Source organism: Oncorhynchus mykiss, chromosome 6 (genome assembly GCF_013265735.2).
Source record: "Oncorhynchus mykiss isolate Arlee chromosome 6, USDA_OmykA_1.1, whole genome shotgun sequence".
NCBI classification, from domain to species: domain Eukaryota; kingdom Metazoa; phylum Chordata; class Actinopteri; order Salmoniformes; family Salmonidae; genus Oncorhynchus; species Oncorhynchus mykiss.
In genome coordinates this window covers 49,820,860-49,941,620 of record NC_048570.1, presented here as the reverse complement: position 1 = coordinate 49,941,620, position 120,761 = coordinate 49,820,860, and the positions used below count along the sequence as shown (strand labels likewise).

Here is a 120,761-nt window from a genome sequence, read left to right as displayed (position 1 = left end):
TATATATACAGTGAGTGCAAATTAGGTCAAATAAGGGAGTTAAGGCAATAAATAGGCCATGGTGGCGAAGTAATTACAATATGGCAATTAAACACTGGAATGGTAGACGTGCAAAAAGATGGATGTGCAAGTAGAGATACTGTGGTGCAAAAGGAGCTAAATAAATACAGTATGGGGATGAGGTAGATAGATGGGCTGTATACAGATGGGCTATGAACAGGTGCAGTGATCTGTGAGCTGCTCTGACAGCTGGTTCTTAAAGCTAGTGAGGGAGATGGGAATCTCCAGCTTCAGTGATTTTTGCAGTTCGTTCCAGTCAGTGGCAACAGAGAACTGGAAGGAAAGTCGACCAAAGGGGGAATTGGCTTTGGGGGTGACCAGTGAGATATACAAGCTGGAGCGCGTGCTACGAGTGGGTGCTGCTATGGTGATCAGCTAGCTGAGATAGGGCGGGGCTTTACCTAGCAGAGACTTGTAGATAACCTGTAGCCAGTGGGTTTGGCGCCGAGTATGAAGCGAGGGCCAGCCGACAATAGCGTATAGGTCGCAGTGGTGAGTAGTGTATGGGGCTTTGGTGGCAAAACGGATGGCACTGTGATAGACTACAGTTTGCTGAGTAGAGTGTTGGAGGCTATTTTATAGATGACATCGCCGAAGTCAAGGATCAGTAGGATGGTCAGTTTTACGAGGGTATGTTTGGCAGCATGAGTGAAGGAAGCTTTGTTGCGAAATAGGAAGCCGAGTAGTGATGCTGGATGGGCGGGCAGGTGATGTATACAGAGAAGTGAGTCGGCCCGAGAATTGAACCCTGTGGCACCCCCATAGAGACTGCCAGAGGTCTGGACAACAGGCCCTCCGATTTGACACACTGAGCTCTATCAGAGAAGTAGTTGGTGAACCAGGCGAGGCAATCATTTGAGAAACCAAGGCTTTTGAGTCTGCCAATAAGAATGTGGTGATTGACAGATTCGAAAGCCTTGACCAGGTTGATGAATACAGCTGCACAGTAATGTCTCTTATCGATGGCGGTTATGTTATCGTTAAGGACCTTGAGCGTGGCTGAGGTGCACCCATGACCAGCTCGGAAACCAGATTGCATAGCGGAGAAGGTAGGGTGGGATTCAAAATGGTCAGTAATCTGTTTGTTAACTTGGCTTTCGAAGACCTTACAGATGCAGGGTAGGATAGATATAGGTCTGTAGCAGTTTGGGACTAGAGTGTCTCCCCCTTTGAAGAGGGGGATGACCGCGGCAGCTTTCCAATCTTTGGGAATCTCAGAAAGAGAGGTTGAACAGGCTAGTAATAGGGGATGCAACAATTTCGGCAGATCATTTTTAGAAAGAGAAGGTCCAGATCGTCTAGCCCGGCTGATTTGTAGGGGTCCAGATTTTGCAGCTCTTTCAGAACATCAGCTATCTGGATATGGGTGAAGGAGAACTGGTGGGGGCTTGGGCGGGTTGCTGTGGAGGGTGCCGGGCAGTTGACCGGGTTAGGGGTAGCCAGGTGGAAAGCATGGCCAGCCGTAGAGAAATGCTTATTGAAATTCTCAATTATAGTGGATTTGTCGGTTGTAACAGTGTTTCCTAGCCTCAGAGCAGTGGGTAGCTGGGAGGAGGTGCTCTTATTCTCCATAGACTTTACAGTGTCCCAGAACTTTTTTGAGTTTGTACTGCAGGATGCAAATTTCTGTTTAAAAAAGCTAGCCTTAGCTTTCCTAACTGCCTGAGTAAATTGGTTCCAAACTTCCCTGAAAAGTTGCATATCACGGGGGCTATTCGATGCTAATGCAGAACGCCACAGGATGTTTTTGTGCTGGTCAAGGGCAGACAGGTCTGGAGTGAACCAAGGGCTATATCTATTCCTGGTTCTAAATTTTTTGAATGAGGCATGCCTATTTAAGATGGTGAGAAAGGCACTTTTAAAGAATAACCAGGCATCCTCTGTCGGGATGAGGTCAATGTCATTCCAGGATACCCCGGCCAGGACGATTAGAAAGGCCTGCTCGCAGAAGTGTTTTTATCCTATTTAGCTAGCTTGCTGTTGCTAGCTAATTTGTCCTGGGATATAAACATTGAGTTGTTATTTTACCTGAAATGGACAAGGTCCTCTACTCCGACAATTAATCCACACATAAAACGGTCAACCGAATCGTTTCTAGCCATTTCTCCTCCTTCCAGGCTTTTTCATCTTTGAACTTACATGGTGATTGGCATCTACACTTTCATAATATTACCACAACTGGCAAAACAGTTCCACAGTTCCAGGAGATGGCACGTGGGTACCTGCTTCTATAAACCAATGAGGAGATGGGAGAGGCAGGACTTGCAGCACATCTTGTCAGAAATAGAAAGGAGTTCTATTTTAGCCCTTGGCAACGCAGACGCTCGTTGGCGTGAGCAGTGTGGGTGCAATAATTGAATAACATGGAATTCTACATTTATTTTGCAACGCTCACATCGTGTCAGGTCTGGTCAGTATGTAACGTTCCCTCTAAATTGCTCGAGTCCCTGGCTGCACACTTCCTCAGCACTCAGTTCGCCCCATTTGTTTGCTCTATACAAATCGTTTTTTTATGTGATCGAATCAACATTATATAATCCTTTTCAACAAAGAAAACTTTACAAGATTGAGTCTGATTTTGTAGTAGGCAGATCCAGAGCGCAACTGAGTAGAATCATGTTACCGGGTAGCCCACAAGCGGTCTTTCAGTCACCTGCTAGTGAATGCGTTTTTCAGATCAGTTCAGAGCCACTGGGTGTGCACATTTGTAGATATTCTTTGCTCGTTAATGAGTTATTAGCCCAGTTAGATAAGTATAAGTCGGTTGCCAGTTGAACGGTGTTTCCTCTGACACATTGGTGCGGCTGGCTTCCGGGTTAAGTTGGCGGGTGTTAAGGAGCGCGGTGAGGCGGGTCATGTTTCGGAGGACAGGACTCCATCTTTGCCTCTCATGAGACCGTTGGAGTTGCAGCAATGAGAACAAGAGGGAGAAAAGGGAGGTAAAATACAAAGTCAAAAAGCTTATGTCTTAATTTAATTAATTTAAGGGCAGTGTTGTGTTTTGAGACAGGCTTGAGAATGCAAATAAGCCAATAGGCAGAGGGGTAGCCTACATTGTCTAATTCTCTGTATGGTAATAATAATACATTTTATTTTGTAAAGTGGTTTCTTGCATCATACAACACAATGTAATTTACAGTCACCTATTTGGCCCATGGTGTTACAGACCAAGTAAAACCATCATTAACATTAAGCCCTTCATGATGTACATAAAATGTTTAAAAGTCTCATGCAACGTTGGCCTGCATTGAAAACCATATATAGGCTACTGTAGGCTATCGTATAAATCAATCAGTGTTCACTGTGAACACACGCCTGTCACGACTTCCGCCGAAGTTGGCTCCCCTGCCTGTTCGGGCGGTGCTCGGCGGTCGACGTCACCGGCCTACTAGCCGCCACTGATCCCTTTTTAATTTTCTGTTTGTTTGGTCTTATTAGTTGCACCTGTGTCTTTTGTGTTTGCTTGATGGGCTTCCTTATTTATAGCTAGGCTACCCGGCCTTGTTTTGTGCAGGATTACTCTTATGTTACGTGTGTATGATTTTTCTCTGTGCCTGGGTCCAACTTCGTTCTAGCACTAATGTCACAACGAAGGAGTTTAATATAACTGCTTAACTATTTATCTGTACATGGAATTATATTTATTTATTTTTTTACTCATTTTTTTCCTAATCTTTACAGGAAAATGCCACAGGCACTATCTGATGTGTGGAGACATTTCACTGCAGCTAATGTAGAAGGAAAAGCTGTGTACATTTGCAAATACTGTGCCAAATCATTTGTGAAGAATTCAACAAAGATGAAGAATGCAAAAAAGATGCAGAATCATCTGGCCAAGTGCATAAAGTTCCCTCAGCGCTCACAACAAGCAACTTCTATTTTAGGTGAAAATGACAAATCCGACACCTTATCGATAGCAACAGCTCATGGTCCTCCTGGAATCAGAAGTTTTTTGACTCAGTGGAGGAACAAAATCCGAGAAATGCTGATGAATGTCTTGCTCAAGCTGTGTATGCAACTGGTTCACCTCTGATGCTCACAAGCAATGTGTATTGGAAGAGATTTCTGAATGTTCTTCGCCCAGCATACACCCCTCCAACCAGACATGCTTTATCTACTAATTTGCTGGATGCAGAGTTCAACAGAGTTCAATTGAAGGTCTAGCAAATCATAGAGAAAGCAGACTGTATTGCAATCATCTCTGATGGGTGGTCGAATGTTCGTGGGCAAGGAATAATCAACTACATCATCTCCACCCCTCAACCAGTATTCTACAAGCACACAGACACTAGGGACAACAGAAACACCAGTCTCTACATTGCAGATGAGCTGAAGGCAGTCATCAATGACCTTGGACCACAGAAGGTATTTGCACTGGTAACAGACAATGCTGCGAACATCAAGGCTGCTTGGTCTAAAGTGGAGGAGTCCTACCTCACATCACACCCATTGACTGTGCTGCTCATGCATTGAATCTGCTCCTCAAGGACTTCATGGCACTGAAAACAATAGTTAAACTCTACAAGAGATCCAAGGAAATGGTTAGGTATGTGAATGGTCATCAAGTTATAGCAGCAATCTACCTCACCAAGCAAAGTGAGAAGAATAAGGGCACCGCATTGAAGCTGCCCAGCAACACCCTCAGCAACACCCACAGTCTCCTGGTGGGGAAGGATCTTGGCAGTCTGGCAAAGCACACTTCCAAGTAGGGATGCACGATATATCGGTGGACATACCGGAATCGGCTGACATTAGCTAAAAATGCCAACGTCAGTATCGGCCCGATGTCTAGTTTAATGACGAAGTTAAAAACCACTGTCAAAGCTACCGTGCATACCTATATAACGTACAGTTGAAGTCGGAAGTTTACATACACCTTAGCCAAATAGATTTAAACTCAGTTTTTCACAATTCCTGACATGTACCTTTTAAAAATTCAGTGTCTTAGGTCAGTTAGGATCACCACTTTATTTTAAGAATGTGAAATGTCAGAATAATAATAGAGTGATTTCTTCACTTTCATCACATTCCCTGTGGGTCAGAAGTTTACATACACTCAATTAGTATTTGGTAGCATTGCCTTTAAATTGCTTAACTTGGGTCAAATGTTTCGGGTAGCCTTCCACACGCTTCCCACAATAAGTTGGGTGAATTTTGGCCCATTCCTCCTGACAGAGCTGGCGTAACAGAGTCAGGTTTGTAGGCCTCCTTGCTCGCACACGCTTTTTCAGTTCTGCCCACATTTTCTATAGGATTGAGGTCAGGGCTTTGTGATGGTCACTCCAATACCTTGCCTTTGTTGTCCTTAAGCCATTTTGCCATTTTGTCATTGTCCATTTGGAAGACCCAGTTGCGACCAAGCTTTAACTTCCTGACTGATGTCTTGAGATGTTGCTTCAATATATCCACATCATTTTCATACCTCATGATGCCATCTATTTTGTGAAGTGCACCAGTACCTCCTGCAGCAAAGCACCCCCACAACATGATGCTGCCACCCCCGTGCGTCACGGTTGGGCTGGTGTTCTTCGGCTTGCAAGCCTCCCCCTTTTTCCTCCAAACATAAACCTGGTCATTATGGCCAAACAGTTCTATTTTTGTTTCATCAGACCAGAGGACATTTCTTCAAAAAGTACAATCTTTGTCCCCATGTGCAGTTGCAAACCATTGTTTGGCTTTTTCATGACGGTTTTGGAGCAGTGGCTTCTTCCTTGCTGAGCGGTCTCTCAAGTTATGTTGATATTGGACTCGTTTTACTGTGGATATAGATACTTGTGTACCTGTTTCCTCCAGCATCTTCACAATGTCCTTTGCTGTTGTTCTGAGATTGATTTGCACTTTTCGAACCAAAGTACATTCATCTCTAGGAGACAGAATGCGTCTCCTTCCTGAGCGGTATGACGGCTGCGTGGTCCCATGGAGTTTATATTTGCATGCAGTTATTTGTACAGATGAACTTGATACCTTCAGGCGTTTGGAAATTGCTCCCAAGGTTGAACCAGACTTGTGGAGGTCTCCAATTTTTTTCTGAGGTCTTGGCTGATTTCTTTTGATTTTCTCATGATGTCAAGCAAAAGAGACACTGAGTTTGAAGGTAGGCGTTGAAATACTTCCACAGGTACATCTCCAATTGACTCAAATTATGTCAATTAGCCTATCAGAAGTTTCTAAAGCCATGACAATTTTCTGGAATTGTCCAAGCTGTTTAAGGCACAGTCAACTTAGTGTATGTAAACTTCTGACCCACTGGAATTGTGATACAGTGAACTAAGTGGAATAATGTAAACAATTGTAGGAAAAATTGTGTCATGCACAAAGTAGATGTCCTAACCGACTTGCCAAAACCATAGTTTTCAAATGTGTGGAGTGGTTGAAAACGAGGTTTAATGTCTCCTACCCAAGTGTATGTACAGTGCCTTGCGAAAGTATTCGGCCCCCTTGAACTTTGCGACCTTTTGCCACATTTCAGGCTTCAAACATAAAGATATAAAACTGTATTTTTTTGTGGAGAATCAACAACAAGTGGGACACAATCATGAAGTGGAACAACATTTATTGGATATTTCAAACTTTTTTAACAAATCAAAAACTGAAAAATTGGGCGTGCAAAATTATTCAGCCCCCTTAAGTTAATACTTTGTAGCGCCACCTTTTGCTGCGATTACAGCTGTAAGTCGCTTGGGGTATGTCTCTATCAGTTTTGCACATCGAGAGACTGACATTTTTTCCCATTCCTCCTTGCAAAACAGCTCGAGCTCAGTGTGGTTGGATGGAGAGCATTTGTGAACAGCAGTTTTCAGTTCTTTCCACAGATTCTCGATTGGATTCAGGTCTGGACTTTGACTTGGCCATTCTAAACACCTGGATATGTTTATTTTTGAACCATTCCATTGTAGATTTTGCTTTATGTTTTGGATCATTGTCTTGTTGGAAGACAAATATCCGTCCCAGTCTCAGGTCTTTTGCAGACTCCATCAGGTTTTCTTCCAGAATGGTCCTGTATTTGGCTCCATCCATCTTCCCATCAATTTTAACCATCTTCCCTGTCCCTGCTGAAGAAAAGCAGGCCCAAACCATGATGCTGCCACCACCATGTTTGACAGTGGGGATGGTGTGTTCAGCTGTGTTGCTTTTACACCAAGTTGAATTTTGGTTTCATCTGACCAGAGCACCTTCTTCCACATGTTTGGTGTGTCTCCCAGGTGGCTTGTGGCAAACTTTAAACAACACTTTTTATGGATATCTTTAAGAAATGGCTTTCTTCTTGCCACTCTTCCATAAAGGCCAGATTTGTGCAATATACGACTGATTGTTGTCCTATGGACAGAGTCTCCCACCTCAGCTGTAGATCTCTGCAGTTCATCCAGAGTGATCATGGGCCTCTTGGCTGCATCTCTGATCAGTCTTCTCCTTGTATGAGCTGAAAGTTTAGAGGGACGGCCAGGTCTTGGTAGATTTGCAGTGGTCTGATACTCCTTCCATTTCATTATTATCGCTTGCACAGTGCTCCTTGGGATGTTTAAAGCTTGGGAAATCTTTTTGTATCCAAATCCGGCTTTAAACTTCTTCACAACAGTATCTCGGACCCGACTGGTGTGTTCCTTGTTCTTCATGATGCTCTCTGCGCTTTTAACAGACCTCTGAGACTATCACAGTGCAGGTGCATTTAAACGGAGACCTGATTACACACAGGTGGATTGTATTTCTCATCACTAGTCATTTAGGTCAACATTGGATCATTCAGAGATCCTCACTGAACTTCTGGAGAGAGTTTGCTGCACTGAAAGTAAAGGGGCTGAATAATTTTGCACGCCCAATTTTTCAGTTTTTGATTTGTTAAAAAAGTTTGAAATATCCAATAAATGTTGTTCCACTTCATGATTGTGTCCCACTTGTTGTTGATTCTTCACAAAAAAATACAGTTTTATATCTTTATGTTTGAAGCCTGAAATGTGGCAAAAGGTCGCAAAGTTCAAGGGGGCCGAATACTTTCGCAAGGCACTGTAAACTTCCAACTTCAATTGTGTATTATATATATACATCCACACACATATTTTGGGGAGAAATTGATTCACCGGTCTACAAAACGTGGGCAGGTTGCCCATCTCTGCTCTAAGAGCTCTATTTTTGGCAGTTGGTACGGAGGCGCAAGTGTCAAACGTACTTTAGTTTAGCACTTTCCACTCCTTACGCCAGGTTCGGCAATTTACCTGTCTATCAGTTTGCTTGTGTTGAGGTAGTAGGGGTGGAAATATGAGTTGTGTCCTTAAACACGTGTGCCAATATGCCAATTTCAGTCAGCGCAACTAGGGATATCTAAGACCGACCAAAAGCTGGTCTTAGTGGTAACGCAATTGGTTATGGCCTTATGTATTTTATTTTATTAGGATCTCCATTAGCCGATGATAATGGCAAAATCTAGTCTTACTGGGGTCCGACATAACGAAAAATACACTAGACTTTACAATTTACATACATTTAAAAGCATTAACATGTAGTGTGCATGTGTGTGTGTGCGCACAGTTACACATACATGTCAGTACATGCACACAAGTAGGACACATGGGCAAGAGGCGTTTTTCCGTGAGGTGTTGCTTCATTCGTTTAAAAAACAACAACAGGTGCATCCCTGATGTTTCAACAACTTGATTGGAGTCCACCTGGTGTAAATTCAATTGATTGGACATGATTTGGAACGGCACACACCTGTCTATATAAGGTCCCATAGTTGACAGTGCATGTCAAAGCAAAAACAAGCCATGAGGTCGAAGGAATTGTCTGTAGAGCTCCGAGACAGGATTGTGTCAAGGCACCGATCTGGGGAAGAGTACCAAAAACATTCTGCAGCATTGAAGGTCTCCAAGAACAGTGGCCTCCATCATTCATATATGGAAGAAGTTTGGAAACACCAAGACTTTTCCAAGAGCTGGCTGCCCGGCCTAACTGAGCAATAGGGGGAGAAGGGCATTGGTCAGGGAGGCAACCAAGAACCCGAGCTCTAGAGTTTCTCTGTGGAGATGGGAGAACCTTCCAGAAGGACAACCATCTCTGCAGCACTACACCAATCAGGCCTTTATGGTAGAGTGGCCGAGCAGAAGCCACTCCTCAGTAAAAGGCACATGACCGCCCACTTGGTGTTTGCCAAAAGACACCATCTCAACGGTGAAGCATGGTGGTGGCAGCATCATGCTATGGGGATGTTATTCAGCGGCAGGGACTGGGAGACTAGTCAGGATCGAAGGAAAGATGAACAGAACAAAGTACAGAATCCTTGAAGAAAACCTGCTCCAGAGTGCTCAGGATCTCAGACTGGGGCTGAAGATTTACCTTCCAACAGGACAACGAGCCTAAGCACACAGCCAAGACAATACAGGAGTGGCTTTGGGACAATTTAATCAGTTTTAGAATAACAAAATGTGGAAAAAGTCAAAGGGTCTGAATAGTTTCCGAATGCACTGTATATATTAACCTCTCCCATAGGCACTCCTGTGTCTTCAGCTACTGCTATGTCAAAGGAATGATCTAAGTGAGTCTCAAAATTGTCTAATATATGAATGTTATGTTAGAAATAAAGTTCATGAAATCAATAACTTGCTAAGGCTACATTATCAGAGATAGACAATATGGAAAATAACAAACAAATCAAGAGAATAAAAATAAAAACATTATTCAGAAGTCCATCAATCAGTTGGTGTGTGTTGCAGGGCTGACGCTATGAACTCACAGGCTTGGCTCGGTCATCCCTTTCAGGCTTTTGGGAGGGAGGGTGGACAGACAATGAGGCTGTCATAGTGGATGCAAGATATGTCCCAACGCGCTCTGACAGCTTTCATGGCTGGGATAAGTTCTTTCCTCTTCTGGCGCACAGCTTCAGGATAGTCCTAGACATTCCGCTCAAGTTCTTGGCTATTTCAAGAACAGCTACCTTGTCCTTGATCCTCAGGAACTTGACCACGATCGGCCTGGGCCGGTGTTGGGTTTCCAGTCCTGTCGGCGGACTCCACCTCACACTTCTTGTGGTCCATATTCTGTTTTTAAATGATAATTTCCCTCACTTTGTCCTCAGATTCCATCCAGGTCTGGAGGAGATTCTGCAATTCCATCCACAACAATGTTGTTTCAGGAGAATCTGAGTTCTCTGTCATTGTTATTATGCATTCACATACAGAACTGATGTCCTCACTCAATGACTTACAGATTGCTGTTTAAACTCATCGAGCTAACCCTGGGAAAACTGCTAACTGTTCATCAGGTCCTGGACCTCTCTGGTCAGACTGTCCATTCTTTTATTAGTTGATTCCACAAGTATTTGGACACAATACTTTAAGCTATTTTCTTATTATAACAACTGCTTGTAGAACTCATTTTGTTTGTTTAAAATATCCTTCACCTTTAATAGACACCCCCCAATGTCCTCAACGGTACTCCAACCGGCTTTTGTCTGTGTCATGGTAGCAACGTAGGCTACGCAGTTACTCCTCACAGTTCCAGAAAGGGCAGATGGAAACAGCAACAAACAGCAGGGATTCAAACAGTCACACTCCTGGGACAATTCATGGTTCTAGCCTTAAGGGCTGTGAGCTGTGTACAAGCTGCTAAGAAAAGCTAGCTTGATAGCTAGCTAACATTAGTTAGAAGCTAGGCTAGCGTCTGCGCCAACAAGGGAATGAGCTATTTCTCTTGAGCAAAATAGACCTATTGTTCACTGTAATACAGTGAACGTTCTACACTTTTGTGATGTTATATGTTAGCAATTATTTGAAAATAAGTCCATTAATTCATAGTTTTTGCAAAAGAAAGCCACGAGAAAGAAACACATTTCAATGCATGTACATCAATGTTTTATTAAAATATCACAAACAGCAAATGAGTGAACCCCTTTTTTAAATTCTCTGACAATTTGTGTCCTGCTGCTGTTAAGTTTGGACTGATTATGTGCGATGCCATTGCATGAAAGGTGTCAATGACTGTAGGAAGCCTGTTTAGGAAAATTAAGTTATTTAAAAAGACTGCTTATTGCTTTTTTTTTTTTTATTCTGGCAAAAAAAATATGCATCTTCCACTTTTCTCTGTTGGACCTAACTGTCAAATTGTTCTGAATCCGCTATATTAGCCTGTTGGTTTCCCTTTCACGTGACAAAAGTTACTACTTGCCATATCAACAGCAATGGTAGGCCTTCAAAGTATTCACACACCTTTTTCCACATTATGTTGTGTTACAGCCTGAATTTAAAATGGATTAAATTTCGATTTTTGTTATTTTGTCACTGGCAACTGAAATTGTTTCTCAAAATGTTTACTAATTAATAAAAAATGAAAAGCTGAAGTGTCTTGAGTCAATTAGTATTCAACCCCTTTGTTATGGCAAGTCTAAATAAGGTCAGGAGTAAAAAGGTGCATATCAAATCATATATGATGTTTAAGGGACTCACTCTGTCTGCAATAATAGTTTAACATGATTTTTGAATGACTACCTCATCTCTGTACCCCACACATACAATTATCTATAAGGTCCCTCAGTCACACAAAGAATTTCAAACACAGATTCAACCACAAAGGCCAGGTTTTCCAATGCCTCGCAAAGAAATGAAATCCAATCTCATTGGTCAGATACATGTGACCAATACACCCAGCCACTTAAAGAATACAAGCAGAAAGATTTAAAAATGTTTGTCTAACAATGATCAACAACCAACTTGACAAAGCTTGAAGATTTTTAAAAAGATGAATGTGCAAATATTGCAATGCTCTTAAGAGACTTACCCAGAAAGACTCAGAGCTGTAACTGATGCCAAAGGTGATTCTAATATGTATTGATTGACTCAGGGGCTTGAATACTTATCTAATCAAGAGTGTTTTATTTTACTTTTTACAAAGTATTTTGTATTGATCATTGACAAAAAAATAAATGAAATAAATTCCAATATATAACAAAATGTTGAAAAGGTAAAGGGGTGTGAACACTTTCTGAAGGCACTGTGTATGTGTGTGTATATATATATATATATATATATATATATATATGGAATTTATTTCATTTATTTTTGGTCAATGATCAAACAGGCTGAGATTACTACACACTACTAGGGAGAGAATAGGTTATTTAAAGCAAGTTGCTTTGTTTTATTCACTGCCGATTTGTCTTTAATTTAATCTTTCTTTTTGAAAACGTTTGGCATGTCCATGGCTCACACATAATACATTTTACAGTAGGCCTATATCATTGTGAATCATATGTTTAACAATATATTTACATAGTGAAGTCATGCTATTACATAGAACATTGTGGACTGCAAACATGTTAAACATTCTTAGCAAATATGGGATATGTCTGCATTTAGTTACTTAGTTTCTGTAGTCTAATTAACAAACTAAACTATAACTGACTAACATAATTGGAGTTGATGAAAATACAATACATAAAATACAATAAATACACAACTTGAAGCAACCACATATTTAGCCATGGAGCACGTTCTGATTGGCAAGTGAGGGATCACTCCTCCACACACCTACAATTGTTAATTCCTCAAAATCCAATTGTATTTGTCACATGCGCAGAATAAAACCGGTGCAGACCTTACTGTGAAATACTTACAAGCCCTTAATCAACAAAGCAGTTTAGAAAATATTTACTAAAAACTGAAGTATTTTTTTGTTGTTGTAAGAATTACACAAAATAATGAGGCTATATCCAGGGGGTCCCGGGGCAATGTGTGGGGGTACAGGTTAGTCGAGGTCATTTGTACATGTAGGTAGGGGTAAAGTGACTATGCATAGATAAACAGCGAGTAGCAGCAGTGTAAAAACAAAATGTCCTGGTGGCCATTTGATTAATTGAGGGGGAAGATTAAGGAGCCTTTTGGGACTAGTTGACGCTCCATTTACCGCAGCCTTTTTGCGCGCATAATTCTGGTTGTAAAAAAATCCGACACACCCCCAAACCTAAATCTTAGCCAGAGCTAAAATTTGACATTGCGTTCAGTTGGTTAAAATAGAGCCCTTAGGCTACTATTGAGAGTTTGAATCGTGGGCCTGGAATATACTATTCAAATACAAGGTGCAATTTTGAAATTTGGTAGTGCATCAGTAGTTTTCTTCATGTTATGCGGCTTGGTAGGAAGGATCGTGTTTCGGACGCATAGTTCTCAACCTTCGCCTCTCTCTAGTCCGGGGGAATAAAACTTTTTTTTAAATGAATTATGCTCTCTCAAGTCATAATTTATGTCCATATAAAAAAACAAGCGTTGTGAGCTCATCTGGTGCTTTGGTTCGATGGACTACACATTTGCTTGTTGAGTAACCTTGCCTGAGACCAGAATACTTGTCAGCTCCCCAAATATGCCAAGGCTTTACATCAGCAGGTTAAGTATGCAGGCCTAGGCAACTCCAATATTTCGTTTTTTACGTACCTCCACAAATTCACCATTGCAGGCAACACAATGTAAGTGCGACTTCTGAGCAATGCCAATTCAACAGTGATATACCGCAGCACCATTTACAGATACTGTTTGTCGAGGTACCGCATATGAATTGAAATCTGTTGATAGGCCTACGGTCTGGAATGGATAGGTCTACAGCACTTTGCCCTTGTGCGTAGGACGCTTGCGCAGACAGGCTTGCTATGTGAGTCACGAGAAGTCCGACTTGCCTCTCAACCAACAAGGCAGTCCCCAATGCAACAACGCCATAGTCAACGGAGCACAATTTATATTATATTAAAGTGTTATTGTTCCAATAAAAAAAGGAATGGTATGTATTATAACTTTCGTGCCAGATTTGAAGGTCAGAATTTAGTCGGACTCGGATTGTAGTTGACAGCTGTGGATAATTTTTCCTGAGTGCTGCGTAGATTTCAGGAGAGGGAGGGGCTTTTCGGTTGCTCAACATGGCTGCGCCCTGTGGAGAACAACAAGTGTAGAAGGTATTAAAATGTATTCCATGCATTTACTAAAGTGCTTACTTTCGCCGTGACAAATATTTTAGTCTAAAATTGGAACTTTGCTGGTACATATTTGAATTCAAAATAAATAAGTCCCCGCAAAATAGTTGATTAACTAATCGAGTTTGTCAGTACTGTACTAGCCAATGGTAACAGTTGACGTTAGCTAGCCAACTAGCTGGATGGCTAGCTAGCCTGGTTATAGATAGTTAACATTTTGGTGCAGCGTTCAATCAAGTTTGTGCATTAACGTCAGCTGTCTTCATTAGCAGCTACTTCTCGATTCATTGCAAGATGTCTTTAATATGTTGCAATGGTAATAACTTAGAAATATGTTGACACAAGTACTGTGCCGGCTACTCCTCTCTCCCAACTACTGTAACTAGCTAGCTAACTAGGATTCATAGATAACGAACTGTACACACGCGCTCAATTCCACCAGGCAGGCACCACTGATCATCCTTTATGTTGTAGTTGAACATTAAATAAAAAGTCAGCCTTGGCATAATAACACTTATTGATAGTAACTTGTAAATGGTCATATGATGTAAGTTCCTATTAATAGTATTGATGTGTAGCTAACTGCACAGCTGTATGAATTATTCAATTTTTTAGCTTGACCACATTTTCTTTTCTGTCCAAAGTGCCTGCAGTGGCCACCCCATTAAAACAGCACAGCAGGTTGCTGGCAGGCTTTACCTTGAGAGGGAGGACAGTTCCATAGGTATCCCAGCAGCACCATGGCAAAGGAGCAGTCGAATGTGAGCGACCTCCTCCCGCTCCTGGAGTCGTCCGATCTGCATGAACTGGATCAGATAAAAAGTGTCCTCAATGACCACCTCGGCACAGGTCAGTACTCAAAATTCAGCATTACCCCCCCCCCCCCCCCCCCTCTTCCTACTAGCCACTCAACCACAACAGGCTGAGATTGCTACACGCTACTAGGGAGAGAATAGGTCAGTGTTTGCATGGTTTTCTGTAGGTCTCAAACTCTAGGTGACATTCTGCCGCCTTTACCGCAGAGCAATTAAGTTTTGATTATTTAAAAAAAAAAAAATTACAACTTATTTGTATTTGTTCTGAATCCCTATTAGCTGCTGCCTACTCTTCTTGGGACCCAATTACATACAATACAATACACAACACATTATTGCACACTACTCTACCATAACAGCCGAGTGGTTAGAGTGTTGGACTAGTAACCGGAAGGTTGCAAGTTCAAACCCCCGAGCTGACAAGGTACAAATCTGTCGTTCTGCCCCTGAACAGGGCAGTTAACCCACTAGGCCGTCATTGAAAATAAGAATTTGTTCTTAACTGACTTGCCTAGTTAAATAAAGGTAAAAAATAATTCAAGTAATTGACTAACATTAGTTACATTTATTTGAATTCCATTTCATTCGTTTTTATGTGCCCACAATGCGCACGTTGCATAGTTTCTCTAGAGATAAATCAGATCAAGCCCAAACTGTGTGGTGTAATAGGGTGTTGTAGTTTCCAACAGGCCAATATTCTACATAGTTAAGCGCAGAAAAATGTGGTAATTAGCTACAATGACCATAATCCATTGTGAGCCTACTTGTCTGGTCTGTGTGTTTATTTTACGCATGCTACGAGAAGAGACAGAAGAATGCACAATGGAGGGAGGGACAGAGAGCAGTTGCTTCGCAAGGTATCGCTACCTAAAAAAAAAGCCCCCAGTTTGGGTATGCCTAAAATGACATATGTGCAAAGTGTGGTGGTTAATTCCTTTACTATCAAATGAGGAGAGTCATACTTCAACTAAATCTTTATTCACTTATTAATAAGGGAGCAGGTCAATACAACACACGGATAAAGTGAATCGATTAAGTGCTTTACGATAATGATGGCTGGTCAACAAATCACTCTTAGGTTATTAATTGAGAGCCCAGAGACAAAGGTACAAAGGTCTTTTATAGCCAAGATACACCCCCCTTCAGTCTACTTGACAAACAACAGATGTATGGAATGGGTCACAAGGTTAAGATTGGTATGAAATAGAGGTCGACCGATTATGATTTTTCAACACCGATATCGATTATTGGAGGACCAAAAAAGCCGATGCCGATTAATCGGCCGATTTCTTTTATTTATTTGTAATAATGACAATTACAACAAGGGGTCCTGTAGAGGTTTTAAAAAGCATATGGAAATTAAAATAATAATGAATGTCCATCTTGGGCTCATAAATTAGTTTATTATGAAGTTCGATACCCACTGAGTTATATTTATTTTTGCTTCAAATCCAGATAATTCATTAAATAGTGATCTATTATGGTTACATTTGACATCACACAGGACCATGTGCTGACACAGACCAATCACATGCCGGCAGGCTACGAGGTCACTTGCGCCCTCATGCCATCGACATTAAGATTGACTTGCTCAGGGAGGATGAAAATGACTACATCGACCATGATCCTTTGATAGTTACGGCCACTTTCACCATGATCCTTTGCGTTTTTTGGGGGATGGGAGAGGGGTGCCATTCAGCCCAGTTCAGCAATATGGTGCACAAATTCAGTCACTTCCGTTTTCATGTGCCATTGGGAGTTTTCCATAGGAATGCGTGGATGATGTCAGTGCTATCACTATCTACTGGTTTTGTCTAAAGAAAATACATTATTTTATTAATTGATAGTTGGTATTCAGCAGTCAAGTATGCCTTATTTACTTTGAATAACTACTAAAATAGTGATTTCTGTCAGACAGCATAGAGGTGTGTATCAATTTAACCTTATTTCTCACAGATATGAAAGATAAGGAGGTCATTATGCTTCCCAAACCGTGCAGCAAGCAATGCGTGTTAATATTCAGGCCGAGCATTGAGGCTCTTAACAAAGCTCCCCATACAGAAGCTGCCTTTTCCATTACATTATACTATACAAGAGTAATTAGACCCTGAGAGTCATGATCAAGGGCTGGGTTCTCTGTAGCTCAATTGGTACAGCATGGTGCTTGCATTGCCAGGATAGTGGGTTCGATTCCCGGGCCCACCCATACTTAAAAAGTATGCACGCATGATTGTCACTTTGGATAAAAGGGTCTGCTAAATGGCCTATATTATTAACAAATAAACTAACATCTAATGTATTGGCAGGGTCTCCTCCTCTCTATGTTCTTGACGTTGTCTCCAGAGCTATATATTGAGAGATATAATAGCCATGTATTTTATTTATCTATTAAAAAAATACATGGCTCATGTTGTCTCTAGTCATCAACATGTTACATACATTGATTAGTTGATTCTTCCCTTCTAAATAACAGAGCGAGGATCTGTGCTGCTCAATGGCCTTGTCGATTACTACCTTGAGACCAGCTCTCCACAGGCTATACTCATCCTCTGCTCTGTCAGGGAGCCTCATGACAAGGTGAGCACTGTAGGGTAAAGTTGCCCAGAGGCTCTGATCTTGGGTTAGTTTAGCATTTTCTCCGGGGAAGGTGATCCCTGATCTGTACTTAGGGGAATCTTCACCCGGACCACCAATTGAGTTGCTTAGTCCCAGATCGGTGTGCTGTCCTGCCAACTCCTATTATCATTGGCAGGATAGCACAAACAGAAATGCAACCAGTCTATCAATCTGGCCTCTGTGGATAAAGTGTGGTTTACCACAGGGATCTCAAAACATAACATTGTGCTCTGAACAATTGGATCATGGCTGTTTCACCACACACCTTAAACAGAATTATTTATTAATTGACAATATCGCACGGAAGCCATTGTTGACATGTTGAATTCCATGAGCAGCCATTGAGTGCTCACCGTAGCAAAACGTTTTCCAGCGGGAGAAATACTTTTAGGTTAGTCCCTCTGTTTCGTCCAGTTCATTGTGAATACACCTTTGCACTGGATATGTTAACTTGTCTGTGTTGTCCCACAGCACCTCCTGGACAAGCTGAACGAGTGCATGGCCAAGCCAGCCTGTCGGCTGCCCACCCTTACCCTCCTGGGGCACGTTATCCGCAAGCAACCCCCCTGGATGCACAAGATAACCCGCTTCCCTCTGCTCACCTCCTTACTCAAATGCCTTAAGGTACATCAGTCAGCGCCTTGGTCAAAAGTAGTGCACTTTATAGGGCACGGGAGGTTGGTGGCACCTTAATTGGGGAGGACGGGCTCGTGGTATTGGCTGGAGCGGAATGAGTGGAATGGTATTTAATACATCAAACACATGGTTTCCATGTGTTTGATACCATTCCATTCGCTCCGTTCCAGCCATTATTATGAGCCGGCCTCCACTGATATAGGGAATAGGATGCAATGTGGTACACAGCCATTGAGTTTGCACTTTTTTTTGCCAAATCTAGACGGACTCTGATGTGGTGGTGCTGATAACTGGAGTCCTAGTGTTGATCACACTGCTACCCGTGATACCCCAGGCAGGGAAGCAGCACATATACGACTTCTTTGACATCTTTGGCCGACTGGCGTCCTGGAGTCTGAAAAACCCAGGTGGTTTAACATTGATCAGTATTGCCCACATAGAAATACAATTACTAGAAAGGGCGTAGCCCATCAGACCACAGGAATTTGACACAGCAAATCACGCCTCTGGGACTACCAACCGTTTCATCTATTTGATCTATTCCATCACTAGATTCAGCTATTCATGGCTTTGATGATTATTTGACCAATTGAATCAGGTGTGTTAGTAATGGGATAGATGACATAAGCGAAATGAATGGAGGTTGTCGAGGAGAGGTTGGAGGAACACCCTAAGATCAAACCCATATCCTGCCCCATGGGAAGGAGGAACTGGGATGAGGGGACAGTAGCTCTCTGTGTACTATCTGATATTAGATTTTCCCATCATTAAATGTGTGGTGAATTGTAGTCACAGCCAAACTATTGAATAGTTAAACTACTAGAGCATCCATGCTCATCTAGCTACAGGACAGGATCTATTTCCTTGGGATCTCATTTGGTAATTTCCTTGGAATTGTGAAATGTTGCCTAACCCCTGTTCTCGCCCCACTCCCCACCCTGTGTGCCATAGGGCATGTGCACGGGGTGTATCTGATCCACCTCCATGCCAGTGTGTACTCCCTCTTCCACCGGCTCTATGGCATGTACCCCTGCAACTTTGTCTCCTACCTGCGCTCCCACTACAGTATGAAGGAGAACGTGGACACCTTTGAGGAAGTAGTGAAGGTTAGTACAACAGGACACGCCATACTCACCCCATCCTAGAATCTATGCACACTACATAAATGTATGTTGTGTGAAGAGATGTCTCGTTGTCATCCGTCTCACCAATTTGTTCGTTTCTTAGCCGATGTTGGGGCACGTGCGGATACATCCTGAATTGGTCACTGGAACCAACGACTATGAGCTGGATCCCTCCAGGTAAGCACTCAGAAAGTAAGATTCCCAAATGGCACCCTATTCCCTATATAATGCACTATTTTTGACCGGGGCCCTGGTCAAAAGTAGTGCACTATATAGGGTACCATTTGACGCAACCAAAGACTCTTTCGACTTGTAAGGTCTGACTCGACAACAGCCAAGTTTACGCTAATAATAAGGGGTCCTGTCAAACCCCTTGGCCAGGTGGAAGAGGTTTGAGATCCACGACATTGTGATTGAATGTGCAAAAGTCTCCCTGGACCCCAAGGAGGCGTCCTGCGAGGAGGGTTACTCCAGCATGCCAGACCGCGTCACCATCCACCATCACCCCCACCTGCGGTCCGGTCTTGACTACACTGCCAGTCCCTACACCGACTTCCTCAGCAGCTTCGGTCAGAGCTCTGACACATTCACTTTGATACAACTCAATCCTAATAAAATATGACCAGCTCTGTCCTTAGCCCTGTCCCAGGTCTGTTTGTGTCATCATGTCAACTTCTTGGCACTCATTGAGTTGACATGACGGCACAAACCTACCTGGGACCAGGCTACTCCGTCGTTTGTAATGACATAATGCAGTTACAGGCTAGAACAGCAGTTGGGCCAAATACCACTTGGTTACTTAGTTGTAAGCCACGCTTAAGCCACTGCTGTAATTCACAGGTAGAAAAACAATGGTTAAATATTTAATTTGCTTATAACCTGCCTTTTTATGTATTTTTCTACCACACAGTGTGTTACTTCAGGGGGTCGAAAGAGGTTTTGAGCTGTTCATCAGCGTGCCTGTATTTACAGGTTGTGTGTACATTAATGTTCCAGTTGCGTGTTTTTTTTTTCTCCTCCCCACACAGGTAGCTCTGCCTCTACCCCCCTATCGGTTGGCCGACCACCTCTCTCCCTGTCCTTACCCCAGCTACCAGGGACCCAGTCCTCCCTCTGCAGTCCCCACACCTCTTTCCATCAGGTAGGTTCACTGTTCTCCAAGCGAAAACACCCCATTAGTGAGATTACATTGAAATCTTTGTTTATATTTATACTTAACAAAAATATAAACGCAACATGCAACAATTTCAAAGATTTACAGTTCATATTAGGAAATCAGTCAATTAAAATACATTTATTAGGGCCTAATCTATGGATTTCACCTGACTGGGAATATGGATATGCATCTGTTGTTCACAGATACCGTAAAAAAAAAATGGGCCGATGAACGATGGTTCTCAGGATCTCGTCACGTTATTTTTGTGCATTTAAATTGCCATTGATAAAATGCAATTGTGTTTGTCGTCCGTAGCTTATGTCTGCCCATACCATAACTGCCACCATAGGGCACTCTGGGTCTGTGGTTGTGACGCCATTTTGAATGTACTGCCAAATTCTCTGAAATGACTTATGGTAGAGAAATTAACATTGAATTATCTGGTGACCGCTCTGGTGGACATACCTGCAGTCAGCATGCCAATTGCAAGTTCTCTCAACTTGAGACGTCTGTGCCGTTGTGTGACAAAATCTCACATTTTGGAGTGGCTTTTTATTGCCCCCAGCACAAGGTAAACCTGTTTAATGGTCATTCTGTTAATCAGCTTCTTGATATGCCACACCTGTCAGGTGGCTGGATTATCTTGACAAATGAGAAATGCTCACTAACAGAGATGGAAACAAATTTGTCCACAAAATTTAAGAGAAGTAAGCTTATGGAACAATTCTGGGATTTATTTTTCAGCTCATGAAACATGGGACCAAAACTTTACATGTTGTATTTATATATTTGTTCAGTGTATCAAGTATATAAAATAAAACACTGAAGCTCCCACTGAAAAATTAAGTTATTCTACACAGTTGTATTCTATTCTGTATTCCCATTGATTGTGATTCATGTAAATTCTCTTGAGACGCACATGGCCCTCTTGTCCCCTGTGCACATGTTTCCAGAACCAACACTGTGAAGTCGACCCAGCTGGGAATAAAGTGTCGATGTGGAGTCCGTGCTCGGATTGTGGAATGACCACACCTCCCACCTCCAGGGGTATCTCCCCTGCCAATGTTCCAGAGCTATCTCAAAGTGCCTCCCATGCCCCCAGCCAAACAGCCAGCACATCAGGTCATTTTTGTTCATTTTTTATTTTACCTTAGTTTTTGCTGGTCAAATACCGGCTGGGGAAAACATTTGAAGATCTAGTGAAAGTTAAGACGGGAGAACAAATAACAGTTATAGTTAGTATACTTTTTGTTTTGATGGACTGTCATAAGGACTTTTCACTCAGAATTGTGTGTTCTTGTTTCATCGCAGGTGGTAAATGTCTCAGTCCTGCCCCGACTCTCTCCAATGAGTTTGAGCATCTTTGTTCAACCCCCAACACAACCAACCAGGCATGTACTATAGCACACAATTCTTACTACCATAATCTTTGTACCAGAACCCCTAAGCACTACTCCTAGTAGTTAATTACAGAAGGTGTTCTTCAATTATTTAATTGGCTAGTACAGATCATAGCAACGAAAGGAAAGTATCTGCAGAGCCAGAGTGTACACTGAGCACAAGCAGAGCTGGAAATGCCATCTTCAGCAGGAGTGGTGAACTGAACTCCCTCTAAAAGTAATGCAAACAAAGCAATCACTCCACCCGCAGAGGAGTGCCCAGCCTAAGGGAGTTTGTTTGCTCCAGCCAGTGTTGACTGTATTTAGATTGTGGTTGTACCCAGTGCTGTTTGTGCGCTGGTTGTGTGTTTGAAGCCAATGGTCCACCCGTAAGACTTTTCATCAGCTGAATTTATATCTGTTCCGACAGCTGAAGCAGAAACCGAGTGGAGAGGAAGAGAGAGGCAACCCTGAGGTCATCAGTAAAGGTCAGCAGCTTTGCTCATCTCCGAAAGAGGAGCAGGTTTCGCTGTCACTATTCAGTGTTTTTTTATGGGGCTAATGTTAGCCTTTAACACTCATACCCGTATTCGGGTTGAAAATGGCAGGCTTGGACACTGATAAATGACCTTAATTGAAACGCAGTGACTGTACAGTAACATGCCATACATGATGTCAGAGCTTCAGTCGGATCACCGCTTCACAGCTCTTTATGGGTTTTGACTGACAGTCGTTCTGAACTTGAGCACCCCTCCTGCTAATTGGGCTACTTTTGTTCATTTTTTGTTGTCTGCGTGAGGTAAAGGCTGTAAATTACGTATTTTGAAAGATGAGACGCTGAGGATTACAATAAACACTGCTTTGATGTCATACAAAGAAGCCAAACACCTGTGAGTCCAAATGTGCACTTCACATTTTCATATCATAAAACTCATTGTAATGTGCAGTGTCAATGTTTGATCACTATGTTTGATGACAAAGTGTTATAACCTGCAATGTCCTGAACAGAAAGAGCCTATGTTGTATTGTGAAGAAAATTAGCAATTGACCACGCATCTGAATGCACTCATGACTCTATTCTATGCTCACCAAAATTAGGATCTGCTTCTCTGAATTGCCTTGTGGAAGCCTAACACTGTAAGATCGTATTTTATAATTTAGCTAGTTATGTTGGCAATTGATCCTGTTTTCAAATTATGCCCACCTGACCCAGGTTGCGATTTATTATGGACCGTTTTTGGATTGCGTAAACAACAGTTATTGTGTAAAGCTGGGGGATGCAGGGCTGTGTTCCAAACAAAAATACAAGTGTGCTTGCTCTAGTTCCTCAATGGCACAGCTAGGTTGAGCTCCAGAAAAACACCTTATAGTTAGACTTCTTTGAGTCATAAAAGTGCATTAAAATGACATAGGAACTGTGCACCCTTTAGAGAGGTATTTGGACACACCAGTTAGTCCTCTCACTCAAACCCTTGTCATTTCTTTGTCTAATGTTGAACCTATCCCACATTTTCCCGGAATAAGAATTTGTTCTTAATTGATTTGCCTAGTAAAATATATATATATATATTTTTTTTAACCAAATGTATCCAGAATATTTTCAGATTTCGTTATCAACAAATGCACAAATGCGTCAAAGTACAGAATGTAAAATGCACGTAAAATCAACAGTTTAATGTTTGGATTCAGTCTTTTAAAGTGAACTGTTGTCTTCACCTTTAGTCTAATAATTGTACCATAATCTCCAAACTGTTCCTTTTTTAATTGCTACACTTGTTATGCATATACTTTACATAGTTCTTCTGTAAGAAATATTTCAATGTAGCCCTGTCCATATAGGCCAATTCCCACAAGTGTAAGGAGTTAAGAACAATTGTCCTCTTCTTATGAGCGATCGTTCACTAGACCAGATTTCTATATTAAGTTGGAGTCTATTATCAATATAATATTGTCAAAAGATAATATTGTGATATGTAACTATAGATTCCCCCCATCACTACTATTTATTGCCTAAAATGACTCGTTAGTTCTGTTGACATCGCCAAAGTACCTTTCCTCCCCAATTTTTGGGGGCTTTACGTGACCTTTGCTGTAAATAAAGGCATCATCCGAGACCATTATAGAATAGAGGTGGCGTTGACGGGACCTGGGTTGAAATAGTATTGCTTGTCTTTGGAATACTTTTTGTTTGATTGAGCCTGTCTAGAGTACCCAGATGGGCGGGGTTTGCACTTTTGCTACTATTCCATTAGTTTCATTGAGGCAAGCTCAATCTAGCGCAGCGGAAATATTTGAAAGAAAACAAATACTATTTGAACCCAGGTCTGGAACTAAGCACACTCTATGCTCTTTGTCAGGTGCTGCTGGTGAGAGTGTGAAGACCATGTCATTGACCGAGTTGTCGGACTTCATCAAAGAGCAGGATTTGGACATTCAAAGGATGGAGAATGAACATGACGAGGGTGAATGGTTTTTCCCAATTCATTAAATGGTGTAGGGTGAAGTTGCCCCTATACCAGTGATCTTTGGTCAGTTTTTCCATTTTCCTCACTAGTGGTTAGGATTGCAGGAGGGGAAGCCAATCCTTGATCTGTACCAAAGAGAAACTTCACACCAGGGCTCATTAAATCCCCCCAAACCTACTACGGTATTCATATCTTCCCATGAAAATCACTTGTGTTCAGTCAGTGTGAAAAACATTGATTTGTTCCATACGCTCTTCTCCCTGGTCAGATGCCATCACAGAGGAGCTCCTGAAGTTGACTGAGCAGAAGCACAAAGCAGACCGCTCTTTCTACAGCACTACAGAGACACTGACTGGGCATCAGGAGAAGGAGATGCTCCTCACCACCTCCAACCAGAGCCTAAACAAGGAGGCCCGGCGCCTGGTCTCCACACCCGACAAGAGCGAGTGCTCGGCGGGGGGAGGAGATCAGCAGCTCCCCTGGTCCTTCCGGCCGTGCTTCACCCCCATCGACAACCTGCTGACCGGATTTAGCACCTCTCAGAGCCCCTACAGGGCTGAGGAGGAGGGGGGCTCCGGTCTGGCAAATTATGGCCTGTTCTCCTCCCCCAGTATCTTCAGGGACCCTGTTAACCCCGTCTACGAGCCTCTGTTTGAGCTGGCCCTGCCCAGGGCTGCCTCTCTGTTCGTGGGGAGGAAGACTTCGGTGGCACTGGCACAGAGGGCCGCTGGCGATGAGGGGGAGAGGAACGCAAGCAAGGGGGAGGAGGAAGGGGACGAGATGGCGGCATTGTCCCCGCTAGAGGTCCTGGATCGCCTCATTCAGCACGGCAACGAGGCCTATGAAAAAGTGCTCAAGAGGTGAGAGGTCATGGCTGGCTGAGTGTGTTTCGCTACTCTGTCCGTATGGACGATGACCCCGTTATGGAAGTCTGGGCGGGCAATCCAATTCCTTCCATAGACTAGTACTCCATCCATGTTATTGCTCTCTCATGTATTCACTGGTAGTCGGTCTATCTGTGCATTGTTATGAAGTGCTCATGACCTGGCTGTTTGGTGTGCCGTACTATGTCTGTCGGTGTCTGTTATTGACCCTTCATTGTGATATTTCCTCACACTCTTCTGTACTGTGTGTGTTCTTGTTATAGATTGCCCATGCCAAACAAGTCAGTAGACTGGACACACTTTGGAGGTAAACAACAGAGTATGAAAGCGAAAGGTATTGCCAAATGTATTGCCACTACGCTATGATGGGGGAGAGGATGAGACTATCCTTTTTTTCCTGTCTGCGCTCTCCTTCCTACCGCATCCATCAATCTATTTGTCGGTTTGTCTTTTTTTTCTAGCAGGTTCCTCCTACCTGTATCTTCGTTGAAAAGCTACATATCAGCTGTAAAATATGGAGTAGGGTGCAGTTGACCGAAAACCCTGATCTTGGGTCAATTTTGCTATTAACCCACTAAGGCTAGGATTGGGGGAGAGGGAGCTGATCATAGATCTGTACCTAGGTGAACTGCCATGAGTGTCTGTGGATCAACCTGTCCTTCTGTTTCTGTCCTCCAAACTCTCCAGGCTAATATTAATTAGATTGACCTATTCAATCCAATGGGATTTGGCTTACTATGTGATCAGAATCTGAGCGCCACTGCATCTCATTGTTTCTTGCCCTTTGCTATGGAGTCAAAAGTTCGTCTTTTGAGACAATCTATGCATGCAGTGCTTATGTTAATGCTTAAAATCTATGCAATATACAGATCTATACTGAACAAAAATATAAACACAACATTCAACAATTTTAACTATTTTACTGAGTTACCGTTCATATAAGGAAATCAGTCAATTTAAATAAATAAATTAGGATTTTACTGGGCAGGGGCACAGCCATGGGTGGGCCTGGGAGGTCTCCCACTTGGGAGCCAGAACCACCCACTGGGGAGCCAGGCCCAGCCAATCGGAATGTGTTTTTCCCCACAAAAAGGGCTTTATTACAGATAGAAATACTCCTCAGTTTCATCAGCAGTCCGGGTGGCTGGTCTCAGACGACCCCACAGGTGAAGAAGTCGGATGTGGAGTTCCTGATCTGGCGTGATTACACTTGGTCTGCAGTTGTGAGGCCTGTTGCACATACTGCCAAATTCTCAAAAATGACATTGGAAGCTGCTTATGGTAGAGAAATTAGCATTTAATTATCTGGCAACAGCTCTGGTGGACATTCCTGCAGTCAGCATGCCAATTGCACGCTCCCTCAACTTGAGACGTCTGTGGCATTGTGGTGTTTGACAAAATTGCACATTTTAAAGTTGCCTTTTATTGTCCCCAGCACAAGGTGCACCTGTGTAATGATCATGCTGATAAGCAGCTTCTTGGTATGCCGCACCTGTCAGGTGGATGGATTATCTTGTCAAAGGAGAAATGCTCACTAACTCGGATGTATTAAAAAAAAAATTAAAATAATTCTGCACAAAAGTTGAAAGAAATGTGTGTATGTGTGTATATGGAAAATCTGAGACTTTATTTAAGCTCGAAATAAGCTTGAAATGTTATATATTTATATTTACATTTATATTTTTGTTCAGTATAATTTGAATCGTTTTGGATACCACAGTACTAATATCTAGTTTTCTGTTGAGATGAATAACATGGCCTTGAAAAAATGAGTTTGAAAAGGTAATAAAATAAAAGTAATATTAAATAGTCAAACATTTTGCTCATGTGTCCTCTTGACAGGCACCACGCCGCTGGACGAGCTGCACACGCTGCGCAGTCAGGTGCTGCTGCTCCACAACCAGCTCCTGTACGAGCGCTACAAGAGAGAGCAGCACGCCATCCGCAACCGCCGTCTGCTCCGCCGCATCATCAACGCCACTGCCATGGAAGAGCAAAACAACTCAATGGTTAATTAAAAAACCTTGCGCTCCCTGCCCAGTCAGAAGCCATTGAATCCTGAATAGAACATAGCTTATTTTTGGAAATTAAAGCATGCATGTTGTTTACCAGGGTCGTATCCATTAGTGAACCCTGTAGCAAAATGTTTTGCAACGGAAAAAAGAAAACGAGCGGTTCATATTTGTGCCTACTGAACACGAGTATGAGGTTCTTTCGGTTGATGTGGGAGCGGTGGTTGACATATATTTATTTTAAAATAATGTATGGCCTGCTTGTTTTTGTATCTCTTGAATTTTTTTGTTTTACTGTAAGGTGTGTTGTGATTTTATTTGGTTGCAGAAGGCCCAGCTGAAGCTGCAGGACATAGAGATCCAGTCTCTGCAGGCCAGTCTGGTGGAGGAGCAGCAGCGCTACAGGCGCCTGAAGGAGGATGGAGACACTGAGACGGCTTGCCTCCACAGTCAATTCCAACAGCTACAGCAGGGCCATGACCTGTATCTATCCAAGGCTCAGAAGCTGCAGGTGAGCACACAGATGAATAACCACATATACTACACAGTACCACTTTGACACAGGAGTGAATGTAATTCATTTAACCTATCTTATTTTTATGAATCAACCGCCTTATAACCAGGACTTGCGTCTTTTCAGCAGGGGGTCTGTGTATTTATTTACTGATGTCCAGCAGCCTCATGTATAACCGACGCATACATTTGACACTAAATATCTACGTGCACCATTTCTGAAAAGTCTGCGCACGCACAAAAGTATTGAGATTTATTAACTTGGCGCATGCCATACATACGCATGCTTCCCGTTATAAATCAGACCTTTCGTAAAACTGGCAGCGTGAACACACATCATTCACCTAAATATAACTGCACTGCCTGCAAATTCTGAAACATTTTCTACTTGGAAAACAAACTACAGTAGACGGACTTACAGTGGGAGCCTACACACTTCAATGCAAAAGATCAACTGTCTGTTCACCTGTTAAATTTGTCTGTATGTAAAATCTCACTCTACATTCGGATGCATACAGCAACAACTAGAAATTATAATAGCCTTTCTAATAGGCTTAATTAAATGAGAGATGGGACGAATGGTAGCCTATCCTAACCTGTTGTAGGCGTATAGGCTATTTTGCGAGTAAGGAATTTATTCTGCAATGATCATGGAAATTAAATAAATAATAGGAAATAGCTGCTTATTTCTAATTATTTTAAAATGCAAAGAAACTAAATCGATCGTCTAACTAGTTGAATAAAGGTTAAATAAAAAAAAAAAATATTTTTTAACGTTGTATTAATGCCTACATTTTAATGGATTAAATTTGGGTTTTTTGGTCACTGGCCTACACACAATAGCCCATGATGTAAAAGTGGAATTATGTTTTTTAAATGTTCACTAATCAATTAAAAATGAAAGGCTGAAATGTCTTGAGTCAATAAGCCCTTTTTGTTATGGCAAGTTCATAATAACATTTCCTTAAGTCACAGAATAAGTTCCATGGACTCGCTGTGTGCAACTGTTTAACATGATTTTTGAATGACTTCCTCATCTCTGTACCCCACATATCCGTAAGGTCCCTCATTCGAGCAGGGAATTTAAAACACAAAGACCGGGGAGGTTTTCTAATGCCTCCTAAAGAAGGGAACCTATTTTCATGTCTTTATTTTTACCCATTTACCAGTCATTGAACATCCCTTTGAGCATTGTGAAGTTATTGATTACACTTTGGATGGTGTATCAATACACCCAGTCACTTCAAAGATGCAGTTAACCTAACATACACCAACCAAAAGCCATGGATTACAGGCAACATCTGCACTGAGCTAAAGGGTAGAGCTGCCGCTTTCAAGGAGCGGGACTCTAACCCGGAAGCTTGTAGGAAATCCCGCTATGCCCTCTGACAAACCATCAAACAGGCAAAGCGTCAATACAGAACTAAGATCGAATCGTACTACACAGGCTCTGACGCTCGTCGGATGTGGCAGGGCTTGTAAACTATTACTGACTACAAAGGGAAGCACATTCATGAGCTGCCCAGTGACACAAACCTACCAGACGAGCTAAATTACGCTGAAACATGCATTAGAGCACCAGCTGTTCTGGACGACTGTAATCACGCTCTCTGCAGCCGATGTGAGTTAGACCTTTAAACAAGTCAACTTTCACAAGATTACCAGGACGTGTACTCCGAGAATGTGCTGACCAACTGGCAAGTGTCCTCACTGACATTTTCAACCTCTCCCTGTCTGAGTCTGTAATACCAACATGTTTCAAGCAGACCTCCATAGCCCTTGTGCCCAAGAACACTAAGGTAACCTGCCTAAATTACTACCAACCCGTAGCACTCACATCTGTAGCCATGAAGAGCTTTGAAAGGCTGGTCATGGCTCACATCAACACCATTATCCCAGAAACCCTAGACCCACTCCAATTTGCATACCGCCCAAACATGGTGACTTTAAAACAATTAGAGTTTAATGGCTGTAATAGGAGAGAACTTATGATTGTTCAACAACATTGTAGTTACTCCACAATACTAACCTACTTGACAGTGAAAAGGAATCCTGGCTTCCCGAGTGGCGCAGTGGTGTAAGGCCATGCTTCGCAGTTGTGCGGCGTCACTACACCCTGGGGTGACCGGGAGTCCCATAGGGCGGCGCGCAATTGTCCCAGTGTCGTCCATGTTAGGGGAGGGTTTGGCCAGGGGGGCTTTACTTGGCTCACTGCGTTCTAGCGAATCCTTGTGGCGGGGCGGGCGCCAGTTGAACGGTGTTTCCTCCGACACATTGGTGCAACTGGCTTTTGGGTTAAGCAGTACGGCTTGGCGGGTCATGTTTTGGAGGACTCATGACTCGACCTTGACCTCTACCGAGCCCGTTAGGTAGTTGCAGCGATGAGACAAGATCGTAATCACGAAAAAGGGGGGGGGGGGGGGAAAAGGAAACCTGTACAAAAAAATATTCCAAAATATGCATCATGTTTGGAACAAGGCACTAAAGTAATACTACCAAAAATGTGTCAAAGAAAGGAACTTTTTCCCCTTAACACAAAGTGTTGTTTGGGGCTAATCCAATAACAACAAAATGTGGAACGAGTCAAGGGGTGTGAATTTTTTTCTGAAGGCACTGTATGCCTGTGATCAAATTCAGCACAGGGTAGGCATAACATTATTGCTTTCAAATATGTGTTCTTGGTACTGGAAGTCTATATTCGGGCATTGTATTCGCTCATTAGTAACAATGCTCTGCGTAGATGCGGTAAATAGACTTGCTTTCTAATTTCACGCTGTTGACGCTCTTTTCTGTCACTTTAGTGCATTCTATTTCCAGTGTGTTCACAGGCGTTTAAAAAAAAAAACGGCTTTTTGTTTGAATTGAGCTTGAGCGGCATCATGCAGTGCGTTTGGAAATTATTCAGACCCGTTACTCTACATTTTGTTACGTTACAGCCTTATTCTAAAATGTATTAAATTGTTTTCTGCATTCATCTACACACATTAACCCATAATTACAAAGGGAAAACAGGTTTTTAGAAATGTTTGCAAATTTATTAAAATAAAAAAAGATCTTGGAGTCCACCTGTGGTAAATTCAATTGATTGGACATGATTTGGAAAGGCACACACCTGTCTATATTATGTCCCACAGTTGACTGTGCATGTCAGAGCAAATCTGGGGAAGGGTACCAAAAAATGTAAGGTCCCCAAGAACACAGTGGCCTCCATCATTCTTAAAATGGATGAAGTTTGGAACCACCAAGACTCTTCCTAGAGCTGACCGCCCTGCCAAACTGGGCAATCGGGGGAGAAGGGCCTTGGTCATGAAGATGACCAAGAACCCGATGATCACTCTGACGGAGCTCCAGAGTTCCTCTGTAGAGATGCGAGCACCTTCCAGAAGGACAACCATCTCTGCAGCACTCCGCCAATCAAGGAAACCAAGATTGAACTCTTTGGCCTGAATGACAAGTGCCACGTCTGGAGGAAACCTGGCACCATACATACGGTGATGCATGGTGGTGGAGGTATCACGCTCTGGGGATGTATTTCAGCGGCAGGGACTGGGAGACTAGTCAGGATTTGAGGGGAAGATGAACAAAGCAAAGTACAGATTGATCCTTGATGAAAACCTGCTCCACAGTGCTCAGGACCTTAGACTGGGGCGACGGTTCACCTACCAACAGTGCAATGACTCTAAGCACACAGCCAAGACAACACAGGAGTAGCTTCGGGACATGTCTCTATATGTCCTTGAGTGGCCCAGCCAGAGCCTGGGCTTGAACCAGATCAAACATCTCTGGAGAGACCTGAGAGTAGCTGTGCAGCAACGCTCCCAATACAACCTGACTGAGCTTGAGAGGATCTGCGGAGAAGGGGAGAAACTCCCCAAATACAGGTATGCCAAGCTTGTAGCATCATACCCAAGAAGACGCAAGGCTGTAATCGCTGCCAAAGGTGCTTCAACAAAGTACTGAGTAAAGGGTCTGAATACTTATGTAAATGTGATATTTCATGATTTTTTTTAAAAATAAACATTTGCACATGTCTAAACCTGTTTTTGCTTTGCCATTATGGGGTATTCTATGTAGATTAATAAGGCTGTAACTTTGTTACGTTACAGCCTTATAATGTGGAAAAAGTCAAGGGGTCTGAATACTTTCCGAATGAACTGTATATTCCCCATTTGCACAAGGCTACTTTGGCCTTCTTGCAATGCAACACTTCAACTGTTTAGAAACTGAACTTTGTGTGACGATAATCACATTGTAATAATCACGTCAATTTCAGTTTTTATGAATGACTACTTCTGCGTGAACTGGCGCATGCTTGTTTTTGGGCATATTTTGTGTGTATGCAACATTTTATAAATGAGTCCCAGGTACTGACTTCTGATTTTGTCTACAGAGTGAGTTACAAGAATGCCAAAGCAACATGGGAGAGCTGGAGGCTGAGCTTCAGAAAGCCAATAATGAGGCATACAACACTGGACACCAGCTCACCCAACTGTCCCTCAAGGTGAGCTTGCTAGCACATAACTATTGCCATTATTAAGCATATTTAATTTCTCTATCTTATTCCTCAGAGAGAATAGCGTCTTAAAGCTAGAAGAAGGTAGTTATAGGCTTGTCGAGCAAAATAAAAAACATTGTTGGTCAGTGTATTTGAACAAACAAAACAAAAAAGTATTGTGCTCCCAATAAATCTTTGCTTCTCTCTTCCCCTGTTCAGCTCACCAACAGTGAGAACCTCCAGCAGCAGATGTACTTGTTGAACAAACAGCTGCTGTTACTGGGAGAGACCAACAAGCTGGCAATACAGGAGGTGCAACGCCTGGGACCGGAGAGCAGTAAGGTAGAGGCAGGATTACGCCCTCCCCCCCCTACCATATTCAATACCAAGTAAACCAGTCCACGGACAACCCAAAGCGTGATGTTTCCCAAAGGGGTGTTTGCCGTAGCACTAATATTCAACTCATCAAGCCTTTGATTAGTTGAATCAGGTCTGTTAATCTGAAACTATTGGATAAGGCATACTATGGTAGTATCCCACTTACCCTCTGAAAAGTGAGGTGGAATTATTTTTGCCATATTGCTTATGCCTACCCAAACGTTTAAGATCTACATAAATTGTTAACCTCTCTAGGGTATGTGGGACGCTATCGTCCCACCTGGCCAACATCCAGTGAGATTGCAGAGCGCCAAATTCAAATACAGAAATACTCATTATATAAATTCAGAAAACAAAACATATTTTACATAGGTTTAAAGATGAACTTCTTGTGAATCCATCCACGGTATCAGATTTAAAAATGCTTTACTATGCATCTATGCATTTCTAGACGATCTGGACATCCCATGTCTCAATTGAGATGAACAAACCAACATGAATGCCTCTAAGTGATGATGAAGCTACTCTGGTAATCCAGTCCATGCAGAGCGGTGAAGCCCCTGGGCCTGATGGCTTCCGTCTTGAATTTTATAAAGCGTTCTCCTCTAAATTATCCCCTATCCTCAGCTCATTGTACAATGAAATCCTTTCTAGTCAGAATCTTCCCCAGACACTTACCCAGGTGACTTATTTAGGTTTTGCTTAAAAAAGACAAGAATCCACTAGACTGTGGAATATACCGCCTTAAGCCTTTTGTGCTGCGATTTCTAAAATTCTCACTAAGGTCCTCTCGTGCCGTTTAGAGACAGTGATGCCTAATATAATTCACTTTGACCAAACCGGATTTATCTCAGAGAGGCAATCTTTCTATAATATGCGCCGGCTATTTAATCGTTATTCTTCCCACAAAACTCTACAGCCAAAGGTTGTCATTTCTCTTGATGCTGAAAAGGCTTTTGATCGGGTTGAGTGGGAATATCTATTTACAGTACTAGAGAGATTTGGGTTTGGCCTGTCATTCCTTTCCTGGATTATGATTTTGTACTCGTCCCCCAGTGGCTTCTGTTCGCACCAACAGTGTTACCTCCAGCTACTTCCCTCTCCACAGGGGGGCCAGGCAAGGTTGCTGTTTATCCCCTTTCCTATTTGATATGGCTAATGAGCCTCTTGCTGTCGCCCTGCGGCCGGAGGAGAGTATTAAGGGGCAACATAACTCACAAGGTGTCCTTATATGCAGGCGGTCTTCTTTTATACAGTGGCAAGAAAAAGTATGTGAACCCTTTGGAATTACCTGGATTTCTGCATAAATTGGTCATCAAATTTGATCTGATCTTCATCTAAGCCACAACAATAGCACGCTGTTTGTCTTTAACTTCATTGGGATAGGAGGCAGCATTTTCACTTTTGGATGAAAAGCGTGCCCAGAGTGAACTGCCTCCAACTCTGTCCCAGATGCTAATATATGCATAGTATTAGTAGTATTGGATAGAAAACACTCTGAAGTTTCTAAAGCTGTTTGAATGATGTCTGTGAGTATAACAGAACTCATATGGCAGGCAAAAACGTGAGAAAAAAATCCAACCAGGAAGTGGGAAATCTGAGGTTGGTCGTTTTTCAACTCAGCCCCTATTGAAGACACAGTGGGATATTGGTCATGTTGCACTTCCTAAGGCTTCCACTAGATGTCAACAGTCTTTAGAACGTTGTTTCAGGCTTCCACTGTGAAGGGGGGCTGAATGAGACAGAGGTCTGGCAGTGAGCCACGGGCTTGTGAGGCGAGGTCATGAGAGAGTTAGCTCGCTTTCCATTGCTTTTCTACAGACAAAGGAATTCTCCGGTTGGGACAATATTGAAGATTTATGATAAAAACATCCTAAAGATTGATTCTATACTTCGTTTGATATGTTTCTACGACCAGTAATATAACTTTTGGGAATTTTCATCCAACCTTTCTGCTGGACTTAAAAACCATTGCTGCACGTCTGAAGTTTGCAAAAGTGCACCTGGATGTTCCATAGCGCTACTGGCAAAATATTCTGTGGACAGATTAAACTACAGTTGAGTTGTTTGGAAGGAACACAACACTGTGTGGAGAAATAAAAGCACAGCACACCAACATCAAAACCTCATCCCAAATGTGAAGTATGGTGGAGAGAGCATCATGGTTTGGGGCTGCTTTGCTGCCTCAGGGCCTGGACAGCTTGCTATCATTGACGGAAAAACTAATTCACAAGTTTATCAAGACATTTTGCAGGAGAATGTTAGGCTACCTGTCTGCTGATTGAAGCTCAACAGAAGTTTGCTGACGCAACAGGACAACTCCCCAAAACAGAAGTTAATTAACAACAGAATGCCTTCAACAGAAGAAAATTCACCTTCTGGAGTGGCCCAGTCAGTCCTGACCTCAACCTGATTTGAGATGCTGTGGCAAGAGAGCAGTTCACACCAGACATCCCAAGAATATTGCTGAACTGAAACAGTTTTGTAAAGAGGAATGGTCCAAAATTCCTCGTGACTGTTGTGCAGGTCTGATCCACAACTACAGAAAACATTTGGTTGTTATTGCTGCCAAAGGAGGGTCAACCAGTTATTAAATCCAAGGGTTCACATACTTTTCCCACCCTGCACTGTGAATGTTTACACGGTGTGTTAAATAAATATATGAAAACATATAATTGTTTATTAGTTTAGGCAGACTGTGTGTTTGTCTATTGTTGTGATCTAGATGAAGATCAGATCAAATTTTATATTCACATACTTTTTCTTGCCACTGTATATCTCTAACCCTGTGGAGATGTACAGGTTTATACTACAAGGTTTTGGGACATTCTCTGGTTATAAGTTAAACATAACAAAAAGTGTGCTCCTCCCATTAATCAGTTAGCAGAAGGAATTGGGTATGCCAATTTCACATTTAAGTTGGAGCATCAGGCCTTTACTTATTTGGGGATAAAAGTCACACGCTCTGTTTAAAAAAACTTCAAAACACTCCTACAGCGCACTAAGCAGGATTTCATAAGGTGGTCGTCTCTTCCCATTTCATTAACAGGTCACATTAACTCTGGTAAGATGACTGTACTACCTAGGTTTTGTACTTATTCCAAATGATTCCCATTTTTCTGCCAAAGTTGATGTTCAAACATCTGGACAGCTACATTTCCAACTTCATTTGGAATAAGTCAAGGCCCCCAGGCCTTACCACTTTTTTTTTTTTTTTTACACTACTACTGGTCAGCAAATATCTAAATATGTTTATTGGGTTTCTACATTTGAAAACAATGTTGACCCAACTTGGGCCATCATGGAGTTAGTCAAGCCTTCCAACTTCTCTGGTCTCGCTCCTGTGCTCCCCAGTGCCCATGAACCTTGGCACCCATCTTTTGAACCCCATTGTTAAGAGCTCCCTTAAAATCTGGTCCCAATTCCTTCAGTCACTTTAGCCTTAAACAAGCAAGCGGCTTCTCTCCATGAACATCTAATCATCTCTTCCCAGTGTCACAGATTGACACGGCATTCCAGTTCTGGCATAGGAACGGTCTGGTATTTTTTTGTGTGTGACCTATTTGTTGATAAGTCTCATTTGATACTCTTGAGGGTTGACCACCCAATACCCACTTTTTTAGATGCCTGCCAACTCTCAGCTTTGCCAAAAAAAAAAAAAATCATTTTATTTCCATTCGGGCCAACTAAGTGTCCAGTTGAGAGGTGCTTAGAACTTAACCCTTATCTGAAAGGCATAATCTCCAGATGATACAACATAATACAGAACATTAATTCGCCTTCCTTTGCAAATACAAAATCTGCATGGGAGCAAGACCTAGGTGGCGAGCTACCTGGTGAAATGTGGCTACAAAGTATTGAGCGTATCCACACATCCTTTTACATAAGGCGTGAGCTTATTCATTTTAAGGGTTTGCACCGTCTCCATTACTCAAATGACAGATTGGCAAAAATATACCCAAATGTTGACCAAGTGTTTGAGATGCCACCAGAGTCCAGTGACTGTGGGACACATGTTTTGGTCATGCCTATCTTTGAGTGGCCTCTGCCTCAAAAATGTGGCCCCATTCTTACATATGTGTAATACAACTGTTAGCCCCAACCCATTCACTGTCATTTTTGGGGTACTTCCCCTAGACCAGAATGCTACCTTGCCGCCTTGTCCTCTCTCACTGGAAGTCTGCAAAGCCGCCCTCCTTTATGCAGTGGGTTAAGGAGGTGATGTCATCTCTGCCTCTGAAGGAGGTTAGGTACACTGTGCATGGGCCCGACAAAAGTTTGACTTAACCTGTTCCCCATTAATACAATACGTGGAGAGCTTGTCTTTTACTTAGTGTAACTTGCATAGTGGCCATTTGTGCTGATAATAATTTGTATTTAACTTTGTTTTCCCCATTTGGTTTTGTTTCTAATATTGTTTGTTTCTGTTTTTCTTATTTAACTTACTTTTATAGATGCCTTGGTGGGTGGGTGATTTGAAGGGTGGGAGTGGAGGGGATGAATGAAGGGTTGGTGTTGTACTGTTTTTGTTATCTGAAAATCTACTAATAGTTAAAATACAAATAAAATGTAAGTATGCAATCTGGTTTCAGAGTTGGTCATGGGTGCACCTCAGCCACGCTCAAGGTCCTAAACGATATCTTAACCGCCATCGATAAGAAACAATACTGTGCAGCCGTATTCATTGACCTGGCCAAGGCTTTCGACTCTGTCAATCACCACATCCTCTTCGGTAGACTCGACAGCCTTGGTTTCTCAAATGATTGCCTCGTCTGGTTCACCAACTACTTCTCTGATAGAGCTCAGTGTGTCAAATCGGAGGGTCTGTTGTCTGGGCCTCTGGCAGTCTCTATGGGGGTGCCACAGGGTTCAATTCTTGGACCGACTCTCTTCTCTGTATACATCAATGATGTCGCTCTTGCTGCTGGTGAGTCTCTGATCCACCTCTACGCAGACGACACCATTCTGTATACTTCTGGCCCTTCTTTGGACACTGTTAACAACCCTCCAGGCGAGCTTCAATGCCATACAACTCTCCTTCCGTGGCCTCCAATTGCTCTTAAATACAAGTAAAACTAAATGCATGCTCTTCAACCAATCGCTGCCTGCACCTGCCCGCCTGTCCAACATTACTACTCTGGACGGCTCTGACATAGAATATGTGGACAACTACAAATACCTAGGTGTCTGGTTAGACTCTAAACTCTCCTTCCAAACTCACATCAAACATCTTCAATCCAAAGTTAAATCTAGAATTGGCTTCCTATTTCGCAACAAAGCATCCTTCACTCATGCTGCCAAACATACCCTTGTAAAACTGACCATCCTACCGATCCTCGACTTCGGCGATGTCATTTACAAAATAGCCTCCAACACTACTGGATGCAGTCTATCACAGTGCCATCCGTTTTGTCACCAAAGCCCCATATACTACCCACCACTGCGACCTGTATGCTCTCGTTGGCTGGCCCTCGCTTCATACTCGTCGCCAAACCCACTGGCTCCAGGTCCTCTACAAGACCCTGCTAGTTAAAGTCCCCCCTTATCTCAGCTCGCTGGTAACCATAGCAACACTCACCTGTAGCACGCGCTCCAGCAGGTATATCTCTCTGGTCACCCCCAAAACCAATTCTTCCTTTGGCCGCCTCTCCTTCCAGTTCTCTGCTGCCAATGACTGGGACAAACTACCAAAATCTCTGAAACTGGAAACACTTATCTCCCTCACTAGCTTTAAGCACCAGCTGTCAGAGCAGCTCACAGATTACTGCACCTGTTCATAGCCCATCTATAATTTAGCCCAAACTGCTACCTCTTTCCCTACTGTATTTATTTATTTTGATCCTTTGCACCCCATTATTTCTATCTCTACTTTGCACATTCTTCCATTGCAAATCAACCATTCCAGTGTTTTACTTGCTATATTGTATGTACTTCGCCACCATGGCTTTTTTTTGCCTTTACCTCGCTTATCTCACCTCACTTGCTCACATTGTATATAGACTTATTTTTCTACTGTATTATTGACTGTATGTTTGTTTTACTCCATGTGTAACTGTTGTATGTGTCAAACTGCTTTGCTTTATCTTGACCAGGTCACAATTGTAAATGAGAACTTGTTCTCAACTTGCCTACCTGGTTAAATAAAGGTGAAAAAAAGAGACTCAGAGCTAGAAAATGGTATATCATACACTGCAGTTGAGCAGCAATGGGAAAGTAATTCTGCTTTGAAAGTTGATAAACCTGTAACCCCACTTTTGAGAAAATGGCCCTTAAATGTTTTGGAACAGCTACTGGAGCGCTCTTCTTTGTCTACACCCATTCAGCATCATTCACTGATCCGAGCGTTCGACCCTAACGTTGGCTAGCTTGCTAGCTACTTCCAGACACAAATGAGAGAACAGCTCACTCTGACCATTTTACTTGCCCTAGCAGAGAGGGTTAGGATGTTTTGATGTTATCCAGAGCGCTGGTGACTGCAACTGTGCTGCTGGCAACAATTTAATTACACTTTTTTGCCACCGTTTTCTGACACCGTCCATATTCAGCAGGTGTTGAGCATTCGTAAATTATTCTGAGCTCTGGCACACTCAGACGAGAGGGCTCTGATAGCTGGTAAATTCGCTCTAGATATCTACTCTGTGTATTGACAGTTGTTGTAATGACATCATGAACATTCTGTTGAAATGGTTACTTGCATTCTGGAGTCTCTTTTTGTTTAGACATGTAGCTAGCTAAACAATGAACCATAATCCCAACTCATAACGTTACTACCCTGCATGAATCGGCAGGTAGCTAAACAACCAGGTTCAATGTTAGCTAGCTAGCTAAAAGTACACTATAACTTGAAATGAAAACGACTTTCTGACAAAATTAGAAACGTGTAATATCTGAAAATGTAGCTAGCTAGATTATCTTGCCAGTATACACGTATGGACGCTTATTCCTCTGTAATCCAGAGACTGGTGTCAAACACCAGAATTTTCTTAGCTATCATACTCTAATTCCAAGATTTCAAAACTTGGTCCTCTAGAAATTGGAGAGCAACACTTATGTAGTTCTACTATGTGATATATATTTTTAAAAACACGTTAGAAAGGATTACCTACTCCTACTGACCAGCTCATGTGATAGACAAAAGCATGCTAAATGGCAGACCAATCCGAACTAATCTCTCGGCATGTCCAGCCCGCTCATTCTCACCAATCATGGAGAGCTTGAAGGTTGCGGTCTTTTTCCGTGGCTAAACCAACTGGGCTCGTAATTTAACAATTTGTATTCGTATTTACAGATGTCATACAAGTTTGTTATTAAGGCACATTAAAGTTCACATGTTCCAGAAGGCATTTCTGCCCAAAAAATGCATTTTGATAAAAAAAAAGTTTTCAAATGGCTCTTGTGTGAAGTAGTTTCCTGAAACTAGCCAAAAATGTGCACCCCTTTTGCATTCCCAGGACCAGGATAGAGCAGCACTGCCATAGACTAAAACATTTCCTGGTCCTATCTGCAGGGACTGCAGATGCTGCAGTCATCCATGGGCAAGGAGCAGGAGTGTCTGCGTCAGAGCATGCTGCAGCAGACCCAGGGGCTTGAGGCAGCCCAGCAGCGCATCGGAGACCTGGAGGCCCAGCTAGCCAAGAAGGAGCACCTCATTCTGGAGCAGAAGTTGTTCCTGGAGGAAGTCAAAGGCCAGACCAAGTAAGGGCCCAATTCCACTCTCCTTTTTTTTAGGCTATTGCGAGCTCTGATTCTCTTTATGTATTTTAGTATTTTTCAAAGCGATTGTATTTAAAATGGTGGACAGATTTGAAAGGGGAGAACTGGTGGGGAGGCTGGATTCAACTGACATCAGCTACGTACTTGGCTCCCAGTACCAAACTCAACTCTTATTATTCCACAATGGATGGACTGTATTGTGTACTTTCCCCCTGTGAACTTTTACATTTTAAAGGTGTGTCTGTCTATGTGTAACCCCAGGGGCCAGCTGCAGGCGTCGGAGAGCAGGTACCTGGCCATGCGACGGGTCACCCAGGTGCTGCAGACGGAGATGCTGCAGCTCTACAGCCAGCTGGACGCCGAAATGCTGACCACCAACCAGAGTCTCTCGGAGTCTGACACCATCGAGCCCTCCAGCGCTCCTCCTGGCACTTCCAGGTGAGACCCAGCACCTCCTTTGATCCCTTTCCCGCAGTGTGAGGGATTGTTCCAGCTCCCACAGAATGGATATAACAGCCAAGGGCCTTCAAAGTATAATTACGCAATATTGACAAAATGCTGCTGGTGTTTTTTTTTGTACAATGAATGTCTTCTCTCTGGGACAAAGTCAAATGATATAACTGTGCCAAATGCTACTAGCAGGAAATGGTCTTTTAGGTAGGCTATACCCAGTGCAGTGCAATTTGCATTCATTTGAGCCATCTCATCATCGCTACAGTCTAGAAATACAGTACTATTGAAACCAACTCAGTCAGGATTAGGGGTGTGAACGTTTTAAACTAAATTGGGATCCTCCCAAAATTGAAATCGCTGTGCAGCTGGCTTGCCTGCTTTTTCTCTTCGCTAATAATGCGAGTCTGTGTGTGTGTGTGTTCTGTCTTCGATCTGTTGCCTGCAGAATAACTTAGCCTATTTATTAATGTTTTACTGAAGTTGCGAGACATTGCAAGCCAAGAAATGCTAAATATACATTCCATTGTGACAGAACGCTTTTGATTGCCGATAGATAGGCCTAGTGCACGGTTCTGCCTGGTGGCCGACCTGCCTATACTGTGCCCATTCCCCATCTCTCCATCCCTCGTCCCTTTCCCCTTGCTATGAAAGATGCAAGTGTTTGTTCTCAGAAGTACGCCAACTAATCAGTCTCTTCCGTGCCAAAAACACTGAATCTTAGGAGTCGATTCCTAGCGGAAGATGTTTTCTTTTTACTAAATGTATTTTTTAGGAGAGCATGGCCTGCATCAGGCAGTTTTAAGATTGTGATGGATGTCAGTCCCCATTTCAGAAGCTGCATTCCTTTACCGACAAGTAAAATGCCCATTAAGTGGGGCTTCAAAACTTATCTCCAGATAAGGTTTTGTTTCTCCATTTAAAAAGCACCCTTGGACAAACAAACATGCTGCAAGCCGAGGTGCTTTCAAGGGTTACATGACTGCGGTAGATATAACTTCATTGCCTGGCCCTAGCGGTTATACATAAGTAACTGGGCCATAATTCTGCATTGTGAGTTGACGTCAAAATAATAATTTTGTTTTGACAGAAAACCGTAAATGGCCGTTTTAAACGTCAAGCAAAATGGTCAATTTGTCACAGGATAAGGGAGAGGTTAGCCTGTATATAAATTAAAAGTAGGTACTATGGACTAATCCCAGAGAGATTACAGCTCTTGAACAGAATGTTTTGTTTGATGGAGTGAAGCTGAAGACCAATGTAAAAAGATGAACAATAGTGTGTGTGTCTGTGTGTTTGCTAGGCCAAATGGCAGCAGTAGCAGAACTGTGCCAACTGCTCAGGGCAGCTCTGACCGACGCACCCAAGCGTGGCCGCCTGGCAACGGAGGCACTTTACCACCCGGGGGTGGAGCTCAGTCCACTACCTCGGTGACCCTCAACGGCAGTCTGAAACAGCCCCCTCTCCTGTCAGAGATGTCCCCTACCCACCTGGCCGCCTTTCCGCTTTCCCTATCCCCCGCTGGCACCCCCTTCACTGTGGGTACCTACCCCAGTGCCAAGAGCTTCCTGGGAATGCACGCCCGAGAGCTGTTCTGCAACAAAAGCGATAGCCAGTGTGACGGGGATGAGGACACCCAGCTCAGTAGTCTCTCTCACAGCCTGGTCGTCGGTGAGGAGAGCAGCGAGTCGACAGAGAACGTCCAGTCCAGCCCATTTCCTCCTCCCGCCACAGGCACCCCCCCCCATTCTCTTCCTGCTGCTGCTCCTCCATCACAGGGCTCTGCTCAGTCTGCTTTGGCCCAGGAGCCACCCCCGTCAGACAGCCAGCAGCTTAGGGCCCACCACGGGCAGGGGGCAAGGCCTAGGGCCAGTGCTGCCGCTGCCGCCCGCCAGAGGAGGAAGGACCTGCGGATCATGGACTACAATGAAACACAGCAGGAGCACATCTGACGACGACGAGAGAGGGGGGGGTGGGGCAACAGCTGCTGATGAGTTGCCACTGTAACAACAGATGTAAGAAATATCTCTAAATGCAGTGTTATTTTCGCTGTTTCCCCAGTGGATGGGCAAATACAGATTCATATAAAGCTATATTATATAAACAAGAAAAAAAATGTCCCTAAGCAAAGGACAATGAGCAAATTTGGCCTCATAATTAGCTTTTTAATGTATTCTGTCGAAGGGCCACTGCTATATGTATCCATTAGGGGGAGCAAGAGTGAACAAAAAGTATTCAACAGTGAATTTAACATGGATTCCTTATGGCAAGTCCTATCACACAGAATTGGTCTATTGGGTGTGTAAATCTATATATTGAGGCTACGTCGGTCTGTGTGATGTAAAACGAATAACAGCAACAGGAAAACGAGCAAGAATCTTTTGTTAGATGTTTTAATAAGCTATTTATTTATGGTTTTGGCACACCCCAATCTAGAATGGCCTGAACTTTCTGTAGGGTTCGGAGGGTCCTACTCACAAGTGCAATACTTTTCTCAAATGGATTCATCTTGTTTTTTTTGCTGCTTGGTCAAAGGCCTCACAGCCTCAGCTTTTCAGAACACTTTTTGGGTTGTTCCATCACATTTCCCTCCCCAAAACACTGAGTGCCTCTTGTTTTAACACATATAGCTCTACAAATAGGTACTAAAGTTATTGCAATAATTAGTTATAATTTATAACCAGCTAAAGAGAGCTTAGAGTATCAAGTAACAATTTTATTTTGTCTTGTTGATTGAATGGGCATGATCCCACCATACAATGAAGTTTTACAGCAATAACGCATCTTGCCTAGGTTTAAGCTAAATCTCTAGCTCAGGTCGTGTTCCTGCAGTAGTGGAGGAACGTGCAATAACACCCTAGACCAGAGTTTGTTAATTCTCATACATTCTCTTGAGTTAAATGTGCCACGTGGCATCCATCTTGCTTTTTGGGGGTTTATTGATCAAGTTGATGTGGATCACTGCATTATTTTTGTCTAGGCTAGAGGCCTGAGAGGACTGTTCTTTTGGATATTCAGTGCCTTGATGGCTGCACACAACTGCCAGAATTCCTGCAGTGGGACTCTGATGGCGCTCTTGATGTCTTTGCATTGAAGCTATGCCAGGTATATGTCCCTCTTCATAGAGGTCCTTCCTCACTCAATGCCTTTAAAGTGAATCAGGTCACAATGTAGTTCTTAACATGGACATATTGTGAGTTTCTGTTGCCATATAGTCAATTGTCATCTAAGGTGACAATCATTGTTCCATCCCCTACTCAGGATCAGGGCTTGCAAGCTAGTCAGTTAAGTCACATATCCATGGAAGTCAGTATTACCCATCTCCAGCTGTTATCCTCAAAGCATGGTCTCTGTCCAAGATCCTGGTGTCAATTCAAGTGTTCCTTTTTTCTCCCCATATCTTTTGTTGTCAAGCATGTAAATCAATGTTAAACACCATCGGCATGAGGAAACTATGGTACAGTGAATCTGACGGTATGTTAAGACAGTTCTGATTTACAAATGTTCTGAAAACAAAAAGGGGAAAAATGAACTGAATATAAATCAATACAAATATTTTGCATTGTCTCTTTTTTTTTTTAAAGTTTGCCGAGAGCACATACACATTGCTACATGGTAATTGAACAATATTTGGTTATGGACGCCGAGATAGTTATTTACCTTCTTATTCTACAGTGTCAGTGGGGTTTAGAAATGCCACTGCATTGTTTTGATGGAAATCACTTGTGTCTCAATGCAAATGGTGTTGAAGACTATTTGTCCAGTTTGTCTGTTGTATGAAACATTGTGTAATATGGTTGCCAAGTTCTGAGTAATAGTTGACCACAAGTCAAACCAAGAGAAACAAACTTTATTGCAATGCTGATTTATGTCAAATAGAGGAAAAGGCCTAATCCTGGTGGTGAGGCTTGGAGGTCTCCAGGCTGGCTTGATTGCATGCCACGCGCCTGTTCTCTTAGCTTGGGTCTTCTTAGTGTTATGAGCACAAGTAGCGTGCCCAGTCAGGCTGAAAGACACGTCTCCCACACCAGCCGTCCCACCTCGCTGTCCTGAGGACTCAAGCACATCCACATTAGGATCCCCAGCAGACGTGTTGTCCTGGCCGCAGTAGGTGTAGGAACTGACCATCCTTTGCAGTAGCTCCAGTGCTAGTAGGATAAGGCTTACCACACCACTGTAGTAGTTCCTGGCCTTGTCACAGCTCAGTCGATTCACTTTATCATGTGGGTAACTACAGACAAAGAAAGGACCTGGGTTAGAAAACAGGCAAAATAGTCCAACCTCACAACTCCAGTTTAAAATGCAACAGTTATTCTGCAACATTTACCATATCTATTGTCGAACTCGGTCCTTGATGTACATGGGCCTGCAGTTTGCTGATGTTGTAGCTGAGAAGCAACCTATGTGTCTAGGATGACACCTCCAGGGCTTTGGTTGTTGCCCTTCAGGAGCCTCAGAACAGTTCTCTACTCCTCCACAATTTTCAAGAAGAGGGTGAAAATGTGTAGATCTGTGGCATTAATACAATGGTGCTCCATGTACCCTTGAATGTGTGCAATAAGGGATGGGTATATTTTATTTAAAAAAAGGACCTGTGAGAAAAACTGAGATGGTCTCACCTGCATGACTGTTGCCACTGGTTCTGTCCTATCATGAGCATGCTTGTGTGACCTCTAGGGCTGCTATGAAAAGGACCTGCTGCAGTTTGAAGATGTTGTGAGTGTGTAATGGCCTTCAACCTCTCCCTTGCCAGTTGTGCACACTCGTCAACAGGAAAATGCCATTTGAGATGGATAAGTTTACAATATGGAGCTGCAGCCCAATACATATACTCTGCTGCTCTGGACAAAGTCTCTAGACAGACAGCCTTGTACCAATGTAAGTACTGGATTTTCGAGACAACTCTGGAAAGGTCATAATAAATACAATTTACCTGCGGGTCTATGTGCCGAGTCAGTCTAGCAGTATCAATATTTTTTAATTTGGATACAAAGTTACAAATAGCGCAGAATGTTGCTAAATGATAGACACGGATGTGTAGTACATGATTGACAACGAAGCACTGTGGTCTCAGAATGTTGTCTTGGGAAGTCGAACCAACAATCAACGAGCGTTCTGACGTTGCTGGGCAACATGACACCAATTACGTTTTCCTTAGCAACGTGTGAATGCGCTTTGGCAAGCGACTTGGATTCATGTTATAAGCGGGTAAGAAAATATTTTACAGTTTTCCCAAAGCCAGTTCCAAACTAAGCTATCTACTTAGCCACATTTCATTAGATATTGTACAATAATTGTACAGGTTAATGAGTTTTGTCGAAACGCCATATTTACTGAGTCAGAATTTGATAGTTAGCATTTTGGTTAGCAAAGAGCAAAAAACACGTAACGTTAGCTTGTTTACTTCGACTAGCTTGGTCAGTCAATCTCTCAGCCAGAGGGCCTAGAAGTAGGACCAACGGGGTCTCAGAGGGCTTTCAGGGGGTCCCTGAAAAAACAGCTAAATTAGCAACAAAACCAAATTATAGCGCTCACATTCAATGGAATAACTATTTGACATCCAGACATTAAAACATTTCATTGTGCAATTGCATGGCAAAGTTGTTTCGTATTCATTTTATGTTACTTGTTACACAATATCCCACCTTTTCCCCATCAAACAGACTGCAAATCACCTTATTGCAATGGATGAAACGGCAAAACCCCTAAGAATTCCACCTGAAATGGCTATTTATGCAGAGAAGCATGAAATATTTGATTTAGTCCAGGTAAACATATTTTCTATTTCATTTGACAATAACATTGCAAAAGTTCCCACTAGTTTTACCCACCACCTCACGAGTCTGGTCTCAGATCTGTTTGTGCTATCATGTCAACGCCCTGTCATGCCAAAACAGATCTGTAACCTGACAAGAGGGAGTACAGCTACAACCGGAAGTGACTCTTTGTAGCAGGTTAGGTGAGCATTTCAGCTAACCCTAACCTTTTCCTAACCTTAACCCTAGTCTCCTAACCTGCCACATTAATTATCCTAACCTGCTGTGTAAATTCTCCTAACCTGCTATGAAAAAGTAACTTCCGGTTGTAGCTGTACTCCCTCTAGTCAGATCCCAGGCTACCTCTGCTCTCCTTTTGCTTCTACTCCCTTCATCCTGACTGATCTGTCATCTTACTCTTTTTCATCAGAGCTGGTGATGAAGACTACTACTTTCATCCCTTGTTTACATTTTAAGAAAAATACAAATAAAACATGCTCTAATGGTAGAAAGTGATTTTTTTTTTTAGACATTGGTGACAAATCTTATGGTTGATAAGCCAGAGGATCCCATCCAGTATCTAATTGTTCTTCTCAAAAGGGGCAGTGTTCAGGGTAAGTGCTCTCTGGTCCACATACAGAAGGTATTTCATGATGGTAACAAATTCAGGTTGGACCCTACCCGTTTGGTTCGTAAACGATTTCCGTAATGAATACACCTGTGATGTGCATACAACTGATTTCATGTAGTGTTGTTATTCTACCACTAGGTGACACTATATGAGAAGTTTGAGCCACTAGCTGTGTTTACATTGGCAGCCCAATTCTGACATTTTTCCCAATAATTGGTCAATTGACCAATCACATCAGATCTTTTCACATCAGCTCTTTTTCAGAGCTGATCCAATTGTTCAAAATTCCAATTAATGGGGAAAAAAATATCAGAATTCGGATACCTGTGTAAACGCTGCCTATGAGGCGCCTGGCGTTCACATCCCACATGTCAATATCATGTATTTTCGTTGAATATTGTTTCCTGAAACTAAATTGTGGTCGTAATACATGTTTGTTTTATTTTTGCAGTACCCAGAGTGATGTTGTTAGGTCCACCTGCATCAGGGAAAAGAACTGTTGTGAGTAGATGTTTGTTCTCAAAACTGGATGGGATTGATTTGGTTGGGATAAAATCTTTTTTGGATTTGTAACATAAGACAGTAGCTGTGCTACTCCACACCTTGTTTTACACCGGAGGAAAGGGAAGCTCCAAAATGCTAAGCCATAAGGTTCCCAACACAGGCCCACCAAATGAATGACAGAAGTACACCAAAATACAAAAAAGCTTTTATTTGGAATGTAACACTAATGAACAATGGTAAACTGCTAATATTTGATCAGGGCTATCTTTTTACATGACAACTTTGTTTCAGTACTAAAAACGAAGAGCAAAGAACAGGCTGGCATTTCACTTCTAAAGAGAAGGATGACATGACAAAAAAAACATGAATACATTTGACCATTGACAAAATTCAAGCTTGCAAATGTTTTTTTTAAGAAAAATGAGAAAGTACAATTAGAAAATAAGTTCTTTACAGATATACGAGTCCCAAGATATCGCTTGTGATTTTAACACCTAGGGAAGGACAAATTAATAAAATAATTGTTCTTTACCCTTTATATATATATTAGTGCATTTGGTAAGTATTGAGACAGATCCCTTCCCTTTTTCCACATTGTGTTACATTACAGCCTTATTCTAAAATTGATTAAATTATTTTCCCCTTCAATCTACACACAATACCCAATTATGACAAAGCAAAAACAGGTTTTTATAAATGTTTGCAAATGTATTACAAATTTAAAAACAGATACCTTATTTGCATAAGTATTCAGACCCTTTGCTATGAGACTCAAAATTGAGCTCAGGTGCATCCTGTTTCCATTGATCATCATCCTTGAGATGTTTCTACAACTTCATTGGAGTCCACCTGTGGTAAATGCAATTGATTGGACATGATTTTGAAAGGCACACACCTGTCTATATAAGGTCCCACAGTTGACAGTGCATGCCAGAGCAAAAACCAAGCCATGAGGTCGAAATAGTTGTCCGTAGAGCTCAGAGAGCTCAGGCACAGACTTGGGGAAGGGTACCAAAACATTTCTGCAGCATTTAAGATCCCCAAGAACACAGTGACCTCCATCATTCTCAAATGGAAGAAGTTTGGAACCACCAAGACTCTTCCTAGAGATGGCTGCCCGGGCAAACTGAGCAATAGGGGGAGAAGGGCCTTAGTCAGGGAGGTGACCAAGAACCCGATGATCACTCTGACAGAGCTTCATAGTTTCTCTGTGGAGATCGGAGAACCTTCCAGAAGGACAACCATCTCTGCAGCACTCCACCAATCAGGCCTTTATGGTAGAGTGGCCAGAAGGAAGCCGACGCTTGAGAGGATCTGCAGAGAATAATGGGAGAAACTCCCCAAATACAGGTGTGCCAAGCTTGTAACAATCATACCCAAGAAGACTGTAATCGCTGTCAAAGGTGCTTCAACAAAGTACTGAGTAAAGGGTCTAAATTCTTATGTAAATGTCATATTTTGCGGTATTATTTAATGAAGCTGCCAGTTGAGGAATTGTGAGGTGTCTTTCTCAAACTAGACACTCCAATGTACTTGTCCTCTTGCTCAGTTGTGTACCTTGGCCTCCCACTCCTCTTTCTATTCTGGTTAGGGCCAGTTTGTGCTGTTCGGTGACGGGTGTAGTACACAGCATTGTACGAGATCTTCAGTTTCTTGGCAATTTCTCGCATGGAATAGCCTTCATTTCTCAGAACAAGAATAGACTGCCGAGTTTCAGAAGTAATTTTTTTTTCTGGCCATTTTGTGCCTGTAATCAAACCCACAAATGCTGATGCTCCAGATACTCAACTAGTCTAAAGAAGCCCAGTTTTATTGCTTCTTTAATCAGAACAACAGTTTTCAGCTGTGCTAACATAATTGCAAAAGGGTTTTCTAATGATCAATTAGCCTTTTAAAATTATTAACTTGGATTAGCTTAGACAATGTGCCATTGGAACACAGGAGTGATGGTTGCTGATAATGGGCCTCTGTACACCTAATGTAGATATTCCATAAAAAAATCTGCCATTTCCAGCTACAGTCATTTACAACATTAACAATGTCTACACTGTATTTCTGATCAATTTGATGTTATTTTAATGGACAAAAGATTAGCTTTTCTTTCAATAACAAGGACATTTCTAAGTGACCCCAAACTTTTGAATGTGGTTGTGTACGTCATACAGTTAACAAAATATCAACACATGCTCCACCATTTCCTCCACTAAACACTCATCACATAGACCTGTTTCATGTCTCCCTATCATCCACAACTTGGCATTCAAACCTGTGTGCCCAAACCGTAGTCTACTCCACACAACTTCGTGTCCTACATCCCATACTCACCACTTCTTCTTTTACTGATCGATGCATGCAATAAAATTGCCTCCCCTTACTACGAGTATCCCACTCCCTTTGCCAAAGATCGAGCCCTTTTGCCTGGATCAAGGACTTGACTTCCCTGTGGCCCAGTGTGACCTGAATATCTACCCCCTCTCTCCTCACAGCACTCTTAGCCACCACATCAGCCTTCTCATTACCCTCCACACCCACATGGGCAGGAACCCAACAAAAGCTTACCACCACTCCCATCCTCTCCAATCCCATTAACAGCACCATCATCTCCACAAACAAGTCTCCCCTCTCCAACCTGCCCGCCTTCACACTTTTCTTTTCTTTTTTTCTCATCTTTATTTAACCAGGTAGGCTAGTGGAGAACAAGTTCTCATTTCCAACTTCGTCCTGGCCAAGATAAAGCAAAGCAGTGCGACACAAACAACACAGAGTTACACATGGAATAAACAAGCGTACAGTCAATAACAATAGAAAAATATAATGTCTATATACAGTGTGTGCAAATGGCGTGAGGAGGTAAGGCAATAAATAGGCCATAGTAGCAAGTAATTGCAATTTAGCAGTAAAAATACTGGTGTGCAAAAGAGCAGAAAAGTAAATAAAAACAATATGGGGATGAGGTAGGTAGATTATTGGATGGGCTATTTACAGATGGGCTATGTACAGCTGCAGCGATCGGTTAGCTGCTCAGATAGCTGATGTTTAAAGTAAGTGAGGGACTGCAGCCCAATCAACACTGCAGCCCAATCAGAGCAGATCGCAGTGGTTTCACCTCCAACCATCTCAAACCTATAATCATGGCCATCAGCTCTGCCGCATACACTGACACATAATCAGTTAACCTCTTACATACTCAAACATTGAAATCTGGGATAAACACCCCAGCCCCCACCCCCCACCCTTCAATTTTCACCTAAAATGACACCCAAATCTAACTGCCTGTAGCTCAGGCCCTAAAGCAAGGATATGCATATTCTTGGTACCATTTGAAAGGAAACACTGAAGTTTGTGGAAATGTGAATTGAATGTAGGAGAATATAACGCAATAGATCTGGTAGAATAAAATGCAAAGAAAATAAACAACCGTTTTTTTTTCTACCACCATCTTTGAAATGCAACAGAATTGGTTGTATTTCTACTGTAAATTGGACTGTGCAGTTAAATTAACAAGAATTTAAGCTTTCAGACGATATAAGACACTTATATGTACCGACATTTGTTGTTTCTCTAAAATCTGTGATCGTGACTCAAGGCGCTGCATGATTTACAGCTGTCCCGTTGACGGGACGCCATACCCGAAGAGGTTTTAAACTCAGTCACCCTATCTATATCCTGACTGTATATTTGCATCCCTAACATCTTTAACCTTCCTCCAAGAAAACACCATAAATCAGGACTTGGCCATAGACATCCTAAACCCCCATCTTGCACACTCCCACAGCTTCTTGCATCTTCCTCATCACATATTTCACATTCGCACTTCTCTTCCATACAGCCCATCATCAGTATACAAGGCCATACCCACTCCCTATCCCACCTCCTTAAATATGTAATCTATCATCAGGGTGAACAACACCAGACTAACCATACTTTCCTGAGGAGTACCACTGTCCACTTTAAACCGGATTGATCATTCGGATCTCACCCTCACCCGTATGACTCGATTGAAAAGGAAGTCCATGATCCAGTTATACAGACCAATGCACTCAACTTGATCAACAACCCTTCCCTCCACATGGAATTGTAAGGTTTCTCAATGTCAGAATGCACAACACTCATCACCTATTTTATTGTCAGGGCCTTTGCTATCTCTGTACTAACTGTAACCAGGGCATCCATGGCAGACCTCCGTCTCCTGAACCCACTCTGTGCAATGCTCACAAATCCCCTAACTTCCAAGAAATATATCATCCTACTCACTATCATCTTTTCCATAAACTTACACACATTGGATGTCAGCTCGATAAGCCTTTAACTGCCCTCCCTAGTGGGATTTTTACCTGGTTTTACAAATGGCAACAGATTCCCTTCAACCTCTAGCAGCACCATAGTGCTTTCTACACCATCCTCCCTTTTCTTACTGTTCATTCGCCTCGTCTCAACCACTTTTCACCCCGATCACCTCCCTCTTAAACTCGTCTATTGACACCTCCATCAGTGCTCCCGCAATCACCCCTCTCACTTTCGCCTTTCTGCCAGCGATATGGCATTTCACCCTACCTCCATTTAGAGCCGCCATTTTCAATATCTTGTCCCTCTGAGTTATATTAACTGCAAATATCAATAATTTTCCTTTCCCTACACACCTAGCATCTTTTACATGTCCTATGTCTGATTTGATGGCTTTTGACAATGTAATCGGTTGTAACATTTTGATGGTTGGCTCAGAAAAGACAATCATTACTTTGTTCTTCTGTACCTCATCTCCTGCCTGTTTGCTCTTCTAAATTTCCCCCTTCTATTTATGTCCCCATCTGTGGTAAATCAACCTTCATCCCCTTTTCTGAACCTTTTCCTATTTTTCTCCCGTACAGTCGTGTAGGTAGACTCCTCACTAATACTACTGCCTTCATCCATCTCAGACTTACTCCCATCTGAGCTACTTGCCATGCCTACCTCCGTCTCAGTACAGCTGTGCAGCTTCACCAACAAACGCAACACTTTCGAAACCGAACGTTATGATCGAACACCCAAAAAAACAATGACAGCCTTCTTCTTCTATGGTATTATAGTGGTCCGCAAACATACATTATAGGTGCATGCCGCCACCTACTGTGTGGGGTGAAACCTGGGGAAATGTAACAACAACAAAAAATGTTGTTTCAGCTGTAAAGTCCTGGAGATCCAAAAACCTTTTTGCTGCATTCACAATTATGTAAAGTTTCTCCGATTTCTTGTTAGTTTGACCAGGCCCAGATCCAGGATGACATGCCTGAGGGAGCATTTAAATCCATGGGGGTAGTATTGCTTTAGAGCCCTAATAAAACAAGGTAGATTGGTCCTACTACTGTTCAAATATACAAAATGTGTCTGAAATCAACAACCATCGTTTTATAGAACACAAGAAAGATATGCGCCCACTACGACAAACTCAGCAAAAGAAAAAACTTATCTCACTGTCAACTGCGTTTATTTTCAGCAAGCTTAACATGTGTAAATATTTGTATGAACATAAAATTCAACAACTGAGACAAACTGAACATGTGACTAACAGAAATGGAATAATGTGTCCCTGAACAGGGGGGATGGGGGGTCAAAATCAAAATTAACAGTCAGTAATGCACCAGCTGCATTAAGTACTGCAGTGCATCTCCTCCTCATGGACTGCACCAGATTTGCCAGTTCTTGCTGTGAGATATTCCCCCACTCTTCCACTCAGGCACCTGCAAGTTCCTGTACATTTCTGGGGGGAATGGCCCTAGCCTTCACCCTCCGATCCAACAGGTCCCAGACGTGAGATCCAGGCTCTTCGCTGGCCATGGCAGAACACTGACATTCCTGTCTTGCAGGAAATCACACACAGAACCAGCAGTATGGCTGTTGGCATTGTCATGCTGGTGGGTCATTTCAGGATGAGCCTGCAGGAAGGGTACCACATGAGGGAGGAGGATGTCTTCCCTGTAACGCACAGCGTTGAGATTGCCTGCAATGACAATAAGCTCAGTCCGATAGTGCTGTGACACACCGCCCCAGACCATGACGGACCCTCCACCTCCAAATCGATCCCATTCCAGAGCACAGGCCTCGGTGTAACGCTCATTCCTTCAACAATACACGCGAATCCGACCTTCAACCCTGGTGAGACAAAACCGTCACTCGTCAGTGAAGTGCACTTTTTGCCAGTCCTGTCTGGTCTAGTGACGGTGGGTTTGTGCCCATAGGCGGCGTTGTTGCCGGTGATGTCTGGTGAGGACCTGCCTTAGAACAGGCCTACAAGCCCTCAGTCCAGCCTCTCTCAGCCTATTGCGGACAGTGTGAGCACTGATGGATGAATTGTGTGTTCCTGGTGTAACTCGGGCAGTTGTTGCCATCCTGTACCTGTCCCGCAGGTGTGATGTTCGGATGTACCGATCCTGTGCAGGTGTTACACGTGGTGTGCCACTGCGAGGACGATCAGCTGTCCGTCCTGTCTCCCTGTAGCGCTGTTTTAGGCGTCTCACAGTACGGACATTGCAATTTATTGCCCTGGCCGCATCTGCAGTCCTCATGCCTCATTGCAGCATGCCTAAGGCACGTTCACGCAGATGAGCAGGGACCCTGGGCATTTTTCTTTTGGTGTTTTTCAGAGTCAGTAGAAATGCCTCGTTTAGTGTCCTAAGTTTTCATAACTGTGACCTTAATTGCCTACCGTCTGTAAGCTGTTTGTGTCTAAACAACCGTTCCACAGGTGCATGTTCATTAATTGTTTATGGTTCATTGAACAAGCATGGGAAGCAGTGTTTAAACCCTTTACAATGAAGATCTGTGAAGTTATTTGGATTTTTACAAATTATCTTTGAAAGACACGGTCCTGAAAAAGGGACATTTCTTTTTTTGCTGAGTTTACATAGCTACTGTAGGCCTACACGTACTTTGCGCCTACCAACACGCACAGATCGGCTCCACAGAATGACCACCATGGCTAAAATATTATTGCATGCTTCATAGCTTAAAACTTCAATAATTAGAATTATAGGCTATATTGCTGTTAAATATGTGACACTACGCAATGAGCGCAACCAAGCCGCCACTTCTCCAGTTGCGCCATATTTTCTGTGTGGAAGAGTTTCACACACACACACACAACTTCGTGTGATGTATTGTTGTCTCTACCTTTTTATCATTTGTGCTGTTGTCTGTGCCTAACAATGTTTTCACCATGTTTGTGCTGCTGTCTTGTTGTGTTGCTACTGTTGTTGTCATGTGTTGCTGCCATGCTGTGTTGTCTTAGCTCTGTTTATGTAGTGTTGTGGTGTCTCTCTTGTCGTGATGTGTGTGTTGTCCTACATTTGTATTTTTAATCACAGCCCCCGTCCCCGCATTTGGCCTTCTGCCTCTTGGTAGGCTGTCATTGAAAATAAGAATTTGTTCTTAATTGACTTGCTTAGTTAAATAAAGGTTCAAATAAAAACATTTTAAAAGAAATAACAAATCAACGTTTATTTTATTAGGTGAACAATAGGTAGGTAAAGAAAGAAATAAGTAAAAAGACATGGTTAAAGTGACTATGCATATATGATGAACAGAGAGTAGCAGAAGCGTAAAAAAAGGGGGTGGTGGGTGGGACACAATGCAGATAGCCCGGTTAGCCAATGTGCGGGAGCACTGGTTGGTCGGCCCAATTGAGGTAGTATGTACATGAATGTATAGTTAAAGTGACTATGCATATATGATAAACAGAGAGTAGCAGCAGCGTAAAAAGAGGGGGTGGGGGGGCGGGGGCACACAATGCAAATTGTCCGGGTAGCCATTTGATTACCTGTTCAGGAGTCTTATGACTTGGGGGTAAAAACTGTTGAGAAGCCTTCTTATCCTAGACTTAGCACTCCGGTCTGTGGCTGGGGTCTTTGACAATTTTTTGGGCCTTCCTCTGACACCGCCTGGTGTAGAGGTCCTGGATGGCAGGCAGCTTAGCCTCAGTGATGTACTGGGCCGTACACACTACCCTCTGTATTGCCTTGCGGTCAGAGGCTGAGCAATTGCCGTACCAGGCGGTGATGCAACCACCGCCTGGTACGATGTTGCAGCTGTAGAACCTTTTGAGGATCTGAGGACCCATGCCAAATCTTTCTAGTTTCCTGGGGATATGCTTTGCCCTCTTCACGACTGTCTTGGTGTTATTGGACCATTCTAGTTTGTTGTTGATGTGGACACCTAGGAACTTGAAGCTCTCAACCTGCTCCACTAAAGCCCCGTCGATGAGCATGGGGGTGTGCTCAGTCCTCCTTTTCCTGTCGTCCACAATCATCTCCTTAGTCTTGGTTACGTTGAGGGATAGGTTGTTATTCTGGCACCACCCGGCCAGGTCTCTGACTTCCTCCCTATAGGCTGTCTCGTCGTTGTCGGTGATCAGGCCTACCACTGTTGTGTCGTCTGCAAACTTAATGATGGTGTTGGAGTCATTCCTGACCATGCAGTCGTGGGTGAACAGGGAGTACAGGAGGGGACTGAGCCCACACCCCCGGGGAGCTCCAGTGTTGAGGGCAGGGAGGAGGCGTTTTCATAGTATTTACATTACTTTTTCAGTAGCCTATCACACAACTAATGTGTAATGCAAATTAGTGATAACAGAATGAACGTTTGCCAACTTCTTTTAGTAGGCTACACGTGGTATTGGTCGTACTACTGCGACATACAAAATGTAAAAACATTTTGGCCTATCTGAAATGCAGCCATATACACAACAAATGTTGTTGAAGCATGCAATGTTTAAGAGAAGCCACTCAAAGACTGGTAGCCAAAGATCCATTAATTAAAACAGCACACACCATAACCATCGATTCAGGACCATGGACAGAAGGCTACCGCCAGTCAGCATGATGAAAGGACAATTTCAGCACCATCGGAGTGAACAGTCGGGACAACCGGAGCACTGTGCCAGGGCTCACCTCCGAGCACAACCAATAGGCTCTATGCATTATTCCGCCTCCAACGGTCTAATTTACTTCCGACCGGATTGATGACTTCCGGAGCGAGTTCTGCTATTTTTATCATTAGCTTACTAGCTATCGTTCGATGCATTTCTGACTGAAGTAGTTCGCAATGGCTACGTTTAAATTACAGCCCCGCGAAGGAGGTGCTAATGAACATTGTTCAGTGCCTCTGTGTTCAGTTTCTTCCAAATGTAATGGTATTGTGAGCTTCCATCGTTTCCCAGTCGATGTAGAGCTCAGAAAAAGGTGGTTAGTGGCAGTACATTGTGACAACTTTACTGTCACCAAACACACAAAGGTGTGTAGTACACATTTTGTCGAAAGTGACTGTTGAGGGAAAAATTGGTGTTGTTCCTACTGTCTTCGCGTGGAACTGGCAAATTCAAAAGAGACCTGGTGTTTGGGAAAGAAGACTGAAACCTCCTGCTCCGACTGAGGGGGGTGAAGAACAAGGTGCACTGCCTATGGACTGTGCCGTCTCTGATCCGGTCCAGAGCATGGGCCAAGCCAGTGTTAATGTACATGTGTTTATTTGCTAGCAGCAAAATAATAATTTTTTATCTACGTCATGTATCAATCATTTGTGAATTGAAGTGAATATCAGTTTGTGTGGAGCTTGTATTGGCTTTAATTAGGCAATGAGTAACAGGGGTGGGGGAAAGAAATCAAGTAAACACAGAACAGCCAGAATGCAAGATTGAATACAATGTTAGAGATGTGTAATTGATTCTTAACTGTTGAACATTTGCTGAAATACATTTTTTTTAAACAAATCTATTCTACTGTAGATTTCTTCACAAGAACATCAATACTTATTTTTCATAAAACCACTAAACTTGGCACCCATGCAGGGGATCCATTCAGGTGCGAGATAGACACTTCTGCAAGTAGTGGTAAAAATAAGTGGTCAACCTTCTCTCTTATAATTTTTGAAACCTGTAGATCTTTATATATCCTTTCAACTAGGATGTCCTGTGCACATATGACAGTCACACCAGCTACAACCTGTGAGAAGGACTTGACCTTGCACCTGCCAGTAGTAAGCATGAGATCTCTTCAACTTCTGCTCTCCATTCTGTGTCTTCAGGTAAGGGCAGTCAACATAACTTGGTACATTTGGGCACTTGACCTCTTAGAGTCCAAAGTGTGGTCTTACACTGGGATCAAATATGATTCCATCTGGAGAGGATCCTAACCACGGAGCATCTGGGTGCACAACGAAGCCACACGGAAAGAAGTTAACATTCTTCAGTGTGCAGTACTCCTGTACAGCCACTGGCTCCATGGCTAGCCCCCTCTTCATCTTCATGGTCTACATACCAGATCCCTTGAACATCCGCTCAGCTAGGTGGTCAGCTGAGGTCTCTCCCCGGACATGGCAAACCTCTCAAACGAGAGGATGTTATTCTCATTTTCCGGAGCTGACGCCATTCCGGGCTGCTGCTCTGCTCCCTTGTAGCAACCTCGACTTTGTCTGACAGCTCGTAGGTTGTCTCTAATACCTTGAGGTGGAACTGCTCCTGATGGCTATGGACGTAAGCACACTGGGAAGCCTGAAGCCTGTAGCCATCTAATGGAAGTATTGGTGGAGAAGGGGCATCGGCAATCTTCACAATTTCACGGGTCTTTGGCTGTGGAAGCTGATAGGACAGAACACTGCCGGCTTGCACTGGCCCAAAGGGGGACTCAACCAGGGGCACGTCAGCTGACATTTCCATTGTTGTCACAAGAGGGGCAGTAAGTGGAGAAAAGTTGGCATGCGTTTCTGAGACGCAGAGAAGGTCCATGTCAGGCATGTATCCATTGAGTGCTTTGTAGAGAGAACTTCTGCAAAACATTTTAAAACCTTAACATCAGGTTGGAGAGATTACTATGACTCATGTAACTTTTCCAGAAACGGCACAAGCCCAAAAGTTCAAATAAAATGAATTAAAATATACAGATTTATAGATGATATTTCCCCCCAGTCTTTGTCCCAAACATTTGTCATTACATCGTAAAGACGCCACTGTTTAGGCTTATCATCTGGATACAATCACAAGAAAATGTTTTCTAAAATGTTTCCATTCTAGGAACCTCCAACTTACCTTATTCCATCAGCACACGAGTTAGTAGATTTACGGAACTCTATCCCATCAACCGGACCTGGCTTCACACCCTAATTAAGGATTTACTGTTACATAGGCTGAATACTTTTCAGGTGCATTTTCTTATGGACATTGATAGACTCATAAGTGTTCTTGGCTTGTGCCAACACTGTTCTGTGGCTGTGCAGCTGTGAACTGGTGGTGCAGCAGGAATGTTTAGTTGAGAGTAGTGCGCTGTCTGGTAAAGGGCCACCAGATGATTGCACAGAGCACTTCCTGCAACACAGGAGCAGTGGCTTTGGACCACTATCACTGGTACGGAGTGCTTTAACACCATCTGTGAAGATAAGTGTGATGAAAGACTGAAGTGAGAAACAAGAATGATGCGGCCCATAAATAACAAACATAGTAGTGTCTAGTCTTAACTAGGGGCTAATTTAACTATACAGGAATACATTGGGTCTCAGTAGCACAATTACCAAACACTGCATCAACAGATCTTTACCAAATAACCTGGCAATTATAAATTGGGATTGGGACCCATCATTAATATCTATACTGATAAGATTAAACGTTGACACTGTCTCCAACACATTTTGACCATGATGACAGTGTCTCACAGGAGATGTTTAGCAAGGTCTCTAGTAGCTATCTATAACCTTTCCTTACTCTCATGCTGTGCAGCTTTTCACTCTTCCTTGTGGACCTGTGACAGGCAGCCCTCACGGTGATATCTCCTGTCAATGTTTCTTTGTTAGATACTGTGTAGAAGACATGAATAACAATTATTTTTAGCTAGCAAGCATAACTTAACCAAGCTAACGAAAATACACACATTCTCAGGTAGATTCTGTCAACGTTACATAATTTTACAAAGTAGCTAGCTAGCTAAAGTTAATAGTTAAATTATCTAGCTAATGATTGTAGCTAGCTAACGTAATATCTGTCATTGACTTGGTACTCACCTTCATAGTTGTCTATGTAGCTTCCTATATACACATCTCGAACCCCTTTTCATTCTTGCTAGCTGGAGTCTCGGAGGCTGATTTAACAATTTGATGTACATCATTAATATTAATTTGAGGCAAGTCCGGAAGACGCCTAGTAAAAAACTTCGACATAGTTTTAGTAACGTTATATCGTCGATAACAACTAGACTGACCGGAAATTGCCAAACCGATAGGAAGTGTGTTTAGAACGTTCGATCATTGAATGTGCATATTGGCTATTAGGCTACATTGGTCATTGTCCCTATACCCATCAAACAACGCCAAGCTGTATATCTATCAATAGCAATTAGACATGCAAAAGCAAGTAGCCTAATGACATTAAGAATCACAGATACAACTAAAATATCCATTGAAGTAAAAAGCAAAGGCCTAAACTATACATACATTACGTATCTTTTTTTGTCAAACAACTAGTAGGCTTACATGCGGAAAAACCAAGGAATAAATCATTCTTGCACGGCGGCCAGGGCTATAACCTGTTTGGGCGCATGAACCGCTAGCGCGACACATACAACAACATCCGGTGAAATTACAGAGCCCGAAATTCAAAATACAAAATTGTAATATTAAACATTCATGAAAATACAAGTGTCATACATCATTTAAAAGCTTAACTTCTTGTTAATCCAGCCGCGTTGTCTGATTTCAAAAAGGCATTACGGCGAAAGCATACCATGCGATTATCTGAGGTAAGACAGGGAATAGTATTTCAATAGGGAAGATAAATAACGAAGAGTGCGCACCTCATTCACACGCCAACAAGACTAATTTTCTCATGAGAGAGACCTTGGAAAAACTACAACTACTTGCTCATTTTTCAAAAAACAAGCTTGGAACCCTTTCTAAAGACTTGACATCTAGTGGAAGCCATGGGAACTGCAATCTGGGTCATATTTATTTGTATTTCCCATAGGCTAGCATTGAAATGGCCAGTGACCTCCAAAAAACACCTGCTATATCAGTTCTGTTATACTCACAGCAATTATTTTAAATGTTTTAGAAACTTCAGAGTGTTTTCTATGCTAGCAAGTATATGCATATCCTAGCCCTTCTGGGCCTGAATAACATGCAGTTCATTTTGGGCACGTCAGTCATCTGAAATTCCGAACAATAACCAGTATGCTAATGAAGATAAAGTTTGTAGCTTACCATTTAGCAACCTCATGAGAGGTTTCTGATTCCATTCTCCTTCCTGGCTAAATGTACTTGTCAGGTCCCTCTCAATTGCCAGCTGGACAATCTGAGCTTTTCATTGATGTAACATGCTCTCTGTTCAGAGTCTGTGTTCACTGAATATGTTACTCAAGGTGGAGAACACATTTTCACTTTGCTGTAGATGCTCCAAAAATGTTAATCATGTTTCATTGCCAACAGCACAGTCGGCATTCCTGACAAAGGCCCGCCATACCTTTGAAGAACACTGAGTGGGGTCCATTTGTTGTTGCTGGCTGTGGTTGCGATTTCACTTTGCAAGAATGTGCAAGCCACAATAAATTCAGGTTCAACTAGTTCAGTTTTGGTTAGATTCAACAGGTCATCAGGTGCTAGTGGCTGGGGTAATTGAGGTGCAGGTGCTTTTTGGGATGTTACTCTTGTAACATCTTGTTGTTCAACAGGTGGCGTGGGGGATGCGCCGCTACCAAAACGTAACTGTCTTCGAAGCTAGCTGTATAGAGCAGCACTATATTGCAGGATAATTCATATACCATTTGTTATGTTTATGGGGAAGCAAAACGGTGTGTGTGTGTGTGGGGGGGGGGGGGGGTGAAAAAAAGAACCACCTTCAGGATCCCTCAACTGATGAACAACACTTTCTGCAGGCTGCAGGGCAAGCATTACTATTTATTTCTCATTTTCTCACCCCCTTTGCTATGAAGCCCCTAAATAAGATCTGGTGCAACCTTCAGAAGTCACATAATTAGTTAGATTGCACACACGTGGACTTTATTTAAGGGGGGGGGGGGGGGGGTGAATAGTTATGCACGCTCAAGTTTTCTGGTTTTTTTGTGTTATTTCTTGTTTGTTTCACAATAAAAAATATTTTGCATCTTTAAAGTGGTAGGCATGTTGTGTGAATCAAATGATACAACCCCCCCCAAAAATCTATTTTAATTCCAGGTTGCAAGGCAACAAAATAGGAAAAATACCAAGGGGGTGAATACTTTCGCAAGACATTCTATGTACAGTATTCACCAAGGTTTACATATTTTCTTTTTGCACAGCAGATCATGCTGCACTTGCCTGGGTCAAAATCTGTGCTGTGATGTGCACACAAAAAAGACTGCATCTGTACCAGGTTTGGTTGTCCGGATATTTATGCTACTCAGTGTATCATACAGTAGCAGCGTGTATTCATAAAACCACCGAACCACACCTATTTGCACTGTTTTTCCTAGAGAGTAGCACAGCTATCTCAACAGGTGGTAAATTCAACATGGGTGGCAAAGTTATATAAATAGCCTCTATGAACTGATAGCCTATTTGTCCTTTCATTTTGAAGCCATTTCTTTTTGTCCCCACAGGCCAGGAAGCTGTGTGAACACACTCAAGTGATCCATATTACAGACAGCAACATTCTGAAGGAAGACACTGACCTAACAAAGAAGGCACTACAATACAAAGCCAAGCAACAGGTACAGTTCAGGTGATTTTATTGTGTCTGTGAAGAACTAGAGAGACACTGTATCCTTATTTCTGAATTATCATTCCTTTAAAAAAAAAAGTGGAATAGAAAATTATTAGATAGAAATAACACTGTCCCATGATCTTACTTCGTATGGAATATGGGATTGAAGTATGACAAGTATTTTTGATATCTTTCCTGTGCTTCTGAAGAGGTGAGAAAAAGAGTAGCTGGCAACATTGTTCGACTTACGTGGATGCAAATATCTCAGCACATTAGAAAATAAGTTAAGAGAACGAGGAGGAAGAATTCACAGGGCCTGCAAAAGTATGTCCTCGTGGTATGATTATTTTAATTATCCTTCCCCCTCCAGTCTTTCAAGGTCCTTCCCTTGGCAATGAACTTCCCCTTAAAAGGCCTATTTGGGTGATAATATTTAAAAGCCAGGGTGGAGAGAAAGATGAAAGGCAATAAGTGTCTCTGAATCAGGGCCCGTATTCATAAAGCACCTCAGGGTAGGATCTAGGATCAGACCATACTTGTCCATATTATACTATTCATTATGATCGAAGACGCTTAATACATACTCCATGTCTTTCGTAGAGGTAAAACTGTTTTTAATTGTTTTTATATATTTATTTACTAGAGTAGTACTGAAGTCATGATCTGCTAATGGAAGTGGGAGATGGTTGAAGACTTGTATCTATCGAGCAGGAGATTTCAAATATACTCTCCTCTTGAAGCTGTGCAAGCATTCTCACCATTTTGGCTGCTGGCGCTTCTCTCTCGGTGACACTTCAAAGAGTATGTGCAGACACTGCATGCTGTGTGGCAGAAACTAACTGACTTGAGGGCATTTTGGGAAAATGCTAGGTGAGGTGGTCCATGTTAATTTGTCTAAATTGTTAGTTTTGTCATATAATGGTCATATTTTGGCTTCACAATGGGAGCCCTGTGGGAAAAAAATGTGCTGGTGTGGGGGCCTTGAAGAAGAATAGTGGAGCGGTGTTATTCGAAGTGCCCAGGACAATTTCTGGTCACAGTCCGTCCCTGCCGTGTCTCATAGCACACCCTGCTAGCTCAGATCAGAGCCAATATTCACTCCCCACAAAGGCCCATTGGTGTTGCCACAGCACATCTAGCATAAGAGAAATCTGTCTAGAGGAAGACCAATCAGAGATACAGTAGTTGTTCCTGTGCCGTTTGCGATGTGTCCTGGATTCACTCTGAGGCAGAGGGCAACTTGGGTCCCTTTTGAAGTGAGTATTGGAATGACAATCAAGAGATTAAAAGGTTTTGTTGAATTTGTTTTTTTTAGGACATCCCAGGTGACCTTTGGATTAAGTTGATTCAGCAACGGCTGTCGAAAATAGACTGTGTCCGACGGGTAAGCGTGCACATACGCACGAAGGCATGCACCCACGCATGCATGTGCACACACACACACACACACACATTACATTTGTAGCTCTTTATTGAAAGGAAAGGTAGGCCATAGTTTGACATTGGAGATATGCATGTAACCGCCAAAACAATGGAAACACTTGAGTAAATAAGGGATACAAAGTATATTGAAAGCAGGCGTTTCCACACAGATGTGGTTCCTGAGTTAATTAAGCAATTAACATCCCATCATGCTCAGGGTCATGTATAAAAATGCCCTGTTGCCAATTTATTTTGGCTAACATGGCTAGAAGAAGAGATCTCATTGACTTTGAAATAGGGGTCTCAAAGGAGCATAGGGGTTTAAAGGGTGTGTGTGTCTCAGTCACCAGATCTCAACCCAGTTGAGCACTTATGGGAGATTCTGGAGCGGCGCGTGAGACCATGTTTTCCACCGCCTTCAACAAAACACCAAATTATTGAATTTCTTATGGAAGAATGATGTTGCATCCCTCCAATAGAGTTCCACATACTTGTAGAATTTATGCTACGGTGCATTGAAGCTGTACTGGCGGTTTGTGGTGGCCCAATGCCCTATTAAGACACTTCACATTGGGCACAAACGTCAGTTCAATGTCTAGTTTTGATTTACGTTTGGTTAAGTGGTCAACTAAAGTGAATTCAATGTGAAATCAACCCAGAAAATTCACATCATTGGATTTAGGTTAAAAGTCCAGGTGAAAAAAAATACGCAATGCCCTTACTTTGATGACTTTTTGCAAATCCAATTAGCTTTCCACATTGATTCAATGTCATCACATACTGCCGATTTTTGGGATTGAAATGACGTGAAAAAACTTTGATTCAACAAGTTTTTGGCCTGTTGGTTTATGTTTGTTTCCTTTATTTTGGTAGTTACATACATGAAGGGAACATTTTGACATTTGCCGTATGGTTGATGGGAAACTCCATATTGCAAATGTACGGTCCCATACTAGACGTCCACGAACGTTTGTAAAATTCCCGGACGGCAGCGGGCTGTGCATGGGGGCCAGATCTTCCGGGAAGTCATCGAACGAAGTCTCTCGGACATTCAGTTTCCGTTTTATAAAATGTTCAAATTTTGGTCATTTATCCGCTGTCCCGGTAAATCCCACCAGAGGGCGAATGGAATCATATTGCAAATGTACAAAACATCACCAATCACGACGTGGCCTTTTCTCTTAAACGGAAAATACTTCAAAGACGAAACTTGGTGAGCATAGGTTTGGCATAATGGGCAGTTGGCCCCGAACAAGATGGCGTCGAGGCTTCAACGCTTTTTGAGTTATGGCCGTTATTCTGGGATTAAAGGTCAAAAACTAAAATAGAGCGCTAATTTGACCGCTTCACGTCAAAGTACATGAACCTACGGTGTCAGGAAAAAAAGAACCAGTCATTTATCTATCATAATTTAAGAGAAATCGTACAATGTACAATTGGTGATGTTAAAAAAAGAGTTTTTTTCCCCCCCAAAAAGATACAGATCCAGTTGCAGCGTGTTCAGACAAACCTTTTTTAAGTGTGTTTCGGAACTCTGCGAGATTTCTGTGGTTTTCTGAAATAACACACACTCATTTAACCCTCTGTAAATAAGTCAGTTCTTAACATAAAGACTTAAAACTCAATATTCTATAAGAGCCTACCCCAAGGAGGATATGTGTTCACTTTCAGCTTCCTGTGTCAAGCGGAAGTACCTTAAAATGGTGTCATAGTGGCTGTTTTGAAGGGTTAAAAAGGTCAGATCTTTTCAAAACTTCATATGTGTGATTAGGCAACCCTCATGAACTGTAAATAAGTAATTTCTCCCAACAGATGTCAAAGAAAAGCTCTCTCTCTCACACACACACACACACACACACACACACACACACACACACAGCAAGGATGGAGTGACAAAGTGCGGTGCTTAAAGACACTCAATGGCATTACCATAATCTATAGGCTGTGCCAAGTTCAACGAGATGCTCTGCTTGACCGTAGCTCGCTCAGTCTGAGCGCAGCGACCGTGGAAGAAAAAAAAGAAGGCCCAAAATGAAGCCTGGCCCTAAATTTCATGTGCTTTTGTGGGAGAACCGTTAGGGTGAGAAGCACAATTCGACCTCAGGAACGTTCCTGAGGTCCTCCCGATCTGTGCAAGCCTAACCTTGACCGTGTGGCATTAACCCTTTACAGTGAAAACAGTTTTTTTTCATCTCACAGTTTACAATGACATCTCTCCCCATAGGAATACATAGGCTTCAGGTTGAATTTAGAGGAGAAGGCAATGTGGGTTATGAATGCCTTATGAACCTGTCTTCGATGACAATCCATCAGGCCACTATGAGGTCTACCTGTGTTGATTCTAAGCTTCCTGGAGCAACCGGAAGTGGTTCAATTCACCCAAAAGGTGTTTTGATGTACATAACCTGCAAATGTGAAAATGACTGCATTCAACCCTGTGTAGATCCGTCAATTCTTAACCTGTAGTGACACCCCATCCCGTGAACGGGCCCGTTGTCATCATCTGACACTAATTAGCATAACGCAACGGACATAAATCTTCCTAGAAAATATTCCTATTCATGAAAATCACAAGTGAAATATATTGGAACACAGCTTAGCCTTTTGTTAATCACCCTGTCGTCGCAGATTTTCAAAATATGTTTTACAGCCAACGCTAGACAAGCATTTGTGTAAGTTTGTCATAGCCTAGCATAGCATTATGCCTTGCTAGTAGCAGGCAACCTTGTCACGGAAATCAGAAAAGCAATCAAATTAAATAGTTTACCTTTGATGAACTTCGGATGTTTTCACTCACGAGACTCCCAGCTAGACAGCCAAAGTTCATTTTTTCCCAAAATATTAGTTTTGTAGGCGAAATAGCTCCGTTTGTTCTTCACGTTTGGCTGAGAAATTGCCCGGAAATTGCGGTCACCACAACGCTCCATAATGTCGACAGAAACATGGCAAACGTTGTTTAGAATCCATCCTCAAGGTGTTTTTGGTTACCTCTGTATTTTAGTATTTTGTATTTCGGAGCCACCATGTGACCACCCACGCAATGTGGCTGCCTACGGCTATTCTTCAACAGAAATGCGTAAAACTACGTCACAATGCTGTAGACACAATGTTGTAGACACCTTCGGGGAATACGTAGAAAGCGTAAGCTCGTTGATGGTACATTCACAGCTGAATAGGGAGTCATTGGAACGCAGCGCTTTCAAAACCTGGGGCACTTCCGGATTGGATTTTTCTCAGGCTTTCGCCTGCAACATCAGTTCTGTTATACTCACAGACAATATCTTTACAGTTTTGGAAACGTTAGAGTGTTTTCTATCCAAAGCTGTCAATTATATGCATATTCTAGCATCTTTACCTGACAAAATATCCCGTTTAAAACGGGAATGTTTTTTTTCCAAAAATGAAAATACTGCCCCCTAACACCAAGAGGTTAACGTAAGGACTTTAAACTCAGAATTCTGTAAGAGCATACCCCAATCAGGATATGTGTTTACTTATAGCTTCCTGTGCCAACCGGAAGTGCCTTAAATTGGGGTCATAGGAGCTGTTTCGAAGGGTTAATCTTTCAAAAACCTCATATGTGATTAGTCAACCTTTACATGAACTGTAAATCAGTCATTTATCCCATCAGATTTCCAAGAAAAACTCACACACACACACACACACACACACACACACACACACACACACACACACACAGCTAGGACAGAGTGACACAGTGTGGGGCTTCGAGACATACAGAGCCTGCAATAGTTACCTATTTCGAACTATCAGAGAACCGTTAGACCTAGAGCTCTGAAACTTTAGAAACCTGTTCTAGAGCTCAAGTCGATAGTGCACGGTGAGTTATGTGGCTCTAAAAGGTTCTCAGACCGAGAAACCGCCTCATACATTTGCAATAACTTCAATTCATTTTGACATCACAAAAATTACGACATTTAGAAATGTCCCAGAGTCACAAGACTAGGTGCATTGAAACCGCCTCGGCCCATAGAGATGGACCCTAACGTTTCTGTCCGATAGCTCATTCACGGACCCCGTAGGAATGCCTGGAAAATGTGGATTTTCAACACCAATTAAGGTCTCTACTCAGGCTCCAAATGACCTATCGAGCCGAAACTTGGCCTACATATAACGTCAGAACTGGACCGGCAGCTAGAACCTAACTATGTGTTTTATGTTTTTATTATGGTTTGAACAGAAGGCGCTGTGAATTTTGGGCCTGCTTTGAAATATGTGATAGTTGGCTTCTAAACAGGTTGGAAAAAGTGGGTGTGGTGTCAGTTTGTATCAGTTTGGTATCAGAATGATATCTAATTTACTGATGGACGGTGACTTGCTGGCTTACTTTTGTCCATTTGCAATATGTTTAAACAGTGAAGTACCATCACCTAAATGACATTCTGAAATCAACACCAACGAGCGATGAAGAGGTACCAGAATCACTGCCCGGCCATCCCGAGTTCATCGGGCCAGTCAATTTTGCATTTCTGCAGTATTTTTGAGCATGTCAAATTCGTGATGGTAAATGCCCATTGAAACATATTGCAAATGCACAGTACATTTGCAATATGATTCAACAGTGAAAAAACATCACCAAATGGGACATGATGAAATCAACACAAAGAGCGATGGAGAGGAACCACTATCACTGCCCGGCCATCCCGAGTCCATTTATTTGACGCGTTTGATCCAGAAAAAAAACTCAACGTCACTACAAAATATTTCAAAAGTTGCCTATAAACTTTGCCAAAATATTTCAAACTACTTTTGTAATACAACTTTAGGTATTTTAAACGTTAATAATCAATCAAATTGTAGACGGGGCAATCTATTTTCAATACAGGAAGAAAACAAACCATGCTCCGTCTTGCGCAACTCTCAATAGTGTAACGTTGTTCCTGGATGTGCTTCTTCTTCGTTGCACAAATGAATAACCTCAACCAAATTCCAAAGACTGGTGACATCCAGTGGAAGCGGTAGTAACTGAAGACAGGTTCCTAAGCAATATCCCTTGGCAATGACAAGTCAGGGAACAGTCAGATGCAAAAATAATAATAATTCTGAACAGTTAGTCCTCATGGTTTTGCCTACTACATAAGTTCTGTTATACTCACAGACATGATTCAAACAGTTTTAGAAACTTCAGAGTGTTTTCTATCCAAATCTATTAATAATATGCATATCTTCTGGGGATGAGTAGGAGGCAGTTGAATTTGGGCCTGCATTTCATCCAAAATTCAAAATGCTGCCCCCTATTCTAGAGAAGTTAAGGGGGTGATAAGTTTTTGCAAAAATCTTAAAATTTTTAAAATTTTACTCTTGGGTTTTGACTTGTTACATTTGCAATATGAAAAATTAGGGTGGAGCGCACGCGCCATCTATTGGATTTTTGCAGTGTTACACTTGGCATTTGCCATATGGCATTTGCAATCAGTTTTGAATGAAACATCGTCCAATTGAGTGGTATTGTACATTGTGTATATGTTTCGTACGGTGCCAATAACATCCCATTCATTTTTGTCAATTTCAGGGGGGTGTTCCCTTACATGTAGCTAGTCAACGAGACTGTGCAGTTCCAAAAAGACTTGTATGAGTTACCAGGCATGGGAAAAGATCACTAGAGCGATGCTGAGTTCTAATGTGAGATGTGTAGACTTCCATACCCCTCGTACTTCTCGGTCTGTCACTTTCAATTACAACAGTTAGACATGCCTATGGACTAGCTGCTTTGGGACTGTACCAACACACATACACACACACACACTTGGAAATAAACAGGATTTTAACAGATCAGCAAATGCTAATAGTAACAAATACCTGTATATTATATAGCCCTTCTCATTTGATGTGTTTACTTAATGATGTGAATTACACCAGTGTACAGCTCCATTCCCAGCGGATCGGCCCCTTCCTCCCAGGGGGATTTGGGCCTCTTGTGATAGAACATGATGACTCTTTGAGCAAAACCCTCATCACACACCTGTCACCCGCCTCCACCAGTCTGTGTTCTCCTCTCTAATGTGACATGGGTAACCCACAACATAGTCAGCCATACCCCCAAACCTAGGCCCTCTAATCCTGACACTGTCTCTATCACACAGTCAATAAGCTCACTATCAAACACACAGCAACCATTCTTGTGATGGGTATCTTATCTCTGAAGTGTCAGTTTTCCCTGTAGTGGTGTGGAAAAATATGGAAATAGAAAAAAACTGCTATTTTTTTCTTATAAACTTTGCTTAGGCTGAATACATTACTTTTTCGCTTGGCATCCTTTAACTTTCGCCTTTTAAGTGTTGTAGTTTGTGATTCATTTTTTCTTTTAATTTGGTAATGGCTGTTTATCCCTTTAGGCTAAATGTCTGATGGTGTTTATTCATTTGTTTAATTATTTTCCTGTACATCTCCATAAACGGCTGAGAATTCAGTCAGGAACCAGGGCTAGTTCTCTGTTGCCGGAAACAAAGCAGTACTGTTGCAGCTTTACCAGATCTGCATCGGATTGGAGTCTCTCTGTCACACAAAGGCACTCCTTCATCTCGTGCACAAAAATGGAGTAGCGACAGAATGATTGACACGTTGCATTACAACTGAAGTCAAGGCCTGTCTGCTTAATTGCAGCTCCACTCGTTATCGGCTGTTTTTCGTGTGCTCTCTCTCTGTGTTTTTTTCCCTCTCAAATTAAAGTGATTGTGGAACGTTAATCATACCTAATCTAGGTCGCTCGGGTTCAGTCTCTTTTTTACTCTTTGTTCTCGAGGCTGTTGTTTGTAAAACTTTAGACTTGTATTCTACAGGGAAATCATAGAAGGGAAAAGTGGATGGAAGCGTAATAATGAACGAAGTGGAAGTGGAATAACAACTGAATTAGTGCAGTACTCCTGCTGATTTAAAAGAGGTTGAACTCTGTGAAAAGAGGTACAAGCCACAATGATGTATCAAAGAGCTCCGTCACTCTAGACCTCTAGCACTGGTGTAATGCAGTTTCTCTGGAACCCCGCAAGTCTAAATTCGCCCGAAGCCTAACATTTCACAAAGCTATACACGGTTTAGCTACCAATTGATGTTTTAGAATATACAACGGTCCTGTAAAGACTAGATGAACCTGCATGACATGAGTCATCCTCATGCTCTCACCCAACTTGGATAAAAAGTTGTTAAAGCAGTCTATGAATGGCAAATAATACAGTCCATCCTAATTTTTTCTCCTTCCATTATGCATTGTACTATCGATAACTATATACCATATTTAGCTTCTATTTATAAACCTTTTATTAAAATTACTTTTTTGTATAGAAATGTTTTCACCATGTCCTGTAGGTCCAGGTTGCGGGCTCAACTTTATTTTTTTTATAGAGTATTGCCAACCCAGACAGTGCTTCCTGAGACATTGTGCATTATATGTCCATTGAGCTGCACACTATTTAAACTTAGTCTTGAATGGTGCATGCCAAGATGTACCAGAGATAAAGGACTATTGATACTGCAACTACACAACTCAAACGCCGGTTCGCCAGTATGAGCAAAATCGCAAACCGCTTTCTTTGTTCAAGCTCTCAAGAACTGTTGTTCACTAAAGATGGTAATCTGTTTGCATCTGCCAATTTATTGGCCGTCCAGTATCCAAATGATCTGTCCCCAGAACTTCCTATATAGTTAATCTCTTTCCGTAATGTGTTTGAGGCCGGCAGTTAAGGAGAATGATAGACTCAATGAAAGATGTTGCAGAATTGCTGTATTTGAAGCAACACTCCCTTCAGCCTAGTTTCCCTGATGATGCTGAATTAAATATCCCTGTAACTGACGCTTCTGCGGAGAGATTGTTTTCTAAACTTAAACTCATAAACTACCTAACTCCCTAAGAAGCATTAGGCTCTCGATCTGATATGTGCTTTTGAATAACTGAGTAAGCTCCAATCATTGCACTGACACTGTTGTAGCCTTGACCACGGTATTTGTTCATTGATCTCCCCTTTACTTTCAATCAGTTTCATTTGGGGTTTTTCAAGGCCTGGAGCACATTCCTGAAGCCCAAGAAACAAACACTGAGCTTCTTAGTACATAAAGAAATTAACATTTTTATATATTTAATAAAATCTTTTTTGAAGGGTTACTGTCAAAATTATTTATAGAAATAGACATCAATGACAGGCGCACGGACGCCACCTTGCTGGGGGGGGGGGGGGGGCTGGTATGGTACGTCAGTGACCTCTAGTATTATTTTTCACCTATAAATTGTGTGAAAGTTTGTTTATATATCTAAAAGGAATGGTAAATATTCAGCTTGGATTCTGTGAATCATGCCTGCATTAACATAAATCTGTTAAGTTCATTTTAAATTTAGATTTGTTAATTTGAAATCGTATAAAAATATATATTTAGATTGTGAAGTTTGCTAATGTGTTATTAACAAGCACCTTTTACAGATAAATACTAAGAATAAGCCTAATTTATTTGTCAATTTTCCAAAAAACGGTTTATACAGTATGTGCTAAACTTAAAAAATATTAACCCAAGATGGGACCTAGGCTATTATTTAAACACCCTAAAAACGGAATGTTCAACAAAACAAGCAAAGAGCAATCGGAGCACCGCTCTTGAAATCAAACTTTATTTGTATAGCACAGTTGGTACAATACAATGCAGTGCAAAGTGCTTGGAATTACCAGGAGTATAAAAGTCTGACCTGTTAAATGTGAATATCTTTACCCATGAGGTATCTCATAATTTATTAATCAATGCTTAACATATTTACATTTTTCGAGTATAGCAATAAAATATATTTGTCATTTAAAAGGCATTACCCTATTGTGCCACATAATGGTGAAAACAGTTAAGGATGACGCTGTCTCTGGAAGATTAGGATAAAGGCTGATTACAACAATGGTTGTTTGTAACAATGTTATAGATTTTTGTTTTGATAGTGTAGATTGAATTGCCCATTAATAAGTAAAGTTTTGATCCAATGTACTTAAAATGATCTATTTTAGTAAAATATAGTACAGTAATTATAACGTTTCCTCAACATTGAATGTTGGTTCATCAAATGTGGTGCGCTTTAGATATTTTCCATTGCCAAATAATCAAGATCCATTTTTAGATTGAGCTTTGATTTGGTGTAACATTGTAGGGTAATTACAGTAATAACCACACTGTAGTATCTAGTTTTGCACTAAGTACCTTTTAATTGGTGCCACATGGCTATCCTATAGTAGATAGATATACAAAGCCTCCAGTGCACAATGGAACTAGCATAGCTCCTAGTGGACATGTCCCGTGCAGGACAATGATTATCTGATTAGCAGCAGGGTGACTAATTGGCTGATTGTACTGTCAAAAGGACCTTGTTAGCGAGCCTTCGCGACAGGGCCATGGACTATTTTGTGCACTGTCTCTCTCCGGCTTGTCGAGCACTGCTCCCCTACACTCCCCCACATTGTCCCCCCCAGCCTGCTGTTGAGCGCCCTGTGACATCTGCTTCATGCGTGTCCATCCTGTGATACATCCCCCCCTCCCTTCTCCCCACTGCAGATGTTGTGGTCCTGGGGTTCTGTATGAACGCCGAGCCCTTTTGATGTAGGGATGAAACGGAATGGAGGGAGCCACTGTGTGGGACCCCAGTGATGGAGGCAGGGCGGAGGAGTGTGCTGGGGGGAGGGAGTTGGGGGTGTTGTTGTTTTGACGTAGCTCATTAGAATTTCAATCAGGCCTGAGCTTTTGGGGCCTGGCTGGGAGGGACTCCCCCTGCCTTTCCACAGCCCTGGCCTAGTCTCCCCTGGGAGGGAGTGGTGGAGAGGTAGAAGGGTATTACCAGGAGCTGGCCTGGACTGGCCTGGTCTGGCTGGAGATTGACATCTTTCCTGTTCTCCACTATTCCTCATTGCTGTTTGTATGGGCTCCGTTACTTCTCTATACCTTACTAACTACACACTTTCATTTGCAACCATGTACAGTGGTTACCACTTTACCCAGTCGTTTTTAGGGTGCATTCATAAAATTTGCAGAATAAATTATGACTTTATGAACGCTCAACACACCATTGAATATGGCTGTTGTCAGTAAACCTCGGCAAAAAAGCGTAATTAAATTGTTGCCAGCTCAGTTAGTCACCAACGCTCTGGATAACATGAAAACAGCCTAACCAGCTCTACTAGGGCAAGTAAATTGGTCAAAGTGAGGTGTTCTCTCATTTATGTCTGGAAGTAGCTAGCAAGCTAGCTAACTTTAGCCAGTTAGCTTGGGTGTTTGACTGCCGTTGTGAGGTCAGAATGCTTGGATCAACCCTACTCCTCGGCCAGAGCATCCAGTGTGCGCTCTGAACGCACCGAGAGCGAGACGCTAAGAATTTATGTATGGACAATCTGACAACATTTACAAATGCACAGAGCGCACTCTGGCACTCCAGAGTGAATTTACAAATGCACCCATAGTCATGGCATCACTATCATTTTACTAAAGTGAAGAGGCTACTACTGTGTATATCCAATTTGTCTTGGTTTTCATTGTGATTTTATTGTAGTACAAAGGAGCCAATTACAAAATGCTGCTCATGGTTATGGAAGTGGACTCCCACTTCTATTATCAGCTCATGGACAGCACTGCCACAGAGACAATTAAAGGTTTAATGGGAAAGTAAGTGGGAGGAAGAAGTGCGCGTGTGTGTGTGTAATTTAGGTGAAGTGGTGATTAGTGGTTAAAGATCAAAGAGGAAAACAAATGCGGATTTCAAACAGGCCAGGGAAACTTGCCAACAAACCCCATAACTTCTCTGATAATACTGAGATCTATAAATGTTTTCCATAGTTACATATTTATTTGAAGATTATTAATTGAAATAATAATTTGGCCCCAACAAGCACTTGAGAGAACTGGTTTCTTTTTCTCGTCTTTATTTTCCAGCTCCATTGAGCTGTAAGCCCTGGGATTTCGGAGGCTATTAGAGTTTTTTTTGTGGCCAAGGAATGATATGCATGTTGCCTCTTTCTTCTTATGTTTATTTTTATGGCAAATTGGGGATAGGAACTGGATAATTAGCCACATTTTCAAGGTTTAGGAATTTAACCCACCTATTGAATCACTACTTGAAGTGGCAATTGTTTTCCTCTCTCTGTTTGTACAGATATTTATTCATAGAGTTATTGTCTCTTAAGGTCTCAGTCAGGGACTTGGTTTAACTGCATTATAAAGAGACAGCGTCTAACTTCTTTAAACAACCAACTATTTACAATGAGAGAATGGGACAGTTTAAATGAAGTGATGAATATAAAAATAGGCCACTAAATAGAAATAGGGTGGAGTAGAAATGCATTGCATTGTAATCATATTACTGTGTACGGTCATATGCCATTGCAGAGATGTTTTTAAACATCGAATTACTTACTTAGAAATAAATTACTATTTCTTCAAATTATTGAGCACAGGGCACAGAGCTAACCCTGTCGTTTGGGCCCACAGAGCTAACCTTGTCGATCAGGCAATGATCATCTCCAGAATGATTTTTGGATTATTGTGTCATATACTATCATATGATAAATAATACATCTGGCGGCTGTTTCCTGGACGCAGATTAAGCCTAGTCCTGGAAAAAATGTTTCAAGTAGAGGCTCCACTGAGTTTGCTTTTTAGTCCAGAACTAGGCTTAATCTGTCTTCAGGAAACTGCCCCATCATGTCCTATATGAGAAATCTTCTAGTCTTTTGACCCCAGTTTGAGCCACGTTGTTTATTGCTTGTGTTTGTTCTGTGTTCAGGGTTGGGTGTTGGAGGGGATACCTCAGACACGAGAGGAGGCCCTGTCCCTACAGGAGGCTGGAGTTGCCCCAAATCATGTGGGTTAGTGCCTCAGTTTACCTCAGTTATCCATTTATGTTTGGTTATTTCCATGTTGCATTTGTGTTTGTACGTGCGTGCATTTGTGTGTGTGTGTGTATTGAAGGAACTGTTTGTGTGTGTTCTCTGTCAGTGTTGCTGGAGGCACCCGATGCAGTGCTGATTGAACGGAGTCAGGGCAAGAGAATAGACCCTGTCACAGGAGGTAAGATGAAGAACCCTGGAGATGTATTCCAGTGCCCGATTCTACCAAGGGGAGGGGGGTGAAAGTGATACAGAGAGACATTCCTTTTTTATAATTCACATCATAACCACAAACCCACATCCATATTGAACCTGGCTTTCAAGGAGCGGGACATTAATCTGGACGCTTATAAGAAATTCCGCTATGCCCTCAGACAAACCATTAAAGTGGCAAAGCGTCAATACAGGACTAAGATTGAACCCTACTACACTGGCTCTGATGCTCGTTGGATGTGGCAGGGCTTGCAAACTATTACGGACTACCGCGATCTGCCCAGTGACGCGAGCCGACCAGACGAGCTAAATGCCTTTTATGCCCGCTTTGAGGCAAGCGACACTAAAGCATGCATGAGGGCACCAGCTGTTCCAGACGACTGTGTGATCACACTCTCCGTAGCCGATGTGAGCAAGACCTTTAAACAGCTCAACACTCACAAGGCCGCAGGGCCAGACGGATTACCAGGATGTGTACTCAGAACATACGAGGACCAACTGGCAAGTGTCTTCACTGACATTTTCAACCTCATCCTGACCGAGTCTGTAATACCTATATGTTTCAAACAGACCACCATAGTCCCTGTGCCCAAGAAAGCGAAGGTAACCTGCCTAAATGACTACCGCCCCGTAGCACTCAAGTCGGTAGCCATGATGTGCTTTGAAAGGCTGGTCATGGCTCACATCAACACCATCATCCCAGAAACCCTAGACCCACTCCAATTTGCATACCGCACCAACAGATTCACAGATGATTCAATCTCACTCCACACTGCCCATTCCCACCTGGACAAAAGGAACACCTATGTGAGAATGCTGTTCATTGACTACAGCTCAGCGTTCAACACCATAGTGCCCACAAAGCACATCACTAAGCTAAGGACCCTGGGACTAACACCTCCTTCTGCAACTGGATCTTGGACCCCCAGGTGGTAAGGGTAGGCAACAACACATCCTCAACACTGGAGCCCCTCAGGGGTGCGTGCTTAGGTCCTCCTGTACTCCCTGTTCACCCACAACTGTGTGGCCAAGCATGACTCCAACACCATCTTTAAGTGTGCTGATGACACAACAGTGATAGGCCTGATCACTGACAACGATGAGACAGCCTAAAGGGAAGAGGTCAGAGACCTGGCAGTGTGGTCCCAGGACAACAACCTCTCCCTCAATGTGAGCAAGACAAATGAGCTGATAGTGGACTACAAGAAAAGGAGGACCGAGCACACCTCCACACCTTCTCTGCGACGAGGCTGCAGTGGAGTAGGTTGAGAGCTTCAAGTTCCTTGGTGTCCACATCATGGTCCAAACACACCAAGACAGTTGTGAAGAGGGCACGACAACAACTTTTCCCCCTCAGGAGACTGAAAAGATTTGGCATGGGTCCTCAGATCCTCAAAAAGTTCTGACATCCAGGACTTATATAATAGGTGGTGACAGAGGAAGGCCCAAAAATTCTCAAAGGACTCCAGTCACCCGAGTCATAGACTTATCTCTGCTACCGCACAGCAAGCGGTACTGGAGCACTAAGTTTAGGTCCAAATGACTCCTTAACAGCTTCTACCCCCAAGCCATAAGACTGGTGAACAGTTAATAAAATGTCCACCCGGTTATTTACATTGTTTTTACACTGCTGCATCTCGCTGTTTATTATCTTTGCATAGTCACTTTACCCCTACCTACATGTACAAATTACCTTGACTAACCTATACCTCCCTCCGCACATTGACTCAGTACCGTTATCCCCTGTATAGCCTCGTTATTGTTATTTTGTTACTTTTAATTATATTTTTTACTTTAGTTTATTTAATAAATATTTTCTTAAATCTAATTATTGAACTGAATTGTTGGCCTTGTAAGTAAGCATTTCACTGTAAAGTTTACACCTGTTGTGTTCGGCGCATGTGACAAATACGATTTGGTTTCTTTGAATTCCCACCATAGCTCTCCAGGAGAACAGGTCCTTAGAGTATAGCAAAGCTGTGCTATAATTAACAAAAGCCTCAGCTCCCAATAGGTTGGTTTGTTATGGTGAGGATGTACTAAATCAAAATAATTGCCATCTCTGTTTTCATTGTGCCGAGGTCTCATTTAGCCTTTGTCAGTAGAATTACATGCATTGTGCAAATGAGCTCTGTTTTTTTCAAAGCTGTCCAAATACTTACCACGTTTTATTTTTCACTCATACAGAATTTGTTTGTCAACGTGACGAAATGATTGGTACCTGTGTAAACATGATCAGAATTACTTATTCACCTCGAACATTTACAGATACCCAAAATGTGAATTGTCAAAGTCAATATGCATAAATACAGTAAACATAGAACTCTGGAGTACAGGCTGATATACAATGAGGATATACAGGTAACTGCCAAAATAATGGCAACACTTGAGTAAATGAGGAATACAAAGTGTATTGAAAGCAGGTGCTTCCACACAGGTGTGGTTCCTGAGTTACTTAAGCAATTAACATCCCATCGTGCTTAGGGTCATGTATAAAAATGCTGGGCAGGTCATTATTCTGGCTACCATAGCTTTTCCCCCATAGGATGACAATGCCCCCATCCACAGGGCAGGAGTGGTCACTTAATGGTTTGATGAGCATGAAAATGATGTAAACCATATGCCATTGCCGTCTCAGTCGCCAGATCTCAACCCAATTGAACACTTATGGGAGTTTCTGGGGCGGCCACCTCATACAACGTTTCCCACCACCATCAACAAAACACCAAATTATATAATTTATCTTGGAAGAATGGTGTCTTGTCCCTCCAATAGAGTACCAGGCACTTGTAGAATCTATACCAAGGTGCATTGAAGCTGTTCTGGCTCGTGGTGGCCAAACGCCCTATTCATCAAATCACATTTTGTCACATGTGCCGAACACTACAATACCTTACCGTGAAATGCTTACTTACAAGCCCTTAACCAACAATGCAGTTTTAAGAAAATAGAGTTTGAAACATATTTACTAAATAAACTAAATTTAAAAAAAACTCAACTCATTTCTCAGAACAAGAATAGACTGATGAGTTTCAGAAGAAAGTTTTTTTGTTTCTGGGCATTTTGAGCCTGTAATTGAACCCACAAATGCTGATGCTTCAGATACTCAACTAGTCTAAAGAAGGCCAGTTGTATTGCTTCTTTAATTAGCACATCGGATTTCAGCTGTGCTAACATAATTGCAAAAGGATTTTCTAATGATCAATTAGCCTTTTAAAATGATAAACTTGGATTTGCTAACACAACGTGCCATTGGAACACAGGATTCCAATGGTTGGTTGCTGATAATGGGCCTCTATACGCCTATGTAGATATTCCATTAAAAATCAGCCGTTTCCAGTGTCAATAGTCATTTACAATATTAACCATGTCTACACTGTATTTCTGATCAATTTGATGTTATTTTAATGGACAGAAAGATGTGCCTTTCTTTCAAAAACAAGGAAATGTCTAAGTGACCCCAAACTTTTGAACGGTAGTGTATATTATCCACTTTATGTTGGTGTTTCCTTTCTAATTTTTTTGTGGGGATATTTTATAGTGGGAAGATATCTAGAACATGAAGTCTATGAACAAGAAGAGATAAATAGATCCCACCCTCCCTGTCATGGGGCCATCAGGGCCTGTATTCATAAAGTGTCTCAGGGTAGGAGTGCTAGGATCAGTTTGCCTTTCAGATCATAGTAAATGTAGTTACATGGATAAGAGATACCTGATACTAGATCAGCACTCTTACTCTGAGACACTTGATGAATACATACCCTGATCTTCTCTGTATTACCTGTGTAGATGTGTACCACGTCACGTTCATTTGGCCCGAGGACAAGGAAGTGGTGCAGCGGTTAGAGCGCCAGAAGGCCGTGTCAGAAGAGCAGCTTGTCGCCCAGCTGATGCAGCACCATCGCGAGGTTCACGCCCTGCGTAAGACCTACCGCAACTGCCTGAAGGGCATTGATGCCGACCAACCGCATGTGGACGTATTTGACCAAGGTGAGAAGACCACTCCCAGCTAGCACATTTGGTTCCTTGGAAGTTGTGGGAAAGTATGTGTTTAGATTCACATTGGTTGTGGGAATGAAACCATACTGGTAAAACTATGTTTTTTAAATATTCTGGGAACTTACATTTTTAGTTTGAAGGGATGTTCTGAGAAAGTTTAACTCTGGTTCCTTGAAAGTTTTCCTGGGAGGTTTCACTAAGACTCTGAGAATAGAAATGATAGGTTGGGGGCCTCCTGAGTGGCGTTGGGGGCCTCCCGAGTGGCGGTCTAAGGCACTGCATCGCAGTGCTAAATGCGTCACAACACAGGCTGTGTCGCAGCCAGCAGCGACCGGGAGACACATGAGGTGGCGCACAATTGGCCCAGCGTTGTTCGGATTAGGGGCGGGTTTGGCCGGCCAGGATGTCCATGTCCCATTGCGCTCTAGCGACTCCTGTGGCCGGGCGCATGCACGCTGACACGGTCGCCAGTTGCACAGTGTTTCCTCCGACACATTTGTGTGGCTGGCTTCCTGGCTAAGGGGGAGCAGTGTGTCGAGAAGCAGTGCAGCTTGACTGGTCGTGTTTCGGAGGAATGACGAAGTTAAAAATGTTTTTGCAAATTTATTGAAAATGAAATACAGAAATCTCATTTACATAAGTATTCACACCCCTGAGTCAATATTTTGTAGAAACACATTTGGCGGCATTTACAGCTTTGAGTCATCTTGCACATCTGGATTTAGGGATTTTCCCCCATTCTTTCTTGCAGATTTTCCCAAGCTCTATTAAGTTAGATAGGGAGTGGCGGTGAACCGCAATCTTCAACTCTTTCCACAGATTTTCAATGGTATTCAAGTCTGTGATTATGGTTGGGCCACTCAAGGACTTTTACATTCTTGTTCTGAAGCCATTCCAGCGTTGCGTTGGCTGTATGCTAAGGGTCATTGACCTGTTGGGACTGGTCGTTTGCACTCAAGCAGGTTCTCATCAAGGATTTTTAATGAATTTATTTGCAAATTGTCTCTGATTGGGAACCATATTTAGATAGCCTGTTTTGTTGTTGTGGATTATTGTCTATGTGTAGTGTTTGTGTCAGCACGATTGTTCATTAGCTTCACGGTTGTCACGTTGTTGTTTTGTAGTGTTCAGTTTTTCCATTAAAATTACGAACACTTACCACGCTGCGTATTGGTCCTCCGATCCTTCTCGCTTCTCCTCGTCAGATGAGAAGAACGAAGACACCCACCCACCAAGGACCAAGCGGCGTGGTAACGGACAGCGGCAGCAGCAGCGGCCGAAATTTCAGGACTCCTGGACATGGGAGGAGATTTTAAACGGAGAAGGACCCTGGGCACAGGCTGGGGAATATCGCCGCCCCAAAGCAGAGATGGAGGCAGCGAAAGCTGAGAGGCGGCGATATGAGGAGGCAGCACGGCAGCGCGACAGGTACGAGAGGCAGCCCCCAAATTTATTTGGGGGGGGAGGCACACGGGGAGTGTGGCTAAGCCAGGTAGCAGACCTGAGCTCACTCCTCGTGCTTATTATAAGCAGCGCGTTACTGGTCAGGCACCGTGTTATGCGGTTAAGAGCACGGTGTCGCCAGTACGTGCCCATAGCCCAGTGCGCTATAGGGCAGCCCCCCGAAAGTGTCATGCGACTGTGGGCATCCAGCCAGGGCGTATGGTGCGTGTCTGGTCGCCGGTACGCCGTTGCGTGCTGTGTCTCCGGGGGCGCTGGGAGGGTGCAGTGCCTCCTAGGCCTGCACTCCGCTCGTGCTGGGCAAATGTGGGAGTGGAGCCTAAGGGAGAGGTGCGCGTAGTAGGCACTAGATCTCCAGTGCTTACCCACAGCCCGGTTCAACCTGTGCCTGCACTCTGGAGGGCCGGGCTAGAGTAGTTATCCAGCCTGGGAGAGTGGTGCCAAGGCTGCGCACCAGAGTTCCAGTGCTCCCCCACAGCCCAGTCCTTCAGGTGCCTCCTCCTAACACCAAGCCTCCTGGAGGTCTCCCCAGCCTGGTAAGTCCTGTGGCAGCCCCACGCACCAGGCTGTCTCTCTGTTTCCTCCCTACAGGTGCTCCCTTCTGTCCAGAGCCGCCAGTCTGTCCAGCGCCGCCAGAGCCGCCCGTCTGTCCAGAGCCGCCCGTCTGTCCAGAGCCGCCCGTCTGTCCAGAGCCGCCAGTCTGTCCTGGGCCGCCAGAGCCGCCAGTCTGTCCTGGGCCGCCAGAGCCGCCAGTCTGTCCTGGGCCGCCAGAGCCGCCAGTCTGTCCTGGGCCGCCAGAGCCGCCAGTCTGTCCTGGGCCGCCAGTCTGTCCTGGGCCGCCAGTCTGTCCTGGGCCGCCAGTCAGCCAGGAGCCGCCAGTCAGCCAGGAGCCGCCAGAGCAGTCAGCCAGCCAGGAGCCGCCAGAGCTGCCATTCAGTCCGGAGCTGCCCCTCAGTCCGGAGCTGCCCCTCAGTCCGGAGCTGCCCCTCAGTCCGGAGCTGCCCCTCAGTCCGGAGCTGCCCCTCAGTCCGGAGCTGCCCCTCAGTCCGGAGTTAGGAGGCCATAGAAGCGGATTAAGACTATGGTGGAGTGGGGACCACGTCCAGCGCCAGAGCCGCCACCGCGGACAGATGCCCACCCAGACCCCACCCCTATAGGTTCAGGTTTTGTGGCCGGAGACCGCACCTTGGTGGGGGGGGGGGGGGGGGGGGGTACTGTCACGCCCTGACCATAGTTTGCTTTGTATGTTTATATGTTTTGTTTGGTCAGGGTGTGATCTGAGTGGGCATTCTATGTTGTATGTCTAGTTTGTCTGTTTCTGTGTTTGGCCTGATATGGTTCTCAATCAGAGGCAGGTGTTAGTCGTTGTCTCTGATTGGGAACCATATTTAGGTAGCCTGTTTTGTCGTTGTGGGTGATTGTCTGTGTGTAGTGTTTGTGTCAGCACGATTGTTCATTAGCTTCACGGTTGTCACGTTGTTGTTTTGTAGTGTTCAGTTTTTCCATTAAAATTACGAACACTTACCACGCTGCGTATTGGTCCTCCGATCCTTCTCGCTTCTCCTCGTCAGATGAGTATGTTTCTTTCTAAATCATGTCCAAACAATTGAATTGGCCACAGATGGACTCCAATTAAGTTGTATCAAAGGAAATTGGATGCACCTGAGCTCAACTTAGTGTCATAGCAAATACAAAAATATCAAATTTAAATAAGTATTTCATTTTCAATACATTTGCTAAAATTTCTAAAAACATGTTAAAGTAATGAAATACCAAGAAAATAATGTTTTTTTGTTAAGTTCTATAAATGTGCTGAGAATGTTCCAAAGCCAAGCAACTATCCTGCACCATTCTCAGAAAGTTGTGAGAAGGTTGTATGCAAAATAACCATAGGACAACCACGCTCTCACCAAGCTTTAAGAAATGCATGATTCTCAGAACGTTATGTGCTAGCTGGGGTGTATGACTTTAGATTAGAACACCACTCTAAGGGGTCCAACAACAAACAAAGTGTTGTTTTCATTCGCGAACATATGCCACATGTTTCCAATTGTCTGTCCTTCCTCCCAAGTGTGCACTTGTTCCTTTCATTTCAAGGAAATTACTGGTGTAAGAAACATGGTGGAAACTCTAGCCCATGCCTTCACCAATCCAATATTTTTAGGTTTGTGGGAAGTAGTGAACGAGTGTATTTATTATTGGGACGAAGGACACAGCCATAAAGGGGACACTTTTTTAAACCAGAAGCAAATACTCACTGACTGACATGTCTCCATATTCCACAGTAGTACACTGAACAAAAATACAAATGCAACATGTAAAGTGTTGGTCCCATGATTCATGAGCTGAAATAAAAGATCACAGAAATGTTCCATAATGCATCCAGCTTACAGGTGTGGCATATCAAGAATCTGATTAAACAGCATGTTCATTACACAGGTGCACCTTGTGCCAGAGTGTTTAATGTTAATTTCTCTACCTTAAGCTGCCTCCAATGTCATTTTAGAGAATTTGGCAGTGCATCCTCACAACCACAGACCACATGTATGGCGTTGTGTGGGCGAGCAGTTTGCTGATGTCAACGTTGTGAACAGAGTGCCCCATGGTGGCGATGGGGTTATGGTATGGGCAAGCATAAGCTACGGACAATTGCATTTTCTCGATGGCAACTTGAATGCACAAAAATACTGTGACGAGGTCGTGAGGCCCATTTTTGGAGGGGTATCTGTATTCCCTGTCGTGTGAAATCCATAGATTTAGGGGCTAATGCATTTATTTCAATTGACTGATTTCCTCATGTGAATTGTAACTCAGTAAAATCTTTGAAATTGCTGCATTTATATTTTTGTTCAATATAGTAATGACTTTGATGCCCCTCTCTACCTGAGACAGTGATTGACGATGGATGACAGTCTCTCCCATCACAGGCCTCAGAGGCTTTGTTGCACAGCATCAAAGCCTCGTCACAATATCTTCTCAGTCTGCGTCCCAAATGGCACCCTATTCCCTATATAGTGGAATACTTTTGGCCAGAGCCCATATCAGTAATAGGGTGCTATTTTAGGACACACTCTTAGTGGGCTGCTGCCCCTCCACAGCCACGCCTTCTGGAGGGATGTCAGCACTGCACTGCAGCAGACCCATGGGGAGGTTTTGATTCCCCTCCCTGTCAGCCCAGCTGATGGACAGGGAGTTTGCCTAAGGCTAAGCTACAGGCAAGGGGAGGAGGAGCAGCCGTCGCAGCCTTCAGCCACACCATTAAAGCCATCTGAATACTACCTGTCTGAACATTACACCACTCAACTTGACAAAATAGTTCTGTCATTTTCTCTCTTAAGATTACTTTAGCCCAACCCCTGCAAATGATACACATACAGGTTTTGGAGAGGTACGGGGGTCTGCCACACTGGGTGCCTGTTGTGGGGGGTTAAGTGCTTTGCTCAAGGGCACAAAAGCAGGCAATGTCATCTAGGATTTGATACCAGCAACCCTCCGTTTGCCAGCTCAATTCTCAACAGCTTTTTCCTCTCTGACCCGGGATTTGACCTGGCAATCCTCCAGCCGCTGGCTCACCTCTCTAACCACTAGGCTACCTGCCGCCTTAGGTTTGTTGTGTGAGGCAGGGCAGTGGTGACGGTAGAAGGCTAGAAGCAGGCGCACCATGGCGGATGTGAATTGGGCTTGTGCTTTACTAAAGTGTATATATTTCAATCGGAGTGTCTGGAATCTTACAAAGAAAGCTAACTGATAGATAGTAACAAAGTTTTTTCTGCAGAGAAAAGTCTTGGGTGGGCCGTCTGTAAAAAAGATAATGGATCTATATAATTGTAAATAAGATAATCTTGGAGAAGTAACAATGACCCAAATAAAAATGATGCATTCAGGAGTATTAGCTTTAAAACTGGAACATTTTCACTCTGCCCCATGGCAAAAATGTGTAGAATAGCAGGAAATTTGCTTTCAACTACAATTCAACCATTTCTACATCCATTTTTGGATGTATTGTAACGTAGGCGCTCGTAGTCGAGAATAGCGGAGGAGCCGGAGTAGACGTGACACATACAGTGCCTTACGAAAGCATTCGGCCCCCTTGAACTTTGCGACCTTTTGCCACATTTCAGGCTTCAAACATAAAGATATAAAACTGTACTTTTTTGTGAAGAATCAACAACAAGTGGGACGCAATCATGAAGTGGAACGACATTTATTGGATATTTCAAACTTTTTTAACAAATCAAAAACTGAAAAATTGGGCGTGCAAAATTATTCAGCCCCTTTACTTTCAGTGCAGCAAACTCTCTCCAGAAGTTCAGTGAGGATCTCTGAATGATCCAATGTTGACCTAAATGACTAATGATGATAAATACAATCCACCTGTGTGTAATCAAGTCTCCGTATAAATGCACCTGCACTGTGATAGTCTCAGAGGTCCGTTAAAAGCGCAGAGAGCATCATGAAGAACAAGGAACACACCAGGCAGGTCCGAGATACTGTTGTGAAGAAGTTTAAAGCCGGATTTGGATACAAAAATATTTCCCAAGCTTTAAACATCCCAAAGAGCACTGTGCAAGCGATAATATTGAAATGGAAGGAGTATCAGACCACTGCAAATCTACCAAGACCTGGCCGTCCCTCTAAACTTTCAGCTCATACAAGGAGAAGACTGATCAGAGATGCAGCCAAGAGGCCCATGATCACTCTGGATGAACTGCAGAGATCTACAGCTGAGGTGGGAGACTCTGTTCATAGGACAACAATCAGTCGTATATTGCACAAATCTGGCCTTTATGGAAGAGTGGCAAGAAGAAAGCCATTTCTTAAAGATATCCATAAAAAGTGTCGTTTAAAGTTTGCCACAAGCCACCTGGGAGACACACCAAACATGTGGAAGAAGGTGCTCTGGTCAGATGAAACCAAAATTGAACTTTTTGGCAACAATGCAAAACGTTATGTTTGGCGTAAAAGCAACACAGCTCATCACCCTGAACACACCATCCCCACTGTCAAACATGGTGGTGGCAGCATCATGGTTTGGGCCTGCTTTTCTTCAGCAGGGACAGGGAAGATGGTTAAAATTGATGGGAAGATGGATGGAGCCAAATACAGGACCATTCTGGAAGAACCTGATGGAGTCTGCAAAAGACCTGAGACTGGGACGGAGATTTGTCTTCCAACAAGACAATGATCCAAAACATAAAGCAAAATCTACAATGGAATGGTTCAAAAATAAACATATCCAGGTGTTAGAATGGCCAAGTCAAAGTCCAGACCTGAATCCAATCGAGAATCTGTGGAAAGAACTGAAAACTGCTGTTCACAAATGCTCTCCATCCAACCTCACTGAGCTCGAGCTGTTTTGCAAGGAGGAATGGGAAAAAATGTCAGTCTCTCGATGTGCAAAACTGATAGAGACATACCCCAAGCGACTTACAGCTGTAATCGCAGCAAAAGGTGGCGCTACAAAGTATTAACTTAAGGGGGCTGAAGAATTTTGCACGCCCAATTTTTCAGTGTTTGATTTGTTAAAAAAGTTTGAAATATCCAATAAATGTCGTTCCACTTCATGATTGTGTCCCACTTGTTGTTGATTCTTCACAAAAAAATACAGTTTCATATCTTTATGTTTGAAGCCTGAAATGTGGCAAAAGGTCGCAAATTTCAAGGGGGCCGAATACTTTCACAAGGCACTGTATATTAGTGGTTGAGAGATGCCAAGATTGTATAAAGCTGTCATCAAGGCAAAGGGTAGCTACTTTGAAGAATCTCAAATATAAAATATATTTTGAGGTGTTTAGCAATTTTTGTGTTACTACTGGGTTGCACATTTTGGGGAATATTCAGAGGTGGAAGCTTTCTGTGGGGATTAACGGGAATATATGGGAATTAACGGAAATATTTGCAAATGTAATAGTAATACCATTTAAATCTAGATTTTTTTTGCATTGAATATATTTATCATATGGAGACAGAAACATAAATCTTATCATAAGTAGACATAATTACAAATTATTAAATCCTTCCAATAGAAATAAACATGTAAAAAATTGTTACGAATTTATCTTTAATTAAATGAATTGACTCTTCACATGGGATGATTTCACTGAACAACAAAAGAAAGGGAATATTGAATGATCCCCAATGATCCATCACATCTTCCAAAAATGTTTTCATTTGATAGTGTAGAAACTAAAGCTTTGTTTGCCTTTGTCTCAGGCTTCCATATCTTCTCCCTGGACCTCCTCATTGTCCACCTCTTGAACATCAGACTCTAAGGCCTCATCGTCACTGTCACTTTCCAAACTTGTTGAGGATGGCTCATTCCCAGGCTTAAAAAGCCTCAAATTTGCTCAGATGGCCACCAATTTCTCAACTCTTGTATTGGTCAGCCTGTTGCGTGCATTGGTGTGTGTGTTCCCAAACAAGGACCAGTTACTCTCTGAGGCGGCTGATGTTGGTGGGATTTAGAGGATGATGGAGGCAACAGGGGAAAGAGCCTCAGATCCATGAAGTCCCTTCCACCGAGTGGCTGATGAGATATGTTGGCACGACTGCCATGTTGCATCTCCATCCCAAAGCCCTTGCTTGGAAGTGTATTTCTCCAGACTGCCAAGAACCATGCCCTCATCCAGGCCAAGGTGGAGATGACACCATAGGCCTTGTTGATCTCTGCACCAGACAGGATGCTCTTGCCAGCATACTTGGGGCCCAACATGTATGCTGCAGCGTGTATGGGCTTCAAGCAGAAGTCTTCACGCTTTTTGATGTATTTCAGAACTGCAGTTTCCTCTGCTTGGAGCAACAGTGAAGTGGGCAGGGCAGTACGGATTTATTATCTTACATCTGCAAGCAGAGTCTGAACAACAGACACTATGGCATTGTCTCCCTCAATCCATGCAATGGCTACTGCTGTAGGTTTCAGGAGTTTCAGGCTGCTTACCACTCTCTCCCAAAATACATCATCCAGGAGGATCCCCTTGATGGGACTGTCCACATTGGCAGACTGTGATATGGCCATTTCTTGGAGAGACTCCTTCCCCTCCAGGAGACCCAAATGGATGTTGCTGGGCAGCTTCAATGTGGTGTTCATATTCTTCTCACTTTGCTTGGTGAGGTAGATTGCCGCTATAACTTGATGACCCTTCACTTACCTAACCATTTCCTTGGCTCTCTTGTAGAGTGTAACCATTGTTTTCAGTGCCATGATGTCCTTGAGGAGCAGATTCAATGCATGAGCAGCACAGCCAATGGGTGTGATGTGAGGTAGGACTCCTCCACTTTAGACCAAGCAGCCTTCATGTTCACAGCATTGTCTGTCACCAGTGCAAATACCTTCTGTAATTAATTATTCCTTGCCTACGCACATTCAACCACCCATCAGAGATGATTGCAATACAGTCTGCTTTTTCTATGATTTGCTAGACCTTCACTTGAACTAAGATGACGTGGTGTGGCCACAACAACATACAGGAACTCAAGTCCTTCTGTTCACCTGATTTAGAATTCCTCACAATCAAATGTCGACCGCATTATCTACCAAGGGAATTCTCTTCGATTATAATCACAGCCGTATATATTCCCCCCCAAGCAGACACATCGATGGCTCTGAACGAACTTTATTTGACTCTTTGCAAACTGGATTCCATATATCCTGTGGCTGCATTCATTGTAGCTGGGGATTTTAACAAGGCTAATCTAATTTTAACAAGGCTAATCTGAAAACAAGTAATTGTATCAGCATATCGATTGCGCAACCAGGGCTGAAAAAAACTTGGATCATTGCTATTCTAACATCCGCGACGCATATAAGTCCCTGCCCCGCTCTCCTTTCAGAAAAGCTGACCACGACTCCATTTTGTTGATCCCTGCCTACAGACAGAAACTAAAACAAGAAGCTCCCGCGCTGAGGTCTGTTCAACGCTGGTCCGACCAATCTGATTCCACACTCCAAGACTGCTTCCATCACGTGGACTGGGATATGTTTCGTATTGCATCAAACAACAACATTGACGAATACGCTGATTCGGTGAGCGAGTTCATTAGAACGTGCGTTGAAGATGTCGTTCCCATAGCAACGATTAAAACATTCCCAAACCAGAAACCGTGGATTGATGGCAGCATTCACGTGAAACTGAAAGCGCAAACCACTGCTTTTAATCAGGGCAAGGTGACCGGAAACATGACCGAATACAAACAGTGTAGCTATTCCCTCCGCAAGGCAATCAAACAAGCTAAGCGTCAGTATAGAGACAAAGTAGAATCTCAATTCAACGGCTCAGACACAAGAGGTATGTGGCAGGGTCTACAGTCAATCACGGATTACAAAGAGAAAACCAGCCCCGTCACGGACCAGGATGTCTTGCTCCCAGGCAGACTAAATAACTTTTTTGCACGCTTTGAGGACAATACAGTGCCACTGACACGGCCTGCAACCAAAACATGCGGACTCTCCTTCACTGCAGCCGACGTGAGGAAAACATTTAAACGTGTTAACCCTCGCAAGGCTGCAGGCCCAGACGGCATCCCCAGCCGCGCCCTCAGAGCATGCACAGACCAGCTGGCTGGTGTGTTTACGGACATATTCAATCAATCCCTATCCCAGTCTGCTGTTCCCACATGCTTCAAGAGGGCCACCATTGTTCCTGTTCCCAAGAAAGCTAAGGTAACTGAGCTAAACGACTACCGCCCCGTAGCACTCACTTCCGTCATCATGAAGTGCTTTGAGAGACTAGTCAAGGACCATATCACCTCCACCCTACCTGACACCCTAGACCCACTCCAATTTGCTTACCGCCCAAATAGGTCCACAGACGATGCAATCTCAACCACACTGCACACTGCCCTAACCCATCTGGACAAGAGGAATACCTATGTGAGAATGCTGTTCATCGACTACAGTTCGGCATTTAACACCATAGTGCCCTCCAAGCTCGTCATCAAGCTCGAGACCCTGGGTCTCGACCCCGCCCTGTGCAACTGGGTACTGGACTTCCTGACGGGCCGCCCCCAGGTGGTGAGGGTAGGCAACAACATCTCCACCCCGCTGATCCTCAACACTGCGGCCCCACAAGGGTGCGTTCTGAGCCCTCTCCTGTACTCCCTGTTCACCCATGACTGTGTGGCCACGCACGCCTCCAACTCAATCATCAAGTTTGCGGACGACACAACAGTGGTAGGCTTGATTACCAACAACGACGAGACGGCCTACAGGGAGGAGGTGAGGGCCCTCGGAGTGTGGTGTCAGGAAAATAACCTCACACTCAACGTCAACAAAACTAAGGAGATGATTGTGGACCTCAGGAAACAGCAGAGGGAACACCCCCCTATCCACATCGATGGAACAGTAGTGGAGAGGGTAGTAAGTTTTAAGTTCCTCGGCGTACACATCACAGACAAACTGAATTGGTCCACCCACACAGACAGCATCGTGAAGAAGGCGCAGCAGCGCCTCTTCAACCTCAGGAGGCTGAATAAATTTGGCTTGTCACCAAAAGCACTCACAAACTTCTACAGATGCACAATCGAGAGCATCCTGTCGGGCTGTATCAACGCCTGGTTCACCACGCTATCATCCAGAAGGTGAGGTCAGTACAGGTGCATCAAAGCTGGGACCGAGAGACTGAAAAACGGCTTCTATCTCAAGGCCATCAGACTGTTAAACAGCCACCACTAACATTGAGTGGCTGCTGCCAACACACTGACTCAACTCCAGCCACTTTAATAATGGGAATTGATGGGAAATGATGTAAAATATATCACTAGCCACTTTAAACAATGCTACCTAATATAATGTTTACATACCCTACATTATTCATCTCATATGTATACGTATATACTGTACTCTATATCATCTACTGCATCTTTATGTAATACATGTATCACTAGCCACTTTAACTATGCCACTTTGTTTACATACTCATCTCATATGTATATACTGTACTCGATACCATCTACTGCATCTTGCCTATGCCGCTCTGAACCATCACTCATTCATATATCTTTATGTACATATTCTTTATCCCCTTACACTTGTGTCTATAAGGTAGTAGTTTTGAAATTGTTAGTTAGATTACTTGTTGGTTATTACTGCATTGTCGGAACTAGAAGCACAAGCATTTCGCTACACTCACATTAACATCTGCTAACCATGTGTATGTGACAAATAAAATTAGATTTGATTTTGATGAACTCTGCATCCAGCATATGAGTAGATAAAGCATGTCTGGTTGGAGTGGTGTATGATGGGCATCATTCAGAAATATTTTTCAATACACATGGTGTATTGGTGAACCAGTTGCATACACAGCTCGAGCAAAACATTCATCAGCATTTCTCTGACTACGTTCCTCCATTAAGTCAAAACACTTCTGATTCCAGGAGGACCATGAGTTGTTGCTATTGATAAGGTGTCTGATTCATCATTTTCACCTTGAATAGAAGTAGAGGTTGCTTGTTCTGAGCACTGAGGGAACTTTATGCACTTGGCCAGATGATTCTGCATCTTTGTTGCATTCTTCACATATGATTTGGGACAGTATTTGCAAATGTACACAGCTTAGCTGTACTGAAATGTCTCCACACATCAGATAGTGTCCGTGGCAATTTCCTGTAAAGATTAGAAAAGAAATTGTAGCAAAAAAAACGAATACAATTCCATTTACAGATAAATAGTTAAGCAGTCAGATTAAACAACTCCTTTGTGAGATAAATGTTTTAAAATTAAACATTTATGGAAACAGGTGAATTAACACTCCTCAGTTAGCAGGCTCAAGCAAGCTAAAACCCACATGGTAGCAAAACTAACTAGCAGAAATTGTTAACAAGTTAGAAATTATTTTAACACACTTTGCTGTAGGCTACTATCTACTAGTTAACAAAAAAATTATGTATGTCATATAAAATATATTCACCCCACCCAGTATTGTTATCAAAACTTACCAGAAAGCATGTAGTCCTTGGCTCAGACAGTGTAGTAGTGTGGGCTCAATAGCATCTCATTAGTGTGCAAGATCTTGAGAATCAGCTGTACATGTGATGGAAGAATGCATGTGCATGCAGAGGGTTGCAATTCCATTGGATAGTTTAACCAAAATATGCCCCACGACCTAGAATTGCCTTATGTATATCCCACAAACAAAGGTTCACTGTTATAAGCTAACTTTTTTGATGAATTTAAGCCAAATTCCCAGAAGATTCCCTGAAAAATGTTGTAAATTTACCGGAAAGTTTCCGACCCTTTTCAACCCTAGTTACTACTTGATTCCACATGTCTATTTCATAGTTTTGATGTCTTCACTATTATTCTACAATGTAGAAAATAATTTTAAAAACATTTAAAAAACCTGGAATGAGTAGGTGTGTCCAAACTTTTGACTGGTACTGTATACCCATTGCTTCCTGAAGAATATAACTTCTAAATGGCTCATGAGGTTTAGTTCAACTGTCGTACCCCATCAGAACCCAAAATATAAGCTTGTTTGATTCCAATATTTATAAACAATGTAATCAAACACTGTATAGCCTCAAAACATATTTAAAACTATCATTTTATGGATGGTCAGTCCTTGAATCCACACCTCTGTCTATGAATCTGAGAGGTGTTACATTTCTGCAGGCCCATCTCTCAGCTTTTTACCAAAACTGAGGTAGGGTGCTGCTTTGTTATTGTTTCAATTAAGGATTGTAGCTTTAAAACAGCAACATTTTGATCCTGTGTAAGAATTACACACGTGATCTTTTTTTTTAGGTCTCGACTCAGCCTCTCCATCCTGTGGTATTAGTTACCAACAATCCTCCCTCAGTGCCAGAATCAGCCATGTATGCTGTCTTTCCCCAGATCCTCTCTGATTTAGAAGCAGGGCTGCGTCCTAAATGGCACCCTATTCCCTTTGATCAGAGCCCAAGTAGTACACTATAACGGGAATAGGGTGCAATTTGGGACGCAGTCCAGGTCTATGATTGCAGATAGAGATTTAGAGGAGGCTATGTGTGTTTACTCTCCCGGGCTGTGTTTTCAGCTTGATAAGTAAATGAAAGGTTTCTGTAATGGCACCATTTATAATTAATCAACTTCTTATTTGCTCAAGTTAAACTGAGGGCATAGAAATGTTTCGAAAATGTCTTTGCGATTAAGTATTCATATGCTGTCGTTGAAATACCAAATGTGCTAAAACTGTTTCTTTGAATATTGATTATTGCGCTAATTAAGATGCGTCCTTTATTATGATCTGACTGGCTCCCTCTGCCTTAGCCATACGAAAATATGATGTTTGCCCTATGTACGCTTGTCATAAGTCAAATCAAATTGCATTTGTCACATGCACCGAATACAACAGGTAGACCTTACAGTGAAATGCTTACTTACAAGCCCTTAACCCACAATGCTTTAACAAGTTAAGAACAAAAATAGAAAATAAAAGTAACAAATAATTAAACAGCTGCAGTAAAATAACAAGCGAGGCTATATACAGAGGGTACCGGTACAGAGTCAATGTGCGGGGACACCAGTTAGTTGAGGTAATATGTACATGTAAGTAGAGTTAAAGTGACTCTGCATAGATTATAAACAGAGAGTAGCAGCAGCATAAAAGAGGGGTTTGGGTAACCCTTTGATTAGCTGTTCAGAAGTCTTATGGCTTGGGGGAAGAAGCTGTTAAGAAGCCTTTTGGACCTAGACTTGGCGCTCCGACTTGCCGTGCGGTAGCAGAGAGAACAATCTATGACTAGGGTGGCTGGAGTCTTTGACAATGTTTAGGTCTTTCCTCTGACACTACCTGATTATATAGGTCCTGGATGACAGGAAGCTTGGCCCCAGTGAAGTACTGGGCCGTACGCGCTACCCTCTGTAGTGCCTTGCGGTCGGAGGCAGAGCTGTTGCCATACCAGGCAGTGACGCTCTCGATGGTGCAGCTGTAGAACCTTTTGAGGATCTGAGGACCCAAATCTTTTCTGTCTCCTGAGGAGGAATCGGCTTTGTCGTGCCCTCTTCATGACTGTCTTAGTGTGTTTGGACCATGATAGTTTGTTGATGATGTTGACACCAAGGAACTCGAAGCCTTCAACCTGTTCCACTACAGCCCCATCAATGAGAATGGGGGCGTGCTCGATCCTCTTTTTCTTGTAGTCCACAATCATCTCCTTTGTCTTGATCACGTTGAGGGAGAGGTTGTTGTCCTGGCACCACACGGCCAGGTCTCTGATATGCTGTCTCGTCGTTGTGTCATCGGCAAACTTGATGATGGTGTTGGAGTGGTGCCTGGCCATGCAGTCATGAGTGAATAGGGAGTACAGGAGGGGACTGAGCACGCGCCCCTGTGTTGAGGATCAGCGTGGTGGATGTGTTGTTTCCTACCCTCACCACCTGGGGGCGGCCCATCAGGAAGTCTAGGATCCAGTTTGCAGAGGGAGGTGTTTAGTATCGGGGTCCTTAGCTTATTGATGAGCTTTGAGGGCACTGGTGTTGAACGCTGAGCTGTAGTCAAAGAGGTGGGAAAGGGCAGTGTTGAGTGCAATAGAGATTGCATCATCTGTTGGGGGCGGTATGCAAATTGGAATGGGTCTAGGGTTTCTAGGATTTTGGTGTTGATGTGAGCCATGACCAACCTTTCAAAGCATTTCATGTCTACAGACGTGAGTGCACTATGTAGTATATATATTTTTTTGCATATTAGAGGCTTAGAGTGATTCGTTCCAATTAGCTTGTTGTTAATTGCAGTGTGTTAAACGCAAGGCCTATCATATTGACGAACAGTATTGTTGTGGTTCGACCCAAATGTAAACAGCTGTTCGCTTCCTCTTGAGTGTCACACTTCAAACAAATACTCCCCTGGAACCAGGGGAGGAAGGGAGGGAGGGAGCGAGCGTTAGAGAGAGAGACTCAATTTATTGATCACCTCCTTTAAAATCAGATTAGCCCGCTGGCTCGCTCTTTATTACTCCATGGGAGAGAATAGGGCTTTAAACAATCCCCAGCCAGCCCCAATGCGCTGGGATACCTCTGCATGTTAATAGCTGGCTTATTATACATGACAGTGCTAGTAAGCTAACAGAGTTATTGTTAAGCACAAGATATTTAGTTATTTGTATCCTACTTACAAATCATGTAGAGGTCTGTAATTTTTTTCATAGGTACACTTCAACTGTGAGAGACAGAATCTAAAACAAAAATCCAGAAAATCAGATTGTATGATTTTTAAGTAATTAATTTGCATTTTATTGCATGACATAAGTATTTGATACATCAGAAAAGCAGAACCTAATATTTGGTACAGAAACCTTTGTTTGCAATTACAGAGATCATACGTTTCCTGTAGTTCTTGACCAGGTTTGCACACACTGCAGCAGGGATTTTGGCCCACTCCTCCATACAGACCTTCTCCAGATCCTTCAGGTTTCGGGGCTGTCGCTGGGCAATACAGACTTTCAGCTCCCTCCAAAGATTTTCTATTGGGTTCAGGTCTGGAGACTGGCTAGGCCACTCCAGGTCCTTGAGATGCTTCTTACGGAGCCACTCCTTAGTTGCCCTGGCTGTGTGTTTCGAGACGTTGTCATGCTGGAAGACCCAGCCACGACCCATCTTCAATGCTCTTACTGAGGGAAGGAGGTTGTTGGCCAAGATCTCGTGATACATGTCCCCATCCATCCTCCCCTCAATACGGTGCAGTCGTCCTGTCCCCTTTGCAGAAAAGCATCCCCAAATAATGATGTTTCCACCTCCATGCTTTATGGTTGGGATGGTGTTTTGGGGGTTGTACTCATCCTTCTTCTTCCTCCAAACACAGCGAGTGGAGTTTAGACCAAAAAGCTCTATTTTTTGTCTCATCAGACCACATGACCTTCTCCCATTCCTCCTCTGGATCATCCAGAGGGTCATTGGCAAACTTCAGACGGGCCTGGTCATGCGCTGGCTTGAGCAGGGGGACCTTGCGTGCGCTGCAGGATTTTAATCCATGACGGCGTAGTGTGTTACTAATGGTTTTCTTTGAGACTGTGGTCCCAGCTCTCTTCAGGTCATTGACCAGGTCCTGCCGTGTAGTTCTGGGCTGATCCCTCACCTTTCTCATGATCATTGATGCCCCACGAGGTGAGATCTTGCATGGAGCCCCAGACCGAGGGTGATTGACCGTCATCTTGAACTTCTTCCATTTTCTAATAATTGCTCCAACAGTTGTTGCCTTCTCACCAAGCTGCTTGCCTATTGTCCTGTAGCCCATCCCAGCCTTGTGCAGGGCTACAATTTTATCCCTGATGTCCTTACACAGCTCTCTGGTCTTGGCCATTGTGGAGAGGTTAGAGTCTGTTTGATTGAGTGTGTGGATAGGTGTCTTTTATACAGGTAAAGAGTTCAAACAGGTGCAGTTAATACAGGTAATGAGAAAGAAAAACTAACAGGTCTGTGAGAGCCAGAATTCTTACTGGTTGGTAGGTGATCAAATACTTATGTCATGCAATAAAATGCAAATTAATTACTTAAAAATCATACAATGTGATTTTCTGGATTTTTGTTTTAGATTCCATCTCTCACAGTTGAAGTGTACCTATGATAAAAATTACAGACCTCTACATGCTTTGTAAGTAGGAAAACCTGCCAAATTGTCAGTGTATCAAATACTTGTTCTCCCCACTGTATATAGTGCAAAGTACACACAATGAAGGTGTGCTATAATGACATACCTGGACCACCTCTTGAGTTCATGTAAATCATGTGTTAAAATAGGTGAAAAGGAGAACTGGATTGCCACTTTAATGCTGTGGTTGTTGTCTCCTCCCACAGTTCTGACGTACATTCTCTCGCGGCACTGTTCTGTGGCCCCTCACACCCCCAGGGTCCTCCTATTTGGGCCCCCTGGCTCAGGCAAGAGTCTGCAGGCGAAACTTATCTCTCAGAAATACAACATTGTCAATCGTAAGTTTTCACCCAGAACAGTCCTTCACTGTCCCTCTCAATGTGTTCCCCATATTATTGCCTTTACCTGGCTCTATAGAATAGTCATTGATTGAATTTGTACTATGGGTATGGCGTTAAATTCAAAATTGGCTTTAAAAGTACTTCTTATGATACAACTTTTTGATGTTATTTTGACATAAAGTATATTTTGCCATGTTCTCTTTAGTAGCCACAGAAACTGACAGAATGTGGTTATATTAAGTGCAGTTTTCCTCACTCCCAGTTTGCAAACCAGAGAAATGATTTAATACTGTAGATTTATGCCTGAAGTGCTGGAGAATAGAGCCAAAATTAAAATTGTAGCCTCACTGTCCAAATACATATGGCGAGGACTGTATGTACAGTATATGATATATATTTGTTTAGACACAAACATGATTAAAATGTTATGTTTTGACATGGAGTCTTATGTCACTGCCATTTTTTTGCACAGACTTTCATTTTCCATCCTCCATCTCTCCTTGTTTACTGTGTATGGCTGCATCCCAAATGCAAGCTATTCCTATTTAGTGCACTACTTTTGACCAAGACCGCTCTAGGGAATAGGGTGCCGTTTGGGACGCAGCCTACAGGAGCTGTCATTTTTCCTATTCTGTTTATTCCCTGTCTGAAAGGTTACATTGTGTATTCTGTTTATTTCAACATGAATGTCTCCCCTTTCTTGTCCCGACTCTCCGCTTCCCTTGTAGTTTGCTGCGGTGAGCTTCTGGAGGCGGTTTCTGCAGACGCGACCAATATGGGAGAACTCATTAAACCTTACTTGGAATCTGGACAACAAGGTACACAGCTAGTCATACAAGAGGGTGCACTCATAGTCACATGCTCACACACACCTTTGTGGCCATACAATTTACCTGGTTCCTCCTTCAATTAGTTGCTTTTAGCATCAGAGCCTGCATGTAAACAGTGTTACAGGGGGGAGTAAAAATGGAGACCCTGTATCCCTGCCCATGCAAAAGTAATGAACAGCTCTGGAATGGCTAGAGTCGTTTGCCCAAAATAATTAGATTAGCTCGGGCTACTCATCATCAGACAATTCTCTGATGTGAATAATAACTAAGGAGACATTCTCTTGTACTACATTTCCAAATAGTTCGAATCAGGTTTTGATCTGGGTTGTGTGTCTCATCTTGATTGGAAAAATATACATATTTCAGTCAGTTTTTATTTATTTAATTGTTTTGCTACTTTGGAATAACATCTTGTGGAAAAGAATATTAGACATGATATAAGGCGGTTGCCATTTAGCTGGGGCTACTGCTCCACTCTAGAGGGTGTATGTAGCTGCCAAAGCGTGCCAATCACTGCAGTGCCCAGGGCTTGTGTCTGGGCCACTCGCCTTGAGCAACTTTTTATTAATTGAATTAACATCCCCCGGGGAGTGGGCTCCATGCAGATGTGTCGAGATTGTGCCGCCAATGCATACTGAGTTCAAGCCTAATGAAGGCCTTGACTCGCACACTTATCCCTCACGCGCGCACACACACAAACACACATTTGCACATACACATGCATAGGCTACACAAACATACACACACACACACACACAGGCTTAATCTGGGTCTGGGAAAATGACCCATAGAGTCCATTTGCAACTATTTACGACCAGAAGAACCACTGCTGGCCACAGTGGGAACCAACTCACATTCTTACTGTTACCAATGTACATATTGGAGTGGAGAATATGCATGGAATATGTTAATTGTTGTGTTCAACTTCTTGTATTTTGTTGAACTGGGCTTTATGTTATCCAGTGAGAGAAGGCGGCTTTTGCTATTTGAAGACATCTCTTTCTCCCTAACCCTCCCTACATCACTCTCCCTCTCTGTGACAGTGAGAATTGCAGGGAAAGGAGCTTGCTTAAGTAATTTACAAGTTGATTAATAGACTCACTGGGGTATAATTAGGGTATGGAGAGATTGTGGCTAGTGTAACCAGTACAGTGCTTTAGGGATTTGGAGAGCCACATTAAGGAAGTAGAAAATAGGAAATGGTGTTATGGAGGAGTGGATGGAAAGGAGGGAGTGGAAACGAAGGGAGAAGAAGAAACCTTTTCAGGCTGCCTGATGTTTGAAGACGTTTCTGCAGGAGGGAGAAGCTCAGATTGTTTGTTGTGGAAATTGGACATTTCAATTCATCAACTTACATTTTTCCCAGGCTTCTTCATGGTCCCCTTGGGTTTTGCTCTTATTTTTTCTCAAAGAATATAATTATATTTGTATTACCTACCCCCCTTTTCATTTTCTGCTATTTTCTCTCTACCTTTCACACATACTTTCCTTCTCCCATCTCCACCCACTGTTTTTCTTCTCTTGTTAAAAGCCACTTATTCACCTTACTTTTGGAATGCCATCATCATCAACATAAATAAATAATAATTAAACTTATGCTGCCTGTCATGCTGCAGCTAGCTGATTTCAGAGTAAAAGGTGTGTGGAGTGTCTTCACAAGAAATGTAAACATGAATTTGTCTGATTCCAACTTAATTATTTTGTTGCCGGATACATTCCTCCTTGGTTCATTCCTCCTTGATTTAGAAGAAAATGCATGTAGTGATAAAATCCTGTCTCTGAAGATATAGCCTACACTTAATAGGCATGTTTATTTTTGGAAACAAGACAGATTTCTGGCTCAAGGTGCAATAAGTGTGGTGGAAAAAACAAGACCAAATAGAAAGTACAGAGGGGGATAAATTATACCAGACAAGTTAACATAAAGGTTGATATCCATTTGTTTGGGGGGGGGGGGGATTTGCACCACAAGCCTTGTCAGAAATGAAGAGCACATGTATAAGAATCCTCTGGACCCAATCTGCTGATATGATCATAAAGCCAGGAATTAGACTAATCAATGAAATGTTCTATTTCTAAATGAAAAGATTATTAAGGAGTAGGCTATAGTGAAATTCCTGAAGAATCCACAAAAACAGAAGTAATGAGAGAAATATGTTCATCGTGAATACGTCCGTAGAAAACACAAATTGATAGAACCATTGCTTATACTGTATCTATCACATCTTACACCAATCCAGGCATGTCAGAACAGGGATCTCTCTGTCAGATGTCTGATCAGGAAGGATGCATTCTTAAAGTCTTCTTAAGAATTCTGAAAGAACAAGACCAGAGTCTCTAAGGGAGTGTGTTATGTGTGTCCCTGTGTTTCCTTAGTGCCTGATAGTATGGTGCTGCAGATCCTGACAGAGCGTCTCAGCAGGCTGGACTGTACCACACGAGGCTGGGTGCTGCATGGCTTCCCCAGAGACCTGGAGCAGGCAGAGAAACTCCAGGAGTCCAACTTCATCCCCAGCAGGTAGGCCTATTTACCTCTAGCTCTGGTCCAGGGTGTTAATGCCTGTTCCTCTACTAACGCCTCGAGTTGCATAGGCCACACGATGGAACCCGTGCTAATTTACCTCTAGATCCCCTAGAGCAGTGGTTCCCAAACTTTTTATAGTCCCGTACCCCTTCAAACATTCCACCTCCAACTGTGTACCAGGGTCAGCGCACTCTCAAATGTTGTTTTTTTACCATCATTGTAAGCCTGCCACACCCACACTATAAGAATGAGTGTGAGTTTTTGTCACAACCCAACTCGTGGGAAGCGACAAATTGCTCTTATAGGACCAGGGCACAAATAATAATCATCAATAATTTGGCTCTTTATTTAGCCATCTTACATATAAAACTTTATTTGGTCATCTAAAATTGTGAATAACTCACCACAGGTTAATGAGAAGGGTGTACTTGAAAGGATGCACATAACTCTGCAATGTTGGAAGGTATTGGAGAGAGTCTCCGTCTTAAATAATTTTCCACACACAGTCTGTGTGCCTGTATTTAGTTTTCATGCTAGTGAGGGCCGAGAATCCACTCTCACATAGGTACATGGTTGCAAAGGGCATTAGTGTCTTAACAGCACGATTTGCCAAGGCAGGATACTCTGAGCGCAGCCCAATCTAGAAATCCGGCAGTGGCTTCTGATTAAATTACATTTTCACAGAACCGCTTGTTGCAATTTCAATGAGGCTCTCTTGTTCAGATAGGTGGACTGGAGGCAGGGCATGAAAGGGATAATGAATCCAGTTGATTGTGTCATCCGTTTCGGAAAGTTCCTACGTAATTGCGCACCCAACTCACTCAGGTGCTTCGCTATATCACATTTGACATTGTCCGTAAGCTTGAGTTCATTTGCACACAAAAATATCATACATCGATGAAAACGATGAAAAGACCTGTGTTAATGCAAACAGAGAAGAGCTCCAACTTCTTAATCATAGCCTCAATTTTGTCTCGCACATCCTAGATTCAGATCATTCAGGTGAGAAAAACATCAGCCAGATAGGCCAGTCGTGTGAGAAACTCATCATCATGCAAGCGGTCAGACAAGTGAAAATTATGGTCAGTAAAGAAAACTTTAAGCTCCTCTCTCAACAAAAAAAAAAACATGTCAATACTGCGCACTTCTGTATGTTGTAAAATCGTTACATGGTCGCTGCCCATACCATTGCATAGTGCAGAAATACATGAGAGTTCAGGGGCCTTGCTTTAACAAAGTTAACCATTTTCACCATTATGTCTAAAATGTCTTTCAAGCGGTCAGGCATTCCTTTGGCAGCAAGAGCCTCTCGGTGGATGCTGCAGTGCACCCAAGTGGCGTCGGGAGCAACTGCTTGCACACGTGTTACTACTCCACTATGTCTCCCTGTCATGGCTTTTGCGCCATCAGTACAGATACCAACACATCTTGACCACCAAAGTCCATTTGATGTCACAAAGCTGTCCAGTACTTTAAAAATATCCTCTCCTGTTGTCCTGGTTTGCAGATTGACCCCCCATAGACGTAACAGACATATAACAGGATCTGTGCCATGCCTGCCACGTATGTTGACTCATCCAGCTGTAATGCATAGAATTCACTGGCTTGTATGCGAAGCAGGAATTGTTTAAACAAAACATGCCAATTTGAAAATAAGCCACGGCAGTTTTTTGAGAATTAAGACGACTTTCAAGTAGTAAGACATTTATAAAATCAACAGATAACATCAAAAGAAGGGGCTAGAAGCGTCGTATATGGTGAGCTACTGAGTGGCCAGGACAGGCAAGCCCCATATTATTGTGGAGGACTTAGGTCCAATGTCCCTGTCTGTTGTTCGGTGCTTTCCCGCCTAAGGGGTCAGTAGCTCTTCGGCTGCATCAGATTCACAAATGTCAGTGTCCATGCTAGCTGGGCTAACAACAAATGTAGAATTACTGATGTTAGCATTGGATGTGCTCGTGAAAGCAGAACAACTTGTGTCGTCGACAGGTGCATGTGTAGTACTGCTGGTAGTAGCAGCAGTACTACACAGTGGAACTACCAGTAGAACTGGTAAGTGTTTTTTTTTAACCATTCATCCATTTTCAAGCAAACGGAATGAGCAGCAGCTACATTTGGCTGCATATGGACCGTTAGTGGATTTCCCGCGAGAGAGTAACGGTTAATGTGATTGGATGTTAATTATTTGACGAGGCTACCTGCATTTGACTTTGTTGTTATTTCGCTGAACATTAGATGGTTTCATTTTATTTTTGGCAGTGAAATGAGGCTACTCAGGCGAGAAAAAAACTCACCCAAATGTATAGCCCCATTGGAAAATATAAATGGACTGTTTGAAAATGTGACTTTTTTTTCTCCTTTTAAATATATATAGATATTTTTTAAATATTTTTTTATGTGAATCACATTTTTAGTAGTTGCTCAGTAATGTCTCCTGCTTCTCAATTCTGTGTAAAGAGATTAGTTTATATAGCTAGTAGGTTCCAGTTTAATTCATGTTTTGGTTCAAAACCACTTCACTTCATTACATGACAGTCAGGCTACATTTAGGGCTCCCCACTGGTGCAGCGATCTAAGAGGCGTCACTACAGTTCCTGGTTCGAATCCAGGCTGCATCACATCTGGCCGTGATTGGGAGTCCCATAGGGCGGCGCACATTTGGCCCAGCGTCGTCCGGATTTGGCCGGGGTAAGCCGTCATTATATAAAATAATTTGTTCTTAACTGACTTGCCTAGTTAAATAAAGGTTCAATTTTAAAAATTATCAATTAAATAAATCAATTACATGTTTGCCTGGTGGAACCAGCCTGTTACCTGTGTTCACCATTATTTTTTACTGAAATAGAATGGTGAATGCAGCGACCTTACAAAAAAAACACATGAAAAAAATCATAACTTTTTTTACAATGAATTTGTTCTCGCATTTCGAAATGATTTCCTTGCAATATTTTGTTTTGCTCTCAATACCTTTGGGTTTATGTTTTGCTTTCAATATAATTATTTTTGTTTGCGACTTCAAAAGTTTTACTTGATATTGATGGCACAAAAGTAACTCACTCACTAGAGGCTAACACCATATAATAACACTATTACTCTAATAAAGGTGTTTGAAGAGGCAATCCTTAATTGAAACCTTAAACAGTTTCAGTAAAAAGCTGAGGGATGGGGCTGGAGAAATGCAACCACTCATATCCATAGACTACGCTATGGATGCAAGGATTGACCATCCATGATATCCAAACTATAGTTTTAAACATGTTTTTAGACTACAATGGTTGTTTACATTTATTTTGTTTACAAAGATTGGAGTTAAACAAGTTTGACTTATAACCCGCAATCGGGGTGGGCGGGTTTAGGGTCATGAAATATTGTGTGGATGAAGGGCGGGTTGAATAAATAGAAAATCCATAAATGTATAATTCTTGTGAAATGTATATCTGTAGGCTACAATTAGGTTTTTCTTTCATTCTTTTTAGGCTATTTCGCATAAGTGCATAAGCTATAAGCCTATAAGCTTTAGGGCCTAAAGGAAAAAACACATTAATATCAATATGATATCTTCAGAGACGGGCTTTTATGGCTATATGCATTTTCTTCTAAATCAAGGAGGAATGTATCCGGCTACAAAATATTTAATTTGGAATCAGACAAAGTCATGTTTATATTTCTTGAAGGCACTCCACACACCTTCCACTCGGAAATCAGCTAGCTGCAGCATGACAGACAGCGTAAGTTAATTGTTTTTGGTGATGATGGCATTACAAAAGAAAGGTGAAGCAGTGTCTTTTAACAAGAGAAGAAAAAACAGTGGGTGGAGGTGGGAGTAGAAAAGTGTGTGAAATTTAGAGCGAAATAAGCAGAAAATGAAAAGGGGGAGGTAATAAAAAATTGCCTACCAAATTGTTGGAAATTATATCTACATTAAGCACCCAAAAAATATCCTGCAGTCCCTGTCAAAAAATTGTTCCACCTTCTCTGACTGCAGCTTACACCGAATTTTTGTATGTTTGAGAGATAGGGTCCGGTGTGGGCCTCCAGATTTGCACTTTATCACACAGGTCAGGTGGTTGCAGATGGGTTATTAGCAATTGCGAACGGGTGCGTGTGAACAAACAGCGTCAATAATCAATGGTTACATATTAATTAATAGGTCCAAAAATGGATGTAGCAACTAAGGATTGCCCCTTTAATAAATCCTGTTAAACTCTGAGTGGTTTAAGGATTGCCCCGCCACAACCTACCGGTTTGGTTTTGGTTGTTGGTCAGTAACTGTTTGTTCGTTCCCATTTCTGTTTGAGTGACACTGTGGTTTTCTTGCTGGGGAACGTAACAAAACCAAGAAAAACAGTGGTGTAAAGCTGGCCACCATTTGACTCTGGAGCAGTGAAAACGCATTCTGTAGAGTGATGAATCACCCTTAACCATCTGGCAGTCCGACGGACAAATCTGGGTTTGGTGGATGCCAGGAGAACGCTACCTGCCCCAATGCAGTGCCAACTGTAAAGTTTGGTGGAGTAGGAATAATGTTCTTGGGCAGTTTCTCATGGTTCGGGCTGGACCCCTTAGTTCCAGTGAATGGAAATCTACAGCATACAATGACATTCTATATGATTCTATGCTTCCAACTTTGTGGCCACAATTTAGGAAAGGCCCTTTCCTGTTTCAGCATGACAATGCCCCTGTGCTCAAACGAGGTCCATACAGAAATTATTTGTCGAGATCGGTGTGGAAGAACTTAACTGGCCTGCACGATTACAGCCTCGAGTCTTCTTGAGTATGATGTTACAAGCTTGACACACCTGTATTTGGGTGGAGTGCTGCGGAGATGGTTGTCCTTCTGGAAGGTTCTCCTATCTCCACAGAGGAACTCTGTTAGAGTGACCATCAGGTTCTTGGTCATTCCCCGACTAAGGCCCTTCTCCCCCGATTGCTCAATTTGTCCGGGTGACCAGTTCTAGGAAGAGTCTTGGTGGATCCAACACGGTGGCCTCCATCCAAGAATGATGGAGGCCTCCGTGTTCTTGGGGACCTTCAGTGCTGCAGAAATGTCTTGGTACCCTTCCCCAGATCTGTGCCTCAACACAATCCAGTCTCGGACCATTCCTTCCACGTCATGGCTTGGTTTTTGCTCTGACATGCACTGCCAACTGTGGGACTTTATAAAGACAGCTGTGCGTCTTTCCAAATCATGTCCAATCAATTGAATTTACCACCGGTGGACTCCAATCAAGTTGTAGAAACATCTCAAGGATGATAAACAGGATGCATCTGAGCTCAATTTCGAGTCTCATAGCAAACGGTCTGAATAGTAAATAAGGTATCTGGTTTTTATTTGTAATAAATTTGCAAAAATTTCAAAGACCTGTTTTTGCTTTGTCATTATGGGGCATTGCGTGTATTCAAAAAATATTGAATACATTTTATAATAAGGCTGTAATGTAGCAAAATGTGGAAAAATTAAAGGGGTCTGAATACTTTCCAAATGCACTGTACGTACCTCTGGATGCAGATCACCCGCCACGGAGACTCCAGTTACTCCAAAGTACTCTATCCAACCCCCTCGGATCTGATGGCACTCTCTGGCTGTGTACCAAATGGCACCCTATTCCCATGATATACAGTGCACTACTTTTGTAGGCACTGGTCAAAAGTAGTGCAATAAATAGGGAATAGGGTGTCATTTGGAATGCCAACTCTCTCTGTGGGTAGTGTGGGTATGTACCAAGTGGAAATTAAATGAGGTCATTATGAGTGTAAAGATTTTGCTAGTGGCGTATTGTGGACTGGCCCAGTTGAGGGCTCACAGGTCAGTGCTCCGTTGGTAGCTTGGTCCTAAACCTGTTTGTGCTGTCATGTCAACTCCTTGTCATTCCTCATGACAATTCTAGGCTATTCTTCACTCATTGTCATGACACTTCGACTATTCCTCCACCCAGGCTATTCGGTTGACACAGAGCCAGGGATGGTCATATTTCCTCCAAGGGGTACTCCTCTTTATCTAACCATGCAGAAACAGAGGAACTATGCTGTTGGAAATGCTGTGGAATTGAATCCTTATTGTTGCCTGTACAGGTGTACAGATCCTTTCTGTGTCCACGAAGGATTCTATATCATTCCTTCCCCAGTGTAATCTCACTGGGCAGAAACTGGTTGAACTACCTTTGTTTTGTTTCTTTATTTACTAGCATTACGAAGGAAAGAAATTCCTCAAATTAACTTTTAACAAGACACACCTGTTAATTGAAATACATTTCAGGTGGCTACCTCATGAAGCTGGTTGAGAGAATTCCAGGATTGTGGTCTCCTGTAACCTGACCTGATCAGGACAGTCATGACAGTGGTAACCGGGTGGTCCTGTTTGAATTCACCCTCTTAGACACTTCTACTCATCCGTAGCATAGATTGTTTTAAGGTTCCTTTGTCTTCCCTTTGTGTCCTTCAACCTCATGTTGCGTTTTGGGGTTACAACTAATCGGACCTTGGCTGCAGCTCATGAAATGGGTGTCTGGGTCTGATATGTTAAATCTTAATTGTTTTATACCTTCGGGTCAGAAATGTGCGTTTCCGCCTTTAGTGCAAGTTCTCTGGGCGTAACTCGTTACGAGGCAAGGTCTGGATATTACTCAGATCCAATTTAGACATAACTCCACACTTCATCTTTACAAAAACATTATCTTTATCTGGACATTTTCCACACAACGTACAGTATGCAAACATCAGGTTCATATTGTGAAAACTCTTCAAGTTAATGTTTATATTTTAACGTCATCGTTTAACTTTTAATAACATAACAAAAACAACATTCATTTTCATATTCCATCTATCGTCACTACAACCATTTTGGCTGACGAAACATATTGTCCCAAAGTCCATTTATTACATGTTACTGTTCTGAGGTAGGTTCTCCGTAGGCCCATCATACATTCCATTCTTCCATACTGAGAGAACAAAGGATTTTGTCTGCTGCCTTAAGATTTACAATGCGTGTCATAAAAAAAACACCTCCATACCTCTCGATTTCTCCCCCTCTGGTGGGTGTGAGAGATGTCTCTGTAGGATTGTGGTCCATGGAAACCTGACCCAAACTGGGCAATGATGAAGCTCCAGACGAACCGTTCTTGTGCTTATGTTGCTCCCAGAGGTAGTTTGGAACTCGGTAGTGATCCTTGCAACCGAGGACCAACGATTTTTACACGCTACGTGCTCAGCACTTGGCGGTCCCGGTCTGTGAGCTTGTGTGGTCTATCACTTTGCGGGTGAGCTGTTGTTGCACCTAGACGTTTCCACTTTACAATAACCGTACTTACAGTTGACCTGGGCAGCTCTAACAGGGCATAAGTTTGACGAACTTACTTGTTGGAAATGTGGCATCCTATGACTGTGCCACATTGAAAGTCACTGAGCTCTTCAGAAAGGCCGTTCTACAGCCAATGTTAGTCATGCAATCTCCATAGACAATCTGTTCAATTTTATACACCTGTCAGCAACGGGTGTGGCTGAAATACCCGAATCCACTCATTTGAAGGGGTGTCCACATACTTTTGTATATACAGTGCATTCAGAAAGTATTCAGACCCCTTGACTTTTTCCACATTTTGTTACGTTACAGCCTTATTCAAAAATTTTATAAATAAAAAAAAAATCCTCAATCTACACACAATGCCCCATAATGACAAAGGAAAACATATATTACTCCCCATTGTATATGGCATATTTGGGCAATTTTATTGTGTTCTCCAGACCCCTCAAACATTTTAAGCCATCATTGGGCTTTATGCTATACTCCGCATTGGCCACACCTTGGCTCCTTAAAGGCCTTACACAAGTTTAAACAATCAGTCTTTGTGAACAGTGAAATATGCATGCAGATTTGTGACACGCAGATAAAGCAGGGCAATTAGCCATGTAATCCTAGAGAGCTGTGGACAAATGTCAGCTTGAGCCTTCCTCTTTCTACCCCAACCCCTCTCTCACTCAGATGTATTTTAACTATCCAGCAGACCGTATCAAATTAACACTTCCTCTAATTGGCTTATAAATAATACAACAGGGCCTGCATTCTAATTTAATCAGTGGTAAACATTGCCAAGGCGGGCTGTAAAGAATATGCCCCTCATTAATTTCTTAATTTGGGTAAGATGGAATGGGGGGGAAATAAGGACAAGGGGTTGGGAGGGGGGGGGGGGGGGGTTCTGGTTCTAGACAGGGGGATCAGATGAGTGGAGCCTCTTGGTTTAGTTGAGGAGGTCTGCGTCCCAAATGGCACCCTACTTCCCAGTGCACTACTTTTGACCAGAGCCCAAAGTGCATTATATAGTGTATAGGGTGCCATTTTGGTATGCAGACAGGGTCTTTGTGCAGAAAGAGGTATTTGTACAGTGTGTACGTTCCTCACTCATCAAATTTAGGTTATATACCCACATGCCTAAAACAGAAATGCATGTGCATTCATTCAAGTGTGCACACACACTTTACGTTTCTTTCCAATTTTTCCCCACATCTCCGCTTGTGAGCACTCTTGTTTATGTAAGTCATTTGTTTTAGAGCATCAAGCTGTTCCACAAACAACACCCAATGTAAATGATCTCTTCTCTTACAACCCCCCTACCCAGACTGACTCTCCTATCAGTCTTTTTTTTATCTTCTTGGTTTAACCATGAATATTTCATGTAGTGGCATAAATATTAATTCTAATAGCTTTGCAGAGTAGTTCTTTTTTATTTTTTTTAAAGACAAATATTCATAAAAAATTCAAGACACTCTCCCCAAAATAATTGACCATAGTCAGACACACACACACAAAGCTTTCTCCGAGGCATACATTTAAAATCTTCGTCTAGAAATGTTTTACAGTGGTGATTGACAGCTCTGTGACATGTTGTTCAGTATGTGCCAATCAGGACATCCCTGCCACAGTCTCTTAATCTGTAACAGTTAGGAACACTTGGGGAACATCATGGAAAGGAAGGCATTTCAAAGGGCTTTAGTAGGCCTATGTACTGTATCACACACAGTATATTCCGAGGTGTGTGTGTGTGTGTGTGTGTGTGTGTGTGTGTGTGTGTGTGTGTGTGTGTGTGTGTGTGTGTGTGTGTGTGTGTGTGTGTGTGTGTGTGTGTGTGTGTGTGTGTGTGTGTGTGTGTGTGTGTGTGTGTGTGTGTGTGTGTGTGTGTGTGTGTGTGTGTCATTGATCCTTTGTAATTTGAAATGTTCCAAATGGTCCTTCTATATACTCTCCTCTTGAAGTAAAAACATTTATGATACGGTGAATGCAGTCAAGAGGTCACCATCCTATGATCCTCCAGAGACCACTATGGGGCCGGTGTTTAGAAGGGGATGACGGGGACTAGGGGGCAAGGACAGTTAGCATGGTGTTCCTCCACCTGACCACACCATTAGAGGCACTTTACGTAAGCAGCAGCGTGTCCTGGGAGAGACCCGTGTGGAAATTCCTGCAATTATTAAGTTGTGCCTGTTCAGGGGACCGTCATGATCCATACACTTTCTCTTAGCTGCCCTCATGATTATTTCAGTTAGGCACAGTGATATTCAGGCATTAACATTATTGTTTTCATGGGACATTTCGAAGACAAAATCATTTAGGAGTAGTAAGTAAGCATACCAACCGGCATCTTCTCTCAAGTGGAAGTAAAGGGAAGAGCAATGGTCTCTAAGTGATTGTTCCTTGACGATCCCAAACCCGGCACTGGCTTATGTGGCTTACTTTGGAGTTTTATATCAAGAAAGGTGACTGGTCATCATTGTTTGTCTGGAGGAAATATATTGTATAATTATCTAACAATGTATTGTGACAAACCTCTTCATGTATTGTGACAAACCTCTTCAAGATTAGTAGAGTTTCACAAATTAAGCTGGAAACCGTCACCAAAATAACCCCAGAATGAGAGTTCTTTCGAACAGGACAGTACCTGTGTGTTTCCCTGTCCTGGTCCACCCAGGCCTCTGGTGATGTCAAGGTTAGCAGGGTTCGGTACACAAATTGGGTTCTCGGTAGGTCCAGGTCCAAACGCCAACAAGTAAGTCCAAACAGTCCAGCTCATACACGGTAAATCCAGCTGATATACACTGCTCAAAAAATAAAGGGAACACTTAAACAACACAATGTAACTCCAAGTCAATCACACTTCTGTGAAATAAAACTGTCCACTTAGGAAGCAACACTGATTGACAATAAATTTCACATGCTGTTGTGCAAATGGAATAGACAACAGGTGGAAATTATAGGCAATTAGCAAGACACCCCCAATAAAGGAGTGGTTCTGCAGGTGGTGACCACAGACCACTTCTCAATTCCTATGCTTCCTGGCTGTTTTGGTCACTTTTGAATGCTGGCGGTGCTTTCACTCTAGTGGTAGCATGAGACGGAGTCTACAACCCACACAAGTGGCTCAGGTAGTGCAGCTCATCCAGGATGGCACATCAATGCGAGCTGTGGCAAGAAGGTTTGCTGTGTCTGTCAGCGTAGTGTCCAGAGCATGGAGGCGCTACCAGGAGACAGGCCAGTACATCAGGAGACATGGAGGAGGCCGTAGGAGGGCAACAACCCAGCAGCAGGACCGCTACCTCCTCCTTTGTGCAAGGAGGAGCAGGAGGAACACTGCCAGAGCCCTGCAAAATGACCTCCAGCAGGCCACAAATGTGCATGTGTCTGCTCAAACGGTCAGAAACAGACTCCATGAGGGTGGTATGAGGGCCCGACGTCCACAGGTGGGGGTTGTGCTTACAGCCCAACACCGTGCAGGACGTTTGGCATTTGCCAGAGAACACCAAGATTGGCAAATTCGCCACTGGCGCCCTGTGCTCTTCACAGATGAAAGCAGGTTCACACTGAGCACATGTGACAGACGTGACAGAGTCTGGAGACGCCGTGGAGAACGTTCGGCTGCCTGCAACAGCCTCCAGCATGACCGGTTTGGCGGTGGGTCAGTCATGGTGTGGGGTGGCATTTCTTTGGGGGGCCGCACAGCCCTCTGTGCTCGCCAGAGGTAGCCTGACTGCCATTAGGTACCGAGATGAGATCCTCAGACCCCTTGTGAGACCATACGCTGGTGCGGTTGGCCCTGGGTTCCTCCTAATGCAAGACAATGCTAGACCTCATGTGGCTGGAGTGTGTCAGCAGTTCCTGCAAGAGGAAGGCATTGATGCTATGGACTGGCCCGCCCGTTCCCCAGACCTGAATCCAATTGAGCACATCTGGGACATCATGTCTCGCTCTATCCACCAACGCCACGTTGCACCACAGACTGTCCAGGAGTTGGCGGATACTTTAGTCCAGGTCTGGGAGGAGATCCCTCAGGAGACCATCCGCCACCTCATCAGGAGCATGCCCAGGCGTTGTAGGGAGGTCATACAGGCACGTGGAGGCCACACACACTACTGAGCCTCATTTTGACTTGTTTTAAGGACATTACATCAAAGTTGGATCAGCCTGTAGTGTGGTTTTCCACTTTAATTTTGAGTGTGACTCCAAATCCAGACCTCCATGGGTTGATAAATTTGATTTCCATTGATCATTTTTGTGTGATTTTGTTGTCAGCACATTCAACTATGTAAAGAAAAAAGTATTTAATAAGAATATTTCATTCATTCAGATCTAGGATGTGTTATTTTAGTGTTCCCGTTATTTTTTTGAGCAGTGTATATTGTCTCTTTCTCTGTGGTTCACAGATCCTTCCAGCCCTTCCCCTCTTTCTTCCTGGTTTGTCTTGACCCGTTATCTGTGGGTCGGCCCCACTTTCTGAGCGTTCCCCTTGCTTCTGGGAATAGTAGTTTTGGCGGTCAGACATTTTGTGATCTGTAGTTCTGATCGGGGTGTCCATTTTAGTGAGAGGGCAGAGCCCGTTTATTAGTTCTGCTCTCACATATCTGCCATTTACCACTCGACCCCCTTCTTTGCCACACATCTCCCCCCTAGATTCGACCCCTAGGTTGAGCTACCGGAGCAAAATATGCGTGCTTGCGGGATAACCCATCCACATTTTCCATTTCCTTCCCTGCTCTGGGTTTAAGTCAAAGTGAAACGGTTGGAGACTCAAAAACCACCGCATCACCCGAGCGTTCTTCTCTTTAGCCCTATGCATCCAAGTGAGTGGGGCATGGTCACTGATGAGGGTGAAGTGGCGCCCTAGCAGGTAGGATTTCAGGCTTTCTAGAGCCCAATTTACTGCCAGCGCCTCTTTCTCAACGACTGAGTAGTTGGCCTCCCGTGGTTCCAGCTTCCTGCTTAAAAACAGGATGGGGTGTTCCACCCCTTCTACCTCTTGGGATAGCATGGCTCCCAAGCCAACCTCTGAGGCATCCGTCTGAACCACGAACTCTCGCTCAAAGTCTGGTACCACCAGCACTGGATTACAGCAGAGTGCCTCCTGTAATGTTCTAAATGCTTTGGTGGCCCTTTCGTCCCATTTTACCATGTTTGGTCCTCTGGTTCTAGTCATGTCGGTGAATGGGGGCGGCCACTGTGGCATAACTTGGAATTAATTTCCGGTAGTAACTGGTCAACCCTAGGAAGGCTCGAACCTGCTTCTTATTTACTGGTTTCGGCCAACCTCTAATTGCTTCCACCTTCTTACGTTGGGGTTTGATTAACCCTATTCCCACGGTGTATCCCAGATAATCTGTTTCCTCTAACTCTACGTAAAAATTGGCAGGTTTCGCCGTGAGAAGGGTTCGCCGGTTCGCCGTGCCTTCCTAAGGGCGTCTAACACTGCCTGTACCCGGGTGAAGTGGGATTCCCAATCTAGATCCCCACGTCATCTAAATAGGCTTTGGCATACGCTTGGTGCGGTTTTAGGACCTTGTCCATTGGCTGTTGAAAGGTGGCTGGGGCCCCGTGTAAGCCGAATGGCATGACGGTGTTTTGAAACAAACCATCAGGGGTTGTAAAGGCTGTCTTGTCTTTGGCTCTGGGGGTCAGAGGAATTTGCCAGTAGCCTTTGGTTAGGTCCAGGGTCGTAATGTACCGAGCTTTACCAATTTTCTCCAGCAGTTCATCTACTCGGGGCATGGGGTAGGCATCGAACTTGGAGATTTCTTTGACCTTCAGAAAGTCGTTACAGAACCGCAAAGACCATCACAATTGGGCTAGACCATGTGACTCTTCGACTACTCCAGCTGCCAACATTTTCTCTGTCTCTGTTCTAATCGCGGCCTGTCGAACCTCAGGTACCTGATATGGCCTCATGCTCACTTTTCTCCCTAGTATGGAAACAATATCATGAGCCGTAACCTCAGTTCGGCCTGGTACCTCTGAAAACACATCTGTTTTTTTGGATCAGGGTCTTTACTTCCTGTACTTGTGCTGGGGAAAGAGTAGGTGAAATATTTACTTTGGCTGTCTCCTGAGTGGGTGTGGGGTACATGACCATTAGTGGTATGTGGAGAAATGTTTTTAGACCTATCCTAAAATGAACCTAAGATGAGGCTCGTACAGCTAATTACAGTCCTTGCAACTATTTCAGGGTGAATATCTAATGTTCATTTCCTTTCTCGCCATAGGGTCTTCTTTTTGGAGATGACAGACGATGTGGCCATCGAGAGAGTCACTCTGAGGTCAATCGACCCTGTCACTGGGGAGAGGTGAGTCATGCGACGCAGTCATTGCTCGGGCTTATGGGGATGTTGACCCTATGACATAGACAGCGGCTGCATTCCAAACTCTTAAAAGACACACCCTCTCCCCTCAGCCCTTAAATTGGTTGGACACTTCTGATGACGTATCATGATGTCTGACGAGTTGACACTTGCAGGGCAAGGGCCGAGGGAAGAATTAATACATTTTAAATGGACCGCTCCTGACCGGAAATTTTTCACTTGTTCAACCCACGGTTGTGTTTTCAGTCATCATGGAACTGTTGTGTGTGCCTTATATGCACTACAATCAATTATGATTGCATTTCATATCTTGACTAGAAGACAACTCATCCACAAACATCGAATGTTAGCCATCCTACTATATCAGGAAAATCGAAAGTTACAATCTGTAAGTGTGACGTCAGGGGAGCAAAATGTCTAACTTATTTACATTCCTTTTAACTTATATGTTGATTTCTCCATATTAATGTTGGTTTTAAGTTTTGGCTGAATTTTCTTAGCAGATGTACAATCATCGCAAATTGAATTATGGGTGGTTTCAGGTCCCGGAGTGAACATAATTGTACACTCGCAAACTCCATTTAAAACGAGGGCTGAGGGGCTTATGTTGCAAACTTCCCTTGCTTGGCCAATAATTTGGACCGACGACAAATATGGCCGTGGGGATTCCCCTAAGGGCATAAGGCGAGGTGGATGTAGGTGTGTCTTTTATGAGTTTGAAACACAGGCTGTGTCCCAAATGTTACCATATTCCCTATTTAGTGCACTACTTTTGACCAAGACCCATAGGGTTCTGGTCAAAAGTAGCCCACTATATAGAAAAGAGGGTGCCATTAAATGGGGATGTTCCCATAGTCTGATGTACAAAGTTCTCTGTTGTTTATTCCTCGTCCTTTGTTATTCTTAGTCTTTCTTTTTGCCCGACAGATACCACTCACTGTATAAACCAGCCCCCAGTCCTGAGGTGCAGACCCGTCTGCAGTTCAATCCCAAGGACTCCGAGGCCCAACTGCTTCAGCAGCTAAAGGAGTACTGGGCCAATGATTCCTCCCTGCAGGACCTCTACCCTGAGGCGGTGCATATCAACGCTGACCAGGACCCACACACCGTCTTTGAGTCTCTAGAGAGTCGTCTAGTCGGACGTCTTCAAAACGACTCCTGAATTCTAATCGAGACCCCCACCCACCCTCATGATTTTTACATTAACACAAGCAGAGTGAAGATCCTTTTTAGTTAGTATAGCGTATTGGAATCTTAATTGTAGAAATAAAAGGAGTTTATTGTTCAAACCCACTGAAGCCGTCATCGTTGTCATTTGTTTCCGCATCCACTTTCTGTGGCCTCCTGACCAGTGGTGTAAACTTATTTTAAGTACTTTAAAGTACTACTGAAGTAGTTTTTTGGGGTATCTGTACTTTTTTAAACGTTTTTCTTCACTACATCCCTAAAGAAAATAATGTACTTTTTACTCCATACATTTTCCCTGACACCCAAAAGTACTTGACAGGAAAATGGTCCAATTCACACACTTATCAAGAGAGCATCTCTGATCCTCCCTACTGCACCTGATCTGGCGGACTCACTAAACACAAATGCTTTGTTTGTAAATTATGTCTGAGTGATGGAGTGTGACCCTGGCTATCCGCACACAAAAAAAAGAAAATAAAATAATGTTGTCTGTTTTGCTTAGTATAAGGAATTTGAAATGATTTGTACATTTACTTTTGATACTTAAGTATAATTAAAACCAAATCCTTTTAGACTTTTACTGAAGTAGAATTTACTGGGTGACTTTCACTTTTACTTGAGTCATTTTATATTAAGGTATCTTTACTTTTACTCAAGTATGACAATTGAGTACTTTTTTCACCACTGCTCCTGGCCCTAATCTTCACAAGGTGCACTGGTTAACTCTGCTTTATTACCATATAGAAGTAACACTGTTGCTTGGTTCAAGTCCTCTGTACAGGGGAGCCATTAGTTAGCAATCAGCGAGACTTAAGTGCAGCAGTTAAACAAAGATGTTAATATGGCAGATTTTTCAAAGTCTCCAATGACTGGTCCAGGCAGATTTCAATACTGCAGATGAGTTTGAACATAATATGCATCTCCCTTGAATATTTTAGTAGTGGGATTTTTTTATGTGGTGGTGTTTGAAAGTTTGTACTCTAGAGTAAAGCAACCAAATCCCATGCCCTCTTTATTTTTTTGTGTTCCACTAATCAGTGTAGTTCTGATTTATTTAGTAGACAAGTCTGTTTTCATGATGTGGGGGATTGCTTGCTTGATATTTTAGTCTGTAGTGTAAATGCAGACTACCTGTAAATGCAGGTGAGAAGACAGACTTGTCCATCTTATCATAAGCATCAGAATCTATTTCGAAGTTCTGTATTTGTTGTTGGTCTCAACTCAGAAAATGGACTTGTCAATCAACTCAAACAATACCACTACAAAGCACGTTTTCTGAATGTAAGTTAACAAAGAACTTGCTCCATATAATGATGTTGTATTTGTCGTGACATGACTTGACTTTCATTAATGTGATGTCTGTTATTTATCAAATCAACTATACTTAATTGTTCCCCGATTAAATTAATAATTTAACAATTAACTCATTAGGAATTTGGGGCACCACGGAAGAAGTTGTTTATAGTTACCATCTCCCGAATTAAACTCTAAATATATGTTATATATCGATAACAGTCACTTATTAATCATTACCTCATGTCAGTCTCATTCTGAATGTGTTGCAGACTTGAATCTGCACAAAGCTGAGTTTTGCTGATCATCCCGTAACACACACATTGATTTGATTATTTATTTACTAACTAACTAAATGATAACACAGGATACACACACGCATGGTATAGGTTATTTATTAGAAACGTAATACAATGAAAACAGGTCCCTAGCAGACTAACACAATATGACACTTGTTACAAAAGATGGAGAGTTAAAGAGAAAGAGAGACAACATATAGATACATTTGGGAACTACTCTCATAGCAATCATAACACTTTTCCCCGAGTAATGCCTGTATTTACGTGTTGAATGTCTTCCTTCGTCTTGTATCTCTGTTGGATCCAGGCCTTCGTGAAAAGGCTTCCGCTTCGTAAAAAGGGTTTGATTGGGCCTTCTCCTTCTTCTTAGTTGTCTGTGTTTACTTTCACTCTTTCTGGAAGAGTGGTCTTCTGAGGACAGCTAATCAGCCGTGTCGATGATCCCCATTGGGGTGATGAGAGCAGTGTAGTCGATGATGATTTGAAGAGAATAACCGGATGGTCCTACTTAAATTAACTTTCTTAGATACAGTACTTAGAACAGCTACTCTACCGTAACATTGATTGTTAGAGGCTACTTTGTCGTCTTCAACTCGTGTTGATTTTCAGGGTCGTGACCTAGCTGCAGCTTAAGTCCTAGTCTGGTATATTAATTCTTAACTCAATATTTTATACACTTATGTAAAAAGGGGCGTTTCCGTCATACTGACATGCTTTCTGAGCTCCCTTGGGCGTGGCTAGTTACTGGCAAAGTATCATCAAAACTATGAACTTGTTAGAACACTAAACAAACATTCATATCTTAACAAAAACATCTTCATCCTTGATATTTCCGACACATCATAAAGGATGTAAACCTGACATACACAGTGTGAAAGCTCTTCAAGTTACAATATTTTCATTATATCACTTTTATACCATTTTTAATTACGTCACAAAATAGACATTCATTTCCCATATTCCATCTCTCATCGTTCCCCACATTCGGATATTGAAAATATTGTCCCAGTGTTCACTTTTGGACATTAGAGTTTTTGGGCAGCAAAATCTTCTGTAACAAAGTGATTCCAATCACCAGTACTAGAGACCAAAAGGAGTCGTCTGCTGCATACAATTTACGATTGGCATGAGGTGTCATAAAACCCCAACACCAATCCCTCCTCCCCTCTGTGGGTGAGAGGGCTCTGTAGACATTGATCCATTGTAACCTGATCTTTGGATCCTCACATGAGAGTCATGACACATATTGAATCCCTCCCTCCCAAGGGCCTTGTTGGTCTAATGACATGGCACAATAATGAGGGCCCGATCCTGTGGGCAGATGTGAGATTCATTTTAATTAGTGAGGTCAGAGTGCACATAGTTAAATATTATTAACCCTTAGTTGAGAACATGGGCCGGGGGAGCAGTAGGCTACATACAGTCCCCAAAGCAAGCAATGGGTTGGGTAACACCGAGGTGACTGCCTCATGATTAAAGATGGGACTGGGAGTCGATGAGTAGGGACCCAGAGGATCATGTCCACTTTCATATGTATACATCTCTATCCATACCTCTACAAAAGCCAAGGAAAGGGTTATACTGTAGAAGTGTCTGGGATATGAATAAGATTATTTGTTTTACTTAAGTTGATGTGGAGGATTCCTTTTATGTACAGTATTCAATTTTTTGTCTAAGAATTTTCTTGAATAATTATTCTGAGAACTTTCCATAAATAACGAGTGTTTCAAAGACAGTCTTATTTCAAAATGACATTTTGACAAATTACATTCTGGTCTACGTCCCAAATGACACCCTATTCCCTATTTAGTGCACTACTTTTGACCAGGTTTTTGACCAGTGCCCATAGGGACCTGGTAAAAATCAAAGCACGACAGAGAACACATGAGAAAGTAGGACTATGGATCAGATGATTTGAAAATCCAAATATGCGAACAAATATTGAGCATGGTGTAAAATAAAGTACAGTGCATTCGGAAAGTATTCAGACCCCTTGACTTATTCCACATTTTGCTACATTACAGCCTTATTCTAAAATAGTCCCCCCCCCCCATCAATTAATAGTCCCCCCCCATCAATCTACACACAATACCCCATAATAACAAAGCAAGAACTGTTGTTTTTGTGCAAATTTATTGAAAAAAAAATGAAACCTTAATATTACATTAACATAAGTATTCAGACCCTTTACTCAGTACTTTGTTGAAGCACATTTGGCAGCAGTTACAGCCTCAATTCTTCTTGGGTATGACGTTACAAGCTTGGCACACCTGTATTTGGGAGTTTCTCCCTTCTCTGAAGATCCTCTCAAGCTCTGTCAGGTAGTATGGGGAGCGTCGCTGCACAGCTATTGTCAGGTCTCTCCAGAGATGTTTGATCGGGTTCTAGTCTGGGCTCTGGCTGGGCCACTCAAGGACATTCAGAGAATTGTCCCGAAGCCACTCCTGCGTTGTCTTGGATGTGGCCTTGGATCGTTGTCCTGTTGGAAGGTGAACCGTCACCCCAGTCTGAGGTCCTGAGCACTCTAGAGCAGGTTCAGCAAGGATCTCTCTATACTTTGCTCAGTTCATATTTTCCTCGATCCTGACCAGTCTTTTAGCACCTTCTAGCTGAAAAACATAAACACCACATCATGATGCTGCCACCACCATGCTTCACCGTAGGGATGGTGCCAGGGTTCCTCCAGACGTGACGCTTGGCATTCAATCTTGGTTTCATCAGGCCAGAGAATCTTGTTTCTCATGGTCTGAGAGTCTTTAGGTGCCTTTTGGCAAACTCCAAGCGGGCTCTCATGTGGCTTTACTGAGGAGTGGCTTCCGTCTGGCCACTCTACCATAAAGGCCTAATTGGTGGATTGCTGAAGAGATTGTTGTCCTTCTGGAAGATTATCCCATCTCCACAGTGTGTCAGAGTGACCATCGGGTTCTTGGTCAGCTCCCTGACCAAGGCCCTTCTCCCCCGAATGCTCAGTTTGACCGGGCGGCCAGCTCTAGTGTTGGTGGTTCCAAATGTCTTCCATTTAAGAATGATGGAATCCACTGTGTTCTTGGGGACCTTCAATGCTTCAAAAACCATCAAGCGCTATGGTGAAACTGGCACTCATGAGGCCCACCACAGGAAAGGAGGACCCAGAGTTACCACTGCTGCAGAGGATACGTTAGTTACAGTTACCAGCCTCAGAAATTGCACCCCAAATAAATGCTTCACAGAGCTCAAGTAACAGACATATCTCAACATCAACTGTTCAGAGGAGACTACGTAAATCAGGCCTTCATGGTCGAATTGCTGCAAAGAAACCCCCACTAAAGGACACTAATAATATGAAGAGATTTGCTTGGGCCAAGAAACACAAACAATGGACATTAGACCAGTGGAAATCTGTCCTTTGGTCAGATTAATCCAAATTTGAGATTTTTGGTTCCAACCGCTGTGTCTTTGTGAGACGCAGAGTATGTGTGCTTCCCACCGTGAAGCATGGAGGAGGAGGTGCGAGGGTTTGGGGGTGCTTTGCTGGTGACACTGTCTGTGATTTATTTAGAATTCAAGGCACACTTAACCAGCATGGCTACCACAGCATTCTGTAGCTATACGCCATCACATCTGGTTTGTGCTTTATGGGACTGTCATTTGTTTTTCAACAGGACAATGACCCAACACACCTCCAGTAAGGGCTGTTTGACCAAGAAGGAGAGTTCCATATGTGCTATTTCATAGTTTTGATGTCTTCACTATTATTCTACAATGTTGAAAATAGCAAAAAATAAAGAACAGCCCTTTAATGAGTAGATGTGTCCAAACTTTTGGCTGGTACTGTACATCATTGGGTCAGACAGACAGGTCAAAGTGTTAAACAGCGACTAGTTGAGATCAGGGGTCACCTTCATACTAAGGGAATTTAACTGTAACAAAGTTTAACCTCTGTGTTGATGGGGGAATATACT

At 42.8% G+C, this 120,761-nt stretch overlaps 3 protein-coding genes across 9 annotated transcripts; 2 read left to right on the top strand and 1 right to left on the bottom strand.

Annotated features, from left to right (window-relative positions):
* Window positions 1-13,004: 13,004 nt before the first annotated feature.
* On the top strand, window positions 13,005-44,196 carry tsc1a (TSC complex subunit 1a). Of its 5 annotated transcripts, XM_021606696.2 has the most exons (23): window positions 13,664-13,812; window positions 13,913-13,984; window positions 14,647-14,851; window positions 17,291-17,394; window positions 17,905-18,057; window positions 18,332-18,476; window positions 19,021-19,175; window positions 19,297-19,370; window positions 19,575-19,762; window positions 20,222-20,334; window positions 21,303-21,471; window positions 21,661-21,740; window positions 22,159-22,216; window positions 24,086-24,190; window positions 24,462-25,053; window positions 25,341-25,411; window positions 26,920-27,086; window positions 27,418-27,600; window positions 31,993-32,103; window positions 32,317-32,439; window positions 39,983-40,170; window positions 40,450-40,626; window positions 41,942-44,196. In XM_021606696.2, the coding sequence occupies exons 3-23, from the start codon at window positions 14,743-14,745 to the stop codon at window positions 42,588-42,590; spliced, it is 3,714 nt and encodes a 1,237-aa protein (XP_021462371.2). In that variant the 5' UTR covers window positions 13,664-13,812; window positions 13,913-13,984; window positions 14,647-14,742; the 3' UTR covers window positions 42,591-44,196. The 5 variants fall into 5 exon arrangements, with proteins under 5 accessions (XP_021462373.2, XP_021462372.2, XP_021462371.2 ...); XM_021606698.2 differs by lacking the exons at window positions 13,664-13,812; window positions 13,913-13,984 and adding an exon at window positions 13,005-13,120; XM_021606697.2 differs by lacking the exon at window positions 13,913-13,984 and having other exon boundaries at window positions 13,660-13,812.
* Window positions 44,197-44,256: 60 nt separating this feature from the next.
* Window positions 44,257-45,773, bottom strand: spaca9 (sperm acrosome associated 9). Its single transcript, XM_036981761.1, is given in 5 exon segments — window positions 44,257-44,952; window positions 44,999-45,026; window positions 45,109-45,312; window positions 45,314-45,370; window positions 45,736-45,773. Coding segments are annotated over 5 exon segments (954 nt in total). The 3' UTR covers window positions 44,257-44,325.
* ak8 (adenylate kinase 8) lies at window positions 45,304-115,332 on the top strand. Of its 3 annotated transcripts, XM_021606700.2 has the most exons (14): window positions 45,304-45,846; window positions 46,302-46,406; window positions 46,924-47,008; window positions 47,477-47,526; window positions 62,115-62,225; window positions 63,534-63,602; window positions 75,393-75,474; window positions 75,605-75,676; window positions 79,498-79,698; window positions 96,938-97,069; window positions 97,801-97,890; window positions 100,279-100,420; window positions 113,945-114,025; window positions 114,968-115,332. In XM_021606700.2, the coding sequence occupies exons 1-14, from the start codon at window positions 45,772-45,774 to the stop codon at window positions 115,200-115,202; spliced, it is 1,530 nt and encodes a 509-aa protein (XP_021462375.2). In that variant the 5' UTR covers window positions 45,304-45,771; the 3' UTR covers window positions 115,203-115,332. The 3 variants fall into 3 exon arrangements, with proteins under 3 accessions (XP_021462375.2, XP_021462376.2, XP_036836272.1); XM_021606701.2 differs by having other exon boundaries at window positions 45,304-46,406; XM_036980377.1 differs by lacking the exons at window positions 45,304-45,846; window positions 46,302-46,406; window positions 46,924-47,008; window positions 47,477-47,526 and adding an exon at window positions 61,743-61,888.
* The last annotated feature ends 5,429 nt before the right edge of the window (window positions 115,333-120,761 follow it).

What these genes read in the sequence shown, in the direction of transcription:
- ak8 (XM_021606700.2), top strand. Translation starts at nt 45,772, where the DNA reads ATGACACCAATTACGTTTTCCTTAGCAACGTGTGAATGCGCTTTGGCA. An exon ending in AAATATTTGATTTAGTCCAG is followed by an intron (nt 46,407 to 46,923) that starts GTAAACATATTT and finishes TTTTTTTTTTAG; the next exon opens with ACATTGGTGACAAATCTTAT. An exon ending in TCCAACTTCATCCCCAGCAG is followed by an intron (nt 100,421 to 113,944) that starts GTAGGCCTATTT and finishes TTCTCGCCATAG; the next exon opens with GGTCTTCTTTTTGGAGATGA.
- tsc1a (XM_021606698.2), top strand. Translation starts at nt 14,743, where the DNA reads ATGGCAAAGGAGCAGTCGAATGTGAGCGACCTCCTCCCGCTCCTGGAG. An exon ending in CCTTACTCAAATGCCTTAAG is followed by an intron (nt 18,058 to 18,331) that starts GTACATCAGTCA and finishes TGCCAAATCTAG; the next exon opens with ACGGACTCTGATGTGGTGGT. An exon ending in GGAGAATGAACATGACGAGG is followed by an intron (nt 24,191 to 24,461) that starts GTGAATGGTTTT and finishes CTCCCTGGTCAG; the next exon opens with ATGCCATCACAGAGGAGCTC.